General features: G+C 37.3%; 2 protein-coding genes and 1 pseudogene across 6 annotated transcripts in view; 1 reads left to right on the top strand and 2 right to left on the bottom strand.

Moving 5' to 3' along the window:
* The window catches only part of CLIC2 (chloride intracellular channel 2), a 20,919-nt gene extending 5,881 nt beyond the window's left edge, over positions 1-15,038 (top strand). For both annotated transcript variants that reach the window (XM_060086629.1, XM_060086628.1), the window contains 5 exons: positions 768-877; positions 1,003-1,128; positions 12,587-12,693; positions 13,348-13,529; positions 14,494-15,038. In XM_060086629.1, coding sequence (XP_059942612.1) covers positions 768-877; positions 1,003-1,128; positions 12,587-12,693; positions 13,348-13,529; positions 14,494-14,655 — 687 coding nt within the window. In that variant the 3' untranslated portion in view covers positions 14,656-15,038. The remainder of the gene's footprint in view (positions 1-767; positions 878-1,002; positions 1,129-12,586; positions 12,694-13,347; positions 13,530-14,493) is intronic.
* A 14,474-nt stretch (positions 15,039-29,512) lies between these two features.
* Positions 29,513-32,552, bottom strand: LOC132482605 (uncharacterized; annotated as a pseudogene).
* A 34,535-nt stretch (positions 32,553-67,087) lies between these two features.
* On the bottom strand, positions 67,088-128,497 carry TMLHE (trimethyllysine hydroxylase, epsilon). Of its 4 annotated transcripts, XM_060086852.1 has the most exons (10): positions 128,372-128,497; positions 126,414-126,483; positions 109,816-109,997; positions 96,741-96,770; positions 95,063-95,239; positions 94,516-94,795; positions 92,801-92,920; positions 89,416-89,652; positions 70,381-70,519; positions 67,088-69,696 (listed from the first exon to the last, which is right to left on the bottom strand). In XM_060086852.1, exons 2-10 carry the CDS (start codon positions 126,470-126,472, stop codon positions 69,565-69,567), a joined length of 1,356 nt encoding a protein of 451 aa, XP_059942835.1. In that variant the 5' UTR covers positions 126,473-126,483; positions 128,372-128,497; the 3' UTR covers positions 67,088-69,564. The 4 variants fall into 4 exon arrangements, with proteins under 4 accessions (XP_059942835.1, XP_059942836.1, XP_059942837.1 ...); XM_060086853.1 differs by lacking the exon at positions 96,741-96,770; XM_060086854.1 differs by lacking the exon at positions 126,414-126,483.
* Between the last annotated feature and the right edge of the window lie 15,682 nt (positions 128,498-144,179).

The raw sequence follows: 144,179 nt of genomic DNA, 5'->3' as shown, positions 1-144,179 counted from the left end.
GAGCAAAAGATGAATTTTTAAATGAGTGGTGTTAAGACAACTATTAACTATTTGTAAAATAAAAATAATAAAGCTGGAGCCCCAATACATTCCTTATGCCAAAATAAATTCTAAATAGATGAAACAAATGCAAAAATGAAACCATAAAGTTACCAGAAGAAAACATGAGAGAACATCTTTATGGTAAAGCAAAATAAGAAAGTAATTTTTTTCTTTGCAACCTTGATGTACATAACAGCTGTGTAAGCAGATCAGAAAAACCAGATTTCATAAAAGAAAACAATATAAGATTTTATGTAAAATTAAAATTTTACATAGGACATTGTTTAAAAATTACATGTAACATTATCAAAAAGAGTTAGTGTCTTTAGTATACAAGTAATTTTTCCAAAGTAATAAGGAAAAGGGCATCACCTTAATAGAAAAATATAAAATTGTCATGAACAAACAAGTCACAGAATAAGGAAATCAAAGGTCCAATGAAAATACTGAATATACCTTTCAAGAAGGAAATTTGGCAGGATCTATGAAAATGGAAAATGAACATAGTCTTTAGTCAGCATTCTGTTGTTATGTACTCATCACTCTGGTAATTTTACATACAATGAAAGTATTTGCTTCATTATCTCTCTCTGCCCACAGATGGTAGAATTCAAGAGATTAAGGACTACCAACTTTGTCTCTAACAACTAGCTTATTTCCCAGCAGGCACTCAATACATATTTATTGAGCAAATGAATGAATGAAGACTTTCTTTATCTTAATAGGCTGGAAGTGATGGGGAGAGTATTGGAAACTGTCCCTTTTGCCAACGCCTTTTTATGATCCTCTGGCTTAAAGGAGTTAAATTCAATGTGACTACTGTTGACATGACCAGGTAAGACAAATCAGGACATGTTTCATTCTGGGGATTAAAATCAGTAGACACCAATACAATGTTGGTGTTTGCATAATGTGTACTTTATCTAGAGGCCTAACTCTGCTTATTTTCAATAATCATAGAAAGCCTGAAGAGCTGAAGGACTTAGCCCCAGGCACCAATCCTCCCTTCCTGATATATAACAAGGAGTTGAAAACAGACTTCATTAAAATTGAGGAGTTCCTAGAGCACACACTGGCTCCTCCAAGGTACAACATTTTTACAGGATATTATTGTTCTTGAGATAATCTATTTTATTGGCTTATTTATTGCAGATTGAGGATTCTTCTAAACATCTAACTCTTTTTCAATTTCAGACCTCTCTTTTGCTATCTTTCTAGAAAAGTTTGCAAAGATCCCCCGATCACTCCATGTATGATTAGAAAACTTTACTACATAATTATTTATTTAACATATGTAAAGCTATTAAAACTTTATGTGATGCAAGTAGTATATTAGGAATGGTCAAAGGATACACTTGGAAATTTAGGAAAGACAAGAAATTTAGGCCACATTTAATTTTATCCATGTTATCTGATCCATAATGAGGTTTGGGGACATTTATACTGACAGAAATCAGACTTATTTTATTGTAGAACCCTCAGAAGATCTACAATTTTGAAATAGCCTTTAATTCAGTCTGATCTCTTAGCTCTACAGGTTGAGAAATATTATGTCTATCACACATAAACTCCCCCCCTTCAACTTCAAATACACAAAGACAGTCAATATAATATTTCAAATTATTTTTAAAATGCATAGCTTGCTTAAAATAAGAAAGTAAATTCTCTGTAGTCTAGAAATAGAGAAGAAGCCTATGGTGAGTTAGGAGCGAGGGCATGGGGTAATAGCGCTGAATAGTCCATGAGGACTGGTCAGGAGTAGTCCGTTATACCACTGATGGCATGAAGATAGAACATACCCAACACAAGAAAACCAGGAAACAGGTCTCTCACAGTTAGCCAGAGGCCATAACTGCACTGTCTACACTTGAATGACAGCTGTATGTCTCTGCCCACCCAGGATAGTATCTGGAAACAATAAGCCTACTGTATTCATTTTTTTATTTCTGTGCAACAAACTCAGTGTCTTAAAATGTCACTCATTTATTATCCCACAGTTTTCACTGGTCAGAAGTCTGGCTGTAAACTTAAAACTGCTCTAAAAAATAACGTCTTAGTCATTACACATACATATGATAAATAAAAGGTTCTATCGGTCCAAAATTCTTCCTACCTAAGAAATTAGGGATACTATTTTAGATTCTTTTCTGTGTGCCTATACTATATCTCTTTCATCCATTATTGGTGGCTTCTTATATTTTAAGCACCAGCTCCAAGTATTGAGTCTTATTTTGTTCTTTTCTCCTCATCCATCCTCCTCTACTACTGCCTCTCCTCAAACCATCTCTCCAACCTTTTCTTGTTCCCAAAGAATAACTAATGAAAAAATCTATTGTGTTATCTTTTCATACCCTTTTTTTGCTCATATAAGCACAATAACAAATTCCCTTTCCTTCCAGTTTTTTACCACTACAAACAGTGTTATAAATAACATGCTTGTTCATATGTCCTTATGTACTGGTGTTTTTATTCCAGTGGAATAGATTTCCAGGAGTAAAATTCAGATGGTATATATCTTTTAAAATTTTTACTGCTTTATCCATCAGTGTATAAATATACACTTTTCCCACATATCTGTAGTACTATGCATTATCACTCTTTTAAAATTCATGGCAACCTGATGGGTGTAGTGATATCTCATTGATACTTTAGTTGCATTTCCCTGAATAATAGGTGAATTAGAACATCTTTACACATGTTGGTTGAGCATTTGGTTTTGTTCTGTGAATTACCTTGTCAAATTCTTCTGATTTTCTATTAGCTTATGTATCATTTAGGGATTGCATTCAACTCTGATAACTAGAGACCCAAAAAGTAGTGGCTTAGATAAATATGGGTTTTATTTTCCTTACATAATAAGACACCAAGAATTAGGCATTGTAGGGGTAGAATGACAGCTCTATAATTTCACTGGGGACCCAGGCTCTATCTAATATTTTTTCTCTGCCATTCTTCAGGTGAGTTTTCCAGTCTTGAGTTTAATTCACGGTGACAATATGTTTGCTGGAATTCCAGGCAACAGATCTAACTCCCACACAGGAAGAAGGAGAAGGGCAAAGGGCAAAAGATGCAAGTCAGCTTTAAGGAGCTTTCACAGAAGCCACATTCAACAATTTCCATTAACATCTCATTATTCAGAAGTAATTCACATAGTCATACCTAAGTACAAAGGGAAGCTAGGAAACATAGATTTCATCCAGGTGTATTGCCATCCCTAAAAAAATAAGATTCAGTTAATGAGAGACAGAGAGAGAGGGAGAGAGAGAGAGGGAGAAAGTGGTACATAACTGTGTTATCTTCCATATTCTGCCCCTCTGACCATCCAAATATATGTGTGTATCCTTATTCCCATACATGGAACACACTTACTCCCAAGAGAGATAACTCCCAAGTCCCCTACAGTTACTGCATCCAGTTCAAAGTCCAGGATCTTTGAGTGATGCGCAACATCTCTCTTAGATATTAATGGTCGAACAGTCAAATAAATTAAAAGACAAGTTCTTTCCACCTTCTTCTTGACACACGCAATAGTCAGTGGTGGAGCAGGAATTGGATAACTGGAATAAAATCTTCCATTTTTAAAAGGAAATATAGGATAACACATAAAAATCCCTGGTTCATAATAGTTACCATTGTCGGAGAAACAGCTGGAAGATTTTTTCCAAGTTTTGGTGTTACAAACAATGCTAAAATGAACTTGCTTTTGACAAGGTCCCCTAGAGTGGTTATTTAGTCTGCCACATTGCTAAATACAAGAGCTCTTCCATATAATCTTTGTTTCATCTAAAATTTTAAAACCTGTTAGATGCCCACATCAATGAAAATGGTGGAGTAGGGAACTCCAAAATGTTATCCCTCCATAATAGCAATTAATAGCCCAGCAAAAGCTGTCAGAATCAACTTTGCCAGAACTCTGGAATCTAACCAAAAATGTACAAGCAGGCTGGGGTTTCTTAATGAAGAATAAAGAAGCAAAATTTCAGTAAGAGAGCCCTGTGACATTTTAGGTTACCCTGTTACCATCCTCAACTACTCAGCTCTTTAGAAGCCTTAAAGAGAGCAGTCCACATTGCAGAAACAGGTTGCTCGTACCAGAGGACAGGATATGGACCTTATTCTCAAATAACTGTGGTTGTGTGATTTGACCTGGTGGCACCTTGAGGGATTGGCTCAAGGGTTTGCCTTTTTTTTCACCTTCTTTGGAACTTCCTTAGGGCTGAGGAAGCTTCCCTGTTGGCACTCATGGAAGGCGTTTAGAAGCAAATGTATTAGCCACTGCCACATGGGGCAAGGAATAAAACTTGGAGAAAGCAATAGACAAACTGAAAAGTCTGCAAAGAAAGAGGCTGAGATGGGACGTCCCTGGTGGTGCAGTGGTTAAGAATCTGCCTGCCAATTCAGGGGCCACAGGTTCGAGCTCTCATCCAGGAAGATCCCACATGCCACGGAGCAACTAAGCCCATGCGCCACAACTACTGAGCCCACATGCCAAAACTACTGAGCCTGCGAGCCACAACTACTGAAGTCCATGCACCTAGAGCCCATGCTCCACAACAAGAGAAGCCACTGCAATGAGAAGCCCACGCACCGCAATTAAGAGTAGCCCCCTCTCGCTGCAACTAGAGAAAGCCTGCATGCAGAAATGAAGACTCAACACAGCCAAAAATAAATAAATAAACTTATTTAAAGAAAAAAAGAAAGAGGCTGAGACACTTGGGAGATAGTGGAATAAGGGCTTTAAATTAATGTATTCTAGGGAATCTAGAAGTCCAAGCACATGCCCAAGTCTCGACCTATGCTCAGAAAAAATAACCTGAGAAGACTTTAAGCTTTCACTTCTGGCTAAACTTCAGGCACCACACAAGTAGAAAGTGAAGGCTAAGGCAGAATTATAAACTGCATACCTAAGCATTGAAGGAGTACCCAAACACAGAGCCAGCTTACAAACACCGGGAGAGCTTTTAATCCCTTGGTTTGTTGTTTGTTTGTCTCTTTGTTTGTTTTGCTTCCAGGAATTTACAGAAATCTCTGTCAAATCATAAACTGACCAAAGATAATGAGACAAAGATTTCAGTGGCCACACACAAGAAAGAACAGACTTTACAAAAATACTTCAGAAAATTCACTAAACAAATAAACAACACCCAAAAAAGCAACAACAAACCCTATTTGTTGGAAGGGAAGGGAAGAATCTGTTTTCCAGAGTTTCCACATTATAATATTAAAGTGTCCTGTTTTCAAAATATATATATAAGGCATGTCAAAAAAACAAGGGGCTTCCCTGGGGGCGCAGTGGTTGAGAATCTGCCTGCTAATGGAGAGGACACGGGTTCAAGCCCTGGTCTGGGAGGATCCCACATGCCACGGAGCAACTAGGCCCGTGAGCCACAACTACTGAGCCTGCGTGTCTGGAGCCTGTGCTCCGCAACAAGAGAGGCCGTGATAGTGAGAGGCCTGTGCACTGTGATGAAGAGTGTCCCCCACTTGCCACAACTAGGGAAAGCCCTTGCACAGAAACAAAGACCCAACACAGCAAAAATAAATAAATAAATAAATCAGTAAACTCCTACCCCCAACATCTTCTTAAAAAAAAAAACCAAAAAAACAAGAATGTATGGCCCATTCACAGAAAAAAAGAAATTAATAGAAATTGTCTCTGAGGAAACCCAGACCCTGAGTTAATAGACAAAGACTTTAAATCAACTGTCTTAAATAGGTTTAGATAGCTAAAGAAAACCATGGGCAAAGAATTAAAGGAAACCAAGAAAACAATGTCTCAATAAAGAGAGAATATCAATAAAAAATATACATAATAAAAAGGAATCAAATAGACATTCTGGAGTTGAAAAGTACAATAACTAAAATGAACAATTCACTAGAGGGTTCAACAGCAGACTGAACAGACAGAAGAAAGAATCAGCAAAACTGAACATAAGTTAATTGAGAGTACCCAGTGTAAGGAAAAGGAAGAAAATTAACAGAGCCTAACATACCTGTTGGATGCCATAAAATGTACAAAGATACACATGATAAGGGAAGAGATGGCAGAGAGAAAGAGGCAGAAAGAATATTTGAGAAAACAATGGCTGAAAACTTCCCAAGTTTAATGAAAGACATAAACCTATACATCCAAGAAGGTCAACAAACTCCAAGTGGAATAAACTCAAAGAGATCAACACCAAGATACATTATTTTAAAATTATCTAAAGCCAAAGCCAAAGATATAATCTTGAAAGCATCAAGAAATAAATGACTCATCATGTAGAGGGGATTCTCAATAAGATTAACAGATAAGTTTCATCAGAAATCATGGAGGCCAGAAGACAGAGAGATGATATATTTAAAGTGCTGAGAGAAAAAATAATCAACCAAGAATTCAGTATCTGGCAAAAATATCCTTCAAAAATGAAAGAGAACTTAAGACATTCCACATGAAGGAAAACTGAGGGATTTTGTTGCTAGTAGGCCTGCTCTGCAAGAAATGCTATCAGAAGACCTTCAGGCAGAAATGAGAGGCCATTAGAAAGTAATTCAAAGTCACATAAGAAATAAAAGAGCACCAGTAAAGGAAAAATAACACACATGATCATCTCAGTTGATGCAGAAAAAGCATGTGACAAAATCCAACACCATGTTATGATAATACTCAACAAACTAGGAATAAAAGGGAGCTTCCTTAACCTGATAAAGGGAATCTGTGAAAAACCCATGGATAACATCATACTTAAAAGTGAAGGATTGAGGGCTTCCCTGGTGGCACAGTGGTTGAGAGTCTGCCTGCCGATGCAGCGGATACGGGTTCTTGCCCCAGTCTGGGAAGATCCCACATGCCGCGGAGCTGCTGGGCCCGTGAGCCATGGCCGCTGAGCTTGCACGTCTGGAACCTGTGCTCCACAACGGGAGAGGCCACAACAGTGAGAGGCCTGTGTACCACAAAAAAAAAAAAAAAAGAAAGAAAAAAAAAGTGAAGGATTGAAAACTTTCTCCCAAAGATCAGAAACAAGACAAATATGCCATTTTTGCCACTTCTATTCAACATTGTACTGAAAGTTCTAGCCAGAGCAATTATGCAGGAAAAAGAAAGAAAAAGCATCCAAATTGGAAAGGAAAAAGTAAAATGATACTGGCAGATATGATCTTTTATGTAGAAAATCCTTTAAAGTCCACTAAAATACTATTAGAACTAATAAAAATTCAGCACAGTTGCAAGATACAGATCAAAATAAAAAAAATTTTATTTCTATATACTGTCAGTGAATCATCCAAAAAGTAAATTAGGAAAACAATTCCATTTTCAGTAGCATCAAAAATAATAAACTACTTAGAAATAAATTTAACCAAGGAAGAGAAAGACTTGTACGTGAAGACTACAAACAATTGCTAAAATAACTTCCTAGCTTCTCATGGTTTTTCAGCAATCATTACCTTATAGATACATAACTCCAACCCTCCATCTTCACATAGCATTCTCCCTGTGCCTCTGCCTCTTCACACAGTGTTCTTTTTTAAGGACACCAGTCATACTGGATTAATGGGCCCACCTTACTCCATATGGTCTCATCTTAACTATCACAGCTGTAACAATCTTATTTCAAAATAAGGTTACATTATGAAGTATTGGAGTTTATGACTTCAACATACCTTTTTGGGGGGACAGAATTCAACCCATACAAATATCCCATGTTCATGGATTAGAAGACCTAATATATTAATGTAGAAATATTCCCCAAAGTGATCTATTAATTCAATGCAATACCAACCAAAATTCCAATGGTGTTTTTACAGAAATGAAAAAGCCAATCCTCAAATTCATATGGAATTGAAAGAGATCACAAATAGCTAAAATAGTCTTTGATAAAGACAAAAAAATTGGAAGACTCATGCTTCCTGATTTCAAAACTTACTACACAACTACAGTAATCAAAACAATCAGTACTTGCATAATAATATACCATTGGAATAGAATTGAAAGTCCAAAAATAAACCCATACATCTGTGGTCAACTGATTTTCAAGAATGCCAAAACCATTCAATGGTGAAAGAATAGTCTCTCCAACAAGTGGTGCTGGGACAACTAGATATTCACATTGGCATGCCAAAAAAATAAAGTTATACCCTTACCTCACATCATATACTAAAATCAACTTAAAATATATCAGACCTAATGTGTGGATTAAAACTATAAAACTTTTAGAAGAAAATATAGAGGTAAATCTTCAAGACCTTGTATTCGGCAATGGATTCTTAGATATAACACCAAAAGCACATACAGCAAAAGAAGAAAATAGAAAATAGAAAAATTAGATGATCTGGAAGATAGAATAATGGAAATAACCCAATCAGAACAGTAGAAAGAAAATTTTTTAAAAATGAGGAACGTTTAAAGGACCTCTGAGACAACATCAAATGTACTAATATTCACATTATGGGGATCCCCAAAGGAGAAAAGAGAGAAAGGGATAGAAAGGTATTTGATGAAATCATGGCTGAAAATTTCCTGAAGCTGATGAAGGAAAAAGATTTCCAGGTACAGGAAGCACAGAGACTCCCAAACAAGATAAACCCAAAGAGACCCACACCAACACATATCATAGTTAAAATGGCAAAATTTAAAGATAAAGAGAGAATTCTAAAGGCAGCAAGAGAAAAATAATATTTTTTTTCCACTTAGAGAAGACGCTTTAACACTTCTTTTAGGGTTGGTTTAGTATTGATGAGCTTCTTTAGTTTTTTCTTGTCTGAGAAGTTCTTTACCTCTCCTTCAATACTGAATGATAACTTTGCTGGGTAGAGTATCCCAGGTTGTAGGTTTTCCCTTTCAGAACGTTAAATATATCATGTCACTCCTTTCTGGCCTGCAAAGTTTCTGCAGAAAAATAAGCTGATAGCCTTATGGTGGTTTCCTTGTATGTGACTAGTATCCAAAATATATGAAAGAACTCTTACAATTCAATAACAGAAAGCAAACAACCTAATTTTAAAATGGAAAGAGGATTTGAGTAAACAATTCTCCAGAGAATATATACAAGTGGCGAACAAATACTTGCAAAGGTACTTAATGTCATTAGTCATTAGATAAATGCAAATCAAAACCACAATGCCCATTTTTTTCACACACACACACTGTATTTTATTTTTACAAGAGATAAATAAACTGACACCAAGCATTGTAAATGGATGACCACAACAAAAGCAACAATGATTGCAATTACCAAACATGAAACACAATCATACTATGTCATAATATTGACATTCAGTCCAGTAATCCTCCACTGTAACAGTTCCTTTACTTTGCAGTGAAAATTGATTTGTATATTTTTTGCCTCTGAGTCCTTGTGGGATTTTTTAAAAATTCAAACAGAAAGTCACAAAAATTATAATCATCCTCATCAGTTCACTCAGTCCCATGTAATTAATTTTTTTCATCTTGATCTTTTGTTAGCACTTTTATGAATTCATCAGTTTTCCATTAGAGTTCTGAAAATGCTTATTCATTCAGTTCAGCAGTATAGTCAGTTACCAGAAATCTGTACTTGTAAGAGTCTTTTCCATGAATGCCTTGAAGATGAAACCCTTTTATAGGAACATTTTTGCAAAAGCATCAGAGTACACCCAGAACTGTCTGTAAATGACCAAAGACTTAAAAATGACCACAGTTAAATATTTGATGAAAGTTCATAATAATTCAATTGACAAGGAAATTTAGTTATTTCTGAGATATACATTTTAAAGTCATAACTAGAATTATGACTTATAACATTATACCAGAACATATAAGATTTTTAGAAATTTCATGAAATGTCTAAAACATTTATATTAACATATTTACATACAAATAACCAAAAGGAAGTTTAGTATTAGTTGTTTTTTGTTTGTTTGTTTGTTTTTTGTACTGCAGATTCTTATCAGCCATCAATTTTATACACATCAGTGTATACATGTCAATCCCAATCGCCCAATTCAGCACACCATCATCCCCACCCCACTGAGGTTTTCCCCCCTTGGTGTCCATACGTTTGTTCTCTACATCTGTGTCTCAACTTCTGCCCTGCAAACTGGTTCATCTGTACCATTTTTCTAGGTTCCACATACATGCATTAATATACGATATTTCTTTTTCTCTTTCTGACTTACTTCACCCTGTATGACAGTCTCTAGATCCATCCACGTCTGAACAAATGACTCAATTTTGTTCTTTTTTATGGCTGAGTAATATTCCATTGTATATATGTACCAATCTTCTTTATCCATTTGTCTGTTGATGGGCATTTAGGTTACTTCCATGATCTGGCTATTGTAAGTAGTGCTGCAATGAACATTGTGGTGAATGTGTCTTTTTGAATTATGGTTTTCTCTGGGTATATGCCCAGTATTGGGATTGCTGGATCATATGGTAATTCTAGTTTTAGTTTTTTAAAGGAACCTCCATACTGTTCTCCATAGTGGCTGTATCAATTTACATTCCCACCAACAGTGCAAGAGGGTTCCCTTTTATCCACACCCTCTCCAGCATTTGTTGTTTGTACATTTTCTGATGATGCCCATTCTAACTGGTGTGAGGCGATACCTCATTGTAGTTTTGATTTGCATTTCTCTAATAATTAGTGATGTTGAGCAGCTTTTCATGTGCTTCTTGGCCATCTGTATGTCTTCTTAGGAGAAATGTCTATTTAGGTCTTCTGCCCATTTTTGGATTGGGTTGTTTGTTTCTTTAATATTAAGCTGCATGAGCTGCTTATATATTTTGGAGATTAATCCTTTGTCCATTGATTCGCTTGCAAATATTTTCTCCCATTCCGAGGGTTGTATTTTCATCTTGTTTATGGTTTCCTTTGCTGTCCAAAAGCTTTGAAGTTTCCTTAGGTCCCATTTGTTTATTTTTGTTTTTATTTCCATTACTCTAGGAGGTGGATAAAAAAAAGATCTTGCTGTGATTTATGTCAAAGAGTGTTCTTCCTATGTTTTCCTCTAAGAGTTTTATAATGTCTGGCCTTCATGATTATCTTCATCCTTTACTGATTTTAAAGGAAATAGTGCTAACATTTCACCATTAAAAATGATGCTTGCTGAAAATTTTTGATGGATACTTTTGACCAAGTTAAAGAAATTAATAAATTCATTTAATCATTTAACAAATATTTACTGAATACTTACTAAGTGTCAGGTACTCTTCTAGGCATTTGGGACACATCAGTGAATAAAATGGGCAAAAGCTCTCTGCCCTAGCCGAGCTTACATTTTAGTTAAGGAAGAGAGAAAATAAGCAAGATAAAAAGCAAAATATAAACTATTTTAGATGATGATAAACACTAAGAAAAAGTAAAGCAAGGGAGGGAAGTAGTGAGTGTTAGGGCCAGGGGAGAGGTTGCAATGTCCGATAAGGTGGCCAGAGAAAGGCCTCACTTAGGAGGATATATCAGATTAAAATACCTGAAAGAAGAGGGAGAGAGGGCCATGTGCATAAATGAGGGAAAGCACTTTATTTAGGGGCAGACCAAGTGAAAAGGACCTGGGGTTGGAGCTTGTCAGGCCTCTTTGAAGAAGAGCAAGGAGGTCAGTGTGAAGTGAAGTAAGGAAGAGAGTAGGAAGTGATGAGAGCAGAAGGTAAGCTTGGGTCAGATCACACTGGCCCTTGTAGACCACTGTGAAGACTTGGGCTCTGAGTCTGAATGAGATGGAGACATTGCAAGGTAATGAGTGGGAAAGAGACATGATATGACAAGTTTTAACATGACTGCTCTGGCAGCAAGTGGAGAATGTCCTGGGAGTGTGAGGGATAAGCATGGGAGAGGGGGGATAATCAAAGTGTTGCAGTAATATAGGCTTTGGACCAGGTAGGGAGCAGTGGAGGTGGTGAGTAGTGGACAAATTCTGGATACATTTTGAAAGGTAGTCTGGCTGGAGTTGCTAATGGATCAAATGTGGGCATGGAGAGAAAGAGGGATCAAAGAAGATGGCTAAGTGTTTGGCTCAACCATTTCTAGTTGCTAGTGTGGGCTTTTATGAATAGGAATTGATTTTCACTGAACCCTTTTTGGGCATCTATTCATGATCATATGGTTTTCCTTAATTTGTTAATGTGGTAAATTACATTACTTTAATTTATTATGCTAAATTAACTTTGTATTACTAAGAGGAGGACATCTTGGCTACTTTCCCCCATCCTCTCCATCCTCTTTATTCTTTTATGTATTTTGTTATTTGAAGCCATGTTTTTTCCTACTACTTATCTTTGAAAATGTATTACCACCATATCTTCTGCCAAACAGGCTTTTAGGAGCAAGTATGGGGACCCAACAGCCATTTGAAACACTGTTTCTGTAGATAAATGAGCCTTGAATTCCAAACAGCTGGTTTCCCTGTGAACTTTAGAAGCTAAAGAATTCTCAGAGTGGAAAAAAAACATATTTCCAATGAAAGGTTTCTCAGCACCTTCAGTTTCCAGCACAATTTTCCAAAACTTCTCTCAGTAGAGTGCAACAAAGACACCAGGTCTATGTCTTGTTATAGGTGAATGTTATGTGCAGTGATGTTTCTTTTTAAGGTATCCTCACCTGAGTCCCAAGAACAAGGAGTCTTTTGACGTGGGCTGTAACCTCTTTGCCAAGTTTTCTGCATACATTAAGAATGCACAAAAGGAGGCAAATAAGAGTAAGATACCTTTCTTTAAGTCTTTTCATTTTGCTCACTCACATGCTCACTCTCATATTCTGACTCAACTAAAATAGGACTTTCCTGAATATATAGTATATATTGGGGAATACTCTTCATCTCACTCTCTGTTCTCTCTTCTGAAATTCCTTGCATGAAGTTTTATTGGATTTAGAATCTAATATTCAATATAGGAATCACCAACTTAGCTCTATTAGAACATTGACATGCCAGGGGTGAACTAACTGCTGGACTGTATTTCTTAACCCCCCCAACTTTCCCAGTCTTGTGTACCTTTAAGGTTTCTTAAACCATAGCACCTACCATTTCTCACAAACACTCTCGAATAGGTTTACTATTCTCTGAATCATGAGAGCTATTAGTCTCTGATTCCACTTTCTGACTCTTCTTGAGTGATAATATATATTACCTTTCTTTTTCTTTGACTCTCCTCCCAATTTACCTCCTCAAGAAGAGTCCAAAAATATGTCTACTCACCATTTGATTAAACATTTGATTCTGTCTTATCAGTGGGTAGTTGAGCATTCTAGTTAAGTATATAGAGATGTCTAAATGTGTGAAAAGCATATTGGGAATGTATTTAGTCATGAAGACCGCACATTTATAAGTAACCCATTGACTTCATTGCCTCAGATTTTGAAAAATCTCTGCTCAAAGAATTTAAGCGTCTGGATGACTACTTGAACACCCCACTTCTAGATGAAATTGATCCAGACAGTGCTGAGGAACTCACAGTTTCCAGAAGATTGTTCTTGGATGGGGATCAGCTGACACTGGCTGACTGCAGTTTGTTACCCAAACTGAACATTATTAAAGTAAGTCTTCATAGGGCAGGCTGAATGATTGAGAGGAGTTTGGGAGTTGCCAACAGGAAACACAGTGACCATTCAGTGTGTGTTTTTATATGAGGGCTTTGTCATCATCACTATGCATAAGGTATGTCTCCTTTTTCTCCTCAGAGGAAAAATCCATAATGATCTTCTCTAGGAAGCATAAAAACTTCTTGTTTCTTTCTTCCTAAATCAGAAGGTGTTTTCCACTGTCTTGTCTACAAAACAAGGGTAATAGTACCCATTTCACAGAACTGTTGAGAAAATTAAGACATATGAAATATTAGAAAAGTGTCTGGATCATAACAAGTGATAATAAAGTGAGCTATTAATATTATTATTATCTAATCGAATTTAACAAATTTTTATTGAACAGACCTTATTCTATCTCAGGTCCTATGCCAGACACAAAGAACACATAAAGAAGTAAGACACTGTCAGACCCTAAACAGTGAAAAGATCTGTGCTCTTTTTCTGTGCTTCCTTCTTCTAAACATTCATAATTAAATACACCATAAATATAAAAATGATTACAAGCATGGAGTTTTGTCTACATTTGTAGACAAAACATTAAAGTAGTAAATCCGAGATTCTTTAAGTTTATTTTGTAGTACTTTTTGTGTAGGTAACGTCCTCAATGATCCTGATTTTTTTGTGTGTGTGTGATACGCGGGCCTCTCACTGCTGTGGCCTCTCCCGCTGCAGAGCACAGGCTCCGGATGCACAGGCTCAGTGGTCATGGTTCACGGGCCTAGCCACTCCGTGGCATGTGGGATCTTCCCGGACTGGGGCACGAACCCGCGTCCCCTGCATCGGCAGGCGGACTCTCAACCACTGTGCCACCAGGGAAGCCCGATCCTGAATTTTGACATATGTTTTTACACACTAGGCATTTTACTGATGCCCCTCACTACCAATTGCTTTTTCCTCTTTTTTTCCAAAACCCTAGGTTGCTGCAAAGAAATACCGTGATTTCGACATTCCAGGAGAATTCTCAGGAGTCTGGCGCTATCTCCACAATGCCTATGCCCGTGAAGAATTTACCCACACGTGTCCTGAAGACAAAGAAATTGAAAATACCTATGCAAGTGTGGCTAAACAAAAGAGTTAGGACAGCTCTTTCAGTAGAAAACCCTCTTTTTTCACTTGTTATCATACTAGAAAATCTTTTGGAAATAAGAATATGGAAAATATGGTTTCCTTTATCCAACTTTCTTATGAAAAAGAATGCTATATTTTCTGTATCTAGTTAATCCAAACTATCTGCTCACTGTGTATTTTAAAGGTCTTCATATTTTCATTTCACCTTTTAATTCCCATGGCACAACAACTGCAATCTTAAATGATATAGAAAGTATCAATATTTTTTGCTAGAATACATCATGTGTGCAAGCTCAACAGATGGCTGAAGTTACAAATGACATACAGTCACAGTCTCAAACTGTTCCTTAGAAATATTTACATCTAAATCATTAAAACAATTTTACTAAGAAATTTGACTGACCAAAAGGTCTTGTTGCTGTCCATTAAAGGGTAAAGTAAACTGTTCTTAAAGGATAATCACAAATCTTTCTACAGAATTTAAAATGTTCCATTACTACATGTACTCAAATATACATGTTAAAATACAATCAAATCACTCAAATCTGAAAACAAAAACTGAAGTTTACTTTTGCTCCTTCAAAAGAGAAACAAAGTTCAGCCTCAAAAAAGAGAGATAGGTGTTATTAGAAGTCTTAGTGGGATTTACATAAAATTTATTTATTTATATTTTGGCCATGCTGCAGGGCATGTGGGTCTTAGTTCCCCAACCAGGGATGGAACCCATGCCCCCTGCAGTGGAAGCTCAGAGCCTTAACCACTGGACCACCAGGGAAGTCCCTAGATAAAATTTAAATAAAGGAGTGTCTTCATAGGTTCAAAGAAAAGTAAGGCAATGAGTAAAGAGTTAACAGGCCTGGAACAGGCACATGAAAAAATGCGCATCATCGCTAATTATTAGAGAAATGCAAATCAAAACTACAATGAGGTACCAGCTCACACTGGTCAGAATGGCCATCATTAAAAAGTCTACAAATAATAAATGCTGGAGACAGTGTGGAGGAAAGGGAACTCTCCTACATTGTTGGTGGGAATATAAGTTGGTACAACTACTATGGAAAACAGTATGGAGGTTCCTCAAAAAAACTAAAAACAGAGTTGCCATATGATTCAGCAATCCCACTCCTGGGCATATACCCAGAGAGGACTTTAATTTGAAAAGATACATGCATCCCTGTTTTCACAGCAACACTATTCACAATAGCCAAGACTTGGAAACAACCTAAATGCCCATCAACAGATGAATGGATAAAGAAGATGTGGTGTGTGTGTGTATATAGACATAGATATAGATAGATAGATATAGTGGAATATTACTCAGCCATAAAAAAGAATGAACTAATGTCACTTGCAGCAATGTGGATGGACCTAGAGATTGTCATACTAAGTGAAGTAAGTCAGAAAGAGAAAGACAAATATCATATGATATCACTTATATGTGGAATCTAAAATATGACATAAATCAACATATCTACGAAACAGACTCACAGACATAGACAACAGACTTGTGGTTGCCAAAGGGGGGGTTGGGAGGGAATGATTGGGAGTGTGAGATTAGCAGAGGCAAACTATTATATATTGGATGGATAGATAAACAACAAGGTCCTACTGTATATAGCTCAGGGAAGTATATTCAATATCCTTTGATAAACCATAATGGAAAAGAATATGTATATACATGTATGTATAACTGAGTCACTATGCTGTACAGCAGAAATTAACACAGCATTGTAAATCAACTATACTTCAATAAAATTAAAAAACAAAAAGAGTTAACAGGCCTGGGTATAGAAATGGCTCAATGCACTGTCCTTGGAGCCAGAGTTAAGATAAATACATAATGTTGTGTCCCCTCTTTGATGGAAGACCCTGATCTGAGACAATTGTACCTGGACTAGATGGCAAAGTTGTGACTTCTCTGAACATCTCAGATCCTTTTATTCTCACTGATAGGATTTCAAAGAGTCAAGTTTTTTAAGATCTATGATTTTAAAGAACAAAGTTGCTTGGGACTTCCCTGGTGGTCCAGTGGTTAAAACTCCCTGCTTCCACTGCAGGGGGCACAGGTTCACCCCTGCTTAGGGAACTAAGATCCCACATGCCCCCCAGTGTGGCAAAAGAAAGAAACAAAGAAACAAAGAAAGAAACAAAGAAAGAACAAAGTTTCTCAGTACCATGGCCTTAAACTCATTAATAGAAGCAGTCTTTTACAGATTACACCATACTTAAAAGTGTATTCATGTCATTGCAAAGCTGCAAGTAAGTCTTATCCAACTTCATAGGTACTGATACAGCTCAGAATTACCCTCCTAGATGAAAGGATTATTATCTTCTTAGATGACATTAATACAATTCAGTTCAGTAACTACTTATTGAGTACTTACTATGTTATTATTATTTAGTTATTTAATCTTCACAACAACCTCATGCCAAAGGAACAGTCCCTATTCTCATGAAACACGCACTTCAATAATGGAGACAGGCAATTAAACGTGCAATTACAATACGTATGTGTTATGAAAAGAGTAAGCACAAGGCTACATAACAGAAGTACATCCTTATATGTTCCCCCAGCCTGACCTCAAACAAGTTCCACTTGGTCATGTAGCCTTTGCATAGCACAACCTCTATGAAAATTCTTAGAGATGTGTTTTTATGAGAAGTTAAATTTTTTTCCCACTTGGGCAGACACATGACTCCAAAGCAGGGTCCTGGATGAACCTAACATCAGCAACCTGTTCCCCTACTGATGTAAATTACCCAATATGAGAAAGGGAATTTTTACTCATTAGTGTCAAATTTTAAAAAATAAAAAGGAAATTTTTTCTAATTGTGAAAGCATTACATGTTGGTGCAAACACAGATAGTAGTGGAATAGAGATTCTAAACGTAGAGAGATGTATGAAAACTTACTATCTGATAAGGTGGCATTTCTGATCAGTGGTGGAACACTAGAACACAATTCAGCTGTGTTTTTTGCCACTTTATGACAAGGATGGACTTTCCTCCAGTGTCCCATAACATGTTTCTCATTTCTGTGTGAGAGCTCACCAGAAGCACATTTAGCACTCACATTTCTAGTGACATTCTGGTCACGATGATATGTGTGTTCTCCAAGATGACAGACTCTTCCTCTACTGCTCTTCTCTCTTCTTTCTGAGCCCTCACCAGAATCAGCTATAATGTCCATATTTCTGGAATGCACCTCAAAACTCTTCCAGCCTCTATACATTGCCCACTTACAAAGTTGCTTCCACATGCTTAGCTATTTGTTAGGACAGCACCCCACTTCTCAGTACCAAAATTTGTCTTAGTCTGCTCAGGCTGCCATAACAAAATACCATAAACTGGTTGGATTAAATAACAGACATTTATTTTTCATAATTCTGGAGGCAGAAGTCTGAGATCAGAGTGCCAACATGGTCAGGTTCTGGCAAGAACTCTCACCCTGGTTTGCAGACAGCTGCCTTCTCACTGTATCCTCACATGGTGGAGAGAGAGAGGAAGCAAGCTCTCTGTTGTCTCCACCTTCATGACTTCATCTAACCCTAATTATCTCCCAAAGGCCCCATCTACAGATACAGTCACATTGTGGGGTTAGTGTTTCAACATATGAGTTCTGGTGGAGGGGGAGGGGGCACAATTTTAAAACAAGGCTGCCATTTATAATAAAGAAGTAGGTAAGTGTATAGCAGCCAAGTGTCTGGGGATAGGCTTTCTTTTATACAAGTTACAAACCTAAGATCACCTCCAAGATCTGCTTTGTGATCAACACAGCTGGAAGGGCCTTGAGGTAAGGAACAAAATACCTTGTGAATTCATCAGAGTAGGGGATGGTAGATTTGGTTTTCATAAGTTAGGAAACTTCAAAAAGGCTATTCAATAAGACTTCCAGTTGCTGAAGACAATGGTGGCTGCCTTGGTCTGTGTCTCCCAATATTTCCTCCAAAAACAATACAGAATAACAAGAACACATTTTAAAAGGCACTAAAACCACATGGTAAACATAACTTGAAGACAGAAAAATACCCAAACCTCAATATAACTCAAAGTTAAAAAAAAAAAGAAAAAAATACCAAATCCCAGCAAGGACTTGATTCAGACTTTCAAAAAATTGATAAAACAGTGGAGAAAATTACTCAAAATATGAAAATAAATGGAAGAAAAAGATAAAATTATCTCAGAACTGAGGATAAATTAAAAGGTTCTCAAGCAAAAATGGACTCAAGAAAATTTAATAACATGCATGGAAAAAGGCAGAAAAATAATTGAGAGAATGAAAATGACATTTAGAACGAAGTAAAAAGGATCAGAAAGACAAGCAAAAAAGGAATAGCAGTTGTAAAATTGGAATCACTGGGAAAGAAAAACAAAACAATGGGACAGAACTAATATTTAAAAGATTTAAACCTATAATCCAAGAAAAATTTCCAAAATTAAAGACCTCAGTCCACACATTGAAAGGTCTCACTGGGTTCCTAGGAAAATTAACCAAACTGATCAATCCAAGGCATATCCTAGTAAAACTATTAGAAATGAAAGATAAAGAAAATATATCCTCAAGACCTCTAAGCAAAAAGATCAAATAACCTGTGAAGGTAAATTAATTAACCTGGTGCCAGGCTTCCCAAAAGAACATACAAAGTAAGGAAGGCAACAATGAAGTAGCATTTTCAAGAAACTTAGGAAAGAGAGTGTGAGCCAAGAATTTTATATCCAGTGAAACTAGTCTTTAAATATTAAGGTTATGGAAAAAGAAAAAGTTTTAAACAAACCAGGACTTAGATAATTCTGTGTCAATGTGCCCATAAACAATTTTTAAAAGGTATAGGTAATAACATTATGCAAACATTACTGTTTGGGGAAGTTACGTGATGGGTAAAATACTGTACTGTTTTTGAAGCTTCTTTTGATTCTGTAATTACTTCAAAATAAAAAGTTTCAAAAAGGTATAAGTACAAAGGTACTTGTAAAAAATACAAACCTCTTTGAATGCTAAAATAAATAAGTAAATTAAAAAATAAGCATAGAAAGCACATCTTGTAGAGAAGGAAACATAAAATATAACATCGCATACATAATTGTAAGATATGACTAAATTGAGGCAAGCATGTCAGTTAGATCAATAAATGTGAATGGGCTTAATTTATCCATTAAAAGAAGAAACTTTTCAATTTGACTCACAAAGCAAGAACCAATCATATGCTGCAGGCAACAGACCACAGAGAGCAAAAGGACTGAGAAAAGCCAAAAATAAAAGAAGGGGTAAAGACGTACAAGGCAAATGGAAACAACAAGAAATCAGGGGTAGTGTTTCTTATATCAGACAAAGCAGAATTCAAGCCAGAAACATTGAATGTGACAAAGAAGAGTGCTTTTTTTTTTTTTTTTTTTTTTTTTTTTTTGCATCACGTGGGCTTCTCACTGCTGTGGCCTCTCCTGTTGCGGAGCACAGGCTCCGGACACGCAGGCCCAGCAGCCATGGCTCACGGGCCCAGCCGCTCCGCGGCATGTGGGATCCTTCCGGACCGGGGCACGAACCCGCGTCCCCTGCATCGGCAGGCGGACTCCCAACCACTGCGCCACCAGGGAAGCCCGAAGAGTGCTTTTTGACACTAAAATCTGCAATTCAATATGAATCATATAACACAGTAACTAGTTTTATGAAGTAAAAATATATAAGATGTACAGAATCAGAGATAAAAACACACTAAAGATAGGAGACTTGAATATGCCACTCTAAGACAGCTCAAGTAGGCAAAAATTAAGTAATAACGTAGAGGACCTAGACAACATAGAAATGTTGATCTTATGCATTAAACACTAGTATTAAAGACTATATATTCTCAGGTGTCCACATCACAGAAATTGATTATATGTTAGGTCACAAAGAAAAGATCAATAATTTCATAAAGTACAAATATTGCAAACAACACTGTCTGATTGATCACAATAAAATAAAACTAGAAAGTGTTAAAACATTTTTAAGAGGGCCTTCTGCCTGGGAATTTTATTTATTTATTTATTTTGATGTGGACCATTTTTATATTTATTTATTTATTTATTTATTTTGGGTTGCGTTGGGCCTTCGTTGCTGTGCGCAGAGTTTCTCTAGTTGCGGTGTGCATGCTTCTCATTTCGGTGGCTTCTCTTGTTGCAGAGCATGGGCTCTAGGCATGCGGGCTTCAGTAGGTGTGGCACACGGGCTCAGTAGTTGTGGCTCACAGGCTCTAGAGTGCAGGTTCAGTAGTTGTGGTGCACAGGCTTAGTTGCTCCATGGCATGTGGGATCTTCCCAGACCAGGGCTCGAACCTGTGTCCCCTGCATTGGCAGGCGGATTCTTAACCACTGCACCACCAGGGAAGCCCCTGGGAATTATTTTTAAGACCTTTAGTTAAACAACTCTTGGTTGAAAGAAAATATACAAACTAAAATTACAGCATTTCTAAAACAAATGATGATATAAACATATCAGAATCTATGGGATGCATTTAAAGCACTGATCAGAGGAAATGTTATAGCACTAATCACTGTTATCAGTAAAAATGAAAGACTGAAAATAAATTAATTAAATACCAGTTCAACCCCCCCAAAATTTGCACATCAATGAGAGTATACTTAATAGCCCTGAACTGTACATTTAAAGATAGTCAAAATGGTGCGTTTTGGGCTTCCCTGGTGGCGCAGTGGTTGAGAGTCCGCCTGCTGATGCAGGGGACACGGGTTCGTGCCCCGGTCCGGGAAGATCCCACATGCCGTGGAGCGGCTAGGCCCGTGAGCCATGGCCGCTGAGCCTGCGCGTCTGGAGCCTGTGCTCTGCAACGGGAGAGGCCACAACAGTGAGAGGCCCACGTACTGCAAAGAAAAAAAAATGGTGCATTTTGTATTGTTTTTTATTACAATTAAAAAAAAATGTCTCCAAAGTGATCTGAGTGACGCCTCCTCAAAAAACACTAGAAAATGTACAACAAAGTAAATAAAAGAGAAATGAAATAATGAAGATAAAAGTAGACATTAATAACATAGAGAATAGAAAAATAATAGATGTAATTAATGAATCGAAATCCTATTTTTAAAGATGAACAACATAAACAACTGGCTGAATTGATCAAAATAAAATAGAGAAAGCAAAAATATACAAAATAAATAATGGGGAAATAACAGTTAAACAGAAGAAATTTAAGGCATAATAAGAGATTACTGACATTTCTCCAAAGAAGACATACAGATGACCAAGAGGCACGTGAAAAGACTCAGCATCACTAATTATCAGAGAAATGCAAATCAAAACTGCAATGAGGTATCACCTCACACCAGTCAGGATGGCCATCATCAAAAGATCTACAAACAATAAGTGCTGGAGAGGGTGTGGGGAAAAGGGAACCCTCCTGCACTCTTGGTGGGAATGTAAATTGGTGCAGCCGCTATGGAGAACAGTACGGAAGTTCCTTAGAAAACTAAAAATAGGACTACCATATGATCCAGCAATCCCATTCCTGGGAATATACCTGGACAAAACTATAATTCAAAAAGATATGCTATGTTCATAGCAGCACTGCTTACAATAGCCAAAACCTGGAAACTACTTAAATGTCCATCGACAGGTGAATGGATAAAGAAGATGTACATATACACAATGGAATATTACTCAGCCATTAAAAAAATGAAATGATGCCATTTGCAGCAACATGGATGGACCTAGAGATTATCATACTCAGTGAAGTAAGTCAGACAAATATCATATGATATCACTTATATGTGGAAGCTTAAAAAACGGTGCAAATGAATGTATTTACAGAAGAGAAATAGAGTCACAGATGTAGAAAATAAACTTATGGTTTCCAGGGAGTAACAGCAGGGGAGGGATAAATTGGGAGATTGGGATTGACATATATGCACTACTATATATAAAGTAGATAACTAATAAGGACCTACTGTATAGCACAGGGAACTCTACTCAATACTCTGTAATGGCCTATACAGGAAAAGAATCTGAATAGGCATGGATATATGTATATGTATAACTGAATCACTTTGCTGTACACCTGAAACTAATACAACATTGTAAATCAACTATGCTCCAATAAAAATTAATTATAAAAAAGAGACTACTTTGCAGACCTCTATGAAAATAAATTTCAAAATCTAGGTGATAGGGATAATTTCCTAGGAAAGCAAAGATTTTGAAAAACAACTCCATTAGAGATGAAAAGAATTTTAAAGACCAATTTCATAGAAGAAATAGAGATAATTATTAAGGGACTACCCAGAGAAAGTACCAATCCCAGGTGGTTTTACAGGGGAATTCCACCACACTTTCAAAGACCACATAGTCCTAATGTTTCATAAATTGTTCCAGTACATTGAAAATGGAGGAAAATGTCCAAATTCTTTTTATTAAGTATATCATTGATAACTGAACCTGATAAAGATAGTACAAAAATTAAAACTACAGACCAATATTACCTTTGAATGTTGATATAAAAGTACTAAATAGAACAATAGCAGCATCCAATCACATTAAGAAAATAATACAACATAACTAAGTAGAATTTATTCCAAGCATAAAAGGCTGTTTTAATATTAGTAATAATAATACATAACAGATAATTATAGTAAACATATATATACATATATTACTTAGATCATTAATATGGTATGTAATATTAAAACATATATGATTATCACCACAAATCCTGAAAAAGCCTTAGACAAATACAATACCTGATAAAAACAGTTAAGAAAGAAGAAATCAATGGCTATATTCTTACCATAATAAATTATACATACAGTTGACCCTTGAACATTGTGGGGGTTAGGGCAGCCAACCCCCATGCACTCAATAAACCATGTATAACTTTTGACTCCCCCAAAACTTAACTACTAATAGCTTACTTTTGCCTGGAATCCTTACCAATAACATAAACAGTCAATCAATGCATATTTTGTATGTTATAGGTATTACATATTCTTATAATAAAGTATTCTTACAATAAAGTAAGCTAGAGAAAAGAAAATGTTATTAAGAAAATCATAATGAAGGGGAAATACATTTACAGTGCTGTGCTGTATTTATCAACACCATAGGCTTACGTCATCTGTTTATGAGGTGAATCGTCTCTATGTCAGTACCTACATCAATATTGTCTTATCTGATAAAAAAAACACTGTAGATGTTATTTGTATTACTAACACTAGACATCAAAAATGAAAGCTCATGTGAAAAAGAAATACACATTTATTTACAAGTATAACAATTCATGCATTGATAACGAAGAAGCAGCAATATGATTGCTTTATGGTAACCTACCCTATCTATACACTAATGAATGAATCGTTATAAAATTTTTATGTCATACAGTGTTAGTCATATTCATAGCACAGTATTAGAAACACTATTACATTTTTAAAAAACCACTTCCCTGTGATGATAGACTGATATGCAGTTTCTCCAATTATGAGAAAGGCATACTGTACAGTAGTGCAATTCTTTGAAAGCGAAGTTATAAAAAGGTAAGAAAACTAACCGATTAATTTCATATTAAATATCACTCACCTTATGCCTATGTTGGGATAGGCTATCCACTTCAATACAAGTCTTGCACACGCTGTTCTACAGGATGAACCCTTAGGTGATGATAACGATGATGATGACAGAAAAACGTCGACACAGTTCTTGCCATACAGTTATTAGATTTTCACACGAAGACACATACTCCCAGGAGATAAGTTTTTAACTGTGTGGCATGATGCTTATTTACTAGTGGAAGTGGATCTACATCCTCATGTCTGCACTCTGAGTGAGCTGAGGAGGAGGAGGCGGCATTGGTAAATTTATGGAACTACGTATTTTTTCCTTTTCATTTCTCTAATAATGTTTGTATGCTGTAATCCTTCCACTGATTGCTTTAGTTTCAGTGCCCATATCATAGAAGGATCCATGTTGTAAAAATAGTCAAAAGCAATCTTGAAAAATCGGAAACCTTCTGTGGGATTGTCTGATGCCAATTTGTTTTCTGGCAGTGTTTTTTCTTCATTTTCTTCCTCATTGTCTGGCACTGGTTCAGAAGCACTCATCTATATCAATTCCTCTGGTGTGGTGTCAACTAGCTTTTGAATCTCTCTAAGATCCATATCTTGAAACCCTTCACTTCCAAGGGATTTTTTTGTTTTGTTTTGTTTTTTGTTTGCTGTTGTTGTTGTTGCCACATCCACAATCTCTTTCATGACTTCCTTGGTTGCCTTTGTCATAAATCCTGTGATGTCATGCACATCTGGTCACAGTTTTCTCCAGCAGGAATTTGCTGCTTCAGGCTTGATGGCTTTCACAGCTTTTTCTATAGCAACAATCACATCTTCAATCGTGTAATCCTTCCAGACATTGATGATGTTCTCTCTGTAAGGATTCTCCTCCATAGCGTTGACAATCCTTTCCATAGAGTGTCATGTGTAATGAGCCTCAAAGGTCCTTATGACTCCTTCATCTAAAGGCTGAATTAGAGACATTGTGTCTGGGGCGAAGTAGACCACTATGAAACCTTCAGTACTGAACTCATGGGGTTCTGGGTGGCCAGGGACATTGTCCAATATGAAAAGAAATTTAAAAGGCAGTCCTTTACTGGCAAGGTACTTCCTGACTTCAGGGACAAAGCATCAATGGAATTAATCCAGAAAAGGTCTTATTGTCCAGGCCTCCTTGCTATACCAACCCAAAGACTAGCAGCTGGAGTTTATTTTTTCCTTTTAGGCTCAGCAGTTAGCAGCTTTATGTATAAGAGCAGTCCTGATCATAAACCCGACTGCACTTGCACAAAAAAAGTAGAGTTAGCCCATCCCTTCCTGCCTTAAAACCTGGTGCTTACTTCTCTTCCTTACTAACAAATGTCCCTTATGGCATTGTTTTTCCAGAATAGGGCATTTTTGTGTGCATTAAGAACCTGTTCAGGGTTCTCCTCAATGATTTTTTAAGTGGCATTTGGGAGCTCGTCTGTTGCCTCTTGTGCAGCAGAAGCTGCTTCTCCTCTTCTCTTGACATTTTTAAGTCTTTCTAAATTATCAAACCATCCTTTGCTGGCATTAAATGTGCCAGCTTTAGATCCTTCACCTTCCTTTTGCTTTAAGTTGTCATGTAATCAGTTTGCTTTTTCTTAAATCATATTAGAGTCCATAGGTATGCTTTTCTTATTGCAATCCTGCACCCACTTAAAAGCTGCATTTTCAATACAAGAGAAAAGGGTATTTTGCAAAAAGTGCAAGGTTATTGTGCCAGATGACATAGCTGCAGTGACAGCTTCACGAATTTCCATTTCTTTTTTTACAGTGGTCCTTAACGCTGGATTCATTTACCTTGAAATGGCGGCAACTGCAGCTGCAGACGTCAATCTACGGTACATATCAAGCAATTCAACTTTTTCTTGTAATGTCACGACTTATCTCTGCTTCTAGGGAGCATTTCCAGCATCACCAGTGGTGCTTCGTGTGGGTCCCATGGTGCTATTCAAGGTTTATGGTGTTGCACTAAACATGATGAAAAATACCTGAGAACCAGAGTGATCACTTTTTACGGTGATATGCAATTTACTGGAAAGATGAACTGTTCACATGGAGATGATTAGTGTCACACGGCATTTGAAGTGGATACTCACAACAGCAACAGGAGGTGGCTATGAAATTATTAGAGCGGCACAGTATGTGCTACAGTTAATTTATGCACTTATGACTTAATACTACATCTCTACTTTTGTTTATGCTTCTCTGGTCTGTGAGTGGTGCCGCATATGTTCTGTTAGTGTTTCTGTGTGTAAGTTTTGATAAATTTTAACATTTTGTAATAGATTCGTGTATGTTATATGGTGGTAAATGACAAAATAGACTAGTATCTACATATATTCTATGAATTCAGGACATACCTAACTTTTTCTTAATTTTCCCGATATTTCTAGGCTACATCGTTTGGCTGCAAGTTTTTACAAGTTGTTGCAAATCTCCAAAAAAATTTTCCAATAAATTTATTGAAAAAAATCCACTTATAAGTGGACCCATGCAGTGCAAACCTGTGTTGTTCAAGGATCAACTGTACTTCAGTCCTAAAACCAGCATCTTACTTAATGGGGAAAAGCTATAAATGTTTTCACTAAGATGAGCAACAAGGCGTCAATGTTCTCTATCCACTTCCACTACCATTAAACTTTGTACTAGAAGGGTTAGTCAATGAAATTATACAAGAGAAACAAATTAGAGGCACGAGAACTGGAAAAAAAGCAAAATGACCTCTATTTACACGTGATATGATAGTATACCTTTAAAATCTTAGAGTAGGGGTCAGCAAACTGTGGCCCACAAGCCAAATTCAGCCACTGCCAATTTTTGCATTTTTTTAATAGTTGGAAAAAATAAAAATAAAAGAATATTTTGTGAAATTTGAAAATTTTACAAAATTAAAATTTAAGTACACATAAATGAAGTTTTATTGGAACACAGTGACACTGATATGTTTACATTTTGCTTATAGCTGCTTTCCTGCTACAATAGCAGAGTTAAGTAGCTGTAACAGAGACCACATTTGATGCTCTCATTACTTTGCACTGCAGCAGAGCACACTACAAACCACAGTGATACAGTTATAACTCTACAGCATTTCAAGCGCCACACATATTGCTATGTTACACCATTTTATTTTATTTTTTTAACACTAGTGCATACCCATCATGTCAAACTCAAAACAAAATGAAAAAAGAAAAGTGGATTTCAAATGTTGCATTCTTAAGGCACAGTGGAGTGTGGGTTACTTTGTTATCAAAATAGATGGCAAAGTAGTATGTTTATTATGTAATGAGACTATGGCTGTGTTAAAAGAACCTAACATACATTGACATCACCAGACTAAGCACTCATCACAATATTCCTAACTCATGGGAAAGCAACAGTCAGAAAACTTAGAAGATTTAAATAGAAATATCACAACATAATTTCTTCACAAAAATAAAAAATGAAAAGAGGCTGCAATCAAAATAAACTATTGAGTGGCTCATTTATTAGCCAACAAAGGTGGAGGAAAAAAGGAATTGGCAAAAGTAACTCTGGAAAATCGTGTTTTCACTGGAAAATATAAAACTATAGACAAAAGAAACTGTACATAAACAGTGTATCTAAATGGCAAAGTTGTTTCTCAAGGGGATATGGGTAAATAATTTTGAAACAACTGTATATGAATACTAGAATTGAAAAATAAGTAAATGGATGGTGGATGGAAGAAACCAGGGTTTCTCATTGTCTGAAAGAAGTTACAAATAAGGAAGGGGAAAGGGAAGGCTACAGTGAACCATGTGGTACTGGATTAGATTCAGAGACATCAGTATGTACTTATATTTAACTTTATATATATATATATATATATATATATATATATATATAGAGAGAGAGAGAGAGAGAGAGAGAGAGAGAGAGACGAATAAATACAAAAATTAGATATGTGTATATACATGAGTCAATATACACAAGTAAATTTCCTAGCTCTGACAGCTGAGAGGGTCCAGAAGCAATGGTACTCTACTAACAACAAACACACCCAATACCAAGATACTGGTTTCACACCATTCTCCAAAGAAAAGAACAAGGGTTCATTGGAGAAGTAGCTTATTTTAGTGTTGGGGCAGGGACAAATACAAAATGAGCCTGGAGCATTTTGAAGCATCAGAAAGTGAAGAACTGCTCAAAAAACAAAAGTATGGGTGCATGGCAAACGGACAGAGGAGCCAACCTGAAAGAACTCCCAAAGTTGGAACAATTTGAGCAACAAAAACAAATACTGTTGTATTGGATTATAACCCAAAGTATAAAATAAATACACGAGTCTATATGGATATAAATAAATAAAAAGTAGAGAAGAGGCAAATCTCCCATAGAGAAGAATTCCAAATAATTTAGGAGGTACTCCCTTAACTCTAGGGCTTAACTCCTAAAGTGTGGGCTGCACTTAGTGACTTGCTTCCAAAGAGTATGAAAGTGGGGATGGGGTGGGAGTATTTGTCAGGGTTCTCCAGAAAAACACAACCAATTAGATAACTATAGATATATATGAGAGGAGATTTATTATTGGAATTGGCTCACACAGTTTATGGAGGCTGAGAAATTCTACAACCTGCCCTCTGCAATCTGGAGAACCAGGAAAGCTGGTGGTACAATTCAGTCTGAGTCCGAAGTAGGAGGCACTCACTGGTGTAACAGAGTCTGAAGGTCCTAGAACTATGAGCTCCAATGTCCAAAGGCAGAAAAAAATAGATGTCCCAGCTCAAGAAGAGAGGAAATTGGCCCTTCTTTTGCCTTTTTATTCTATTTGGGCCCTCAAAGTATTGAATGATGCCATCCACATCGCTGAAGGCGAATCTTCTTTATTCAGTTTGCCACTCAAATGCGAGCGAAACATCTTCACAGACACACCCAGAAATAATGTTTTACCACCTATTTTGGCATCCCTTAGCCCAGTCAACTTGACACATAAAATTAACCATCACAATTCCACCCCTTTTCTACTTGGCACCTATATACATCTCCTTACATCACACTTACTCTCCAAGTAAAGACAATAATAGATCATAATTCCATCTCATATGATATAACTTTTCTGCAGTACAAACTAAAACACACTAACGCCTTCCCCAGAAGAGGAGGTTAAGTCCTTGAGTGATGTTTCCAACTCTTCCCCGGTATCCTTAACTTGAATAATATCATGGAAAGTTAACAATACTTAAATACTATGATATAAAGTCAATAACCTCTATATGATATAGGTTACATAGTAAAGCAATAGAAGAATAATAAAAACAAAGATATATGCTTAATATATATTTACATACACACAAACATATTCATAACAAAATAAGGAGGAAATACTCATGACAATTATAGCTCTTGTTTCTGTAAGTGGTCACATGTTCATCACTGCTTTCATAATTACCTTCTTCCACTATCTGTTCCATATTCCATTTGTCCTCAGCAAACACCTCAACTGGTTGTAGCTCTTTAGCTGGTAGGATGACCCAAACTTCATTCCTCTAGGATATGGGCCATTAGTACTCCTGCCTGAATCGGGTTATTGTAGTTTTCCACTGGCTTTAATCATAGGGCATGGTAAGTAATACTAAGAGACACCCTAAAAGATGTCCCATATTCCAGACATAGTCTTCCTTACCTCCAGTGTGGACCAGCAGTCCAACTTCCCCTTGGTAGTCAGGATCAATAACCCCAGCCAGCACAGGAAGTCCATTCCTTGCCTGTTGATTCAGATGCATGAGGAGCCCAAGGTGGCTGAGTGACAGTTTTAACTTCCAGTTCAATGGAATCATTGTTGTGTTTCCTTGTGGAAGCCTCCGCCCTCTGGAGCTGAGACCTTTAGGCCAGCAGAGCATAATGCTGCAGAAACAGGAAGCAAAGCTTTTGCCCGTGGGTCACTGGAGGTAATAGAGAGTGGTGCCACCCCCATTTCCAGCCCCTGATGCTTGCACCGTGAATCCTGGCTGTGGGAAAAACAGCATCGTACGCTGAACGCGGACTCTGAGTGTATACAGCCTTCTGGAGAACCTTGCCCCTGCCCCAGAGGGTATCTCCACCTAGCTGTCACTGTAAGTGAGTCTGCAAGGAGCCCTTCCACCCATCTACCAAGCCAGCTGCCCTTTCCACAGTGGAAGTGGTCAAATGTAATCAACCTGTCACCAGGGAGCTGGCTGATCAGTCTGGGGATTGGTACCATATTGGGACTCAGTACTAGTCTCTGTTGCTGGCAGATTGGGCACTCAACAGTGGCCATAGCTGGGCTGGACTTGGTGAGTGGAAGTCCATGTTGCTGAGCCCACATATCACCTCCATCCCTGGCATCACAGACACTTTGCTGTAGGAAAGAGGACACTTTGTGTCTGGGGAAAGAGGCCAATTGGAATCCACAGAACGGGTCACCCTATCTACTTGATTATTAACGTCCTCCTCTGCCGAGGTGACCCTTTGATGAGCATTCACGTGGGACACAAATATTGTCACATTTTTTGCCCATCTAGAGAGGTCTATCCACATACCTCTTCCCCAAATTCCTTTGTTGACAATTTTCCAATCATATTCTTCCCAAGTCCCTGACCATCCACCTAAACCATTGGCCAGGGCCCATGGACTGGTATATAACCACACATCTGGCCATTTCTCCTTCCAAGCAAACAGTCAGGTGCATTGCTCGAAGTTCTGCCCACTGGGAGCATTTCCTTTCACCATGTCCTTCAGGGATGTCCCAGAGAGAGGCTGTCGTGTTGCAGCTGTCCACCTGTGGGTGCTGCCTGCATATCGGGCAGAACCATCTCTAAACCAGGCCCATGTCTTTTCTCCCCCTGGAAACTGATCATAGAGAATGCCCCACGAGGCCACAGGTGCAGGCTGGGGTAGAGAAGGCAGTGTAGCAAAGGTAGGGACCATGGGAATTTGGGCCACTTCTTCATATAACTTATTGTGCCTTCAGGGCCTGCTTGGGCCTGGTTATGTATATACCACTTCCTTTGGATGATGGAGTGCTGCTGTGCACCCCAAACTTTATGGCTTGGTGGGTCAGATACCATCCAGTTTATGATGGGCAGCTCAAGTCGCATGGTAACCTCGTGGCCCACGGTTAAGCATTCAGCTTCTACTAAGACCTGGTAGCCGACAAAAAGCTGTTTCTCAAAAGGAGAGTAGTCATCTGCAAAGATGGCAGAGCCTTGCTCTAAAATACTGTAGGGGCCTACCAAAGTCTCCAAACAGCATCCCTATCTGCCGCTGACACTTTGAAGCACTATTGGGTCTGCTGGATCATATGGCGCAAGTGGCAAAGCAGCTTGCATGACACCCTGGACCTGATGCAGAGCCTTCTATGGTTCTGGGCCCTATTCAAATTAATAGCTTTCTGAGTCACTTAGAATGGGCCAGAATAACCAACACTGGACCCCTAGATATTTCACTGAGATAGAAGACCCCTGAATTGTAGTTGGATTTATTCCCACCTCATATAAGTAGACACCTTATCAGTAAGTCTAGGGAAGTTGCTACTTCTTGCTCACTAGGTCCAATCAGCATAATGTCATCAGTGTAATGGACTAGTGTGATAGCTTGTGGAAGCAAAAGGTGATCAAGATCCCTGCTAAATAAATGATGACATAGAGATGGAGAGTTAATAGATACCTAAAGTAGGCTGGCAAAGGTGTACTGCAGCCCTCACAAGCTGAAAAAAAACTGCATCTGGTGGGTCTTAGGGACAGGGATAGATAAAAACGCATTTGCCATCTAAGTAGCTCCATACCAGGTAGCAGTGGAGATCTCAATTTGCTCAAGCAATGAACCCACATTGGTACAGCACCTGAAATTAAAATCACCACCTAGTCAAGCTTATGAAAATCCATTGTCATTCTCCAAGATCCATCTGTCTTCTGCACAGGCCAAATAGGCTAGTTTAATGGGGATATGCAGGAAATCACCACTCCTGCATGTTTCTAGTCCTTGATGGTGCCACTAATCTCTGAAGTCCACTCAGGTATATGCAATGCTTTTGGTTTACTATTTTTCTAGATAGAGGCAGTTCTAGTGGTTTCCATTTGGCCTTTCCTACCAAAATAACCCTCACTCTGCAGGTCAGGAAACTGATATGTCATGGGGTCTGCCAGTTGCTGAAAATGTCTCTCCTAATTTTGCCTTCCAGAACTGTGGACATAACCACAGGATGGGTCTGGGTACCCACTGGACCCAATGGAGATGGGCCTAAGCTAAAATCTCATTGATCACCAGACCTCCATAATCTCCTACTATAACTGATGGACCATAGTGACACTTTGGGTCTCTTGGAATCAGTGTGAGTTCATGGCCAGTGTCCAATAGTCCCCAAAAGGTTTTACCCCCAATTCAAAATCACACTGATTAAAAAGGTGTAGGTCCCTTTTGAGAAGACCAGGAAAAAGATTAACAGTATACATTTTGGGGAGTGTACCAAGGCATGGAGGACTCACACTTCCCTATTCCAAAACTTAGTCCAAAGCTACAGTTATCAAAACTATGTGGTACTAGCATAAGGATAGACACATAGATCAGTGGAGTAGAACTACGAGTCCAGAAATAAACCCATAGATCTATCCCATGGGTTGTAAACCCAAATGAGTTGAAAACAGGTGTTCAAACAGAATCCTGCACAGGAATGTTCAACAGAGCACTATGACCAACAGGCACACGGTGGAAGTCACCCAAATGTACATCAGCTGCTGAGCGGATACACAACATGTGTGGTCTAGCCACGTATTGGAATATTATTCAGCCTGCTGAATATTATTCAGCCAGGAATTTTATTCATTTGGAAGTAGATATATAGTCGTGATGGTGGCCCAGCACCGCCAGTGTATACTTGGTGTCCCTGGATGTTCTGCCATTAGCTGCCTTCTCTGTACAAAGTTCCCGTCAGGTGGACAGTGAGAGTTCCACCAAAGAGAGAGTCCAGCGAGCACAGCGAGCAGGATCCTGCCAGCGCCATTTCTTTGCAGGCCCAGGACCCCGGCAGTGCGGGTGGGGGCGGACTGGGGCCTGGGGTGAGGCGGGACAACGGAAGGCTCCCCTGCTGGCTCTGAGCAAGTCGGAGCCAGGCCAAAGTCCCCAGAAGGACGGGGTTCCTTGCGGCGGCAGTCAACACTGTGAGGGCGGCGTCGTGATAGGATGAAGGTGCCAAGGCGACCGACCGCCCTGGGTGCGGGAGGCAGGGGTGGGTGGACAGAGCGCTTGGCATGGACTCCCATGGGGCAGGGGCTTTGACGGGAAGATTGAGGCGTGATCGGGATTGGGGTGGGCGGGACACAATCAACACATAGGCAAAGTCGGAAGTAGGGTCATGCGGGGTCAAGAGTTTTTGGTTGTGTTCCCCTAGAGATGCCAAGAGATGCCCTGCTTGGCAACCTGCGTAACAAGCTGTCACCTAGCAACAGCGGGCGGGCGCCCGGCCAGGCCCCACCCCAGCACCTCTGGTTTGCATACGAAGCTTGCACCAGGCACGGCCCCTCCCCTCAAGATTCCTGCATATGAATCTTGCCACTGGAAAGTATTTTCTTCCAAACCCTCAATTTGCATATGTGACTTTCGGTGGACCAGGCTCCGCCTCCGATCATTGAATTTGCATGTCACCATGGAAATGGCGGTTTAGCATAGAAAGCTAGAGTAGTAACCACGTGTGAGACCCACGTTTTAAAATTAATTCTATTTCTTTATGCTTTACGTAGTTTTGATTAGTAAGAAACTTTATGCCTACTGCTTCCCTGATAGGGTTTTTAATGAAAAACCTAGCCTTTTAATGAAATTTAATTTCTTCATTTTTAATAATGAGAGTGCAATACCTGCCCACAATTTCAGAATAATGATTAGAAGAGTTAGAGAGAAATTACATATATTTGATATATATACATGATATATAATATATAACATAAAATATATTTTTAAAATATATAAAAATATAGTTGCGCTAAAATAAGAATTTCCCAAGTAGTGGGGATAGTACTGCATGCAGTCCATGGCACTCTGTTATTTCTTTTTTTTATATTATGCAATAAAATCACCCTCTTTTGGAGCCCAGTTCTATGAATTTAGCACATGTATATATGTGTATATCCACCACCACATTCAGGATATGGAACAGCTCCAGCAACCCAGGAAAGTCCTTGGTCTGGTACTGCTGGCCCTGTTTAAGTGCTTGATTTTTGCTACAATAACGTTTGTTAAGTAGAGTCCTGGGTGGGGAGTTGGATGGTGAGCCAAGCCTCAACAAAGACCGCAAGGGAAAGTGAAAGAGAGAAGTTTATTACTGTACTCACAGGTCCTGGATGAGGTACACAGCACGCCTGGAAGGCCACACAGGAGGTCAAGGCAGGGTACAGGGCAGAGGGCAAGCAGCAGGACCTGCAGCTTATGCCTTTATTAGGGTCCATAGGTGATGTGTTTCTGAGGTTCCCTGGATAAGGCCAGATTGGCAATTCAAAACCATAAAAAGAACAGGGTTTTCGTAAGCTCTGTGGGAGTCCTATCTAAGGGATCCACAAGGGGAAGGAGCTGGGAGGCGGAAGAGACTGTTTTATCACCAGGGGCTTTGGGGAACTCATATCAGTTACACTTTCTTGTGACTTTGCTGGCTGTCATCCAGGGCATGCCCTTGAGGTTAGGTTTCTGCCCACCCAAGGCCCCTTCAGGCCCCTTAGCCACACAAAAAGAATGCAGAGGCTGCAATATTATGGAGTAGTTTAACTAAACTCTCAACAGTTGTCAAACTCTTTCTTCAGACCTAACCCTTGACAACCACTGCTCTGTTCTCCATCTCTAAAAAACTGCCTTTCCCATATGTCTTGCAAGTGGATTCATAAAGTGTGTCAGCTTTTGATGTTGGCTCCTATCACTAAACATACTGCTTTCGAGGTTCATCTGGATTGTTATGTGTATTAATAGTTATGTTCTATTGTTGAGTAGTATTCCATTGTGTGCATGTACCACAGTTTGTTTACCCGTTGGCCTATTGTAGGACATTTTAGTTGTTTCCAGGTTTTGCAAATTTTTAATAAAGCTGATATGAACATTCATGGATAAGTTTTTGTATGAACTTAAACTTTCATTTCTCTCGGGTAAATACCCAGGAGCTGAACTGCTGGGTCATATGAAAAGGCTCCTCAGGTCTCTTTCCAATTAGCCTCATCTTCATCCCCAATGGGCAACCGCTGTTCTTATTTTTTTCACCACATATTGCTTTTGTCTGTTTTAGAACTTCAAATAATGGAATCATACATGTAAATACTTTCAATGAAGCCTCTTTTGAGATCCACTTATGTTGGATGTGTGCATCAATGATTCATTCCTTTTTATCACCTAGTGTTATTTAGCTATATTGGTAAACTACACTTGATTTATACGTTCAACAATTGATGGACATCTGGCCTGTTTTCAGTTCTTTATTATTATGAAAAAAGCTGCTATAAACACTTGTGTTCAAGTAATTGTGTACACTTATCTTTTCATTTTCCTTGGGTAATTCCTAAAAGTGAAAGTGTTTGGGTAATAGGTTAGGTGTATATCTAGCTTTATGAAAAACTGATAAACTATTTTCCAAAGTGTTTGTACCATTTTACACTCTCACTATGTATGAGGGTTCTGGTCATTCATTTATCCTTGCCAAAATTTGATGTTGTCAGCTGGTTAGTTTCAGCCATTCTGGTGGATGTATAGTGATATCTCATGGTGGCTTTAATTTGCAATTACCTAACGACTAAAGATGTTGAGCATATTTTCAATTTGCCAATAGAGAGATATTAAAATCTCCAAAATAATTGTAATTTTTCTAATATCTAAATAACCATCCCAGTTTTCTTAGGCCTTCTGTTTGTATGGTACATATTTATACTTTTACTTTCAGTCTTTCTTTGTCCTCATATTTAGAAAGCGTCTCTTTTTAAATTTTTATTTTATTGTGATAACCCTTAAAATGAGATCTATCCTCAATACATTTTTACTGTACAATATATTATCATCGACTATAGATACAATGTTATACAGCAGATTTTGAACTAATTCATCTTGCTTATCTGAAACAGTGCCCATTGATTAGTAACTCTCCATATCCCCTTCCCCTTAGTACTTGGCAACTACCATTGCAGTCTTTGATTCTACAAATTTGACTACTTTAGATACCTTGTATAAGTGTAATCGTGCCATATTTGTCTTTCTGTCTTATTTCACTTAGCATAATGTCCTCAAGCTTCATCTGTATTGTTAAGAGCATTTCTTATAGCCAGAATATAGTCAAGTGTTGCTTTTATACACAGTATGATCATCATATTAGTCTGCTATGTTGCCAGAGCTGAAAGTAAGTCCTATCAATATTTTAAAGATGTTGGAACCATGTTTTAGTTGGAATTCAGTTTCAAAATACTCTTTGCTCCTCTTTCCTTGGTGGCCTTTGCATAATAGGTTTCCACATACTCATGTATTGGGAATGAGAACTCAGCATCTAATTCCCCATTCCACTTCTTGCTCCAGATATATTTCTTTTATATGTACAATGATTTATGGAATTTAAAAATCGTAATTAAACTCTTTAATGTTTAAAAAAATTAACAGTGTTTCTCCAGGCCTACCTAGGATTCCAGAGCCAAAGATAGAGTTGAGGGTTCTTTGTAAAAGGCCAAGAATTTGCTTCCTTTTTTAGCAACTTTCTCAAGGTTTTCAGACCATCAGATTGGTGCTGTCATATGTAGAGGCTTGGACTATCAGTCTTTCTGCTGAATACTCACTGAGTAGGGTAGATGGTCACATCTTATATTTTCCCATCTCTATCTTCTCTGGTCATGTTTACTTAATGTTACAGACTATTTTTACTCAGGGATTTTCCTCAGCCCCTAATTTATACTTAACATTTTTAGTTAATACTTTTCTTTATCATCATTTTAGACATTTTATAATGAGGAACTAATAATCTATACATATACAAACAACTTCCTAGTTTCTATTTTATAAAAAAGATTTTCACACACAGCAATACAAACTCAAGTAATATTTGTATGGGACCCTTGAACTGGAGGTGAGTTCTTGGATATTCTTTGTGTATATGTTCCCTCTACAGGTAATGGTTTGACTTCATCAGCTGCAGTACTACAACATTAGGCTATAGACAAGAATTTTGCATTACATATCAAATTTACCTTATAGTACATTAAGTGGATGGGGTTAAGGCAGGTAGAGAAGTACATTATTTCCCTTTCTTTGTCACTAAAATATTAATTCATTTTTAATATACATTTGTTTATTTATTTATTTTTGGCTGCATTGGGTCTTCGTTGCTGTGTACGGGCTTTCTCTAGTTTCTGCGAGCGGGGGCTACTCTTCGTTGTGGTGGCCTCTCATTGCGGAGCACAGGCTTTAGGCACATAGGCTTCAGTAGTTGTGGTGTGCGGGCTCAGTAGTTGTGGCTCATGGGCTCTAGAGCCCAGGCTCAGTAGTTGTAGTGCACAGGCTTAGTTGTTCTGTGGCATGTGGGATCTTCCCAGACCAGGGCTCGAACCCGTGGCCCCTGCATTGGCAGGTGGATTCTTAACCAGTGTGCCACCAGGGAAGTCACTACAATATTCTTAACTGACATCATTTTTCTAGTGAAAGCCAAATCCATAAACTAGTTCAATGCATAATACCTACTTAGGCTCTGTTGGCCCTTCAGATGATCAGTTAAAATGATGCATTTTGCATAACTGTGAGAAATAGTCTTTTTTTTTGCTTTTTCTTCTTATCTTTCCTTTTTTCTCTCTGGGTACAGATCTCTCTCTCTCTCTCTTTCTCTCTCTCTCTCTCACACACACACACACACACACACACACACACACCCCCAAGAGACAAAGAATGGACTCTGTTTATAGACAATGAGGGTCTTTTAGAAGCTTGAGGCTAGTGATTCTGAATCCCAGTGCCATCGTGAGCTAGATGCGGGCAAGTGAGGAAACACGGCACCAAATGGCTATTCTAGGACAATTTCTGAGATGCACAGGCTTGCATTTTCGATCAGTGCTGAGTTGTCTCTATTTGGCAGTTGTGCTGGAAGCAGTCCCAGAATTTTCAGGTGAGTTGATAATTTCTGATGCTGTCTTTTCTTTTGATACTAGGACAGTCTCCATCCCTACCCACTACACGCTTAGTTATTACTGTTACTAGTTATTACATTTAGTTATTTTGGTATTACTCGTTACTGTTGTGGAATGAGTATAGAAAACATCTGTGAGTTGATACATCCTAATATCATCTGATCAGCACCAGTGAAGAGGAAGGGAGCTGCACTGAGCCAAAGTATTCTTAGAGCACAGAGAATGAAGTTGATTTTGGAGTGAAATGTAAGGGAGAATAAGAAAATTGAAGTGAGAAGATAGAAGATGAGATTTTCCTCATTATAAACCCAAGAGGCGCACTTGAAAAAAAACACACTTTCCCAAGCATTTCTTGCTGTTCTGCGGACATAAGAGTCTTGTGTTTATATGCAGAAGGAAATTGTATGCTGTCAGGGAACTTCTAAAGCAAGAAAAGGAAGTCAAGAATAAATGGCCTATGAAGTCTTCTGAGAGAGATACCAAATACCTCTTTTCTGCAGAGGTCTGAATATTGTTTGGCTTTTGTGAATGTTTCAGAGTTAGGCTTCTTCCTGTTGATACTGAAACTATCCCCAGAGCCCAGGTTACAGAAAAATTATTTCAGAGAAAGAAACGGGTTCAAGATTAAATACTTTCCTGGAGAACAGAAAAATGGAGTCTTCACCAGCAGAGCAAAGTAGATCCTCAACACAATTACCCTAATTATTTAGGCCAGATGTCTTGTCAGCGGGGGACAGACTGTATCAGATTTGGAGGATTTTATGCCTATATTAACAAAATTCACTACAAATATATCTTTCCATTTGGTTTATATAGCCACAGCTCTTGACAGTCCTTCCCTCTGCTTCCCTCCAGAGGACTCTTGGGGACATTACATAAAGTGACACTGGTGAACATCAGCCCTGGCCTAAGTGTCAGGAAAATGTATTCTTTCCTTGCTATATAGATAGGGAAACTGTGATTGACTCTGGGAACAAGTAAGTGGAAAAGCCAAATCCACTCTTTTAAACAATATGATGATTTGTACTATTCACAGCATCACTAGAGCTTGTGAGATAACTAAATTTTTAACTGTTCTTCAGTTTATTCTGAAGCAAGTTGGTGGCTCATGATTTAATGTTGGAAACTTATTGTTACTGTTATTTAGTTGAGTCAATAGTTTAAATGCCACATTTGATGCTACTATCCTTTTTAATTTGTTTCATTTTTGAGGGTTGTATTTTTGTTGTTGTTGAAAGTATAATAAGGTTCTTGTTCCAATTCTAGAAAATACGATCATAACTCAAAGCCACTAGGATCCAGAGCCAAACTCATACTCTTATTATTACCTTTTCATAGAAGAGTAACTTCAGACACAGAGAGATTAAGTAATTGAGGGAGAAAGGAAAGAGGAGGTCAGTGCTCAAGGTCTAGTACCAAGTAGCAGATGTGAAGAGGGGGCATCAGGGTATAGATAAGAGATGAGTTGAGGGTTCTGCACCTGAGAAGTTCAGAAATTGGTCAAGAGGTAGAGAGCACAAAGGATGGAGGGTACCAGTTCAGCAAAGAGGATGTGAGGAATTGAAAGCTTCTGTCTCTTCTGACTAGGGAGTTGTTTACATTTTACAAGGGTAGGATTGTTAGATTCCATGCCTGTGTGGGATTCCACCTTCTCCCCTCAGGCCTTCCCTGTTGGGTAGGTCATAGATGAACTATTTTCCATATTTTCTCAGTAAAAGGCTACATTGTACTCTGGAACAGATTTTAGGTAGGGTATGAGATTCTGTGAACTTGTATACCTTTCGCATTAAGTCATAGGCTGATACCTTTCCTGTTAGATCATATATCAGAATTGGCTTTAATGACAAGTGATTCTAAGATCCCTACATTATATGATCTGATCCTCATCAGAGTATATATGTTCTGGTCATTTGAATGGGTATAGGTGTGTAGAGTATAACAGGAAATTAAAATAAGCTAAATGTACCAATAAAAGTTGAAGATGAGTGGTTGTGCATGAATCCAAGAGCAGAAGGCAACAGTGTAAAGTCAAAAGCCTAGATTTGAGTTCTAGCTCCATAAAATATTTGTTTATTTCTTATCAATTTCACCTGTTGATTCTCTCTGTATTCTGAAAATATTTCTCATACTAGTCCTTCTTATAATATATGTGATTTTCTGTAATGATGACTTATCTTTGCTGCTTATGTTGGTTTAATCTGTAATCATCTTCTTTCCTTACCTTCTCTCCCTAATCCATTTACTTCTTAGTTTCTTAACTTTCTTATTTGCTCCATTTTTAATTTGTGCATTCTCATGTGCATGTCTTTCATCAGCTCAGGAACATTTTTCTTCCAGCTTTAAATTTGATTATTTCTTCTGCTTGTTCAATAGTAGGCTATTCCTCAAAAAACATCAAATATCAACATATTAGCTTGCCATTGTCTGAAAAAGATTATCTAGTTCATCTTTATCAACAATTTGATTTTATACACCAATGCATTGTTCTTGAATTATTTAAGACTCATTTTTTTCATCCACAAAGTAGATATTATACCAACCTTATTTTATGAATCTCCTTTCCACCCAACTTTGTTCTCTCCTTGTGATGTCCTACTACTATTGTAAACAGGACTCATTTTTGGAAAAAAAATCAGAAAGTTTATTCTGTATTTTGTAGATTATTTTGAAAGATAGGCTCTTTTTCTGAGTTAACTAGCTGCTCTTCCTTTCTCTTGTTCTTCATTAATTTTTAACTTAAACTTCGCATTAGTTGCTTTTTTCTTTGTTCAGTTTCAGGAAATATTGAGATTTGTCCTGATTAATTGTCTTTAGCTAGAGTGAGTTAACTACCTTTAGTTCTTCTCTCTGTCTGCTTGCATCTTACTCTGCTTTACTTTTGATACCTACAGTGATATTTTAGCTTGACTAGAATTCTAAGTTTTCTGTTCACATTACTCTACAATACTGATATGACTGCTTTTTCCTGGACAAAAGTCCAGGACCGAATGTCTTCACTGAAGAATTCTACCAAACATACAAAGAACTTACACCCATCCTTCTCAAACTATTCCAAAAAATGGAAGAGTAGGGCACACTCCCAAATTCATTCTATGAAGCCACCATCATCCTGATACCAAAATCAGACAAAGACATTACCAAATAAGAAAATTACAGACAAATATCTTTGATGAATATAGATGCAAAAATCCTCAACAAAGTATTAGCAAACTGAATCCAAGAAGATATATAAGGATCATGCAACATGATCAAGTTGGATTCATTCCATGGTCACAAGGATGGTTCAACATATAGAAATCAAGTAGTGTGATACACCACATTAACAAAAGGGAAGACAAAAGCCACACGATCAACTCAATAGACCCAGAAAAAGCATTTGACAAAATTCAACATCCATTCATGATAAAAAAAAAACTCTCACCAAAGTGGGTATAGAGGGAACATATCTCAACATAACAAAAGGCATTTATGACAATCCCACATAATACTCCATGGGGAAAAGCTGAAAGCCTTCCCGCTAAATTCAGGAATAAGACAAGGATGCCCACTCTCACCACTTCTATTCAACATAGCATTTGAAGACTTAGACAAGTAATCAGACAAGAAAAAGAAATTAAAGTTATCCAAATTGGAAGGGAAGAAGTAAAAATGTCATTATTTGTAAATGACATGATACTGCATATAGAGAACCCTAAAGTATCTGCACAAAAACTGTTAGAACTAATAAATGAATTCAACAAGGTAGCAGGATACAAGATTAATGTACAAAAATCTCTTGCATTTCTTTAATAATGAAATATCAGAAATAAAAAGTAAAAAAACAATTTCGTTTAAAAACACGTACAGGGCTTCCCTGGTGGCGCAGTGGTTGAGAGCCCGCCTGCCGATGCAGTGGACAAGGGCTCGTGCCCCGGTCCTGGAAGATCCCACATGCCGCGGAGCGGCTAGGCCCGTGAGCCATGGCTGCTGAGCCTGCGCGTCTGAAGCCTGTGCTCCACAACGGGAGAGGCTGCAAGAGTGAGAGGCCTGTGTACTGCAAAAAAACAAAACAAAACAAAAAAAAAACAAACAAAAAAACCCCCAAAAAACACGTACAAGAAAATAAAATACTTAAGAATAAACCTAACCAAGGTGGTGAAAGACCTTTACACTGAGAAGTATAAAACATTGATAAAGGAAATTGAAGATGATTCAAAGAAATGGAAATATCTCACTTAGGGTTGGGAAAACTGCTGCCACTCACACACAAAAAATGGGGCTTCTGTTAGTAAATAAAGGGAGAAATAAATACTGTGTATTTCATTAAAATTGTCTGATGCAGGCTGATAAGACTTGAGACAGTGGAATAGTATCCTGAGTTTCAAAATAGAAGAAAACAGTAGCTGCCAGAAGCTACATTGTACTCTATTTTGTTCAGACTCATCTGATATTGTTTCCAGCACCTTAAGAAGTTTATTGTCAAACGAGACAGGATTCATAAGAGATTTCCACGTATGGTGAGGAGTTTGAAAACCATTTAGAAAGAAGAAAAGTTGAGAAAATTTGGTTTGTGATCCAAGAAAGTCCAAGAAAGTCATTGTGCTTAAACATCTAAGGAGGCCTCACGGGAAAGCGGGCTCAGTCCTGTTCTATGTAACTCCACGTAATAGAAGTAGGATCATTAAATAGAAGCTGCAGCAGGGAGGCCAGGGTTTCAGTCAACATGAGAAAACACTTTAACAGAACTATCCAACGACCATGTTTCAAATCCCCTGTTACTAAAAGGTGTTTAAGCAGATGCCAGAGGACCAATTGCTGGGATTCTGTAAAAGATATTCAGGGACTGTGTGGCAGGCTAGCCAAGATGAAATTGGAGGTCCTTCACCCTACACAAAATCCTTTGGGAGTTATACAGTATTTTGCTCCATTGTCTATCTCTAAAGTTCCCTCAGGTTACCTAAAGAAAGTCCTGAAGAACCATACAGCTCATGCCTGTGAAGGAGAGAAACTGGGAATCACTTGCCCACAAAAGACATCTATCAGCATCCTTTCTGCTTTTTATGGTCGTAAAGTCCCTGATGAAAACTTTTGTCCAAATCTATCTGGTGAGACCAGTGAAAATGCCACCTGTGTGTCAGTCACAGCTAGACAGGTAAGATCCAACTTCTCAGAAAGCAAGGGCCCAGGTAACTTTGCATTCAAAAGGAAACCTATCTAATTTTATTTGAGAAAATAGTAGATTAGATATGTAATTACCAGGGAAATGTGAGTAAAATGGAAAAGAAAGAAATTAATCATAGATGGCTTGACTACACCGTTTAGATTAGAAGAGTTTTGATTTTACTTACATAATCTTAATTTGACCATTTTCCTTTCTCTCTCATATAATAATAGCTAACATTTTTTGAGTACTAACTATGTGCTAGGCATGTTGTTTGGCACAGTACATGAATTCTCTCCTTTAATACACATAACCACGTGAAGTAGATACTATCTTTAAATATCATTTTATAGATGAGGAAACTGATGATCAGATAGGTGAACTGATTCTCCCAAGGTTACACAGCTATTCAGTGATAGAGGTTATTGGTGACCTAGATGGAGCTGGATTAAGGTATCTATCATTTGGGAAGCTTCCTAGGAGTGCAGTATCTAATAGAAGCTAAAATATACCTGGAATCAATTGAGAACATTATAGTTCTCCCTAGAGACTAATGTATAAGCAGCTTCCTGACTGACATCATTTAATCCTTATCTGCTTGAGAGAATACACTCTCCATCTTTACTTTCTTGGTAGCAATTCACTTAATCTTATTCCTGCCACCACTAACTCCACTGAAGTCACTATTGATCCTCATGAAGTTACCTTTGATGGATACTTTTATGTTTTAATCTAATGTGACTTCTTGGTGTCATTTGACATAGTCTACCATTCCACCTTTCTTTAAACACTCAGTTCCTTTGGTTCTCATGATACCATGCTCTCTTGGTTTTTTTTTTCTCACCTTTAAGTGTTGCCTCTCTCATTCCTATTTTAACTAACCACAATAATTGTTAGGCCACCTGGTGTTTTTAACCATTTCCAGAACCAGAGAGTATTCAACTTGGCCATATATTAAAAGCTTTCATTTCTGTATAAATTAGATCTGAAAATAGTCTTTTGCTTAACTTGTGCCAGGAATTCGTATCTCTATTTAACATACAAAGAAATACAATTTCACAGAGGCAATTTGTTGATAATCACATAGCAAGTAAGTAACAGAGCTGTAATTCAAGGCCTTAGTGTTTATGTCTAATCCATCACTATACATACATTCTCTTCTCAGAGTTCAGGAAATAGAATGTCTAGATGTCAGGGGAAAAAGAAACATTTTATTGGAAAGTTAAAGAATTTAACTTTTTTCAATTTTGTAAAATTCATTAGTGGAAATAACACGTTGATGTGAACTTTTATTCAGTAATTTCTCTCTCTTTTCCTTCTTCACAAGAAACTCCTGGATGAGTGCAAAGACCAACGCTGGTGTCAGATATCTGTGAATAGTCAAATGTTTGGACAAGATCCATGTCCTGGCACATACAAGTATCTTGTAGTATCTTATAAATGTAGACCAGGCAAGTTTCACAGTGGCATTTAAAATCAAGAGGGAATTTACCAAAAAGGATGGGACCTACATAGTTTGTGGGTTCATTTATAAGTGCAATTTCTGTTTTCATGCTTAGCAATTTAAAAAGCACTGCATAATACCTTAAGCTGTATAACCCAGAAACACAAAATACTTCTTGGTGACAGAGGCTTACTTCTATTCTATAATTAAAGAAATATTTGAAATTTACCTAAAAGTAAGAGTTTTAGCCCTCCTCTTATTTAAAAATTTTTCATGGAATCCCAAATTTGGGTTGTAATCCTTCTGATAGCTGATTTCTACAAGTTCAGATGACTCTATTATATATTTCTCCTCATTTTAAGGAGGCTTAAACTATCAGTGCTTCAAAACAGTTTAAAAATATAAATGTTGGAATGTAATACTGAATTTGAAAGGGAATCTAAAGTATCAACCTTGTTTCCTAGTGAACTACCGAATAAAGACAGTATGTGAGAATGGTACGCTGAGGCTTCGGTGCAGAAATAAATCTGTCTTGACAATTTTCTCTGCAAATTATGGCAAATTCAAGGAAGGAAAACAAGAATGTGATGTAATGAATAAAAATGGACCTGTCATAGGTATGTTGGAAATAGAAGACACACAAATCTACAAAAGACTTTTCCAAATTCTCTGTTCAACATTAGTGATTTATTGAACTTTAAATAATGGACAAATATATTCCAGATCACTATGATATCCAACATATAAGCAATGTTATGAGACTAGCATTGAATACATAATATGTACATTCTCAGCTGGTTCAAAACTATATTATGAGCAAGAGCATAATCTTGATCAGCTAGTTCAGGGCCACAGAAATGTTGGTTTTGAAAGCTACGCCTTATATGTTTTGCAGAGACAGTGTGGGTGTAAGACAATGCTTAGTTTTAAAATGTGCAAACTCAGTAGCCTCTGCCTACTCCAATTTATCCTGAAGTGTATGCCACAGAAAAAATTAACATTCTTAAGAATTTAATTGGAAAACCCAGTTACACTGACATTCTCAGTTAATAATGCAACATTGTATCACATTATTGCTGAAGTGTGCTGAAACTTTAGTATCAATAAATAGAGTCTGTGTGCAATTTCCAGTGCTATAATTTCTGTCTTTGGCCTATACTGTTCTCATTTTCAGTGATGCTGCTCTGTGATTATTGTTGCATTGTGTTGCTTCCTGGTATATTCATGGTTCTGTAGAAGGCATGTTTCTTGAATGATTCAGGTCAAAAAGCTTTGAATAACCTTTGTTGATTTGCATAAACCTTGGCATAGTTCAGGGCAAAATCTTCATAAATCTTTTTCCTATTACACAGGATTATGCACAGGATTATGTAGTTTACCTCTGGTCCAGCGATTCTCAATCAGAGGTGATTTTAACCTCTTTCCCAAAGACACTGTGTCTGGAAACATGTTTGGTTCTCACAACCGGGGGCAGTTGTTACTGACATCTAGTGGGTAGAGGTCAAGGATGCTGTTAAACATTGTACAATGCACAAGACAGCCCCCTACAACTAAGAATAATCCAGCTCTAAAAGTCAATAGTCCCAAGGTTGAGAAACTCTGCTCTAGTGATAGAGCATAAGATACCTCTGACCTGGCTCCCTCATCTACACTTCAATTCCTTCTTCTGTAAGAGACAGAAGAAAATTAATGTTTAAAAATTTTAGCCATAAACATTTTCCAAGTCACTAGTCAGTACTAATATCTTTAATTGCTAAATACATATAGTTGCTGAAATTCTAAAATAATACACTGCAAACTCTATATTCAGAGCAGTAAAAAGAATTTGAGCTGGTAGGAGCTTGGAGAAAATTAGAATCTTTAAAACCCTTGGCAAACAAAAATTATATTGCACGTTTTCAAGTACAAAAATCACAAGAGTTTCTTTCATGCATTTCAGAGGAGAAAAAGCCTAAGACTAGGCATTATTTGGTATTTGCCAAGAACCTGGGAGGTCCTATGGTTTTGCTTCCTAGGGAAGATAAGCCAAGATGCTGGCTTCTCTCTAAGCCAAAAGACAATTCTGGACCTGGTGTTGTGTTAAAGCCTGGCAGTATGATGTGACAGAGAAAAAAAAATCAAGATTATCCTTTCCATCCAAGAATAATGTGCATTTGTTGCTGTTGCCCAGCATCTATTTTCCCGTCCTACCAACATCCTGAATTTCCTATTAGGAAATTATTAACATCGACTATAGTCTAATGGGACAATACTATTCACTAGCCAAAGAGTGGGCATGCTAGCCAAGTCAGGCCAATCCAGTACGTATTCTTTCCATGATCATTTGTATCTCAAGTAAAGTGATAAAGAGGATAACAGTATCCAGATTCATTTACCCCAGTGGTGGTATCCTGAATAGACTGTTTTGACTGCAAGACCATCCTTTTAGTTCTGTTTCCTTGAGACCTCAAAATATTTTGCATGTTTTTTAAAAAAAACACTCTCAAGGCTGCATTGCAGAAGTACCTATTCTTGTTCTCCTATGCGTTCTACCCCTTTTTTTCTTCCCAACTCTCAAATTATTTGTTTGTTTGAATCATAACCAACAGAGTGCTTAGCTCCTGATGCTCTACAAAGAGTCTTGAGACAGTGTCAAAAGAGAGAAAACTGTACGTTGTTTGCAGATACAGCTACTTTTGGTGAACCTTGTTTCCCAGGAGTGAAGAAACAGCTGCAAGTATCTTACATATGTGGTAAGAAAAACAGGTTATCTCTATCACTTAATAAATTACTGTGAGAAAGCTACAATATTATAAATTATATTTTACAATTACAATAATAGCTAAAATCTGTATAGCACTTTTCAGTTTTAAATTTTTTGACATCCATGTTTCTCACTTGATCATTACAATAATCCTGTGAGGTAGGTATGCATTATTCCCATTCTATAGAAAAGCAAACAGAGGTTCAGAAAGAAGAAGTAACATGTTCGAGGTTATACAGTTATTAAATGACTTTGATTCCATTCCTGTGAGATATTCAGGAGAAAATTATAAGTAAGCAGGTATATATATATGTGTATGGATCTGAGGGTGAGGCCAGTACTGAGGGTATTAGGAGCTGTATCTTTTGGGGATGCTTAGGTACAAGCAGTAGAGGTCAACGTAAGCTGATTGAGCAGAAAAAGAGTTTATTAAAGGGCAGTGGATGTCTCAAAGCAGTTATTGAGAAGGATGTATAACCTGGCTCAGCTATACACCAAAGAAAAATGCCCCAAACTGTACTTTGGAACTTTCTGGTAAGAAAAATGCTTATTCCACTAAACAGCTGCTGCCACTAAAGAGAGAAAACTTATGTCTCTAGCTTCCAAGTCAATCTGGCATAGACACATCTGATTGGGGGAGCCTAGGTCATGTTACAAATCCCTAGTTGTAAGGGAGATTGGGAAAGTCAGTATCTAGAGTTTTCATCTCCTGTGATAGGAGGTAGATTTTTCTCTGCACAAAACCCCATAATGTGAGTTAATATTGCAGTCATAGAAAGGGGTTAAGGCTTTGAGTAGCCAAAACGGTTAACATAGCTATCACTCATATATCTTAAAATATGCCTACATTCTCCTTAAAAGGTTAATGATGTTTATCCTACTAATATTTATAGAACGGGGAAATCTCCAAACAGTAAGGTGACCTAGCATGATAACTGTTGTGTATAGTTTGAAGAGAAGAGGGGCTAGAACAAAGTCTAAAGGAATATTAGCCTTAAGATACTTGCAGAGAAAAAGAGATTTCAAAGGGGACTAAGAAGAGATAAGTAAAGTATGAAGAAGATGAGAAGAATGTGATGTGAAAGCATAAAGGGAGAAGACTGATGGAAAGGAAGAAGTGATCAACTGTGCCTATAATGTTAAGAGGGACAGTGAGATGAAAACTTAGAGATAGCTCTAAGGGGATGTGAGATCACAGAGAAATTTTTATTTTTGATTTAAAATATGTCAACTTTTTTCTAAACTGAGAGGAAGGAGCCATTCCATACATCAAAACAATGGCCTCATCTTCTTTGGTTTTTGGCAAATCCTTATTTTGAAATTGCTTCAGTCCAAACTCTTCACTACTTTCCAGTTCAAGAGTCCTTAGTACTTAGTGTACACTCCTTACTTCTGTGCTTTGAAATTTCATTAGTTTATTTATTTCTTCCTCTGTTCTGTGACAATGCTTAGACCATTACCTGATTCAATGCTTAGAATTTATTCCATGGAATAAATAGGTATGATAATGCTGTCATTTAAAACTCAGGTTTAACACTAATTTAGTCTCTCACAATATATTATTTTTTTAATGAATGTCTGCCAAATATCAACTTTCTATCCATCCCCCCTATATGAACAGTAACTGCAATTTCCATGCCAAATTTTCTGCTCCTTGATGTTTTGCATTTCAGTGCCTATAAAGCTGCTGCAACAAATGGACCATAGCTCACTGGACCCATTTACACTGTCTGATTATATATATGGTAAGTATCAGAAGACAATCTGCATAGTAGGACTGCCTACAAGTGAATGATTAGAAATGGAATAGCTAAATAGTTTTATTTAACACTAACTTTTCTTTTCTTTATCCTTACCCCCCTTAAAAAACTTGGATCCAAACTGATCTCTTTCAGAATGCCTTCCTATAAAATATCTCTTCCATTCTGACACAGTCATGGGAATTTAATCTAATCTAGAGAGTCTTAAGTACAAAAATAAAGCCTCATAAAAATAGAATTTAATATTTGAAATGGTACTTTATTGTCTAACTATTGGAAATCTTGCCTAGAATGTCTGACAGTGGAGAGCTTCTTCCATATAGTAGATCCCTTCCATACAAACAATCTCTGGGACTCAGATGTTATATCATAATTAGATATCTAAATTATAGAGTTAAAATATAGAGTTAATATATAATAGCAGAGTCTAAGGTGATTAGTCCAAACTTCATTAATATTTGACTCATTCTCAAATGGCAAACTTCCTCCAAAAAGTTTTCTTTTATTTCATTTTTTTGCAGATTTTTGGAGGTATAATTTACATACCATAAAATTCACCCATATTAAGCATACAATTAGTGATTTTTAGTATATGCACAGAGTTGTGTAACCATTACCACGGTCACATTTTAGAACATTTTATTACCCCTAAAAGAAATCCTGTACCCAGTAGCAGCTTATATTGGATTCCCAAGAGACCTATTGACTCAAAAATAGTTAAGAATACTGATATATTATCAGTCCAATGCAGTTTTCAAGTGATGTCAAACGCCATAGACCTTTTTGGTGAAAGTATATGTAGAAGGGTGAATTTTTGAGCAGGTCCTTTATAGATGCTCCTAGATGACTCTGCCACTCCAACATACCCAAAGCTGGCCAACAAATTGGGGAGACAGAATAGGTTACCACTCCCTTGAGACACATTTCCCATAGGGTTGACTCACTTCCTATATGGTCGTCAGGAAAAGAAGTATCCCTGCTTCATCTTATACAAATTACTCTCAGAAACATGCATGCATCTTCATTCCTTGAAATCCCTGGCACATGGATGACAATTTTCTTTTCTGTAGTAATGAGTGAAGTGTTCTGTTTGTGACTATTAGATCAATAAATTGTGTTGAGTTTTCACATCCCTCCTTTACTCCTGTAAGTTTTTGATTATGGATGTTGAGGCTATGTTATCACTTGCCTAAGATATTACATCATCCTGGTGTATTGACCTTTTATTTGTATGTAGTGACCTTTTAAGTCTTCAGTAAGTTTTATTACCCTAACGTCTATTGTGTTTGATGTTAATATAGTTGCACCAACATTTTGTGGTTTGCCTTTTCCTGTTATAGCTTTAAAGTTCCTATTGCTTTCTACACTTCAGGATTGGCGTATTTTCATTTTATCCTGATTTTCAAATTTATTTGCATAGAGTTGAGCAAAGTAGACTCACATAGAACTTTTAAACTTTTAAGTTTGAAATAACTTCAAACATATAGAAAACTTTTAAGAATAGTACAAAGAACTCACCTAGGTTCTCCATTTAAAAATATTTTTTGTACATCATGCAGGGACTTCCCTGACAGTCCAGTGGTTAAGACTCTGGGCTTCCACTGCAGGGGGCATGAGTTCAATCCCTGGCCAGGGGACTAAGATCCTACATACTGTGTGGCAAAAAAAAATATATCACATTTGCTTTGTTATTATATCACCTAACCATCTATCTCTGGGTATATATCCATAATATTATTTTTCTGAACACACTGAGGATATGTTGTAGATTTGATGTCCCAGTATTCTAAAGTAGTTCAGTGTATATCTTTAAAACTACAAGCATCTCTCATTCATAAGCATGGAACAAAAACCATAACCATTGTATATCCATACAATCCATACAAAGACATACATACAAACAATTGTATATCCATAAAACCCTTGAAATCTGGGAATTAACACTGACAAAAACCACCATTTAATCCAGATACCCTTTTCAAAAATTTCCAATTGTTTCAATAATGCTCTTTATAACTATATTTTTTTCTGATCTAGGATTCAATACATGATCATATGTTGCATTTACGTTTCATGTTTTTAGTTTCAATGTGGTCTCTTACAATCTGTAACAGTTCCTTTGTCTTTTCTCTCATGATCTTGACATTTTTGAAGAGGCATGGACCCACAGTTTTGTAGAATGCTCATAAGTTCAGTTTTGTCTAGTGTTTCCTAATGATTAGATTCATGTTATGCACTTTTGGCAGAAATACCATAGAAGTGATGTATTTGTCCCATTACTGATCATGTTATCTTTGAAAACTTGGTTAAGGTCATGGGTTCCAGTTTTCTTTACTGTAAATAAATTTTCCCTTTGTAAGTAATACGTATCTTGTAGGGAGATGCTTTATATGAATGTCTTGTTCCTCAACAAACTTTCACTCACTATCAGTGATTTTTGCCTGAAAGAATTAATATTTTGGTTGCAAAATAGTGATTTTCCAATTCTCATTTCTTCTACATTTATTAGTTGTAATTCTTTTTTTTTTTTTTTTTTTTTTTTTGCGGTACGTGGGCCTCTCACTGTTGTGGCCTCTCCCATTGTGGAGCACAGGCTCCAGACGCACAGGATCAGTGGCCATGGCTCACGGGCCCAGCTGCTCCGCGGCATGTGGGATCTTCCCGGACTGGGGCACGAACCCGTGTTCCCTTCATTGGCAGGCGGACTCTCAACCACTGCGCCACCAGGGAAGCCTAGTTGCAATTCATTTTTAAAAAGAGGTTTCCTTTCCCCTCATTTATTAAGATACTTCCATTGTTTTTTTTTTCTTTCATTGGTTTTTAAATGCAGTGTCTAGATGTGGATTTCTTTTTATTCACCACGATTGGCATTCATTGGAATTACTGAATCTGTGGACTTCATCAGCTCTAGAAAATGTAAGCCTTTATAACTTCATATATTACCTCTGCTCAGTTTTCCTCTCCTCTCCTTCTAAGCCTCTGATTAATCATATAGTAAAGTTTCATACTCTATCCTTCATGTTTTTTATCTCTTGTATTTATTTTTTATCTCTATGCTGCATTCCAAATAATTTCTTCTGGTCTATCTTCCAGTGCTCTAAATTCAGCTGTATCTGATCTGCCGTTAAACCTATCAGATTAATTTTAATTAAAATTATTATATTTTTATTTACAGAATTCCTTTCAGTTCTTCTTCAAATCTACTGGGTCATTTTTATGTTTTTGCTCTATATGCATATTTTCAATCTCTTATTTACATAAAATATATTAAACAATGTTATTTTATATAGTGTTCCTGATAATTCTTTATGCTCCAAATCACTATACTGCTTCTGGATCCTTCAGGAATTAGGAGTAGGTTGGAGTACGAGAGAGAAGTAAGGAGACAAAATGGTTTTAACTGAATAGTGCTGTTGTAATATGGTATTAGTGTCCTGTAGGTGGCAGGTGCGCTAATGTTGGTTGTTTCCCTTTGGGGATCCTTTTGGGACGTTCAATACTGCACTTTTTCTGGACATAATGATGCACTCTTTGTCTTAACTCTCATGAACCTACACAGCTTTTAAGTTTCATTAGGTCCCATTTGTTTATTTTTCTTTTTATTCTCATTACTGTAGGAGGTGGGTCAAAAAAGATCTTGCTGTGATTTCTGTCAAAGAGTGTTCTGCCTATGTTTTCCTCTAAGAGTTTTATAGTTTCTGGCCTTATATTTAGGTCTTTAATCCATTCTGAGTTTATTTTTGTGTATGGTGTTAGGTAGTGTTCTAATTTCATTCTTTTACATGTAGCTGTCCAGTTTTCCCAGCACCACTTATGGAAGAGCCTGTCTTTTCTCCATTGTATATCCTTGCCTCCTTTGTCATAGATTAGGTGATCATATGTGCGTGGGTTTATCTCTGGGCTTTCTATCTTGTTCCATTGATCTATATTTCTGTTTTTGTGCCAGTACCATACTGTCTTGATTACTGTAGCTTTGTAGTATAGTCTGAAGTCAGGGAGCCTGATTTCTCCAGCTCTGTTTTTCTTTCTCAATATTGCTTTGGTTATTTGGGGTCTTCTGTGTTTCCACACAACTTGTAAATTTTTTTTGTTCTAGTTCTGTGAAAAATGCCATTGGTAATTTGATAAGGATTGCATTGAATCTGTAGATTGCCTTGGGTAGTATAGTCATTTTCACAATATTGATTCTTCCAATCCAAGAACATGGTATACATCTCCATCTGTTTATGTCCTAGTCACATTCTCTGATGTCCACTCTGGCCCAAGGGAAGCAATACACTTTATCTTTCAACCAAAACTTGGGCAGTGAAGGCTGCTCCTCACCAACTGTATCTCTGCTTTGTTATTTCAAACAACTCCAGCTAGCCTCTTGTTCCCGGACTTTTTAAAAAAGATCCCGTTACCAAGTTCTGTGTGCTTCAAACTCCAGGGGATACAGATAAAGCTTGCTCCAAAATTATCTTACATGTTTTACTTCAGTAGTAGTACAAGGTAGGCCTGTAAACTTTTTTATCTCAGTACATCCAGCAGAGATGATGTGGGGTTGGAGGTGACACATCCATACTTTATGAGGGTAAAAATTTCCTCATGTGAAAAAGGATAGTGTATGAAAAGCACTTAACCAGAGAGGGGGAACAGCACTCCACACACTATCACCTGATGGAAGATGCTTCAAAGAAATTTGTGCTACCAGCCTCTTTCCACAAGCACTCTCTCATTCTTTTATATAGCCTGGAGATGGATGATTACGAGCTAGAAGTCACAAAACTGTTTCGGAGTCAGCCCTTTATAAGTCTTGCTCAGATGAATGGTCAACTACCTCTCTTTAATGTGGAGGTACTTGGACCTATTGTTCTCAACAGCAGTTCTGTAGCAGGAAAATTCCTATTCTAGTATCCGTTTTTATAGTGTATTCTAACTTTTTGTGCTCAGTGGCAAAAATTTAAGGTAAAGTTTTCATCACAATCACCTTCTAAGATAAGGCATAAGGCTACTTGAGGGAGCAGCTGTTGAAATGATTAGAGCTTTAGACTGAGAGATACATAAGTGGGTTTAAAACAAATTTTGTTCTGTGTGGTGTGTAGCACATAAAGCTGATGTGCTTTAGTCTGTGAACAGTGTCATGTCTAAGAAGCACAGTTCAATAGCTGAATATATTTTTAAAAGAGCTAAAGTTCTTTACTTTCATTTCTTAAAATCTTGAAAGGGTATATGTAGACCATAGCAACGTTTCTTTAAAACTCCTTTTCAAGCTTCTGTAGGACTTTGTTAAAGATTAACTTTTCAGAGCTTTTTTTGGGAAACATTTGTGTTTCTTTTACACATCTTACTGAGAATCTTCAGGGATGGGGTGGCAAGAAGGCTGAGTGTCATATGTCCATCTATTGAGGAGACTGTATGCTTTCTGAGGGCAAAGACTTCATTCATCTTTATTGTGTCACCAGCAGTATAGTACCTAGAAATCAGAGGTGGGTAATAAATATTTGTTGAACATTTCATTGATCAAAGCAAGTCACATGGCCATGCTGGGTTCAATAGGAAAGGGATGTATAATGCTTCTATGGGAAGCAGCACTTCATGGTAAAAAACTGGAATATCTGGTGATGTTTTGTGCTGGTCTCGGACTATTGATAGTGATGTCATCAGCTAGAAATGTCTAGAGGCACTCACTTGGACCCATAATACACATAGTGAGCTCCTAAAGACATTTCCCTTTTCAGAGCCAATGTTGTGGCTGGACCAGCCCTTGTGGTTATTATGATTGCAAGACACACCTCAACAACAAACATCAGGGAACGCTGAAAAAAATCAAAGCAAGTTTTATTATTTATAGATCCTGGATGCTACACAGCATACCTGGGGCCACACAGTGAGGTCCCAGGTAGAGAGAGGATGTGGGGTTCTGCCTTTATTGGGATTGAAGGTAGGGTGCCTAGAGTTTCACAGGTTCACTCTTTATTGGTGAATTTAAAACATAAGAATAGGAATTAAAGTGCAGGAAAGGAAAAGCCAGAGCTTTGTAAACAAAAGGAAACTTGGGGTTGGGGGTGCCCTGACTCTTTATCTAGTAGCTGGCAATGTATTTGTTTGTGATGGATGTCTTTGAACATCAGAAATCAAAAGCTAATAGGCACTTACACCACGGGTGAACAATAAAACCATATAGCATGAGTTATCCTTCAGGTCACCAAATATTCAGTATGGACAATACAATTACCTATTATCTATCAAACAATAAATCACTCATAAGTCCTAATCACTGACTGTATTGAGCTCAAAGTTTGGGATCTCTAGGTGGTATGTGGTAGTCTCTACATTAAGTCCAGATATGACTCCTCTTTTTTTTTTTTTTTGCCGTACACGGGCCTCTCACTGTTGTGGCCTCTCCTGTTGCAGAGCACAGGCTCCGGACGCACAGGCTTAGCGGCCATGGCTCACGGGCCCAGCCACTCTGCGGCATGTGGGATCTTCCCGGACTGGGGCATGACCCTGTATACCCTGCATCGGCAGGCGGACTCTCAACCACTGCACCACCAGGGAAGCCCAATATGACTCCTCTTGATCCAGAAACACCTGAACTAAAAGTGACCGGAGGTGGAAAGTATTGTTTGATGAGGCCTTTGTTCTGTTCCCTGGGAGTAATTATCCCACTGTGTCCTTAGCTATGAATCTTAGCATTTTCCTTTAGAAAAATCTTTTTTTTTTCTTTTATTCTTTTTGGTAATATTTGAAGGTAGTATTGAAATATGAGGCTGTAGTTAGGGGCTGAGAAGCTCTCTGGGAATACTTCTTATCCATGAAAGGGTTATTTTAAAATCCACAACCATCATATTTTCCATTAGTTCAGACTTATTTTTATTTTAGCAGTACATTTTCTAAAATTTATTCAACTTTTTAGCTATTTTGTTTCAGTCAGATCCATGTACCAATAGCTGTACCCATAATATTTTTTAAATGTTAATTTTATTGGAATATAGTTGATTTACAATCTTGTGTTAGTTTCAGGTATACAGCAAAGTGATTCAGTTATACATATACATATATTCATTCTTTTTTAGATTTTTTTCTCATATAGGTTATCCCAGAATATTGAGTAGAGTTCCATGTGCTATACAGTAGGTCCTTGTTGATTATCTATCTTATATATAGTAGTGTGTGTATGTTTACCCCAAACTCCTAATTTATCCCTCCTCCACCCACATTTCCCCTTTGATAACCATAGTTTGTTTTCCATATCTGTAAGTCTATTTCCATTTTGTAAATAAGTTCATTTGTTTCATTTTTTAAAAAATTAGATTCCACATGTGATATCATATGATATTTGTCTTTGTCTGACATTTCACTTAGTACGATAATTTCTAGGTCCATCCATGTTGCTGCAAATGGCATTATTTCATTCTTTTATATGACTGAGTAATACTCCATTGTATATATGTACCACATCATCTTTATCCATTCCTCTGGCATTGGACATTTAGGTTGCTTCCAGGTCTTGGCTATTGTAAATAGTGCTGCAATGAACATTGGGGTGCCTGTATCCTTTCAGATTATGGTTTTCTACAGATTATGTGCCCAGGAGTGGGATTGCTAGATCATATGGTAGTTCTATTTTGAGTTTTTTAAGGAACCTCCATACTATTCTCCATAGTGGCTGTACCAATTTACATTCCCACCAATAGTGTAGGAGGGTTCCCTTTTCTCCACACCCTCTCCAGCATTTGTTGTTTGTAAACTTTGATGATGGTCATTCTGACCGCTGTGAGGTGATACTTCATTGCAGTTTTAATTTGCATTTCTCTCATAGTTAGTGGTGTTGAGCATCTTTTCATGTGCTTTTTGGCCATCTGTATGTCTTCTTTGGAGAAATGTCTATGTAGATCTTCTGCCCATTTTTTCATTGGGTTGTTTGTTTTTTGATACTGAGCTGCATGAGCTGTTTGTGTATTTTGGATATTAATCCCTTGTCGGTCACTTCATTTGCAAATATTTTCTCCCATTCTGTGTACCCAGAATATTTTTAAAACATGTTCTCTCTCTACACTTAATTAAATCTTACAGATTTCTGTAGGAGAACTACAACCTTAATTTCTTTTCCCTGCATCATTTTTTATTTTATACACCATGAAAGGATTTAATAGGTACCAAATTATTTGATTCAGAGTTTAAAATTTCTCCATCTTTGAAAGACATTTTTTTCTGGACATAGAACCCATTGTTAAAAGTCTTTTTCTTCTATCACTTTAAATATGTCATCCCACTGCCTTCTAGCCTCAATGGTTTATGATGGGAAATCAGCTGTTAAAATTATTGAGGATCCTATGTACATTATGCATCACTTCTCATTTGCAGGTTTCAAAATTCTTTTCATCTTAAACTTTCAACAGTTTTGTTATGATATGTCTAGGTATGAATATCTGAGTTTTCTAACTTAGAGTTTGGTGAGTTTCTTGGATGTGTAGTGTTATGTTATTCACCAAATTTGGGGAGTTTTCCATCATTATTTCTTCAACTACTCTTTCTGCCTATTCAACTCTCTCCTCTCTTTCTGGGACTCCTATTGTGCATATGTTGGTATGTCTAGTGGTGTCCCACACGTCTCTGAGGCTATGTTAATTTATCTTCATTACTTTTTCTTTCTGTTTCTCAGACTGCATAATTTCAAAGAACTAAAGGAGAGTATGAAAATGATGTCTCACCACATAGAGAATTTCAATAAAGAGAAATTATAAAAATTAAACTTAATATAAATTCTGGAGCTGAAAAGTATAACTAAAATGAAAAGTGCACTAGAGAGCTCACAGCATATTTGAGATGGCAGAAGAAAGAATCAGTGAAATTAAAAATAGGCCAATTGAAATAGGAGGGACAGATTCTCTAAAGAAAGCAAGTTGAAATAGGAATGATAAAATAGGTATAGGTATGGATAATTCAGATTAAGGAAGATGAGGGAGTTTGTTTTTGAGAGTGGAGATAGGAACGAATAGGTGGGGCACTGTAATGGTAGACACATAACATTATGCATTTATCAAAATCCATAGAACTGTACAACATAAAGAGTGAATCCTAACATAAACTATAGACTTTAGTTAATAATAATATATCACTATTGATTCATCAATTGTAACAAATGTATTACACAAATGAAAAATGTTACTGAGTTGGCCAAGAAGTTCATTTGGGTTTTTCCATAACACGGTTAGATCCTATAGAATATAAAGTCATTAAAACAAATTTAGAAAAATACCTGAAAGATCTACATCAAAATGTTAACAGTTAGCATTCCTAAGTGATGATATTGTTGGTGGTTTTTTCCATTTTCTGAGTTTTATCATAATATATTTCATGTTTATAATTTAAAAAGACAAAGATAAAAAGTTAATCCATCTTTCAGTGGGAAAGAAAGGCTATCTGGTCATTTCATGAAAAGATCATAATATTGTGAACATAGAACTGCTATAAAAAATAAAGTCCTTTTAAAAAAAACAAAAGAAAAAAGATAATACTGTATATATAATGTTATCTGCTTTTTTCCAAGTAAACTCTCAGTAGCAGTTTCCCCTGTCATAATAAATAATTTTTAGATATCCAAAAAGACAGCTAATTATAGGTAAAGGTAATAAAAAGATAAATTCTTCTTTCTGAATTGATAGCAAGGGGAGAAATATGTGTCTCTCTGGTGCACTGTGTTGCATTTAATATGGAACTGGTGTGAAATAAGCACCTTCTTTGAAGGTAGGAATAGGAAGTGTACCATTTTATTCTCTGTACTTTGAACTTTGACAAATGAAAAATGCATATCCAACTACTATCTTTTGTTTGAGACATTAGGAAAAGACCCCACTGAACCATGCTTGGGCTCCACATTTATAAAGATTAAATAAACATGAAGTCCCAGTCCAATTCTTATTCAATGTCTTAGTGTGCTCAGGCTTCCATAAGAAAATACCATAGACTAGTTGGTTTAAACAACAGAAATTAATTTTCTCACAGATCTGGAGACTAGAAGTTTCAGATCAAGGTGCCAGCATGGTCGGTTTCTGGTGGGAACTCTCTTCCTATACTGTAGACATCTGCCTTCTCACTAGATGTCTTTAAATGGGAAAGAGAGAGAGAGACAGAGAGGGAGGGACACAGAGAGACAGAGAGACAGAGAGAGACAGAGAGAGAGAGATCCTTATGTTGTCTCTTGTTATAAGGGCACTAATCCCATCATGAGGCCCCTACTATCATGACCTTATCTAAACTTATTTTCCAAAGGTTTCATCTCCAAATACCATCACATTGAGGTTAGGGCTTCAAAACATGAATTTGGGGGTAGCTACACAATTTAATCTCTAGCATTCAGGAATACAAAGCCATCAAGAGACTAAAGAACTGGTTTGTCATTTATCCTTTGTTAGTTTTAGTATTTCTCATATCTGCCCCATTACAGAGTATTCTCAGAAGGATCTACCTTCACTGAGCGATGAGATCAATAAATACTTGTCTCCTTGAACAATGCCCATGATCCTTATGGGTGACTGGTTTATTGTTTTCCTCACAGGCATCCCTGAGAAAATGGGCCTGTATTTCCTGTGCGGTGTCTCCGGAGGTCTTATCTTTCTATTATGCATCTTTACTCCCAAAGTGACCTTTATCCAGGACTTGAAAGAAGTTTTCTGGTGTATAAATTCCAAGTTGGGCAAGAGAAAGCTACAGGACCAAGAGGAAGAAGAAGAAGATAACCACAACGATGACAATTCTTCTGGCTCCTCTTTCCATCATTTTACTCACACCTATCCAGCCTCAAATAGCGTGTTTTGCCCTGAACTGACTGCAGTTTTAGAGCGTGCAGCTAAGGAAAGAAACCAAGAAAGAGATGAAATATGGATAGCCAAAGAACCTAGTCCTTATGCCATTTACAAAGTCAAATCTGCCACAAAATAAAATGACCCAGAATATGCTATTTACCTGAGTACCAAGTGTAAAGACAGATGATCGTATGTTTTAAATACAGAAATGCCACAAAATACTGGGTAATAAGGATGGAAAAGTATTATTGTTAATATATCAGTTTTCAAAGGTCTGATTGAGACCATGAGCTTTCAGGTTACAGTAAGGCCCCATAAGCTATATGACCATACTAAATTTTTTAGAAAGGTCTACAGAAAGGAAAATAGAAATGAGGTCATTAGTGTGAAAGTTTATTAATAAGCAGGGGAGTAAGCCCTGGAATTTTTGGTAGATAGGGAAAGAAATTACAACATATAAGCCTAGGATACTACCTATATCAATGAGTTCACCTGATGAAAAGATACTTTTAAGCATATATTTAGGATTTTATAAAGGCTCAGAGATGAGGTGGAACAAACACTTGACAAGGAGTAGTTACAGGACACATGAACTTCAAGAGGTCACTCAAGTTCTCCATTTTATAATCTATAAAATATACTTAAAGTTGTGATTGTCTAGAAAATCAAATGGATTATTGTATGTAAAGGTGTTATATAAAATGTAATTTAGGGTGGCAGGAGTTACTATGTTCCAATTTTTGGCACTTTAGAATCTATCTATATTCAAAGGCAAACCAGCAAAAATACTAACCTTATGTGGTACAGTGGATTATTCATTTGTGGATTGTCAGGTGTTAAATACTGCCTATTAAATGTCCTTTTAAAATAATTCATTCATTTAACATCTCCAAATGCTGGTTATTGGGGATATAGAAATGAATAAGACAGCCCCTGCTCCCAAGGAGTTCACAAATTAGTCAGGGGAAACTGGCTCTTAAACAGAATACGGGGGAAGCATAAGGTGCTAATGTGCAAAGGACTGAGGTCAGGGAGAAGGCAAAATAATAAAGAACATTAATAACTAAAACGTACAGGGTAAAAAGAGGTGAGGCTACGATTGAACTTTGTAGGATGACTAAAAGTTTGCTAGGCACACTGGATGGTGGGAACATGGCATTCAAGGAAAAGGAAAAAGCATGTGAAAAGGCACAGAGGCAGGGGCAGGCATGGCACGTTGGGGGAACTGCAAATAATTATATATAAGATAATGTGTACAATAGTGTGCAGTTTTTTTGTTTTTTTTTTTCGGTACGCGGGCCTCTCACTGTTGTGGCCTCTCCCGTTGCGGAGCACAGGCTCCGGACGCACAGGCTCAGCGGCCATGGCTCACGGGCCCAGCCGCTCCGCGGCATGTGGGATCTTCCCGGACTGGGGCACGAACCCGTGTCCCCTGCATCGGCAGGCGGACTCTCAACCACTGCGCCACCAGGGAAGCTCATAGTGTGCAGTTTTTAAGGGCCACTCTGGGTTCAGTATGGAGATTCAATTAGGAACAAGGACAAGAGTGAAGGCAGAAACATGTTAGAAAGAATATTTTTAAACCTTTTAGAAATGTTTAGCTAAAATATATATAAATACATTTTAATCTGTAAACTTGTATTGATATTGACAAATTGCCCACAAAATTTACTCCCATAAGATAGACATACACCAAAGAGTGTATGAATTCCCACTTCTCCACATCTTAACAATGCATACTAAAAAAAATACTAAGGGAATCTACCCCAAATATGCTTCTCACCTTCCCTCCTATAAGTCTGAATTCTTTCTATATCTTGAAAGTGTGAAGCACAATTTCTTTTTAAGTCCAGCTCACAATAATTGCAAGAAGTGTGTGTTTATTTCTGCATGTTTTCTTTTTAAAAAATATTTCAGACATACAAGAGTGTAGATGATAATATAACAAGTAACAATCTACTTACCACCAAGTTTTAGCTCTAAAGCATCACAATGATAGTTGAAGCCCTTGTGCATTCTTCCTTGATCTCATGGCCCTTTATTCCTCCAGTCCTTATTCCCCAGAGGTCATCATCACCTGAATTTGTAATTTATCATCCACACAAAGATTTTTATTCTTTTGTTACATATTCATGGATTGCATAAAAATATCAGAGTGCTGTTCTGCCTTTTAAAAAACTTCATATAATTGGTAATATATTGTACATATCTTTGTGCAGGTTGCAGTGTTCACTTAATCTTATGTTTGGGGAACATGTCCACTTGGGTAATCATGATGATGCAAATTGTTATCACTTGTGGCAGGATGATGTTCATTAGGAAGTCAAGACATTGGGATGTCAAGTAGCATTTACTACCTGTGCAGTGATTAGAAAGATGGTGAAGTCACTAGGCTTCTTATGTATCTAGAGATGTGCTGTCAAATAGGGTAGCTATTTGGCCACATGTGGCTTTTTATATTTAAATGCAAATTGAATGAATTTGAAAAATCAGTTTCTCAGTTCCACTAGCCATATTTCAAGTGCTCAAAAGCCACATGTGACTAAGGGCTACCATATAGGACAGCACAAATAAGAAAACTCTCCATCATCACATAAAGTTTCTATTATATACCAAATGGTGGGATTTCTATTATATCCCAACTTAACTCATTTGTTTCACTCCTACAAAAGACGGATGGGTCCTGGAAAATGACAGCAGATCATCACAGATTTAATTCAGTGGCAATATCAATTGCAGCTGAGATTTCAGATGCGTTGTGAGTTCTGGAGCAAATCGACAACCCACAAAGTTTCTTTTCTCCAGTTCCCCACGATAAGTAAAATCAGAATAAGTTTGCATTTACAAGGAGTATTAATTTTACTGTCCATCCCTCAGGGCAATGTCAGATCCCTTGTTCTTTGTTGTGAGTTGTGATATATATATATATATATATATATATATATATATATATATATATATATATATATAAAATGTCTGCCATAAGGAGGGAGACTAAACTCTGTGGAAATTCTATGGAAAGTCAGGATATTACTTCTTAAGTGAGAGCAAGTTGTTGCACTTCACACTACTTATGATTAAGAAAGAGGCACAATAATTGGTGTGTCTCTTTGGATTTTGAAGACTGTGTACATTGATTTTGTATCCTGCTACTTTACCAAATTCATTGATTAGCTCTAGTAGCTTTCTGGTGGCACCTTTAGGATTCTCTATGTATAGTATTATGTCATCTGCCAACAGTGACACTTTTACTTCTTCTTTTGCGATTTGGATTCATTTCTTTTTCCAGAATCCTCTAATCTCTCCCTCTTCTCTGACTAGCTCCTTTCCCTTCAGTAAGAAACATACTCAGGTCCACTCTCCCTTTCTGAAAATAAATATCCTCAACTGGATGGGTCTCCTCCTTCTCATCTTCCTCACAATGTCAAACTATGTGCTTCACTGTACAGTAATCCAGCTGGGCCCTTTTTGGGGACACTTCAGTATCAATATCCTTAGATATTTTTCTCTTTCGTTGGTCAGATGGCCCACAGAATATTCCTTCAGCTGCCAGAATTTTAGGGTCAGAGTGGGAGAAGACTGGGGGTTTATAGCTTTCAGGGTGCATACCTCCACTTGAGCCCTCTGTTTTCAATATGAGACTCCAACTGTTGGCTATGTTTGGGAACTCCCAGTCCAGATTGTCTCTGCTTTACCCTCTCCAGAGAATAACACTTCAGACTTCTGTCAGGGCAGGGAAGGGCTGGACACTCAGTGCAGGCAGGCATCGACTACAGAAAGGGATTTTGAAAAGAATCTACTTCTTACTTTTCAAAAACCCTCATTAGTTTGGTACCCACTCCCCCTTCACCTCCCCTTCCAGAGTTACCTGTTTCAACCTTTGAAGATTCTGGTGAGGAGCGAAGGGGGGTTAGTAAATCAGGTTGTTTTCTGGCTTTTCCCACTAAGGGCTTAGAATTCCTAGTTTGTGGACTTCTTAGTTGTCTCTTTTCCTGCTCTCCTAATCTTTTCAAATATCGTTTTATCGTAGTTTCAGTGGGATTTTGGAAGGTGGTGAAGTTAGATGTGGAAGTATCATTGTAGGCATGGATGTCTCCCTGCCTGCCTCATTCACCCTACACATCTTTGTTATCAAGCCACACTCCCTAAAACACTCCAGACTCAGCTTTTCTCATCAGGCTCTCTGATCTCTTCTATGACCTTTCTGCTCTTTCAGCTCTCAGCCCTTGGACAACCTACCCCAAACCAACTTCCTATCCATAAAGGCCATGCTTGATGTTCAGATGTCTTGCCAGTAGTTCTGCAATTCACGACCTGTCTACTCTCTCTGACCCTTAGCATTCCACATACTTTTCTAGCTCTGACTCCCATAACTTTGCTCTTTCTAAGTAGAATGATGATTTCTATCAAACTCACAGGCTAACCCTGGTCTCTGCTATTTGTTCAAATAATGATATTGGTGACAATGATAAACTACTAAGTACTGAGTGTTTATTATGCGCTGCTCACTATGGTAGACACTTTACACATGTGACCTCATTTCATTCTTTACCACACGTTTATCAGATAGATGTCATTCTTTACCCCACTTTGCAGGTTAAGAAACAGAGGCTCAAGGAGAGAAAGTGGCTTCCTAAAATTCGCCAGGCTAGTAAGAGACAGAGATGGAATTCAAGCCAAGGTTTGTTCAAGTCCATGCTCTTCCTACAACAATATGCTGCCTCAGTCAAGGTATCAGAGAGGGAGTTAGAAAGCAGAAGGTGAGAGGACACTGAGTACCTGAATTGGAGGGAGTTAACCACCATCAGTGGGGCAAAGGGTAGACCATAGATAATGATGGGGCTAATAGAGAAAAGCCTTCACTGACTTCAAAGGTTTGCATAGCATTGACCCTTGTGATCTTCACTTGTGCACACGATAAATTACCATGCTTATCCACCCACATAGAAAGTAAGTTAGAACACCACTATTAATCAATATAATACACACATACATGGCTTAAGACAATGTATCACAATTGTAAGAGATGTTTGATTAGTTTTTTCGAGAAAGGAAGCTTGGATTCCGTTAATCAAGCTAAGACTTTATACTGTTTAATAGTCTGGCACAAAACCAGACATGATAGCGATAAGCCTGATCCATCAAGAAAGTGTGCAGTCATATTTTGCAAACTCAATTTAGGGAATCAGGGAAGAATAATATCAATATGGAAAAGATTTCCATTCAAGATGTTACAGTAAGTTCATGCTGTGGCTAGCCTTGTGCTCCAAACACACAGCAATGATGGCAAAATATAAAAAGGTAAAATAAAAAAGGAATGGTCAACATACACACAAAAAGGATAATTGTCTCTGTGCTGAAGCAGCAGGCTTTTGCTGCACTGGAAGCAAACAATGGTGTCTAAAAGTTAAGCTCCTGCAGTATATAATGGTCCAAAAGGACTATGAGCAAGATGGAAGCTCACTGCTTAAAGTCAAGAACCAGGATGGAATTATCCACAAACCCACCAACCCCTGAATGTAAATCAGGAAAAAAAAGAGCTACTACCAAGTCTCCCAGCATCTTTGGTTCTGGTGAGCTGCAATCTTGAAGAGGTGAGGACACAGACACAGGGCTGACCTCACAACTAGGAGCTGAGCCAAGCCATCAGCTGGCTCTGTGAGTGGATCTCCAATATGCCCAAGAGCTGGGGCAGTGATGTGAATAGGTCCTGTAAGGTGCTTTTTTTTTTTTGTTGTTGTTGCTGTACGCGGGACTCTCACTGTTGCGGCCTCTCCTGTTGCGGAGCACAGGCTCCGGATGCGCAGGCTCAGCGGCCATGGCTCACAGGCCCAGCTGCTCCGTGGCAGGTGGGATCTTCCCAGACCGGGGCACGAACCCGTGTCCCCTGCATCGGCAGGGGGACTCTCAACCACTGAGCCACCAGGGAAGCCCTATAAGGTGCTTTTGATCTTAACAACTGACTGGTATTTTGCAAGATTGTGGTAAGAAGGAAATATGCTGAATAGGTTGATTGATTTCCTTCTATCATCAAGGTTCCACCTTTGAAAGAGGCAAAATTAGAGAAAGTGAAGAACAGTTTTTAGAAAGTTGAGGGGGGGGGGTGTTTGTGGATGTTTGCAGAGTATTTGAAAAACAAATGTAGATATTCTTATGGTTCTTTTAAGATTTTTTGGGAAAGACTGTGAAAGTGGAGATGATTATCCATGATTGGTCAGCTAGACTGTGTAAGTATGGGAAAGGGGGGTAGGAATTAACATTTATTGAGCAATATGGCAAATTACTTTAAAGCACTGTCTCTGTGGCCAGACTGTGAAGGTTCTAATCCAAACTCTGACACTTATTTAGCTATGTGATCTTGGGTAAGCCACTTAATCTCTCATTGTCTGTATTTGTTTATTTCTAAAATGGGGATAGGGTTGCTGTGGGGATTAAAAGAACTTAGAACTGTGTCTGGCACAGTTATAGAAAGCACTATATAAGAGTTAGCTATTATTATTGGTCATTATTATGTGCCGCAAACATCTTAGTTAATAATCAGAAATTTGTCACAAAACCCTGTAAGGTAAGTATTTTCCTTACTGTACCCATATAAGAAAACTGAAGTGATGAGAGGCCAAACAAAATTACAGAATGGCACAGCCTTTAGATGCTACTTAATCCAAGGCCTTCATTTTAAACTGAAGAAGAGAAAACTGAAGAGCAAAATGCAGCTAGCTGCAAGAAGGTAGGACCAACAGTCATGATTTGCGTGGAACTTTCCCGGTTTTAAAACTGTAAGTTCCGCAGCCCAGGAAACCCCTCTCAGTTTGTGCACACTTGAATGCTTTGTCTCTCTAGATGAAGGTGAACAAAATTCAGCGCCAGTTAACTGCCAAACACAAAAAGACATACAGAGAATGTGATATTTTCTGGTGAGTTTGTTTGAAAAGAATTCATTAATTTATTCTCATTACAACAAATCCGTATTATGATATGATTATGTTAGGTGCCATAACACCATATTAGGTGCTGTGCTCTTGACTCTCTACTGATCCCATCCCACTATAGCAAAAGGTAAAAGTGACTCTACAGTGAGATTGGTTGACACACACCCATGCTTACATTTTCAGGGACACCAGAAAGAGATGTGAAAAAGAAATCTCTCACATAGAAAGTTGTCAGTGGCCATGATCAACACTCAAATAATTCCTTTTCCTCTTTCTTCCTCCGAGGAGAGTACACTGTAGAAAAGTATTGATTGAAAATTTAGGAACATGAGGATGAAATAATTAATGAATCAAGGTCCCAGGGAAGAGAGAAGGTAAAGGGAGTCCTTCAGTAAGGGAGAAGATTGATCTGTGTCCTTATCTCTCCAGGGCCATGAATATGTTCTTTCCTTGTCATAAAGCAAGGCTGACCTCAGTTATAGTGGAATTTTCAAGGCTAATTTAGGCAAAACTTCAAAAAAGGTAAATATCCTGATGAAGACTAAGGAATGGTAACATATTTTAAGCGTACATAATAGTACAGAGGAAAGGCAGTATGTTAAAATGTTGTTACTTTTCTATTCTAATTGCTAAAGGGTATACTCTTTAAGACGTGAACTTAATTATCAATCCTTTGACCTAAGAGGAAAACACATTTCATGGAAGACTCCGAAAGATTCCTATATAGTACAATTAAAATGCGGAAATATTTGAGAACATATTTTGGAGCACTGGATGGGTCAATAAAATAATGTATAAAGTATTAAATGTGAACTAGGAACTTCCTGAAAACATCAGATTACGCTCTATTCTCTGTCAGAATACTGACTTTTCTTTGATTTGTGACTCCTAGCCTCACTAATAATGCTTTTTTCCTCTTGTGCACATCCTAGCCTGGACTGTCTTTCATCATTTTATAGCAGTCAATGTGGTTATTGTACAGCTTCGCTTTCAATGAAAGCCAAGGGAAAATAAACCTCACACCTATCTCTCTGTCTTTATCTCTGTCTCTCTTTCCCTCTCTCTCTCTCCACATATAAAGGAAAGCCATTAAAAAAATAAAAGAAACAAGGTATTATACTTAACCCAGTCAAATCTTGGCAATTAACATGTATAATATTTTAAGATAGGGGAAAAAAAAAGAAAAAAATAGATTAGCAGAAATGGAGGAAAACAGATTGTATCCTAAATTCCATCAAAAGCCAAAATGCAAGTTTGGATAGTAATCTCCAGTTCTTTGGAGGCACATTATCGATTGTGATGAATTCCCTGAACAATCTTAGAGACTAACCCTCTGTACCCTCTGTTGTGTTTTGTGTGTATGCACACACGCACGTGCATGTGTGTGTGAATTACTATATGGAACCTCAGAAACGTCTAAAAACTTTCTGCAATTATCTCTCACAGAATTACCAAACTGATGGGTTTGTTTCACAGGAGCTATTGTGACTTCTTAGTTTTATTCCTCAAGAGATGACTTAGATAGAGATAACTCTTCTCACAAGATAAAACACTCTGTATTCAGTTCCCACCTTATCACTGAGCTTGTAATATGAAGCAATTCCTACAATATCTATAGCTCTAGGAGACCACAGAGAAAAATTTAGGGTTCCAGTTAAACTCTTTAATCCATAGGCCTATGTAAAGGACTGTCCCAAGGTATCCTGTAGCACACTGGTTCTCAAAGTGTGGTCTAAAGACACCTTTAGAGCAGTCCATGAGATCCATTTAGTGGGTTTGTGTACTAAAAACAATTTTTAATAACATTAAGATGATATTGCCTTTTTCACTCGAATTATCCGATGAATGTACAGAAGACTTTTCCAGAAGCTACATGACATGTGGTGATGTCATCTCTCTGATAGCTGATGGATGTGTGCTTTTTTGTCCTTAAATTTTAAACATTTCTAAGTTTTAATATCTAATACAATTAGTAGCAATAGATACGACCCATATCCAAGCACTCTTTGGGGTCCTCAATAACTTTTAAGAGTGATTAGGTGTCTTAAGACCAAAAATGTTGCAAATCTCTGCCCTATTAAGACTTTGTTATTCCTAGAATGCATTTCTTTTTAACAGATCCTGTTGAAACAAATTTTTACCTAGTGACTATTATTGTTTCTCTATCAATCAATGTGGTGATTATATTTCTGAAGCAGATTGACCACAATTACATCAAAAGGTCCAAAAACCAAATGAGTCCATGTTATAACTTGGGGAAGAAAGCTACCATACTAGATGGCTGACACTGGCTATCTCAGAAGCCTCTCTCCAAGGTTTTCCCTATTAGAGAAAGGGGAGGTTTTTGTTTTGTGTGATGAGGTAAGGAGACAATTTGAAGTCAGTATTGACACAATAGTATTCTGCTGATATGAATTCTGGTAGCCAGGTTGTCAGGTGTGTTCATAATACCAATGCTGCCCATTTTAAGCCTGAAGACCCAAGAGACGAGCAGTGTTTAATACATCATCCCTTGTTAAATAGCAGCCACAGAGTTGTCGGTAGCCAGTGAAGGATTCCCTGCCATGTAGGACACGCCAGTTGTCTATAAATAGGACCTGTGAATGGGAAAAAAAGAGAGAAAAAAACACTCAGAACAAGGGCAGACCAAAGGAACCCTAAATCAGAAGAGATCATTTAAAATAAAAGCTTCAGGTTGTTCTCTGGTTACATTCAATGAGGTGTTTTTCTCTTGAGATTAAACAAACATTTGGAAACTAGGATGTACATAGCTCTGTAGTAGGCTAAATGGAAGTAACAAAGGTAACAGCAGGTTACAGGCCCTGAACTTTGAGGAGCTTTTATTCCTTGATTAATTATTCTCTTATCAAAGCAAACCAGATCATTGGTTTCATTTTTTTCCTTCTCTTTAATTGTTATTATATGTGTTATCAAAGAGTTAAGCTATTTCATTATGTCTTATGCTAAGCTAGAGATATTCTTTATCCAGAGTAAATATCAAGAGCAAAAAAAAAAAAAAAGGAATCATAAAGCCAGAAGGACCCTTAGCCCATAGGGACTATCTAGTTCAACCCCCTCATCATACAAATAGAGTCACTGAGTCAGTGGGGAGAGCCTGCTTCTAGGTCATTTAGTGAGTGAGTGGTAGGACCAGGGCCAACACCCAGGACTCTTTTCTCTTTTTCCTTTGCAAGATTTTGACTCACATATTCAATAAGTACTCATTCTTCACTGCTTCAGTATAACAAGCTTACTTGACATCTTTCGAGTTTGGCACTCACCCTGCCAGGCTTTAATTTGACCCAAAACTCATTCTCAGGTTTCCTCAACTCTATTGTTAGAGTCCGGTGTGCTGTATACCAATGATGGACAACATCATAAGGTACGGTATTGATGACAGCCCGGTCATAGTTGTTGTACCTAAGGTGAAATTGTGAGAAAGAAAGATCTCCTCAAACACATGTTAAAGACATCTGTTGCTTATTTAGCAATTTTATATAAGCTTTCCCTATACTTATTACTTGTCCCATGATGAGGTAACAATAATAATGTTCTCTCATGACTATAGGATTTTAGAGAAGAGCTCCACAGCCTGTTGACCATATTTTGTTTTCTTTCGGAAAATCTGAGGATGGGGGATAGAAGAAAGTTTCAGCTGGTTTCTACCATCTTAGAATATTATGTTTTATCTAAAGAACATTCCCTTGGCCAAATTTCATAGAAACATTGGGGAAAGATCTGAGCTTTCTCCTCACCAAGCTGAGGTTGGCAAGAGTTTGTACTAACAAATCTTTCTTTTTAATAGGATGACTTACAACTTTTCAGGTGTTTTCCTTCATGGGAGAAATCCTAGCTACAGCCTAGTAGAGAGTTTACCCAGGAATCTTCATTGATTCATTCATTCAACCCTAACATTTACATGAGCACTTGCTATGTGCTAGGTGGTGTGTCAGGCATTAAAGATATAATGGTGAACACAGCAGACATGATCCCAGCCTTTGGGGATTTTACATTCTATTGAGAAAGATAGATGATGAACAAGTAACAAATACATAACTAGTTACAGATGTTATGTAGAAAAAAATAGTGTTAAATGATAAAAAAATATTGGGAAGTCTATTTCAGAAGGATTGTTGAGAGAAGGACTTTTTGTTTTTTTTTAAAGAAGTCACATTTGAGCTGGTACTTGTATGATAAGAAACCAGCAATGTGACAAGCTGAGAGAAGCGTGTTCCAGGCAGAGAACAGCAAGTACAAAGTCTTAGGGTGGAAAGTAGTTTTATGTTTGCAGACAAGTGAGAAGGCCATGTGGCTGGAGCTGAGTAACCACGGGGAATAATGGTAAGAAAGGGAAGTGGAGGAGGGTAGCCATGGGCCAGATCATGTATAGCTCTGTAGGCTATGGTAAGGACTTTGGATTTTATTCTAAGTACTGTGGGAAGCCACTGAAAAAGCTTTGCTAAGGTATTGGATTTCTTTTTTACCTAAGGCAAATTAATTATTTTACTGAAGTACACTATATATACAGAAAAGTACACAAATCATAAGCTTGATGAATTTTCATGATGTGAACACATCCATTTCACTAGCACCCAGGTCAATACATAGATAATTACCTGAACCCCAGAACATTCCCTGTCCCCCTTTCCCATATTGTCTCTCCCCTCACCCAAGGATAACTACCATCATGACTTCTGTCAGCAAAGATTAGTTTTGCTTATTTATAAAACTTTACATAAATGGAATACTACAGTATGTACTCTTTTGTGCCTGGCTTCTTTCATTTAACCTTATATTTAGGAGATTTATCATCATTGTGCTATATGGCAATAGTTCATTCATCCTTCATGTTGAATAGAATTTTATTGTGGGACTATACCACCACAATTTATTCATCCATTCTGTTGATGGACATTTGAGTCATTTCTGGTTTGTAACTATTACAAATAGTGCTGGAGGTTCTGGTCCATGATGGAAATATAGGAGGCTCCTGAACTCACCTCCTCCCATGGACACAGCAAATCTACAGGTACACAGGGAACAATTCTCTATGAAGAAATCTAGAAACTAACTGAGCAACTCCTACACATTGGGTGAATGAGAATGTATAAGAAGGGATGAGAAAATCTTGTCATGGCCCTACCCCTGATTCAGTGACATATAAACATATAATCATGTAGAAACTCACAACTCCCAGCTTCTCCCTGAGGATTGAAGGGTTTGAACCCAACATCTAGTGTCCCAACTTTTAAGACTTCCACCTGAGGGATGGGTCCCCAAAACACATAGCTTTGAAAGACAATGGGGCTTGCAATCATGAGACCAAACAGACTATACCAAACAAAGAAACACTTCGTAATAGGTTTGTGAGGACTTATTGTGGCTATCCCCCCCCCCCCAGGCCTACCACAGAGACAGCAGACATAAACACTCATATCCCAAACTTTCCCTAAAAGAGGTCTATTTGAATACCTTAAAAGCTGCTGCCTGAGGGTCAGGCTTCTAATTTAGCACACATCTATGGACAGACTGTGATCCTCCCTGGAGATGGGAAAGGCCAGTGGGCACCATCTTCACATTCTTCCTCTGGCCCACTCCAGGTCACCAGTGTCTCCCTGGAATGAGCTTGTATACATGTTTGGTAACCTGGTTTTTGTGACTGCTGCACAGGGGACACCCCCTTTGATCACATGGCTCTGGTAGCCAGTGGGGTTTGAGTTACAGAATCCACAGGACTGTAGCAAACAAAGAAACACTTCTTAACTGGCTATCTCTTCATGGCTTAGTGCAAAGAGCCCAAGCAGAAGCCCTCAGCTCCCAGTCTTTCCCTGAAAGAGGTCTACTTGTATACTTTAAAAACTGCTGTCTGAGGCTTCCAATCAGCCTGCATCTGGGCTGACTGAGATCCTTCCCTTTGGGACACTGACAGGTCTTGACATACCCTCGACTACTGCGAGCCACTGAGAACAAAGAAGTCACCTTAGACGATCACAAAGGTTTGAGAGACAATCAAGAGGTAGAGCTGGGCTGAACAATAAGGTTCATCTCCTACATGAGACCACTCTGTCAAAACTGAGAGAAGTGTGAAAAACCACAGAGAATCAAAGAAAATGAAGAAACAGAGGAATATGTTATAAACAAAAGAACAGATAAAATTCCAGAAACAGACCTTAATGAAACTGAGATTAAATGATTTATCTGATAAAGAGTTCAAAATAATGGTCAAAAGATTCACACCAGGTTAAGAGAACAATGCATGACAAAGTGAGAATTTAAACAAAAAGACAGAAAATATTTTTAAAAAATGTACCAAACAGAAAGCACAGAGTTGAACTCTGGGCCATTTGGGTTCACAGTTAATAGCTGGGTGTTAAGTGACCTTTAACAGATTCTGATTTTAATAACAAAATTTGATATACTTACATATTTCATTTAGTGTAGGATGTCAATGTTTACAAAACAGACATATTGTATGTAGTATTACAAATATGCTGCCTATTAAACTGTTACTTTCTCAACAACAAAAAGAAAGCGCAGAGTTGAAAAATATAGTAACTGAACTGAAAAGGTCAATAGATGGATTAAATAGCAGAATAGATAAAGTGGAAGAAAGGTACAGTGAACTCCAAGACAGGAAATTGGAATTATCCAATCAGAGGAGAAAAAAAAAAGAATGAAAAAAAGTGAAGATAGCTTTAGGGAATTATGGGACTCAATCAAGCAGACCAATATTTGCATTATAGGGGTCCCAGAATGAGAAGAGAGAAAGGGTCAGAAAGCTTATTAAAAAAATAATAATAATGGCTGAAATCTTCCCTAATCTAGAGAAAGAAACAGACATCCAAATCTAGGAATCCCAGGGATTACCAAGAAGATAAATCCAGAGACCTGCACTGAGACACAATATAATTAAAATGCCAAAAGTTAAAGACAAAGAGAGAATCTTAAAAGAAGTAAGAGAAAAACAACTTGTTACATACAAGGGAACCCTCATAAAACTATCAGCAGATTTTTCATCAGAAACTTTTCAGGCCAGAAGGGAGTGACATGACATACTCAAAGTGCTGAAAAAAAAAATCCTCCAATCAAGAATACTCTACCCAGCAAAACTGTCAGCTAGAATTGAAGGAGAGATAAAGAGTTTTCCAGACATGCAAAAGTTAAAGGAGTTCATCACTACTAGACTGGTCTTACAAAAAATGTTAAAGGGACTTCTACAATCTAAGCTGAAAAGAAAAGGTGCTAATTAGGAACAACAAAACATATGAAAGTATAAATCTCACTGGTAAAGGTAAATACATAATTAAATTCAGAATACTCTAATGTTGTAATGGTGGTGGGTAATCACTTATAAATTCAGTATGAAGGTTAAAAGACAAAAGTAGTAAAAAGGACTATAACTACAATAATTTGTTAATGGTTACACAAGGTAAAAAGATGTAAACTGTGATGTCAAAAACATAAGACACAGGGGAGAAAGTAAAAATACAGAGCTTTAGTATGTGTTTGAACTTAAGTGTTAGCTTAAAATAGACTGTTATAAATATAAGATGTTTTAGATAAACCTCATGGTAACCACAAAGGAAAACCTATAATAGATACATGAGACAAGGGAAAATAAATCTAAGCATAACACCTACAGAAAATCATCAAACCACAAAGGAAGAGACAAAGAGAAGAAGAAAGGAACAAAGGATTACAAAATAGCCAGAAAACACATAACAAAATGGCAATAATAAGACCGTATCTATGACTAATTATTTTATATATATATATATATATTTATTTATTTATTTATTTATTTAATTTTTGGCTGTGTTGGATCTTAGTTGCGGCATGTGGGATCTTTGTTGTGGCAGACGGGATCTTTTGCTGCAGTGTGCGGGCTTCTCTCTAGTTGTGGTGTGCGGGTTTTCTCTCTTTAGTTGTGGTGCATAGGCTCCAGAGAGCGTGGACTCTGTAGTTGTGGCATGTGGGCATTTACTTGCCCCGTGGCATGTGGAATCTTAGTTCCCTGACCAGGGATTGAACCGGTGTCCCCTGCATTGGAAGGTGGATTTTTTACCAGTGGACCACCAGGGAAGTCCCTATCACTAATTACTTTAAATGAAATGGACTAAATTTTCCAATCAAAAGACATAGAGTGGCTGGAATGGATTGAAAAATAAGACCCATCTATATTGCTGCCTATAAGATACTCATTTCAGCTTCAAGGACACACACAGACTGAAAGTAAAGGGATGAAAAAAGATGTTCCATGCAAATGGAAACCAAAAGAAAACAAAGGTAGATAAACTTATATCAGACAAAATAGACTTTAAGCCAAAGACTAATTAGAGACAAAGAAGAGTATAATTTAATGATAATGAGGTCAATCCAAAAAGAGGATATAAGATTTGTAAATATTTATGCACTGAATTTAATAGCACCTAAATACATAAAGCAAACATTAACAGACATAAAATGAGAAATTGACAATAACATAATAACAGTAGGGAAGTTTATCATCACCATACTTACTTCAATGGACAGATCATCCAGACAGAAAAGCAATAAGGAAACAGTGGCCTTAAATGATACATTAGACCAAATGGACTTTATATATATATATATATATAAAACATTCCATCCAAAAGCAGCATAATACACATTTTTTCCAAGTGCATATGGAACATTTTCCAAGACAGATCACATGCTAGGCCACAAAACAGGTCTCAACAAATTTAAGAGGATAGAAATTATATCAAACTACTTTTCCCAATTACAATGGTATGAATCTAGAAATCAATTACAAGGAGAAAACTAGAAAGTTCACAAATATGTGAAGATTAAACAACATGTTACTGAACAACAAATGGGTCAAAGAAGAAATCAAAAGAGAAATAAAAAATATCTTAAGACAAATGAAAATGGAAATATAACACACCAAAACTTATGGGATGCAGCAAAAGCAGCTCTAAGAGGGAAGTTCATGGCAATAAACACCTACAGTAAGAAATAAGAAAGATCTCAAATAAACAATGTAACATTACATCTCATGGAATAAAGCCCAAAGTTAGTAGAAGGAAGAAAATAACAAAGATCAGAGCAGAAATAAATGAAATAGAGATGAATAAGACAACAGAAAAGATTAATGAAACTAAAAGCTGTTTTTTTAAAGCAGATACACAAAATAGACAAGACCTATAACTAGATTTACCAAGAAAAAAGAGGACTCAAATAAAATTATAAATGAAAGGGGAGATATTACAACTGATAGCACAGAAATACAAATGACAATAAGAGACTACGATGAATAATTATACATCAACAACTTGGGCAACCTAGAAGAAATGGATACAAATTCCTAGAAACATACAACCAACCAAGACTGAATCATGAAGAAATAGAAAATCTGAACACACCAATTACTAGTAAGGAGATTAAATCAGTAATAAAAAACCTCCCAACAAAGAAAAGTCTATGACCTGATGGCTTCACTGGTGAATTCCACCAAATATTTAAAGACAAATTAATACCAGTCCTCAAAATCTTCCAAAAATTTGAAGAGGAGGAACACTTCCAAACTCATTTAATGAGGCCATCATTACCCTGATACCAAAACCAATAAGGACACTACAAGAAAATAAAACTATAGGCCAATATAATGGATGAATATAGAAGCAAATATCTACAAAATATATTAGCAAAGCAAATTCAACAGTCCATTAAAAAGATCATATACCATGATCAAATGGGATTCATTCCAGGGATGCAAGAATGGTTCAACATCTATAAATTAATATGATATACCATATTAACAAAATGAAGGCTAAAAATCATGATCATCTTGATAAATGCAGAAAAAGCATTTGACAAAATCCAACATCCATTCATGATAATAACTCTTAACAAAGTGAGTATAGAGGGAATATACCTAGACATAATAAAGGCCAGATATGACAAACCTACAACCAACATCATACTCAACTCTGGAAAGCTGAAAACATTTCCTCTAAGATCAGGAACAAGACAAGGATGCCCACTCTCACCACTTTCATTTAACATAGTACTAGAAGTCCTAGGCACAGAAATCAGACAAGAAAAAGAAATAAAAGAATGCAAATTGAAAAGGAAGAAGTAAAGCTGTCTATATTTCCAGACTATGTGATATTATATATAGAAACTCTAAAGACTACACCAAAAAACTGTTAGAATTAATAAACAAATTAAACTGCAAAATATAAAATCAACATGCAGAAATCAGTTTCATTTCTATGCCCTAACAACAAACTATCAGAAAGGGAAATTAAGATAACAATCCCATTTACAATTGTATCAGAAAGAATAAAATATCTAGGAATAAATCTAACCAAGGAGGTGAAAGATCTGTATACTGAAACCTATAAGACATTGATGAAAGAAATTGAAGATGACACAAATAAATGGAAAGATATTCCATGCTTATGGAATAAGTGGTTAACATGTTCATAATACCCAAAGCAATCTACAGATCCAATGTAATCCCTATCAGGATTCCAATGGCATTTTCCAGAAAAATAGAAAAAGCAATTTTAAAATTTGTGTGGAACTACAAAAGACCCAGAATAGCGAAAACATCTTGAGAAAGAGGAACAAAGCTGGAGGCATCAAACTTTCTGATTTCAAACTATATTACAAAGCAATCATATCAAAACAGTATGGTACTCACATAAAACCACACACATAGACCCATGGAACAGAATTGAGAGTCCAGAAATAAGCCCATGCATATAATAGTCAACTAATATTTGACAAGGGAAGCAAGAATCCTCAATGCGGAAAGAAGTTTCTTCAATAAATGGTGTTGGGAAAACTGGACAGCCACATGCAAAACAACTGAACTGGTCTCCTATCTTACACCATACATAAATATCAATTCCGAATGGATTAAAGACTTGAATGTAAGACCTGACACCATAAAACTCCTATAAGAAAATATAGGGTGTATGCTCCTTCACATTGCTTTTGGTGATGATTTTTTGTTTTGACAAATAAAGCAAAGGTGACAAAATAAAAAATAAAGAAATGAGACTACCTCAAACTAAAAAACTTCCCCACAGCACAGGAAATCATCAACAAAATGAAAATGCCACTTACAGAATAGGAGAAAATATTTGCAAATCATATATCTGATAAGGGGTTAATATGCAAAATATATATAGAACTCATACAACTCGATGGCAAAAAAACACCAAAAAACAAACCCTTAAAAAGTGGGAAGAGGACTTGAATAGACATTTTTTCCAAAGACATATAAATGGACAACAGGTACATGAAAATGTGCTCAACATCAGTAATCATCAGAGAAATGCAAATCATAACCACAATGAGATATATCCTCACACCTATCAGAATGGCTATTATCAAAAAGACAAGAGATAACAGTTGTTGGTGAGGATGTGGAAAAAAGGAAACCCTTGTACACTGTTGGTGGGAATGCAAATTGGTGTAGCTACTATCGAAAACAGTATGGAGGTCCCTCAAAAACTGAAGAATAGAACTACCATGTGATCCAGAAATTCCACTTTTGGTCATATATCTGAAGGAAGTGAAATCACTATCTCAAAGAGATATCTGCACCCCCATGTTAAATGTAGCATTATTTCTGATAGCCAAGACATGGAAATAAAATATGTAACCATGACAGATGAATGGATAAAGAAGATGTGGTAATGCACACAGACACACAGACACACAGACACACACACACACACACTGGAATATTACTCAGCCATAAAAAGAATGAAATATTGCCATCTGTGACAACATGGATGGACCTTGAGGGTATTACGCTAAGTGAAATAAGTCAGACAGAGAAAGACAAATACTGTATGATTCCACTTATATGTGGAATAAAAAAACTGAACTCATAGAAACTGAGAACAGATTGGTGGTTGCCAGAGATGGGGTTGTGGGGTGGGTGAAATGGGTGAAGATGCTCAAAAGGTACAAACTCCCAGTTAAAAGATAAGGCCTAATGTACACTATGGTGACTAATTAGTTAATAATATTGCATTGTATATTTGAAAGTTGCTAATAGAGTAGATCTTAAAAGTTCTCATCACAAGAAATAAAAAAAAACTGTAACTAAGTGGTAATAGACGTTAACTATTGTGGTAATCATTTCACAACATGTACATATATCAATCAACACATTATGCTATATACCTTAATCTAATACCAATGCTTTATGTCAATTATAGTTCAATAAAACTGGAAAAAGAAAACAAATAGTGCTGATATGAACATTCTATTACTTGTCTTTTGGTGAATATATATATATATCTTCATCTATGTTTGATATAATTTTAAGAATGGAATTGCTGGGTTATAGGGTATGTATATGCTCAGCTTTAATAGATACTGCCACAGCTATTCTTTTTTTTTTTTTTTTTGCGCTACGCGGGCCTCTCACTGTTGTGGCCTCTCCCATTGTGGAGCACAGGCTCCGGACGCGCAGGCTCAGCGGCCATGGCTCACGGGCCCAGCTGCTCCACGGCATGTGGGATCTTCCCGGACCGGGGCATGAACCCGTGTCCCCCACATCGGCAGGCGGACTCTCAGCTACTGCGCCACCAGGAAAGCCCCAAAGCTATTCTTTCAAAAGAGAAAAAAAACATTTAATGGTACCTTTTTTGGACATCATACAGTATTCATTAGTGTTAGATAGTACATGGCACAATCTGAGCCAATACCCTTAGTTTTCTCACATACAAAAATGAGCATAACAACATCTGCTTAGCTGACCTCATAGAGCTATTGTGAAAATCAAATGAAAGAATGCATATAATAGTCCTTCATCCCAGGCTTCAAGGAGCCATGTGCACAGGGAAAAATGGGTGAGGAAGCATAGTTTTCACCAGGGTCTTGACACTCACTGTCACTTCCAGAAGCCCTCAGTGCTGTTTTAGGCACTTGATCAAATATTATTTCATTTAATCCTTTCATCACCCCAGAAGGGAAGGTGGTATTAGCCTCCTTTCACATGTGCAGCAACTGAAACTCAGGTTAAACCTGCCACAGAGTTTATAAATAGCAGAGTGGTTTTGAAATCAGGTCTCCATAATACTTTAACTCATTGTTTGTACCAGAGAGCAGAACAGTGATCTAATTCCTGTGTATGCTGGTTCATAAGGTCAACTTTTACACATCATAATTGTGATCTCTTGACTTCAAATAGAGATTTGAAGTTTATAAGTGTTTTCATATACACAATCTCATTGACCCTCTATCTGATAACCCTGTGAGGTAAGTAGCACAGCTATTAATTATTATCTTACTTTATAGATAAGGAACATAAAGATAAGATTTGTCCAAGGTCACATGAGATCTAGTATTCACTATTTATATTATATTAGATGATGTTGTTTTCTAAGGCTGATAGCAAGAAGCAGCAGGAAAAGTTTATTACAGATTAGTAAAATGGATTTGCAATTTTTTATATTTAGAATAAGATGACTTCTGGACTTTTGCACAAAGTGATGTCATTATATTATTGTATAATTTGTCTGTTTGTTTTTTTTTCCTGCTTTGATATGATGCAAGAAAGCCCTGGAAGTAGAGGAAAGAAAATAAAGCAGATACCTATCTGACAAGAATATCTAGGGAGTCCTAATGAAACTATTCCTCTTATTAGCGGACAGAAAATTAAAGATTTTCCAAGTACAGAGAGCTCAGTGATTGAATGGAAGATGCATTTGATGGGCACTGTACTTTGACAGATCACTGTTACAATCCCAGTTCAGATGTGTGACCTTAGAGAAACTATTTGATCACTTTGAGCCTCAATTTCCCCATCAGAAAACTGAGAATAATAATAACTTCCTTATATGCTTATCAGGATTATATGAAGTATTATATATTATGAACTAACACCGTGCTTGACACATAGGTGGTCAATAATGTTAGCTAAAATAAACACTAGTTAACTATCTCAAGCCACAAAAATGAGCCCTAGAAACCATGAAAGTCTTCACAGTAAGTTATACTCAGACTTGGAGGACAGGGTTAGACTAAGCTTTGAATAAGAACAGCTGAAGGATAGATAAGTAGTTGTACCAAAATATTTGCATTTTAATACCTCTTGCTCTAAAATGTTTTAATAAGGTTTAAAATGTGAATAGGTATTGCACCTATTATAATGTCTCATTTATAGAAAAAGCTTACTTATATACAGAGCATGCCATATATATATAGCCATGCCATGCAGCTTGCAGGATCTTACTTCCCCAACAAGGGACTGAACCCAGGCTGTGGCAGTGAAAGCATGGAGTTCTAACCACTGAACTGCCAGGGAATGCCTAAGCATGCTATATTTTTATTTTATTAAAAAATATTGAGCACTGTGTTCTGCTTCTGATAATGGCTAAGTAAACTCCTATTACATCAACCTGTTCCTCTCATAGGTGGCAATTTAAAACTCTGGACAAAATACAAAAACCAACTATCCAAAGGTACTGTACAGGCAGATATTGGAGGGGAGGAAAGAAAGAAACTGTACTGGGTGAGTTTCCCATTTTCATGGCATCTAGCCTGAGGGTATGCTACAGCCTTTACCATACAGGGCAGTTAAAACCCCAAAAGAAATTTCTCAGTCTTTCTGTCCTGAAGAACCAAACAACAGAGTTTGGGGGAATCCACTGCCACTAGAAGGTGAAGAGGAAATCCTGGAAAGGAGAGAATCAGCGAAGAGGAGCACAAAGCTTTATAAGCTCTACCCAAATATGTGGATTACCCCTAAATTTCACATGTGCAAGAGAAACCCCCAGCATTACATCCAAAGCTAAAATAACTGAAGTTTGAACTATCAAAGAACGAAGTTTGAAATCTGAGCACAATTAAATTGATTGCCTACTAAAAAAAAACCCAAATCAACATTCTTTAGAGAAATATAATCTAGAGTCCTAATAACATAATATTCACATTCTTCAGAATTCAATTCAATATTATTCAATGTAACAAGGACCAGGAATGCAACCTATTATCAAAGGAAAAAGACAATCAAATAAGATCAGCCATTATATATCTCAGATGTTGGAATTATCAGACATTTTTTTTTTTTTGCGGTACATGGGCCTCTCACTGTTGTGGCCTCTCCCGTTGTGGAGCACAGGCTCCGGACGCGCAGGATCAGAGGTCATGGCTCACGGGCCCAGCCGCTCCATGGCATGCGGGACCTTCCCGGACCGGGGCACGAACCCGTGTCCCCTGCATTGGCAGGCAGACTCCCAACCAATGTGCCACCAGGGAGGCCCCAGACAACATTTTTAAAGCAGCTATTATCACTACATGCAATGAAGTAAAGAAAAATATGCTTGTAATGAAGGGATAGAAACTCTCAGCCAAAAAAAAAAAAAAAGAAACTATAAAAAAGAACCACATGTAAATTTTAGAACTGAATAATACAACATCTGAATTAAAACATTTACTACATGGACTTAACAACAGAATGATGCTGACAGATAAGAGTCTGTGAATTTGAAAACTGGCTAATTTCATTTGATCTATCTGAAGAAAAGATTTTAAAAATTTTTGAAAAGAAAATGAACAAAACATCAGGGACCGGTGGGGCAATATCAAAAGGTTTGACATGTGTGTAACTGGAGTTCCAGAAAAGAAGAGAGAAAAGGGGGCAGAAAAAAATTTTGAAGAAATAATGACCAAAATTTGGTGAAAGACATAAATTTACAGATTCAAGATGCTCAGAGAATTCCCATTTGGAAGAAAATAAAGAGAACCACACCTAGGAATATCACAGACAAATTGCTGCAAACCAAACATAAAATCTTGAAAGCTCCCAGAAAAAATGTTTACATGGTGCATAAATTAAAGTATAATTCAAAACATGTATTAAAATAATCCGTAAGAAGGTAGGTAAGGAGGAACAGAAAAAAAAAACGATCAGGCAAAAAGAAAACAAAAGATTAAAAATAATATATATTTGGTTGATTATCAATAAGGGTGCAAAGACCATTTAATAGGGGAAAGGATATAATCTCTTCAACAACAGTGTTGGGACAACTGAACACCCACAAGGTAAAGAACAACATTGGACCCTTAATTCACACCATAAACAAAAATTAACTAAAAAATGGGTCAGAGAGCTAAATGTAAGAGCTAAAACTATAAAACTCTTTGAATAGGTCACAGGAGTAAATCTTCATGACGTTAGTTTAGACAAAGCCTTCTTAGATACAAGACAGAAAAACACAAGCAATGAAAAAATAGATAATTTGGATATCATCAAAATTTAAAACTCTAGCACAACCAAAGAACACAGGGGAGTAAAAAGACAAGCCACATGCTGGGAGAAAAATAATTGTAAATGACATATCCAATAAGGAACTTGTATCCAGAATATTTAAAGAACTCATAAAACTTACCAACAAGAATTCAAATGATTTGCATTTTCCTGATGATTAGTAATGTTGAACAGCATTTCCTGTGCCTACTGGCCATCTGTATGTCTTCTTTGGAAAAATGTCTACTCAGGTACTCTGATCATTTTTAAATTGAGTTGTTTTTTGATGTTAAGTCGTATGAGCTATTTATATATTTTGGATATTAACTCTTAACAGATGTATCATTTGCAAATACCTTCTCCCATTCAGTAGGCTGCCTTTTCATTTTATCGACAGCTTCCTTTGCTATGCAAAAGCTTTTTAGTTTAATGTAGTCCAATTTGTTTATTTTTGCTTTTGTTTCCCATCCCTGAGGAGATATATCCAAAAAAATTGCTAAGACCAATGTCAAAGAGCATATTCCCTATGTTTTCTCCTAGAAGTTTTGTGGTTTCAGGTCATATATTTAAGTCTTTACTCCATTTTGAATTCATTTTTATATATGGTGTGAAAGAGTAGTCCAGTTTGATTCTTTTGCATGTAGCTGTCCAGTTTTCCCAACACCATTTATTGAAAAGGCTGTCTTTCCCTATTGTATATTCTGCATCCTTTGTCACAGATTAATTGACCATAAGTGCATGGGTTTATTTCTGGGCTCTCTATTATGTTCCATGGGTCTATTTGTGTGTTTTCATGACAGTACCATACTGTTTTGATTATTGTAGCTTTGTAGTACAGTTTGAAATCAAGGAGTGTGACACCTCCAGCTTTGTTGTTCTTTCTCAAAATTGTTTTGGCTGTTCAGGGTCTTTTGTGTTTCCATACAAATTGTATAATTATAGTTCTAGTTCTGTGAAAAATGTCATTGGTATTTTGATAGGGATTGCATTGAATCTTTAGATTGCCTTGGGTAGTATGGACATTTTAACAATATTAATTCTTCTAAGCCATGAGCATGGTATATCTTTCTATCAATTTGTATTATCTTCAGTTTCTTTCATCAGTGTCTTGTAGTTTTCTGGGTACATGTCTTTTACCTCCTTGGTTAGATTTATTGTTAGGTATTTTATTCTTTTTGATGCAATTATAAATGGGATTGCTTTCTTAATTTCTCTTTTTGATTGTTCATTGTTAGTGTATAGAAACATAGAGATCACTTCACACTTATCAGAATGGCTATTTTCAAAAAGATAACAAAAACAAGTGTTGGAGAGAATGTGGAAAAAAGGCAACCCTCGTGCACTGTTGGTGGCAATGTAAATTGGTGCAGTCACTATGGAAGACAGTAGAAAATTTCCTCAAAAAATTAAAAATAGAACTACCATATGATCCAGCAATTCTACTCCTGGGTATGTATATGAAGAAAACAAAAACACTAAATTGAAAAGATATGTGCACCCCTATGTTCACTGCAGCATTGTTTACAGTAGCCATGATATGAAAGCAACTTAGGCTCCATCAATAGGTGAGTGGATAAAGAAGATGTCACACACACACACACACACACACACACACACACACACACACTGGAATATTCCTCAGCCATAAAAAAGAATGAAGATCTTGCCATTTGTGACAACATGGATGGACCTAGAGGGCATTGTCCCAAGTGAAATAAATCAGACAGAGAAAGACAAATACCATATGATAGCACTTATATGTGGAATTTTAAAATAAAACAAATGAACAAGCAAAACAAAAGAGAAAAAGAGTCAAAGATACAGAGAACAAACAGGTGGTTGCCAGATGGGAGAGGGGAAGGGGGATGAGAGAAATAGCTGAGGGGCATTAAGAAGTACAAACTTCCAGTTACAAAACAAATGAGTCATGGGTACGAAATGTACAGTGTGGGGAGTATACTGAATAATTATGTAATAACTTTGTATGGTGACAGATGGTAAGTAGACTTATCATGGTGACCGGTATGAAATGTATAGAAATATCGAATCACTGTGTTGTGCACCAGGAACTAACATAGTGTTGTAGGTCAATTATACTTCAAAAACAAACAAACAAACTCTCAGAAAAAAAGGTCAGATTTGTGGTTACCAGAGGCAGAGGGTAGAGGGGGGAGCGGGAATTGGATGAAGATGATCAAAAGGTACAAACTTCCAACTGTAAGATAAAAAATTACTAGGGATGTAATGTACAACATGATAAATATAATTAACACTGTTGTATGTTATATATTAAAGTTGTTAACAGAGTAAATCCTGAGTTCTTATCACAAGGAAAAAATATTTTTATATTTCTTTAATGTATCTATATGAGGTGATGGATGTTCACTAAACTTATTGTGATAATCATTTCATGATGTATGTAAGTCAAATCATTATGCTGTACACCTTAAACTTATACAGCACTGTATGTCAATTACATTTCAATGAAACTGGAAGAAAAAAAGACAAATGATACAATTTAAAAATCGACAGAAGATTTGACTAAAGAAGATGTACAAATGGCCAAGAAGCAAAATGAAAGAACAAATGAAAAGATGTTCAACATCGTTAATCATCAGGGAAATGCAAATCAAAACCACAGTGAGATACTACTTCACACCCACTAGGATGGTTATAATCAAAGACAGATAACAACAAATGCTGGTGAGGATGTAGAGAAACTGAAGGCCTCATACATTACTGGCAGGGATGTTAACTGGTGCATCCAGTGTGGAAAACAGTTTAGCAGTTCCTCAAAGGGATAAATGCAGAGTTACCATATGAACCAGCAATTACATTCTTAGAAATCTACCCAAGAGAAATGAAAAAAACATGTCTACATAAAGACTTGTATGCAAATGTTCATAGCAACATTATCTGGAATAGCCTCAAACTAGAAATAATCCAAATGTTCATTACTGTTGAATGTATAAACAAAATGTGATATATATAAAGGAATACTATTCAGCAATTAAACAGATACATATTACAGCATGGATGAACTTTGAAATCATTATGCTAAGTGAGTGAAAGAGAGCTGACACAAAAGACTCTGTATTGTATGATTCCATTTACAGAAAATGTCCAGAATAGGCAAATCCATACAGACAGAAAGTTGATAAGTGATTGCCAGGGGCTGTGATGGGATGGGGCTGGGGTGAGGGAATGGGGGAGTCACTGCTTAATGGGCAGGAGGGAACTTTTTGGGTTGACAGAAATGTCAAAAACTGGATTGTGATGATGGTTACATGACTTTGTAAATACAATAACAATCACTGAATTATATACTTAAAACATATTAATTTTATGGTATACAAATAACTTTTAAAATGTTTTAAAGGTTTAAGAAATGTTAATGCACTTAATATCCCAATTAAAAGAAATTGTCAGACTGGATAAAAAAGCAAGACTGAAGTACGTATATGCCATTTATTTAAATACAAAAACACAGATAAGTTAGAAAAAGAAGATAGAAAATTAAATAGCATGCAAAGTGTAAGTATAAGAAGATTGGAGTGGCTATATGAATTTCAGATAAAATAGACTTCAAAACAAAGTTAAAGAGGGACATTTTATGACAAAAGGTTGTTTCATCAGAAAGACATAAAAATCATAAATGAGTATGTGCTTAATAACAGATACTCAAAAAACATGAAGCAAGAACTGATGGAATTAAAGGGAGAAATAGACAAAATCACCATATTATTTGGATACTTTAATGTTGTTTTCTCAGTGGCTGATGGAATAATTAGTCAAAAAAATCAGAGAGGACACAGAATACAAAATAACATGGTTAAAGAAAGAACACATAAGTGAAATCAGAAAATATTTCGTACTTAATTATCATGAAAATAAACATCAATATTTGTAGGATGCAGGTAAAAAGGCTTAGAGGTACAAATATAGTTTTTAATGATTATATTAAAAAAGACTAAATGTATAATATCAATGATCTAAGGTTCTACCTTGGAGGACTAGAAAAATGAGAATAAATTAAACCAAAAGTATGTAAAAATAAAGGAATAATGAAGATAACAGAAATCAATAAAATAGAAACAAACGATAGGGAGAATTAACAAAGCAATACAGTGGCTTTTGGAAAGGATGAACAAAATTGGTAAACGTTTAGCTAGACTAAACAAGAAAAAAGAGAGCTAAAATTACTAATACCAAGAGTCATCATTACAGAGACGATAGACATTATATGAAAAGAATAAGAGAATATTATGAATGACTTTATGACTGAAAAATTGACAACTTAGATAAAATGTACAGATTTCTTGAAAGAACCAGTAGAGAAAACAAAAATCTTACTAGCTCTATATATACATAAAAAATTGAATTTAATATCCAAAACTTTCTCATAAAATAAACTCCATTCCCAGTTTCCCTAGTAAATTCTAGCAAACATTTAAGGTGGAAATAGCACTAATATCACACAAACTCTTTGGTTAACCAGAGTTTTACAAAGTCATTACAAAACAAGAAAACTGTCGACCAATATCCCTCTTGAACCTAGATGCAAAACTTCTCAACATGATATTATTAAGCTGAAACCAGCTATGTATATGTATCAGTTACCATTTTATTGCTTCTCAGTTCTGAATGCATCCTTACATACAATACATGTTCTTGATTTAAGAATTCCTTTTAGCATTTTTCCTTTATAGCGAGTACAACATTAAACTTTCTCAGTAGCTGGCGTTGGAGGGACACTGCAGCAGAAAGAGGTTCTCTTGCTATTTCTGGCCCTAGCCAGGTCTCTGCTGTGTGGGTGTGAGGGCATCAGGTGGCACCAAACCTCAGGGCCCAGGACACGGTCCCTATGCCACCTTGCAGCCTCATCCTGGTGACAACCTTTCCATAGCCCTCTCAGCATAGTAAACCAGAGCCCCTGAATGACCTGCAGGAGTCCTCCTGTGTTCTGTGGGATCACACACTGAAAGTAAGTCTGAGTGCCAGTGAAAGCAGGAAGACTTAAGAGCACCTAGATTGCATGCTTTCACTGGCACCTAGGCTTCCGTTGCACACTCACACCACCAGTTGCTGATTGCCTGCTTCCCTGCCTGCCTGTACTCTGGAAGGGTGGCCAATTGTTTGCTCAGCAACTCTAGACCAGCTCCTGCCTGGCTAAATCAGCAAACTTCACTGATAGCAGGTGGCTGAACCACTCTTTCTTACAGATCTGAACCTCTTCCATGTTTATTCTTCCTTGGATACTCTGCCCCAGCCCTAGGGTACTATAATGAATTTCCTCATATCTTTTTTAAAATTTTGTGATGCATGAAAATTATATGAATTTCAACTCTCAGTGTCCAGAAACAGTCTTATTGGAACATGGCCACATATATTCACTTATATGTCTATGGTGGCTTCCATACTACAATGGCAGAGTTGAGTAGTAGCAACAGAGACGTATGTGGTGCTCTCATCATTTTGCACCACTGCTCAGCACATTACAAATTGTGGTGATACAGTTATTACTACCAGCATTTTGAATGTTACATACTGTCATTCCATAATATTAAATTTTTTTTATTACCAGTGCATACCCATAATGTTGGAACAACAAAAGAGGAAAGTGGACTTAATTGTCATGTGTTTAAGGCACAGAGGAGTATGGATTATTTTGTTATCAAATTAGATGGCAAAGCATTGTGTTTAAAATGCAATGACACTGTAGCTGCTCTGAAAGAATATTATATACATTAATTTCCTCATATCTCATAGTCACTCTTCTATCCTAGTTCCTAATTCTTTATGCTAAACTTTCCCTGTTTAACCTACCATGTAGTATCTATCTATGTATCTGTCCCCTCCAATCTAGCATTCCCTGTCTGTTGGCCTATTTATTATTCCGTGGGAATTATAATAAGAATGGAAATTGTACTAATAGAAAGCTATACAATAGCAATATTAAAATGTGATAGACATAGGATATTAGGAATTTTCATTACATTAGAAGACTAATATCTGACAAATACATTACACTGAGAGATAGTTCTTTGGTACTCACCTGATCATATAGAGCTCTTTATTCCATGGGTAGATATTTAAGACTGGCCCTACCCCAATCATGTGGTTGTGACATTCTCCAACATTTTCAATATATTCATGCTTCAATGGCACTTTGCTGAGGAGTTCAAATTCCTCAGGTGCCTTCTGAAGTACCTGTTCTGCTGCATAGAATCCATCTACTAGCAGTGTCCTGCCACCTGTTCCTTCATGCTTAAGACAGTGAAACACTTGAATGCTAAAGGGGGAAAAATTAAATTATTCTGTTCAGTGGAGAAAAGAGAATATATCAACATTTTAGAAAAAATATATATGAAATGATTATTGACACCACTGTGTCATTTTCTTTTCACTAAGAAATAAATCTCATTTCCCAATTGTCTTCCCTTCATAGCCAGCTGTACTTTTTTGTGCTTTGAAATATTAATGCCACTACAGGTTCCTCCTAAGCATATTTAACATGTATTGATGGCTATATGTGACAGACCCGGGGAATACCGTCATGAATAAGGTATAGTCTCTGTTTTAAAGAAGGCCAGTCTACTAAGAAGAGATGAAGCAAGTAAGTACCAACAGGCACTATAATAAAGTTGTATACAAGATACAGTGGGGCCATAAACACAGGAAATTATTGTAGTGGTGTGTTGTATAGAGAAATGTTTCTGGAGGTGGATGAGAATGGTTTTGCTTAGTCTTAAAGAATGAGCAAGAGTTGGGCTGAAATGAGATTGAGGTGAGGAGAAGGCATTCCAGGCAAAAAAAAAAAAAAAAAAAAAAAGTATGACCAAAGATATCAACGTAAAACAACAAGGAGTTTAAACTGAGACGGGTGATGAACTGGTGGGAAGCAAGATGACAAAAAGCATGGAAAACAACTTGGATAACTGAAATAGCAGAGAAAAATACTGAGGGGTTGAGCTTAGAGAAGGGTTTTATAGAAAAGAGGACACACCTAAGCAACACGACAGAGGACGAAGAACAGGCAAATATCTAGAATGACTGCAGGTTTTTCACCTGGACAACCTGACAAATAATAATGCCATCTGCCAAGAGAATGCAGGCAGATGCATAATTGGATGATAATAAGGGGGTGAGAGGGGTTGAGGAAGAGGTTCAGTTTAAGGACATGTTGAAATAGTTGAGTTATATATGGCTGAAAACTTAACAGGAAAAGGAAATGCAACTATTAATGGACTGGAAAACTAAAGTAAAAATTTCAAATTAGCAAGAGGAAAATAAAATTAATAGTAATTTAGGAAAAAAGCAAAAATAAGGAAAAGTAAACAACAAAGTAAAATAAGTAATAAACATAAATAAAGATAGAAGGAATAAAATCAAGGAGAACCTAGGGTAAATACAATTAAAATGAGAAAGGTCAGTTCTGGCTATGTTGACCTTTCTGTGAAATTTCTAGGTTATGGATTACTTAGTAGCCAGTTGAAGATGTATACCTTAGAAGAGAGGTAGATTTTGTAGTTGTCTGTAGGTGATAGTTAAAGCCAAGAGCATGGAAGAAGTCATTTGAAGAGATCATTTCAAGTAAGAAAAGAGGGAGAAGGAGAAAACCTTGAGACAACAATATTTACGACAAAGGACAAAGGAAAATAAGCTGGCACAGGAGACTGAGGGAAAATGGCTATAGATATAGAAGGAAAACTAGAAAAGAAAGGATATTTAAGAAGAGGTAGTGGTTAATGGCCCCAGGGGTCAAATAAGATGAAGACTGAAAGGTACACACTGGGTATGGCAATAAGTTAGTTGCTGGTGACTTTGGAGGGATTAATTTTAATTGGGAAAGGGGTGGATAAACTAGCTGACTACAGGTTTGAAGAGTGAATGAGAAGTGAGAATGAAAAGATACTGAATGTAGACAATTATTTCAATAAGTTTAGCTGTGAAGGTGAGGAGTAAGGTGGGGCTGTAACTAGAAGGAGATAGAGTCAAAGGAAGTGTACAAAAGTAGAGATTTAAGAAATGAGAAGCTGATAGGAAGGAGTCAATATGTATGGAAGGCTGAAGATACAGGAGAGAGAAATCCCCAAGGAGGTTGGAAAGGATGAGATCCTGAGCAAAGGTAGCTTTAGAAAGCATAAGGCATATAATGATGATGATGATGATGACAATGGCTAAAATGATAATAATAATAGCTAGTATTTATTGAACATTTATTATGTTCTAGGAAGTATGCCAAGTGCTTTAAATACATCATGTAACTTAATCCCTAAGCAATACAAATGGACAGGTTTTATTACTAGTCCCATTCTACAGATGAAGAAACTGAGGCACAGAGAGGTTAAGTTATTTTCCAAGATTGCAAGGCTAACCTATGTTCCAGTTGGGATACAAATCCAGGTCTGGTTGATACCATAGCCTGAACTCTTAACCACTCTCATTATACTGCTCATGTACTTGGTCCTTGCCATTGATTAGAAAGGGTTAAATTAAAGGCACAGACAACTGTGTATCTCTGGTAGTAGTCAGAGAGAAAAGAGCTAGTCAATATTTGAACGTCAACCCCTGTCCAACTGTTTCTCATCCCATTTCCTCATATTCTTCCTTCTGCATCCTGTAGAATGAGGATGCAGGGCTTTTTGTATATCGATAACATTGAGCAGGATGTAAAAAAGATGCTTTATTCTTCCTCCTCTGAACCAAATATTCTTAGGTTCCAAACCCTTAAAGGAAATCAATGTATCATGTCAAATAATTACTATTTCTTTTCTGTGGTGATAAGATTTAAGATCTACTCTCTGTTAGCTACTGGTGGTAATAGTATTACAGTATATGACCATATCAAATCAACACACTGTACACCTTGTATTTACACAATGTCATATGTCAATTATATCTCAATAAAGCTGCAAAAAAGTATGGTATACGTTATCTTTGACTCAATAGCTTCGGAGTCCATGTAAGAAGGTTATTTTTCATTCATTCCTCCTCCCTAACTTCTTGTAAATTGGATTTAAATTCCTCTTACTACCATACCCAAAGTAGCTGTGTTTAGAAGATTGACCCCTTTGCAATATAATAACTAAATATGAAAAACTGTACAAATTCCCAAACTAATGGTTAATCAATACATTTTTGGTAAGTTATTTGTAATTACTTTCAGAAAAAATGTAAATTAAACAAAATTTACATCCATTTATGTAGTAAGGTAGATTTTCAATCATTTCAAAAATTTTATTCCTATAAGTCTAAAGAAGACTGAGCTAGGGTGTTTAAAAATGATCATGTTTCTAAGGAGAAAAGAAAGGGTCACACAAATCAGCAGCAGCAGCAGCAGATATGATCTTGGTTCAAATAAAACAGAGAATGATTAAGAAACTATTCAAGACCATCACACGTAATGATCTCACTTTGGAAAATTCTAATCCACCTACCCACAGGGCTCTTGAAAATAGGTAGTGTCAGTGTGCCGATCCAGAGCTAGCTTGGTGTATGCAGTGTCACCCCTGGAGAAGTCTGAAGTGAAATACCACATCCTCCCATAGATGGTTTCTCTGTTAAATGAAGTATAGGAAACCTTTCATTCTTATCATTCAAAACTCTTTCCAATACTTTCTTTAATTATTCACAAATAACAATAGATTGTTTGGCTCCAGATTTCCATCTATAAGGTAAATATGACAGTTGAACACATCACCAGTCTAAACAATTCCTCCACTGAGTAATATTCTAGGAAGCTGGGGGGAAAAGGGTGAAAGGATAATATAGTTTGAAAGCTTAGGGAACCATCCCACTCTGTTTATGTTTCTACTTTTAATAGCTTTCACACCCAAACTTCTGTCCTGCACTCACCTTCCTCACATAGAAAAAGATGTTTTTGGGTAGCTGCTTTTAGAAGTGATTAATGTAGATCTTCACCCATCTTTTAGACATGGAGGAATAAGAAAAAGAGAAAGGATAGTTTATATTAGCAAGTATTTAGTGAGAGTTGCTGTATCACTGTTATTGTATCTCTCCTTGAGGAGAGATACAATAACGTCATGGGTTTTGACTTCATAGTTATTTTCCTAGTAGGCTCAGATCTGACTAAAGGTCACTTTAATTCTTTAGCTTTCAGAGTTCATCTTATTCTCTGAACCCTCAAAATACAAACAGGAAATGGTCTTCCTTTTGAACTATAACCTCTAAAGCCTTGTCAATTTATTGCTTACTAGCACAGCTTTTTTACTTGAAAGTTCTCAAACTGTGTTTGAAACTGAATGGTTCACAAATGTTAACTATGCTCTACTAGGATAGGGCAAATGACCCAGCATACTGTCTGCTACACAATGAGCTATATCTGGCTCTTATGAAATAAAAGGAAAGTACTAATTATAACAAAGTTGGTTTACATCACTACAGAAGATAAATCTATATACTACCTAGAAATGCAATGGAAAGAACATTGTATTTAGGATCAGGAAACCTGAGCTATCTGAATCCCAGTTCTACTGCTGACTAGCAGAGCAGTCCTGGGCAAGCCACTTAATACATTTGAGCCTCAAGAGCCTCATCAGTAGAACAGGAGATAAAATACACACTTATCAGGATTACTATAATGACCAATGAAAATAATGGATTTGAATATGCTGGTTAAATGCTATACAGTATAAGGCAGTAGTATTAACAACCAGGCTCTGAATTAAGCCTTAGGAATAATAGAAGATCAAAAGTAGATGATCTTTAGACACTATCTTATTCAATCCTGTTACTGATCAGATAGGAAAATAGAGGCTACTGTGGCGGCGGGAGTGGGGATTGAGGGTAGGGGTGTGTGTGTTATGCAGTTGTCTATGTTTACCCAACTGCTTGATGGTAGAACTCAGGCTACTATCTGGTTCTCTTTACTCACAGTTAGTGCCCTTTCTCGTGTACAATGACTAACTCCTACTTTGAGCATCACTGGGCTGGAAAAAAATACCAATGACTTTAAAGTCTTCACCATATTTAACATGTAAGTGTCTTTAGAGATTAGAAATCTGGGCTTCAAATAAAGCACTATAAATGGGAATCCCGTTATTCAGGCCACAAAATATTCTGGAAAAACGAAGGTGACCATACCTGTCACTGGAAATTAATTTCTGCAGATATCAGGAAACTAATGACTTACCTGATCAAGCTGATCCTTTCTGCCAACTTCTCTGTGTGTTCCTGAGTAGGAGGGACATTTTCTACAAAAGCAATTCCATAGAGCAGAAAGTTTTGTAGAAAGTTCTTCAGTCCCTCCTTGGTTTCTAAGAAGCTCTGGAAATCTACAGATGGAACTTGGGCTTGCTGGTAGATTTCTGCATTCCATAAGATTCTAGGCTGGATGACCTTTTGTTTCTGCCCTTCATAGCTGTTTTTCACCAGCCAATCCAAATCATATCTAGTCACATGACCATCTGGCCCTTTTAAGGGAAAAATCAAAGGCATTAAAAATAATAATTATAAATACTGCCAATAATTTACTGGTTAAGAATGATGTCAGCTGTAGATTAGAGCAATTTTATTTAAGAAGAAAAATAAAAGGTTCAAAAATAAATGCTTCCAAAGAAAGGAAAAACAAAGAGTAACTAAAAGAATACCCTGTTTTGGAAAGGGGCAAATCATTTTTTGTAAAACAATTGTTCTTTAAAAGAGTACCCCAAAGAAGACCAAGTCTCCTGTCCACTCACAAGTGAAAAAGAGTGTGGTCTCATCCAGACGAATGGTCTTTGGCTGGATACATAAATCCACACTGGCAGTGTCTAGGCTGCGCTGGTGAGTCTTAGAGTTGTAGCAAGATGCTGAGAGGCAGTGGTCTCGAAGCCAGACATAATCAAAGCGCATCACGGTGTTAGCATATTGCAGTTCTAAGGAAAAGATCACACTCTTTTATATTATCATATTATTTTACATTTTTATTTTATAAAAATAAATAAATACTTATTTAGGAAAACTAAAAAATCAGGACCCAGAAAACTTCCTTCAAAAAGTCTTCTACCAAGAAATACGCAAGAGCAATGAGGGGGACACTAGCCCCCTACTAGATATTAAAACATAGTATAGAACTTCTATGATTAAAACAGTGTGATGTTGGTATAGGAAAAGGCAGTTAAAACAACAGAAGAGTATAAAGAGTCCAAAAATATACATGAATGCATATAGAAATTTGGTATGTAAAAACTGGCAGGTGTAATCACTGTGGAAAATATGAATTTTTAAATAAATGGTGTTGGGACAACTGATAATCATTTGCAAAGAGATAAAATTGAGTCCATATCTCATATTGTCACTGGGTGTCCATGATAAATTCAAAACAGATCAGAGTTCTAAATTTGGAAAATGAAGCCATTCAAGTATATAAAAAGAAGACATGGATAGAGGATATAAAGGAGGTCCTTGTACCATTCTTGCAACTTTTCTGTTAGTTTGAAGATGTATCAAAATAAAAAGTTAGCAAAAAATCAAACTTTCTTATACATCAGGTTATTCATTTAGACAAGGTAAATAAAAAGGAGTTCAAATTTATAAGAGGAACAAAAACTATAAAGTGTCTGGGAAAAAATGAAAATGTGGAAGACTACTATGGAGAAATCTATAAAACTATCCTGAAAGACTTGAAGGAAACTTGAATGGAGAAATATGCTCACAGATGGGCAGATTCAATAATGAAAAGATAGGAATTCTCCCACAAATTAATATGCAAAACTCCATGTACTTCCAATCCAAATCCCAGTGAAAATTTCCATGTACTGGACAGGCTAATTCCAAGAATCATACTCAGAATTAATAAAGTAACAATTTTGAGAAAGAAAAAGAAAGGCATGGAGGGGAAGTCTTACTATATATAAAAATGTATTATAAAGCTATAGTCATTTAAAAAGTATGATATTCATGTAGAATGGACTAAGAGATCAAGGGGACAGAATAGAGTCTCAAAACAGACTCAACTGTACATGAAAATATGGTATATGTTAAAGGTGGCATTTTGTAACAGTGGTGAAAAGACAGATTACTCAATAACTAGTTTCGGAAAAATGAATTTTGAAAAATTGATTCTAGAGTCACGTCAGCCTCAACAGTAAATTACTGATCGAGTAAAATATAAAAAATAAAACGATTAGATGTTGACAACTTTGAGGTAGGAAAAGCCTTTCTAATATGACACAAAAAGCATAAAAGATAATTTGTGTGTATGAAAATAAAAACCTTCTGTTTTGCAAACAATGCAAAAAACAAAGTTAAAAGACAAGTAACAGGAAAAATATTTTTAACATACAAGGGTTAATACCCAGGATATAGAATAAATCCTTGTGATCATTAAGATAACTCAATAGAAAAATGACCAAAGGATATCAATAGGAAACTCACCAGAATTGACCAGTAAACACACGAACTCTTCTAACCTTAGTAGTAATCAGAGAAATGGGTATTAAGATATCAGTTTTTATCCATCCGAGTGACAAAAATTTTAAAGTTTGATTAAAACATGTGTTTTCAAAAGATGTGGAGAAATGCATACTCTCAAACATTGGTAAAGTGAGTATAAATTGGTGAAGACACACTGAATAGCAATCTGGAAGTTTCTATGAAAATAATAAAAAATATGTATATTTATTGCTTGACCCAGAAATTCACCTCTCAGTACTTACCTTATAGAAACCGTCACATATGAAGAGGTATGCACAAGGATATTCACAATAGTTTTGTTTATAATAGCAAAATAATTAGAAAATAAGACTAAATGTCCATCAGTGGGGGCAGTTGAGGAATAGCTGAATAAACTATGGTGTATCTACAATGAGATCCTAATAAACAGTTAAAAAATGCAGTATATCTGTACTCCTCAAATTGACTTTGTACAATGTTATCATTCTCACTTTAAGGACAGGAAACTAAAGGTCAGAGATGTTAAATAACTTTGTAAGATCATATAATCATTAGGTGGGGAACCTAGGACGTGAACTCAAGTTGTCCAACCCCAAAGTCCTATGCTAGTGTTTCTCAAAGTGTAGTCTTGGGAATCTCTGAAGGTGAGACTTCAGGAAAGGCAGAGTAAGGAGCTTGGAAAATCCCCTCCCCCAATAACAATGATAAAACTGGACAAAATTACCAATAACAACCATTTTAGGACCTGGAAATTGACCAAAGGCTTACAACAAATTAAGAAGCCTTTAGTCAAGAAAAACTATTGAACCTTGGGTAAGAACAGTGGGAATCTGTATGTTTTAGCTTGGAGTACTTCCACTCCCTACCCCACCCCTACCAGCTCCATCAGCAATAGTTCTACCAGGGCAGGCAAACCAAGAAAGCCAGCAGCTTTGCTGCTGAAGGGGACTAAATTTATTGGGAGCAGAGCACATAAAAACTCCATGCCCATGGGTGTTGAATACAATCAAGGAAGGCACACTGGTTGGGACAAGCAATAGATCTGCAGAACAGCCAGAAATCTATCAAGGGGATCAAGGGAATGAGACAGCTATAGTGGGCCTTGGAAAGCCCCCTCGCATCCCTGGTGTTTGGTAAGGCTGTGCACACAATAAGGAGAGATTGGAAAGGGCCCTAGTTATCTACATGTCCCTGGAAGAATGTGAGGCACAGTGGAGACATGTGAAGAATGGCAGAAACTGAAAGCCTGGGCAGACTAATAAACAGCCTAAACTTTGTGTGCCCCAATCCACACACACATCCATTGGCAAAAGGTGGAAGCCTTACTGGCTTAAGGTTTTTAGCTTAACCACTGACCAATTGTTAGCTGGCCACTAAACTATACCAGGGTTTCTCAAACCTTGGTACTATGGACATCTAGGGCTAGATAATTTTTTGTTGCAGGGCACTGTCTTGTGCATTGTAGGATGCTTAACAGCATCCCTAGTCTCCACCCACTAGATGTTAGAAGCATCCTCCTCGCCAGTTGTGACAACTAAAAATGTTCTCAGACATTGCCAAGTGCCTCCTGTGGTGGCAAAATCCCCCCAGTTGAAGACCACTGAGTTATGCTGACCCCACTGTGATACACAGAAGCCACAGTTAAAAACGAATTACTCCAGAGAAGTCAATAAACAAATAAACAAAACACACATACAGCAACAATCCCCCTGCGAGGTCAGAAATCAGTTTCTATAAGATAAAACCTAAAATGTCCAGATTTTCAACAAAAAACCCTGAGATACATATAGAAACAGAAAAGAGTGGCCCATGCAGTCCATACAAACTATCTGAGAAGAGTATTACAAGAAATCCTATTGTCTAAGTCAGGCATGCTGCTAGTAGGTAGCTTATCACCTGGGAGGAAATGCCTTTCCCTTCTAACAGCCTTGGAAGAGAAGCAGAGTGGACCACTGGGGCATCACCTCCATGTACCTATAACATCTTCTAGTTATGAGTCAAAAGTTGGTGTTGAATGCTTGAAAATCCAGACACTAAAGTTAATTGAAAGAGTGTCTGATATAGCAACTGCTGATACTGTGGAATGGGGCTATTATTTGGTGGTGCTCTGGAGTTGGAGTTCTTGACCTAGGATCCATGGAATGATATGTAAAACTGTGTGTGTGTCTGTGTGTGTCTCTGTGTGTGTATGTGTGTGTGTAGTTCGGTATTTTTCTATAGAGAGGATCCATAGCTTGCAACAGAATTTCTAAGAGATTCATAAACTAAAAATATTGAGAACCACTCCCTTAGACTGATAAAAGTGATTAAGTACCACCAACCCTCATTCAGATTGGTCATTACACTGAGGTAATCCAGGGTTTTGACAAACTATAACCTTCAAGCTCTTGCACATGCAGTTCCCTCTGACCAGAACATTCATCCTTACCTTCTCACCCTTTTTCCCTTGCCTAATTCATATTAAAATATTCATGACTCTGCTCAAATCCTGTAGGCAGTCATTTATAACTCTTTAGTTTGGGTTAGGTAACCCTCCTCTTTGTTCTTATAGCACTCCACATGCTGTCTAAAAGCATTTATCACACTGTCTTATAACTGTCCGTGTGTTTGTTTTTGCCATAAGACGGTACCTTGAGGATAGGGAATGTGTCTTCTCCATCACTGCATGCTTCGCATTTATCACAATGCCTGGCTCCTGGTACTTGCTCATTCAGGAATGAGAATGATCCTGTCATCAAAACTATGAATGATCTTCTCCTGCCCTATTAGATGGGTGAGAAGTTGCCAGGAACATACTGTACAGTAGTGGAATAATTTGTACTATGGGGATGGACTCATATCTTAAAAAGCTCCAAAAAATCCCCTTTATTTTAGTCAAGTTGGTATGCTTACTGTCCTTTCCATGGCTGGAATTCATTATTACCTCTGCTTTTGCCATTTTTCTCCTTAAAATTACAGGCTCCTCTAATTAAATGACCATCTTTTCTTTCAAAATCTAGCTAAAAATTAATTTAATTCAAGGAAGCTTCCTTGACTAACCCTACATTTTCTTTGAAATTAAGTAGTTGGTATGTAACAATTTAATTTGCATTTGCATATGGCATAAGCTATTTATGCTTTTTATATTTATTTACTCATTTTATATTTTATGTTTACATTAAGGTAGGGAATATGTCTTCCATTTTTGGTTCTGTATAAAGTTGACACTGAACAAATGTTTATTAATTAGGTCTTGCCAAAATGTCAATATAGAAGAGAAACTTAGGACTCAACTCATTTCTCTTGTAACCTACATTTAATCAATCACCAAGGTTTGTTACTTCCGCCTCCTATATCACTCTGAAATCCACCTGACCTCTCCATTTCCACTTTTTTCTCCTGCCACCTTCAGCCAATCATCATCTCTAACAGTGGGCCTCTATAAAGCAATTTTTAAAATCAGAGTACTAAAACCTGATTGAGGGCTTCCCTGGTGGCGCAGTGGTTGAGCGTCTGCCTGCCGATGCAGGGGACACGGGTTCGTGCCCCGGTCCGAGAAGATCCCACATGCCGTGGAGCGGCTGGGCCCGTGAGCCATGCCCGTGAGCCATGGCTGTTGAGCCTGTGCATCTGGAGCCTGTGCTCCGCAACGAGAGAGGCCACAACAGTGAGAGGCCCACATACCGCAAAAAAAAAAAAAAAAAAAAAAAAACCTGATTGAACTTTGGAAAAACTGCTCTAGTTTCTAGATCACCAAGGGAGCAAGGCAAGGCTGTAGTAATCCTGGTAGGATAGTTGCCTCATTGCTGCTTTGAAGCTCATGCTATCTATATAACTCTAAACTTCTTCATTACTCTAATCATGTATCTCCTGAGTCACTTTATTTTTAAATAAATGAAGATCAGTTTACTGTCTTTTACTGTCACCCCATCAGCCCTTCCCCTGTCATCATTCTTGGCAGCTTCATCATTATTAATTGTAATACCTTCATCATTTTCATTTCAAACACCCTATACTCTGACTACCTGTTGTTCCTTTTCCAGCTCAATTATTCAGGCACTCTTCACTGTAATAATCCTTCAGCTACACAAAGAGCTCCAATCCATTGACCATAAGCTCCTTTTTGTTATCCATCATCTTGCCTCCTTTAATGTCTTCGATTCCCTCCTTACAGGGCCCACCTTCCATGATCGTCATTTAAATTAATTCCTTGCAAACACCCTTAACTCCCTTGCCCCACCCCCCCATATCTCCCTCTGCCATGCTTCCCTGACAAATCTCTGACCCGGATACGCTCAGGTCCACACCTCCTCTGTGCCTGCAGCCAAGCAGCTAAACATTGTTAGAGAAAAAAAAATTTAAACTGTATTGGTTACTTTCATTTTAAAATCATCACCAAAAATATCAAATGAGTACTCAACGCTGCCAAAAAGTCCTTGCATAATTTCTTAGTAAAATCACTTACTCACTCTCCAAGAACACTATTATACATAGTCCCTTCTCTCCTCAAACTGCCAACACCACCTCTCCCTTCCCACTTTCAACTGATTACCTTGCTTACTCCTTCAAAGAGAATATGGAAGCAATTAGAAGACAATCTCCACAAACCCATGCTCCACATCCACCCACTTACATGCATCTGTGCCCATATATTCTGCCTTCCTTCTTGTTACTATGGTTGAAATATCTGTGCACTTAATCAAGGCCAACACTCTCATTTATGAATCAGATCCTATCTCTTTCCTACTCAGGTACTACACTTCTGAAATTTTTCTATCCCCCTCTTTTGCATCATCAAAATTTCCCCTCCTACTGGATCATTCTCATCGGCAAACATGTTTCAATGTCTTCCATCTTAAAACAGTATTCCCCCTCCACTACCACTCCACCTCATATTCCCTTTCATACTGAAACTTATGGCTTGAGGTTTCCACTACCTCTCTGTTAATAAATTTGTTTTAAATTTTAGAATGATTTTAAGTTTACAGAAAAGTTGCAAATACAAAGAGTTCCTATATAGCCCTTGCCCAGTTTCCCTTATTACTAATATCATATATTAGTATGGTAAATTTGTCACAACTGATACATTATTTATTAATTAAATCCCATAATTTATTTGAATCTTATTAGTTTTCCCCTAATGTCTTTTTTCTGTCCCAGGATACCATCCAAGACCCACATTACATTTAGTCATCATGTCTCCTTAGGCTCCTCTGGGCTGTGACTTCCCTTGTTTTTGATGACCTTGACAGTTTTGAGAGGTACTGGTCAGGCATTTTGTTAGAATGTCCCACAATTTGGGTTTATCTGATGCTTTTATCATGGTTAAAGTGGGGTTATAAGTTTTGGGGAAGATAGCCACAGGAGTGAGGTGCCCTTCTCACCATATCATATCACTGGTACATGCTATCAAAGGTAGTGTTTGCTACATTTCTCTACTTAAGTTACCCCACCCTCCTTCCATATTCTATTCTTTGGCAGCAAATCACCAAGTGCAGCCTGCATTCTAGGACTGGGGACTTAAGATCCACCTCCATAGTTGGGGGAGGAGGAATATCTACATAAATTATTTGGAATTCTTTTGTATGAAACATTTATATGTACTCTCCCCATTTATTCATTTATTTATATCAGCATGTATTCATGGATATTTATTTTATACTTTTGGTTATAATCCAATATTACATTATTTATTTTGTTGCTCAAATTGTCTCAGCTTTGGCCATTAGAAGCTCTTTTAGTTAGCTCCTGTGTCCCTTTAACATTGCCTCATCATGTTTTTGAGCACTTCCTTACTTTCTGGGACTTCAAGATTCTCCAGGCTCATCTTGTATTTTCTCTGACCCAGCTCTGGAATAGTCCATTTTTCTAAGGAGCCCTTGGTTCCTTTTCTTGGAGCATGGTATTAGAAACCAAGATCTGGTTGTGTTCATTGCCACTGTGGCGTCATTGTTTCCAGGACCTCTCAGTGGCTAGAGCTAGGAGATATATTAATCTACGTGTAAAAACATATCTATACAGTCGACCCTTTAACAACATGGGTCCACTGCACAGGTCCACTTATACACAGAATTTTTTTTCAATAGTACATACCATGGTACTACACAGTCTGTGGTTGGTTGAATCCGAGAATGCGGAAATGTGGATACAGAGCAACTGTAGCAGGGAAGAGCAAAATCAGACTCCATGGTGGATCTGTTTCTTTTATTTTAACCTTTGCTCTCCGTTGTTTTTTGTTACTATAATCACTAAAAGGATGTTGTCTATAGCTATTGGCATACATAATGGCCTACCTCGGGGAACCCTGCCCCTCTGCCTGAATGTTAAACTAAAGTGCTTTTGTTCAGCTCACAGGGCAACATCCTGACCCTGCCCACCAGTGAATGGCTGCAAGAAAGAAGAAATTAACACATCCCCTCCCCGAGGCTGGCCAAACCAGGAGATGTTTTGCAAGACTTGTGGCCTTTTTAGTTTACTTCCTCATCTCCTCCCCCTCTCTGTTCTATAAAATAAACTGGCATCCAGACCCCGATAAGATGGTACTCTAGGACGTTAATCCACCATCTTCTCGGAGGCCCGGGTTTCCAAATAAGGTCACTATTCCTTGCCTCAACACTTCATCTCCTGATTTATTGGCCTGTTGTGCAGCGAGCAGAGCGAACTTGGACTCAGAACTGTGTATACAGAGGGCAATCTACAAGTTATATGTGGATTTTTGACTGCACAGAGGGTTGGCACCCATAACTCCTGCATTGTTCAAGGGTCAACTGTAATTATTTCTGCATCTATCCATCTGTATCTATATTAGGCTAAACATGAGTTTATACTGATGTGTTCAACTATAATCCAGTACCACATGATTCATTCTAGCATTTCCCCTATACTTATGGGTAACCACACTCTCTAGACCCCTAGCAACCACTGATTTGTTTTCTGTCCCTATAGTTTTGCCTTTAACAGAATGTCATGTCATACCTTTTGACTGCTGAATAGTATTCCATTGTATGGATGTACTATAGTTTATTAATTAACCTATTGAAGGATATTTTGATAGCTTCCTACTTTTGACAATTATGAATAAAGTGGTTTTTCATGTGTGGGTTTTTGCTGTGGACATAAGTTTACAAATCAGTTGGGTAAATACCTAGGAGTGCAACTGTTGACAAGTCCATGTTTAACTTTATAAGAAACTACCAAATTTTCTTCCATAGTGGCTATACTATTTTTGTATTATTACCAGCAATGAATACAAGTTCCTATGGCTCTGCATTCTTGTCAGCATTAAGTACTGCCAGGATTTTTTTTGGATTTTAGTCATTCTAATAGGTGTATAGTGGCATCTCATTGTGGCTTTAATTTGCATTTACCTAATGAAATCATGTTGAGCATGTTTTCATATGCTTATTTGCCATACTTGTCCTCTGGTGAAGTGTCTGTTCAGATCTTTCTACCCTTTTAAAAATTGGGTTATTTGTTCTCTTACTGTTAAGTTTTAAGAGGTTTTTCTAAAATCTGCATACAAATCTTTTCTCAAGCATGTGGTTTGTAAATATTTTCTCCACGTCTGTGTGGCTTTTCTTTTCATTCTTTTAACAGTGTCTTTCACAGGGAAAATCTTTTGAATTTTGATAGAGTCCAATTTACCATTTTTTTCCCTTTATGGATTAAGCTTTTGAAGTTGCATCTAAGAACTTTTTGCTTAATCCAAGGTAACAAACATTTTCTCATACAAGTTTTATAGTTTTGCATTTTACATTTAGGCTTATGATCAACTTTGAGCTATTTTTTACACAAAGTATGAGGCAGGTGTGAACGTTTTGTTTTGTTTTGCTCTTTTGCATAGGGATATCCAACTGTTCTAATACCACCTGTTGAAAAAAACAGTCCTTTCTCCATTGAATTGACTTTGCACTTTTGTCAAAAATCAGTTTACCGTATCTGTGTGGGTCTATTTCTGGGCTCTCAATTTTGTTCCATTGTTCTATGTATCTATCCTTTTGACAACACCACACTGCCTTGATTGTAGTTGATCCTTGAATAACACGGGTTTGAACTGTTTGGGTCCACTTATAAGCAGATTTTTTTCAATAGTAAATACTATAGTACTACCTGATTTGCAGTTAAATTGATCCGTGGATGTAAAACCACATATATGAAGGAACTGTGTATATACAGAGGGCTGACTGTAAGTTACACTCAGATTTTTGACTGCTCAAAAAGTTGGCACCCTAACCCCTGTGTTGTTTGTGTCAACTGTACTAAGGTTAACTTAAGCCCTTTGACTTAATTTTTTTTCCAGAAGTGTATTGGCTATTCTGATACCTTTGTCTTTCCACATACACTATTTATTTATTTATTTATTTATTTATTTATTTATTTATTTATTTATTTAAAAATTTTTATTTATTTTTGGCTGCGTTGGGTCTTTGTTACTGCGTGCGGGCTTTCTCTAGTTGCGGCAAGGGGGGTTACTCTTCGTTGCAGTGCATGGGCTTCTCATTGTGGTGGCTTCTTTTGTTGTGGAGCACAGGCTCTAGGTGCATGGGCTCAGTAGTTGTGAGCACGGGCTTAGTTGCTCCGCAGCGTGTGGGATCTTCCCGGACAAGGGCTCGAACCTGTGTCCCCTGCATTGGCAGGCAGATTCTTAACCACTGCGCTACCAGGGAAGCCCCCTCCACATACATTTTAGAATCAGTTTGTCAATATCTATAAAAAAGTCTGCTGGGATTTTTTGAGTGGGATTGCACTGAATCTATAGATCATACTGAGAATTCACATCTTAAAAATATTGGGTCTTCTAATCTATGAGCATGGAACGTCTTTCCAATTATTTATGTTCTTTCATTTTTTAATCAGTGTTTTGTAGTTGTCTGCACACAGATTGTGTGTGTGTGTGTGTGTGTATTTATTGCCATACCTCCCCCTCCAACCACTGCTTTCGTTGTTTACCACAAATTTTGATAAGTTCTATATTCATTTTCATTTAGTTCAAAATATTTTTAACTTTCCTTGAGACTTATTTTACTTAGACGTTTTTTTGGTAGTGTATAGCTTAATTTCCAAGTATTTGGGACTTTTCTGGTATAGACTTCTAGTTTTTTCTGTTATGGTCAATGTACATACTCTATATGTTTTTAGAGTCTTTAAAATTTTTGAGCTTTGTTTTATGGCCCAGAATGTGGTCCACCTTGATGAATGTTTCATTTAAACTTCAGAACAATGTGTACCTTACTGTTGTTGGATGGATTGTTCTGCAAATATCAATTGGGTCAAGCTGGTTGATGGTGCCTGCTTAATCTATCGATTACTGAGAGAGGTATTAAAACCAACTGAAATCGTGGATTTGTTTATTTCTACTTTTATCTCTGTCAGTTTTTGCTTCATGCGTTTTGATGGTTTATTGTTAGGTGCTACATATTTAGGATTGTTACATGTTCTCTTGGAGAACTGACCCCTTTATCACTATGTTATGTGCCTCTTTATCCATGATAATCTTCCATGTTCTGAAGACTGTTTTGCCTGAAATTAACATAGTTACTGTTGTTTTGATTAGCATTGCATGGTGTTTCTATTTCCATCCCTTCACTTTGAATTAAAAAAATTTAAGTAGACTATTTTTTAGAGCAGTTTTAGGTTCACAGCAAAACTGAGACAAAGGTACAGACAGCTCCATATATCCCTTGTCCCCACATCATCCCTTAACTTTTATCCTGAGTCTTTATATTTAAAGTGCGTTTCTTTTTTTTTTAAAATTGTCTCTGCTTTACAACAAAGTGAATCAGTCATACATATACATCTGTTTCCACATCCCCTCCCTCCTGCGTCTCCCTCCCTCCCACCCTCCCCATCCCACCCCTCCAGGCGGCCACAAAGCACCGAGCCGATTCCCCCGCGCCACGCGGCCACCCCCCACCATCCGTCCACCCCAAGCCTGGCAGTGTATACACGTCCATGACTCTCCCCTGCCCTGTCACAGCCCACCCCCCTCCCCATATCCCCAAGCCCACCCCCAGTAGGTCTGTGTCTTAAAGTGCGTTTCTTGTAGACAATATATAGTAGAATATTTTTTTGATCCATTTTGACAATCTTTGTATTTTGACTGGTGTGGTTAGGCAATTTATATTTGAAGAGATTATTGATGTAGTTGACGCTAAATCTACCTTCTTGCTGTTTTCCATTTGTTGTATTTACTCCTTGTTTCCTTTCTTTTTTCCTCTTTTTCTGCCTTCTCTGATTTTCCTTGGGTATTTTTTATGATTCCATTTTATCTCATTTCTTGACTTATTATTCATACTATTTTTAAAAAACTTTTTTAGTTTTCCTAATGTTTACAATGTACATTTTAAATAATCTAAGTCCACCTTTAGATAACTCTAAAAGTGTCATCCAAAGTGGCTGTACTATTTTGCATGCCAATAGCAATGAAAAAGAGCTCTGATTCCTATTCATCCTTGGTAGAACTTGGTATTGTCAGTTCTTTTGCTTTACCTTATAATAGAATATTTCTAATTTCTCCCTCCTATCCTCTGTTACATTCTTGTCATTTGTTTCACTTTTATATGTGCTAGGAACACCAAATACACTGCCATTACTATTTAAATAATTAAAATTTAGTGCAATTAAGGAGAAAAGTTTATATTTTATCTTCATTCATTTCTAACACTCTTCATTGTTTTATGTAGATCCAAGTTTGTGACTTATATCATTTTTCTTCTGCCAGAAGAAATTCCTTTACAATATTTTGAGAAGTTATATAAGAAAGTCTATTTCTCTCTCACTTTTGAAGGATTGCTGGATATAGAATCCCAGGTTGGCAGTTTTTTCTCCTTTTAATACTTTAAAATTGTCATGCCATTGTGTTCTTGCTTGTATAGTTTCTCATGAGAACTCTGCTATAATTCTTCTGTTTCTGTGTAAGTGAAGTGTTTTCTCCCCTCTGACTGCCTTCAAGATTTGCTCTTTTTTTGTTTGTTTGTTTTTTTGCGGTACGCAGGCCTCTCACTGTTGTGGCCTCTCCCGTTGCGGAGCACAGGCTCCAGACGCATAGACTCAGCGGCCATGGCTCACAGGCCCAGCCGCTCCGTGGCATGTGGGATCATCCCAGACCGGGGCACGAACCCGTATCCCCTGCATCGGCAGGTGGACTCTCAACCACTGCGCCACCAGGGAAGCCCCTGCTCTTTGTTTTTGCTCTTTTGCCTAAGTGTGGGGTTTTGTGTGTGTGTGTGTGGGGGGGGGTTAAAAATGTATGCTAAGCTTCTCTAAGCTTCTTGGATATGTGGTTTGGTGTCCGTCACTTATTTTGGAAAGCTTTCAAAAATTATTTCTTCAAATATGTCTTCTGCTTAGTTCTTTCTTTCTTTTCTTTCTGGTATTCCATTCTAGTATATGTTACAACTTTTGATATCGTTCCACACTTCCTGAATACTCTTTTTTGTTTGTTTGTTTCCACTCTCATTTTCTCTGTGCATTTCAGTCTGGGTAATTTCTATTGACCTATCTTTATATTCACTGATTCTATTCCTTGTTGTATCTTATGAGTCCATCAAAGTCATTCCTCATTTCTGTTACTGTGCTTTTGATTTCCGTTTGATTCTTTCTTATATTTTCCAACAACCTGCTGACATTATCTTTCTGGTCTTTCATTTTGTCTACCTTTTCCATTAGAATCCTTAAGATATTAACCATAGTTATTTTAAATTTCCTGACTGAAAATTTCAACACCTGTGTCATATGTGAGTCTAGTTTTGATGGTGTTTTGTCTCTTCAACTTGTGTTATTTCTTGCCTTTTAGCATGTTTTGTAATTTTGTTCTTGTAGTTGACAGCCAGACATGTATAGAGCAGTAGATACTGAGGTAAATAGGAATTTATGGGTGACTATATCAATCTGGCCAAGAGTTGGGCTATGTTTGACATTTATTGTCTCTATGGGTACCAGAGGCTTTAAATTTCTCTAGTGATCTTGTTTGTATCCCCCCTCTTGGCCTTGGCCCTTCTCTTTGTGCTTCACCTCAGAGACAGTCTGTCTTTTGCAGCTGTAATCCACTGCTATTTTAACTGGAGGCTTATTAGTTGGTTGTAGTGGGGGGGAGGGGAATTCTCTAATCTTTGCATTAAGTCTAAGTCTTTGGAGTGCATAGTGGGTCTATGTTTTGGGAGTGTGGCCTTCACGGTTGTTTTTGTCCCTTTCCAGGGTGCTGTGAGTTGAACTGCATTCCACAAAACGATATGTTGAAGTCTTAACTTCTAGTACATGTGAATGAGACGTTATTTGGAAATAGGGTCTTGGAAGATAATCAAGATAAGATGAGGTCACACTGGATTAGCGTGGGCCCTAAATCCAACAAATGGTCCCCTTATAAGGAGAGAGAAATTTGAAGATACAGAAGAGACACAGGGAAGATGATGGAGGCAGAGAGTGTAGTGATGTTGCCAAAGAACACCAAGGATTGTTGGCAACAACCAGAACCCAGAAGAGGGAAGGAAGAGTTCTCTCCTAGAGTCTTCAGAGAGGACATGGCCCTGCCAACATCTTGATTTCAGACTTCCTGCTTCTAGAACTGTGAGAAAATAAATTTCTGTTGTTTACGCCAATTAGTTTATGGTAATTTGTCACAGCAGTGCTAGGAAACTAATACACAGGGGTAAAGCTTTTTTCCCCTGTGCCACCCAATACTTTCCCTGGCTATAGAATTTCCAGTCTATGTCTTTGAAACTCTCTCCCCTTTATATTGAGGCTTTTCTTCTTTATTTATTTTTTCTTAGATGAGACAGGGAGATAGAGTGTGGCTGGGGCATAGCAGACCTCCCTTTCCCTAGCTGGGATGAGATTTTCCTATTACCCTACATTAGTTTTGTCTTTCTTGCAACCTGTAAAATAATCCTGGAAATAAATGGTTAGAAGCCTTCACAACTCCACAGAAAGTACTTTCAGTCCACATGAAAAGTATCTGTCATTGCACAACAATGTAAATATACTTTGCACTACTGAAGTGTACACTTAAAATGGTTACGATATTAAATTTTGGTTTTTCTGTCACAATTAAAAATAAAGTATCTGCCTCTACACATCTTACCAAAATGATCTTCATGTTGCTGCCAAACACAATTCAGAGACTTGGAGGCTGTATGGTGCCAATGGATGGCTAATGGAAATAAGCTTTTGAAGTTGGGCTGTTGAAGGGCCCAACATGTGACTCGTCCCCTCAGCAGGTCCTGGAGCCTGCTTTGTAGATGGGACAACCTGCGGCACCACATCCTAGAAAATTTGACAATGAGAGTGTTAGTAACAATATAAAACAATGTTTATAAGGCTATAGGAATGACACTACATATCTAACTATGTAAAAGAACAGATTTTATTATCTCAACCACAGCATTAAAGGAGAAATTCTGAACAGCTAAGCATAAGTGGTTGATAACCATTACTTCTATCTTCTCACCAGCCACTCATATTATGCATTGCAATCTTGCTTCCACCCCACTATCTAACTGAAGTGGTTCTTTAGAAAATCACTAATTTTAACCTTCCAACCACATATGGAAGGACTGCTTTTTAGGGCTTATCATTCTGGGACTCTCCACTGTGACACTATTGATCATCCTCATCCTGACTCCTTGAAACTTTCTTTTCCACTGATTACATGTGATTGTGGGCAAGTTTCTTAAACTCTCAGTGTCTCTGTTTCCTGTTTTGTAAAACGAGGATGACAATAATACTTATCCCATGGGTTTAGTGTGAGGACTAAAGTACTTAGAACTTTGTTGTCACACAGTAAGTCCTATATATGTCCTATATATGATATACTATCATTCTAATCATCATTATTATTGTGGTTATTATTAGGGATAAACTATATCTATTGGCAAAAGTACCTTGATAAACTTGCTTGGAGTTGGCGACACACTAAGTGTCATGGTTTCAGAAATATTAATAAAATAACTTCATTTGCATAAGATCTTAAAAGGAATTAATTCATCCTGTGGGAAAAGATGGAGAAACCCATGCCACTGCAGAGAAGCTGTATGGTGCTTGACATGAACCTTCTCAATAACCCCTTAAGGTCACTAAACCCGCTAAAAATGCTTATTTTGAGTGGATGTATACATGTTAAGTGTGTGGTGTAAGCTAATAAAGGGACTGATTGGTTTCATACACAAAGGCCATAGCTAGAGACATAATAGAATTTGCTGATGAATTAGGGAGGGTTCTGAAATAGGTTAGGAAATTGAGAGTTAAAGTCTAAGACAGAGGCTGGCAAACTATGGCCCATGCCTATTTTCATATGGCCACATACAGGTTTTACATTTTAAAGGACTGTAAATAAAAACAATAACATTGGACCAAGACCATATGTGGCCTGCAAAGTCTACAATATTTGCTATCTGGCTCTTCAGAGAAAAAAATTTCTAACCCTTAGTCTAATGCTTAGTTCTTAATCAAATACTCTTCTCTATTTACAATGGCTTACTCCCCACAAAAAAAAAAAAACACTCTTAAGCAAGTGTATTCATTCATTTCTTCATTATTTCACTTGACAAATATTACTAAGCATGTGTAAATAGGGTACTTTCTTAAGTACTAGGAATACAAATATAAATAATCAATCCCAGCCACCATTCAAGCATCTCATAATCATCTAGTATGGAAGAAAGACAACTACTACTATCTATAGTAGTTTTAAACACAGAGTACAGTGAAAAAGTGCAAAGGAGCAAGTGGTTAACTATGCCTAGGAAAACTGGGAGGACTCCATATGATCAGTGTTCTTTGTAGAAGTGCTTCATTGTTTTCTATTTACTTACAAAATAAAATTTGCTCATTGTAGAAGATGCTGGAGTAGAAGGACCCTGAGCTCATCTCCTCCCAGGGGCACACCAAAATTATGACTATTTACAGAGCAGTTATCTATGAGAATGACCTAAACACTAGCAGAAAAGACATTCTGCAACTAAAGATATAAAGGAGAAACCACAATGAGATGGGTAGGAAAAGTTGAGATGCAGTATAGTCAAGACCCATACCCCTGGGTGGGTGACCCACAAGTGGGAGGATAATTACAATTGCACAGGTTCTACCCAAGGAGTGAGGGGTCTGAGCCCCCACATCAGGCTCCCTATCCTGGTGGTCCTGCACCAGGAAGACAAGTCCCCAGAACGCTTGGCTTTGAAGGCAAGTGGGGCTTACTTTTGGGAGAGTCAGAGGGCTGTAGGAAATAGAGACTGCACCATTAAAGGGCACACACAAAATCTCACACACTCCAGGACCCAGGGCAGAGGCAGTAATTTGAAAGGAGCCTGGGTCAGACCCACCTGCTGATCTTGGAGAGAGCTTCCTGGAGAGGCAGAAGGCCACTGCAGCTCACCCTGGGGACACAGACACTGGTGGCAGCCATTTGGGGAGCTCATTCTACCATGAGGACACTGGTGCTGGCAAGGAACATTGTGGAATCCTCCCTCTAGATTATTAGCACCAGGACCTGGACCCACTCCCAGCCTGTTAGCACTAGTACTAGACTCCAGGTCCTGACTCAGCCCACCAGTGTGGCACCACTAAGTCCAAGATCACCAGGGCCACAACCCCACTAACCAACAGGCTAACGCCAGCTCCAGGACCTACCTGGGCCACAATCCTGCCTATCAGGAGGCTGACACCAGCTTTAAGACACCACGGGCTCCTCAGCTAGCTGCCCCAGGATCCAGACCCACTCAACAGTGGGCTGACACTAGCTTTGTAATATCAGATGCCACAGTCAGACATGTCAGGAACTGGCCCCATGCACTGACAGGCTGATGCTTGATCTGGGACAACTGGCCTTGCAACAAGCCACACTCACTGGGCTCTGCCCACCCGTGGGCCAGCACTAGCCCTGGGATTTCCTGGGGCTCTGCAGCCAGCCCTCTTGAGACCCAGTCCCAACCTCCAGTGGCCAGCAGCCTCTGTACAAGGCAGAGCCTGATAATCAGCCAGATAGGGCCTGCCATACCTACCAGACCACTCACAGTAGTCAGCCCCCCACAACAGAAGGGCCCACACAGCCCACACAGGGGGCACCCCCAGGGCATATAACTCTGGTGACCAGAGGGGAGTGCACAGCTCAGACACATAGGATGCCTCATAAAAAAAGCCACTTCTCCAAAGTTGGGAAATGTAACAACCTACCAGATACATAGAAATAAAAATAGCAAATTAGGCAAAATGAGGCAATAGAGGAATATGTTCCAAATGAAGGAACAAGATAAAATCCCAGAAGAAGAACTAAGTGGAAATAAGCAATCTACCCAATAAAGTGTTCAGGTCATGATCATAAAGATGCTCAAATAACTTGGGAGAAGACTGGACAAACACAGTGAGAACTTTAACAAAGAGTTAGACAATATAAAGAGGAACCAAGCAAAGGTGAAGAATGCAATAACTGATATTAAAAAGCATACTAGAAGGAATCAACAATAGATTACATGATACAGAGGAACAGATCAGCTAACTGGAAAACAGAGTAGTGGAAATTACTTAAGCTGAAAAAAGAAAAAAGAATTTTAAAAAATGAAGACAGTTTAAGAGACCTCTGGAACAACATCAAGTGTACTAACATTTGCATTACAGGGGTCCCAAAAGGAGAAGAGAGAAAGGGGCAGAAAACATCCTGGAAGACATAATAGCTTAAAACTTCCCTAACCTGGGAAAGGAAACAGACATCCATTTCCAGGAAGCACAGAGAGTCACAAACAGGATCAACCCAAAGAGGAACGCAACAAGACACACTGTAATTAAAATGGCAAAAATTAAAGATAAAGTGGGAATATTAAAAGCAGCAAGGGTAAAGCAACAAGTTACATACAAGGGAATTCCCATAAAGTTATCAACTGACTTTTCAGCAGAAACTCTGCAGGCTAGAAGGAAGTGGCACAATATATTTAAAGTGCTGAGAGTGAAAAATCTTCAACCAAGAATACTCCACGCAGCAAGGCTCTCATTCAGTTTTGATGGAGAGATCAAGTTTTACAGACAAGCAAAAGCTAAGAGGGTTCAGCACCATCAAAACAGCTTTACAAGGAATGTTAAAGGTACTTCTCTAAGTGGACTTTAGAGTTAACACCTATCCTTCTCGAATTATTCCCCAAAACTGCAGAGGAAGGAATAGCTTCCAAACTCATTCTACCAGGCCAGCATCACCCTGATACCAAACCAAAGGTATCAAAAAAAAGAGAAAATTACAGGCCAATATCACTGATGAACATATATGCAAATTCCTCAATAAAATATTAGCAAACCAAATTCAAAAATACATTAAAAGGATCATACACCATGACCAAATGGGATTCATTCCAGGGATACAAAGATGGTTCAATATCCACAAATTAATCAGTGTGATACACCACATTAACAATTGAAGAGAAAAAAAATCACATGATCATTTCAGTAGATGAAGAAAAAGCTTTTGACAAAATTCAACATCCATTTATGATAAAAACTCTCAACAAAGTAGGTATAGAGGGAACATACCTCAACATAATAAAGGCCATATATGACAAGCCCACAGCTAACATCATATTCAATGGTGAAAAGATGAAACCATTTCCTCTAAAATCAGGAATAAGACAAGGATGCCCACTTTCATCACTTCTACTCAATATAGTATTGGAAGTTCTAGCCAGACCAATCAGACAAGAAAATAAAATAATGGAATCCAAATTGGAACGAATGAAGTAAAACTGTCACTGTTTGCAGATGTCGTGATATTATATGTGAAGATCCTAAAGATGTCACCAAACAACTACTAGAACTCATCAATTAATTTGGTAAAGTTGCAGGATATGAAATTAATATAGAGAAATCTGTTGCATTTCTATACACTAACAATGAACTATCAGAAAGAGAAATTAAGAAAGCAATCCCATTCACAATCACATCAAGAGGAATAAGATACCTAGGAATAAATGTAACCAAAAAGTAAAAGACATGTACTCAGAAAACTGAGAAACCAATGAAAGAAATTGAAGACGACACAAATAGATGGAAAGATATACTGTGTTCTTGGATTGGAAGCATTAATATTGTTTAAATGACCATACTATCTAAGACAATCTAGTGACTCAATGCAATCCCTATCAAAACATCAGTGGTATTTTTCACAGAACTAGAATAAGTAATTATAAAATTTTATGGAAACACACAAAAACCCAAATAGCCAAAACAATCTTGAGAAATAAGAATAAAGCTGGAGGTATCATGCCCCTGATTTCAAACTATACTATAATACTATGGTAATCAAAACAGTATGGTACTGACACAAAAACAGACACATAGATCAATGTAACAGAATAGAGAACTCAGAAATAAACCCACACTATATGGGCAAGTAATCTACAACAAAGTAGGCAAGAATATACAATGGGTAAAAGACAGCCTCTTCAATAAATGATGTTGGAAAACCTGGATAGCTACATGCAAAAGAATCAAAAGTAGACTACTTTCTCACACCATTCACAAAAATAAACTCAAAATGGATTAAAGACTTAAATGTAAGACCTGAAACCAGAAAACTTCTAGAAGAAAACATAGGCAGTATGCGCTTTTACATTTGTCTTAGTAATTGTTTTTTGGATATGTCTCCCTAGGCAAGGGAAACAAAAGCAAAAATAAACAAATGGGATTACATCAAACTAAAAAGCTTTTGTACAGCAAAGAAAGCTATCAGCAAAATGAAAAATTTGCCTTTTGAATGAGAGAAGATCTTTGTAAATGATATATCTGATTGGTTAATATCCAAAATATACAAATAGTTCATACAATTCAACATTTAAAAAAGGAAATAACCCAATTAAAAATGGGCAGAGGACCTGAATAGACATTTTCCCAAAGAAGACATACAGATGACCAACAGGCACGTGAAAAGATGCTCAATATCATTAATCATCAAGTAAATGCAAATCAAAACCACAATGAAATACTACTTCACACCTGTCAGTATGGCTATTATCAAAAAGCTAACAAATAACAAGTGTTGGTGAGGATGTGGAGAAAAAGGAACCCTCGTGAACTGTTGGTGGGAATGTAAATTGGTGCAGCCACTATGGAGAACAGTATAAAGTTTCCTCAAAAAACAAAAAACTGAACTACCATATGATCCATCAGTTCCACTCCTGGGTATTTATATGAAGAAAATGAAAACACTAAACTGAAAAGATATATGCACCCCTATGTTCATTGCAGCATTATTTACAGTAGCCATGATATGGAAGCAACCTAGATCCCATCAATATATGAGTGGAAAAAGAAGATGTTACACCCCCCCCCCCACACACAGACTGGAATATTAATCAGCCATAAAAAAGAATGAAATCTTGCCATTTGTGAAAACATGGATAGACCTAGAGGGTATTATGCTAAGTAAAATACATAAGACAGAGAAAGACAAATTCTATATGATCTCACTTATATGGGGAATCTAAAAACCAAAACAAATTAACAAACATAATAAAACAGAAACAGAGTCATAGATACAGAAAACAAACAGGTGTTTGCCAGAAGGGAGAGCAGTGGGGGGAGGAAAGAAATAGATTAGGGAGATTAAGAGGTGCAAATACCCAGTTGCAAAATAAATGAGTCACCGGTATGAAATGTGCAGTGTGGGGAATATAGTTATAGCTATGTAATATCTTTGTATGGTGACAGATGGTAAGTAGAGTTATCTGGGTGATCATTTGAAAATGTATAGAAATATCAAATCACTATGCTGTGTAACAAGAACTAACATAGTGTTGTAGGTCAATTATACTTCAAAAGCAAACAAACAAACAAATAAATTCATAGAAAAGAGATCAGACCAGAGGCGGGGAGTGGAGGGAGAGGGAATTGGATGAACATGATCAAAAGGTACAAACTTCCAGTTATAAGATAAATAAATACTAGGGATGTAATGTACAACATGATAAATATAATTAACACCATTGAATGTTATACACTAAAGGTGTTAAGAGAGTAAATCCTAAGAGTTCTCATCACAAGGAAAAAGTTTTTTTCCTTTTCTTTAATTTTGTATCTGTTGAGATGGTGGATGTTCACTAAACTTATTGTGGTAATCATTTCATGATGTAAGTCAAATCATCATGTTGTACACCTTAAACTTATATAGTGCTGTATGTCAATTATATCTCAATAAAACTAGAAGAAAAAACCACTTCCTCACTGTAAAAAGAAAAAAAAATAAAAAAGTAATCTAAACAACTGAGAAATATATAAAATAAAAAGTCAAAGCCTCCTTCCCTCATTATTTGCCATTCCCATTCCTTCAAGGAAACTCATCAACAATCAACAGTTTGGAGAACCAACCTCAAGATCACATACAGCTGAAATCTCCACAACTGCCACACATACATACAGAAATACATTTTTTTTTGTTTTGGTGAACATAGTTTTTGGATCACTTGGGTAAATGCCAGAGTGCTACTGATGTTTTACTTAACATTACTAGAATTTCTGAAACTGTCATCCAAAGTAGCTGTACTATTTTGCATTCCACCAGCAATGAATGAGAGCTCCCATTCTTCTGCATCCTTGCTAGAACTTGGTATTGTCAGTTTTTTGGATTTAGCCATTAATAGGTTTAGCAACTAATAGGTGTGCAGTAATATCTCATTGTTGTTTTAATTTGCATCTCACTAATTATGAATGATGTGCATATTTTCATATTCTTAATTGCCACCTATATATCTTCCTTGGCCAAGTGTCTGTTCAAAGATCTTTTGCCCACTGTACATTTTTTTAAGCAAGATTTTTTTTAGAGCAGGTTTAGATTCACAGCAAAATTGAGGGAAAGATATAGAGATTTCTCATACACCTCCTGCCCCTACGCATGCATAATCCCCACCATTATCAATATCCTCCACCACAGAGTGATACATCTGTTACAAGTGATGAACCTACATCAACACATCATTATCACCCAAAGTCCATAATTTATATTAGGGTTCACGCTGGGTGTTCTACATTCTATGGGTTTGGGTAAATGTATAATGACATATATCCTTTATAATAACACACAGAGTATCTTCATTGTCTTAAAAATCCTCTGTGCTCTGACTATTCACCCCTCCCCCACCATGAGTTTTGATATGCAATATTTTCATTTTTCAGCCAATTAACATATTTTCTAATTTCCATTGTGATTTTTAAGACTTGACCTACAGGTTATTTAAAAGTAAACATATTTTAGAGGGATTTTCTATTTATATTTTTATTATTGTTTTCTAACTTTAGTTCATTGTGGCAAAAAAAACCCTCAGTGCAACTGTAATTTGTTGCTGTATGGCCTAGCATATCATCTATTTTTCTGTGTGCAGAAAATATATATGCTGTAGTTGTTGCATAAGGTCATCTGTATATGTCTGTCAATTAGGTTGTTTGTTAATATTATTGTTCAACTGTTCTATATACTTATTGGTTTTATTTGTCTTATGATCTGTTAGTGATTGAGGGATATGTATTAAGATCTCTGATTATGACTGAATTTATTTACTGGACATCTGTCAATTTTTGCTTTGTATATTTGGGCTGCATACAAATTAGAACAATAATTTTATCGTCTTGGTGGATGGCCTCTCTTATCATCACAAAATATCCCTTATGTCTAGTAAAGAAACCTGCCATAAAGTCTTGTTTTATATTATTATATCTAAATCGGTCTTTTTTGGGGGGGTAGTGTTTGTGGTGTATATTTATTCCACCCTTTTGTCTCTTTTTTTTTTTTTTTTTTTTTTGCGGTACGCGGGCCTCTCACTGTTGTGGCCTCCCCTGTTGCGGAGCACAGGCTCCGGATGCGCAGGCCCAGCGGCCATGGCTCACGGGCCCAGCCGCTCTGCGGCATATGGGATCCTCCCAGACCGGGGCACGAACCCGTATCCCCTGCATCGGCAGGCGGACTCTTAACCACTGCGCCACCAGGGAGGCCCCCTTTTGTCTCTTATAAACTGCATATATGTAGTTAGATTTTGCTTTATAACCTCATGATTTGTCATTTAATTAATGTGTGAAGCCAAATATTTGCTTTCTATTCGTCTTGCCTGTTTTGTTACCTTTCTCTCTTGCTTTGTTTTGCACTGATTAGGTAATTTGTATCATTCCATTTCCTCCTTTGTTTACTTGTTAGTTATACATTCTTTTACTGTTTTTTTAAAAGCAGTTATTCTAGGGATTATAACACGTATCTTTGATTTTTTTAAATTATAATGTAAATTAAATAATTTATATTAACTCTATCTTCCTTCTTCAACTGCTGTTGTGTATTTTAATTATACACACACGCAAACACACACACATACATCCCACAGGGACATTCAGATCTACCCACATATTTAACCTCTCCATTGCATCCATTTTATATCTCCAAGCTTTCATTTGGGATCATTTTACTTTGTATCTCCAAGCTTTCATTTGGGATCATTTTACTTCAGCCTAAAGATCCTAAATATTTCCTTTGGTGTTTGGCGGAAGGTTCTGTAAGTTGGGACCATCTAAAAACATCTGTCTTACTATCATTTCGAAGGCTATTTTCATTGGATATAGAATTTTTGATTGGCAGTTAGTTTCTCCAGCATTTTGAAGATATTGTTCCATTATGTTCACATTGTTTGTGTTGAGAAGTTAAAGCCAATCTGATTGCTACTCCTTGTAAGGTAATACATCTTATTTCTCTAATTGCTTTTAAGATTGTTTCTTTTTCTTTATTTTTTATCAGTCTTTATTAAAATACATCTAGATGAGGTTTTCTTTATTTATTCTGCTCTGAGTTATGGCACTTTTTAAATCTGTGACTTCATGCATGATTAGATTATGTATATGGCACAACTGACATTAAGAAAGGGAGATGATCTTTGGTTGGTCTGACCTAATCCAGCAATCCCTTAAAAGGGACAGGGATCTTTCTGGTGAAAGAGACTTGAAGCAGCAGAGGAATCTGCTGTCAAAGAGATTCTCTATTGGCTTTGAAGATGGAGAGGACTATGTGGCTGATATGCAGCAAGGAAACAGCAACCTCAGTCCTACAGCCACATGGAACTGAATGCAGCCAACAATTTGAATGAGGGTGGATGTGGATTCTTAGCCAAAGCCTCCAGAAAAGAATACAGCCTACCCAACACTCCAATTTCAGCTTTAATACACTGACCAGAGAACCCAGTAATGCCATGCCTGGTCTTCTGACATACAGAACTATGAGATAATAAATGGATGTTTGTTTAAGTACTAAGTTTGTGGTAACTTGGTATGCAGCAATAGCAAAATAAAACAATACTTTGTTACTTTTGGAAAACTCTTAGTTATCATCTCTTCAAATGTTGTTTCTGTACCATTCTCTCTCTCCTCTCCTAGGACTCCTATTACAAATATATCAGATATTTACATGTACTAGATGCCAGGCATTGCTATAAGTGCTGACCCACTGCATTATATCTCTATTTGCTACCATCCCAGTCCAGACCCACCATTATTTCTCACTCAAAGACTGCAAAAGCCTCCCAACTGATCTATCCATACACACATTTGCCCTCCCTTCAAATCATTTTGCACACTGTAGGAATAGTGAATTAAAAAATATATATTAGGGTTTCCCTGGTGGCGCAGTGGTTGAGAGTCTGCCTGCCGATGCAGGGGACACGGGTTCGTGCCCCGGTCTGGGAGGATCCCGCATGCCACGGAGTGGCTGGGCCCGTGAGCCATGGCCGCTGAGCCTGCACGTTCGGAGCCTGTGCTCCGCAACGGGAGAGACCACAGCAGTGAGAGGCCCGCGTACCGCAAAAAAAAAAAAAAAAAAAAAAAAAAAAAAAAAATATATATATATATATATATATATATATATATATATATATATATATATATATATATATTAGTATGTCATTCCTTTTGAATGGATCCCTAGGGCCTTCAGGGTAAAGTCCAATTTACTTAACATGTTATGTAATGCCTCCCATTACCTGATCCTGAGCTACCTCTCAGCCTCACTTCCTATTATTTACCTTCTTGTATTTCATTGTTTATAGTTTCCCAGACCCACTATACTTTCCTAATTCTGAGACACCCATGTTCATGCTTTTTGTTCCCTCAAACTGGAAGCCGTTCCTACTCTGTCTTTTATACGTCTTTCAAGAATCAGTGGAGATATCATCTCATCTAAGAATTCTTCCTTAAAGTCATAGAATGAACTAGTAGCTTTCTTTTGTTCTCTCATTATAGTCTGTTTATGCCTCTGTTTTCCTTCTCAATATATTTTGTTGAAATTATATGTTTTTATGTCTTTCCCACCAGTAATACTTGGACACATCTCAATGTGAAGACCTCTGGGTCATTCATGTTTGTACCCTAACAGTGTGCATGGTTTCTAGTACTTAGGAGAATTTCATAAATGTTTGTGGACATTGGATTGAATTACTTTTCTTCCAGCTTCATAGCCTCTTTAAATCTGGTAAGATGTCCGCTCTAAATCTTCAGTTAAGTAAGTAATAAAAATATTGATGATGTCAAGCCAAAGGTAGGGTTTGCAACAGGCCATCTAAAACTCTTCCTTTGCTTATGGTCTGCTATCAGCACTCTTTTAGTATGGTAATTTAATTAATTAATACATAATTGTATTAATTATATAACCCATCAACATGGATTCATAATTCTTGTTCACAAGGGTGTCATAAAAGACTTGTTAAAATCTTACTGGAAAAATACTTGAACATTGAATGTTTATATTCTGGTTAGTGGCTGATTAATAGTTGCTTAAAACTTTCCTAAAAATATCAGCAAATTGAATAGTAGCCAGGAAAAAAAAGAAAAGAAAGCAAGTTTGATATTCAAACTTTTGAACTGATTCTTAAGTTATTGTCCTTAATGCAAGCCCAGAGAGTTCAGTGGGATCTATTTGTGGGCAATGCCATCTAGCCATTCAGGGGAACCCACTTAAAACCTGGGCTTTGGCAAGCCCTTCCACAACCGAGGTCGCCTCCACTAGAATAAAAACTGCTAATCCCCCCCAAAAAAAATCTTGCTGAAGTTTCATTCATTCATTCATTCATTCATTCAATGTATATGTTATATCTGTCTTATTTCCATAAACACCTCTAATAATCAGAAATAAAAACTAGATTTGTGTGGTACGTCTTTGTTTGTTGATAACACTGTGTAATTTTCTAAGTACTCACTTACTTGAAAATCTGTTTTAGAAGCTAACCCAGGACATATTTAGCTTATTGATTAGTAGATTGAAAACTCTTCCTCCTTTTCCTTTGGTTAGAAGTGGTAATATACTTATATAAATCCAGTGTTAAAGCACCTGTCCTTATTCTCCTTAATTCTTTTGATCATTGAGAATAGTTTAACAATATCAAGTTATAACTTATCCATCCCAGGACACATGTACTTTTTCTTTCTGAGAACGTAGTTAAAATTGTTCTTCTTGTCTTTGCAAATATGTATTTATACAAGCCTGAGGTAATTTGGGGGCTTATCCTTCCAAATACTAATCCTTTAGGCAAGTGCCACCTGTTATATTCATCCTTCTTTTCCATCTTTTATATATTATTCTTAAAAAAATAGCAACTATTAGGTCATTGTAAAACTTCCCTTGGAACCCCATAGCTTCCCTCATTTCTGCTTTAATAGAATAATTTGCTGTTTCATAGTCAAAATGATGTTTTTGAGAGCTTCCCAACCTTTAGAGTCTAAAGCCATCTTAATGTAAATTAAAGTCCAACAAGTATCAATCATAATAACAGAAACTTTTGGAGAACAGCCATAGCTAGAAATTCTAGTCAGAATAAGCAATTACATAATAGGTCAATCTGAATCTTTTCATGGTTATTACTAAGGAAGAAGCATTACCCCCTAAAAGGCTTAAAGCCAAGAGTCCATTTAGCTCCTGTCAATTTTTCCTTCCAAATGTCTCTCAGATTTGTCCTTCTCTTTCCATTCCTATAGGTGCCTTCATCACCTCATACCTGGACTACTGCCATAGACTAGATGGTTTCCTTGCCTCCATTCTATCCATATTCCAATCCACTTTCCATACTATTGCCAGATTAATCTTCTTAAAACACTTTCATCATGTCACTCTCCTGCCTGAGACCTAGCTCAAATGTCACCTTTGTAAAATCTTCCTAACTCCCCTAGGAAGAGTTAGTAGCTGCCTACCCAGTGTTTTCACAGCTCTTTGTGCATACCCTTATTAGTGCACTTACAACACATATAATAATTGCCTGTTTATTTTTCTCTTCCCATTTGCTGAAAGCTCCTTGAGGGCAGACAGAAGGATTGAGTCATCTCTTTACAATGGCTTCACATAATTGGCCCCATCTATCTTGCACACTGCCTCAGGGCCTTCACATATGTTGTTCCCTTTGCCTACCATATTCTTCCTCTCATTTTTCCTGCACAATTCATTTAACAAATATTTATTGGGTGTCAACTATGTGCCAGGAACTATTTTAGGCACTTGGAATTTATCAGTGAACAAAACAGACAAAAATGCCTGCTTTCATGGAGCTTATCCTCTAGCAGAAGGTGGTAGACAAAGATAAACATAATAAATGAGTAAATTATAAAGTATATTAGAAGGCAATAAAAGCTATATGGCAGGATAAAGGGATGTGCTGGAGGTAGTCGGACATTTAAACAGGTGATCAGGGTAGACTTTAATGAGCAAAATGACATTTGAACAAAAAGGGAATTATTCATGAAGATATCTGATGTAAAGTAGGCCAATACGAAAGCTCTAAGCTGAGATTATCTGTCATATCTGTGTCTGTGTTTAACTAGTGCAATAATATACTGCATTACATGAGTTAAAAGAATGCTGCTTTACATCAGGGCCTCAAAATTAAATGTCCACAGGGGCTAGGCAAGTAACATAAATAGGTAAAGTATAAGAGACAATAGGGGATTGTGGTAAGAGTGGTGAACTGAAGAATGCCTGATCTATCCAAAAATCCTAGCCACTACTCAGCTCTAGCTAATTATTGCCAGACAGTCCGAATGTTGCCAGATTTGAGAGGAGCCAGAAATGCATATTATATAAGAAATCTCCCAATTTGTAATGTTGATAACTGAATTAGTTCAGGTCCTCTGAGAAGGAGATGCCATGACAGGAAGAGATGTACAAGTGGTTTATCAGGGGAAACATATGTGAGAGAAAATGGAGACAGAGTCTGAAAAGACTGGGACAGCTGTTGGGCCATGATGTAGGTCTAATCCCTGTGGAGGCGGGTAAATGCAAATCAAAACCACAAAGAGATACCACCTCACATCTGTCAGAATGGCTATTATTAAAAACATAACAAATAACAAGTGTTGGTTAGGATGTGGAGAAAAGGGAACACTTGTGCACTGTTGGTGGGAATGTAAATTGGTACAGTCACTCTGGAAAACAGTATGGAGGTTCCTTTTAAAATTAAAAATAGAACTACCATATGATCTAGCAGTTTCACTTCTGGGTATATACCCTAAAAAGTGAAAGTACTAATTTGAAAAGATATGTGCACCCCTGTGTTCAATGCAGCATTGCTTACAATAGCCAAGATATGGAAGCAACCTATGTGTTCACTGATAGATGAATGCATAAAGAGATGTGGTATACACTCACACACACACGCACACACACACACACACAGGAATAATGTTCAGGCATAAAAAAAGAATGAAATCTTGCCTTTTTCAACAACATGGATGGACCTAGAGGTTATAATGCTGAGTGAAATAAGTTAAACAGAAAGAGAAATACCATGTGGTTTCAGTTCTATGTGGAATCTAAAAAACAAAACAAATGAATAAACCTAACAAAACAGAAACAGGCTCATAGACACAGAGAACAAACTGGTGGTTGCCAGAGGGGAGAGAGGTAAGGGCGGATGAGAGAAACAGGTAAGAGAGATTAAGAGGTACAAACTTCTAGTTACAAAATAAATAAATTTTGTGGATTTAATGTACACATAGGGAATATAGTAAATAACATTATAATATCTTTGTATGGTGATAGGTGGTAACTAGATTTATCATGGTGATCGGTTTGTAATGTATAGAAATATCAAATCACCACACTGTACACCTGGAAGTAACATAGTGTTGTAGGTCAATTATACTTCAATTAAAAAAACGAAGTCAAAATGGATTAGACATAAATGTAAGATAAAACTATAAAACTTGCAGAAGAAAATATAGGAGAAAATCTTCATGACCTTGAATTAAGCAAAGTGTTCTTAACCAAAAAGTAGAATTTACAAAACAAAAATGATAAATTGAACTTAAAAAAATTCAAAACCTTTGTCTTTCAAAAGACACAATTAAAAAATGAAAAGATAAGTCACAGACTGAAAAAAATATTTTCAAATCATATACCTGATAAAGGATTTGTATCTTAAATATATAAAGAATTCTTACATCTCAATAATAGGAAGGGAAAAAACCTTATTGAAAAATGGGCAAAATATTTAATAGACTTTTCTCCAAAGAACATATACAAATGGACAAGAAACAGATGAAAAGATGTTCAATATCATTATGATTAGGGAAATGCAAATCAAATTCCAAATGAGATATTACTTCACACCCACAAGGGCAGCTATAAATTTTTTAAAAGGAAAAATAACAAACATTGGTGAGGATGTGGAGAAATTCAACTTTTATACACTGCTGGTGGTGCATGTAAATGTAATCAATATAAAATGGTGCAGCCCCTTTGGAAAATACTTTGGCAAAAGACTAGACATACAGTTACTATATGAGCCAGCACTTCCACTCCTAGGTACCTACCCAAGAGAATCGAAAACATATGTGCAACCAAAATCTTGTGCGTAAATGTCCATACCAGCCCTATTCACAATAGCCAAAAGGTGGAAATAACCCAAATGTCCATAAACAAAAGGTGGTATATACATATATTATATACCATTATTCGGCCATCAAAAGTAACGAAGTACTGATTCACACTACAACATGGATGAAACTTGAAAACGTCACACTAAGTAAAAGAAGCAAGTCACAAAAGACTGCATACTATGTGATTCCATTTATGTGAAATGTCCAGAATAGGCAAATCCATAGAGACAAGAAGATTAGTGGTTCCCAGGGGCTAGGGTGGTAATGGGGACTAAGTGCACATGGGCAAGAGAGAGATGCCTTTGAGGTGATGGAAATATCTAATATTGGATTGTAGGGATGGTTGCACCACTCGATAAATTTACTAAAAATCCTTGAATGTACACATAAAGTGAGTCAAATTTATGGTGTGTAAATTATATCTCGATACAAAATTTTAAAAACACTTTGGGAAGTAGAGAAAATAAAGTCTGTGTCAATTGACACAATTTATTATGGGTCCTACAGAGCTCATTGGGCTGTTGTATGTTGTTGATGTTGTCATTGTTGCCATGGTTATGGTGGTTTTCCCATGAGGGCTGAGGGTCAAGCAGGGATTTGGGTCTTTTACAATAAAAATTTTAAAAATTAACAGAAAAAGAATGTTGCTGGGTTGAAATTCTGAGTAGTAGTGGGGGCAAAGAGAAGTGGATGGGTTTAAAAAAATATTCAGGATGCAGAAGTGACAAGATTTTGTACTGATTAGATATCGGGAATGGGGAAGAGTGAGGATGCCTCAGACTTAACATGCTTCAAGTTGAATTCCTGTTGTCCTCTCAAACTTACTGTCCTCCTGTGCGGCTAATCTCAGTGAGTGGATCAGCATCCTGGCACAGAGTAAGCATTCATTGATTGCCTTTGGAGTGAAAGAATGAATGAACAGAGTAAAAATATGGCCAATGCATCCACCAGGTCCTGCCAAACAGCCAGTCCTATACTCACCCACAAGGTCAGCTCAGCAGATGTCTATTGGAATTTCCCTCTCACTCTATTGAACATTTGGGAAATCAACAGGTCCCACACCTTGAAGAACACTCACATTCATACCGGTGGCCACTCCTTGCCTAAACCCTGCAGCTGTGGCAGAGATCAGGTTTTGCCCAAAGCCTCTCACCCTGTAAATTCTTTACACGTGGGCAATGGCAGGTACATGTACAGCCCATATAAGCATGGGGGACGTTTGGCGTTGTAGAAAGAGGGTCACAATGGTGCCCAACTGGTGGGTCTATGTTCACTTTGGCTCCAAGCAGAAAGAGACGTTTCCCATCCGAGGGGGTTTATTAATCCAGGGCCCACCGCTCCACCCACCCCCCATCCTGGCAGGCAGAAAACACAGCTGCCAGAAACACTGCAGACAGTGAGTGATCAATTTGGATATTTTACTGCTGTTCCCAGGGTTGACAAGCAGAGATACAGAACCGCTTACGATTCCTGATATAGATACCAAAACCAGGAAGTGATGCCTCCCAGTCCACCCTTCCCAGAAATAGAGGATGAGGTGTGACACGCAAAAGACGCCCCCAGACTCAACTGACAAATTGAAAATTCCCTTCATCATACTGGTTATGGGATAAAGTATAACCTCTTTAAGTATCATGATACATAAGCACATTTACCTCTCATGGTTGTGAATATTACAGTGTTTTGCATAATATATGGTTGCCGTTATCATTACCACCAGTTCCTTAATGAGGAAGAATCAGAATGACAGCACAATGTCCTTCCATAGTGTTTCTAATTCTTTGCCTTTATAGTTAAGTTAATGTAAAATAAAGTGTAATTTTTACTACGGTGTTTCCTGAAAGTGCAATACCAAGCTAAGAGGCAACCCTAAAGACTGCTGTATGGGAAGGGAATATGGAAGTATTCCCACACATGGGAGCTCAAGTTTGTCTTTCAGTGCTTGAGTATATAGTTAAGTCACCAAGTCTTTTATGATTAGACTTTCATCAGGCAGTGTACTATGCTCATTCAACCCATAAGGTTTTGGTCAATCATCTGTCCTCTGGTTAAAATCTTTAACGGTAAGGCATTCAGAAGCGCATTCTTGAGTTAACATTCAACCAAGGCATTGAATGAATGTTGTTTCCAGTTTTCAGGGCAGTCAGTAAAGTAAGTAAGCCTAAATAGGCTTTTCAGAGTTGTTTTCAGAACAGAGAAAGAGCTGCCTTGCCTAGCTTCCCCAATGCCCTGCCCTGCTACTCCTGACTCTTGCTAGGTTTCCTGCTCAGGAGGGGCAGAGAAAGGGTAAAATCTGGGCAGAAAACATTACCAAGAAAGAAAGTCAGTGCTGCAAGCTCTTGCAGACAGCCGAGTTCCACCTTCCACTGCACTGCCCAGCAAAGTGAAGCAGGGAGAGGGTAGAGACTCGCCGAAAGCCAGACACAGTCAATGACAGACCCAGGACAGGGAAGTCGGATCGAGTTTGAGACAATGTACTCTGGGCGTCAGTCCCAGCGCAAGGTTGCTCCAGCTCTTCCAGCTCTTCCCAAGCACTAGGCCCATCTGACCCCGCGCTGATCTCCGGGCAGGCTGTGTTTCGCGCAGCTGGCACAAACCGTGACGAGAGCCCTGCGGCAAGGCACAAGTGGCCTTCTCCTCTGCCAGGGTAAAGGTGAGTACCAACACCCCGAGGCCGAGCAGCCGCCTCTCACTGCGCCAGGCCTGAAAGCCAGCGGCTGGGCAAATCCACTCATCGCACCCACCCAGAACACCCCTTCGCCGATCCACAGGGCGTCACCCACCTGTGCCGGAGGTCGCGACTCCCAATTCAGCAAAGCGGGAGGAGCTGCAAGCAAAGAGAACCTCGGAAGGCAGCCCTGCGCCCGCCTTTTGCTTTTTGCCCTGAAACTGTCGGCTCCGCGCTCCCCTCCCCCAGCGCGCTCGGACCCAGCGCCTAGCCTGGAGGCCCCGCCCCGCTCCTTCCGGCCATGCAGGGTGGGGGCCTCGCGCGTCTGGGACCAAGCGGGCTGCGGAGGGTGCTAGAGCCTCTGATGCAACAGGGCTGAGCTGAGCCGCTCTGGTTGATTGCCTTCACTTAGCAGATTTGGAACCACAGGCGCAGACGGGAGGATAGATAGACCTATAAAAGTATGCGTGTAAAACCTAGGTCGCCTTGCTTGCCGTTTCAGGACTCCTCCCAGTACGCTCCTATTTATGGTGGTTTATCGAGGGTCGCTGGAACTTAAATTCTTCCAATATCCCTCCACCACTTTCTTGAACTTATATCGCATATCACTCCACTGCTGGACTCCCACCAATTTACTTGAGCACCTTGAATCCAAGGTCCAGGTACCGTGTTAAGTACATTGAGCACTAGAATGGAACGAGCCGTTAAGAGTTCATATCTTGTGCATGTAAAAATTGAAGAACAGTACATATTACAAAGAAGGACAAAAAAATTCACTGAAATAGTATGTGCAATGGAAATTCAGGGCAAAGGGAAAAAATTGAGAGCAACAACTCATAAGAAATGTAATGTATAGACATTGAAAATGGGAAAGTGAGCAGTATTGTAGTTATTGGAGATTAAAATTGTTACTCAAAAGGGTAATAATAAAGGAAAAGATTTGTAGAGTCAGAATCAACAAAAGAAAAAAAAACCTTCATACTTTTACCCTGGAATTCTTGCTGCCAGAGGCTTTACCCCTATTTGTCTATTTGGAAAATTGATCCTTTTTCGTGGGTCCAATATGACAAATGTATCCAGCACAGGCCTCAATTATACCACTTATCATTTTGGATTATCATTTCTCTCTTTGCATGCCTGTGTCCCCCAATGAGCACGTACCTTCTTGAGAGCAGAAAATTCATGTTTTTCAAATTTATATTCCAAGTCCCTAGCCCAGACCTAACAAATATTGTGTTTAGTGAATATTTGTTTAGAATTGTGTAAACCAGTGAGTAGAAAGAAAAAAGGCTATAGCTAGGATGTGAATTAATATACAGAGGAATAACTGAATAAAGTAAGATGATAGACTGGTACTCATTCAGGCAGCAAACATTAAGGAGTGTCTACCGAACCCCAGGTGCAGTATTAAGCACTGGGTGTAAAATGGTAAAAAAAAAACAGAGCCAAACAAAACAAAACAGATAGAGTTCATGCCCTTATAGAGTTTAAGAACAAATAGGAATTGGCCAAGCAGCAAGAAAAGGAACATCCCAGATGGAGGGAACGGTATGACCAAAGGTCCTGTAGTAGGAAAGAACATGACAGTAGCAATTAGAGTGATAAGATCAATAAAGGTGAACTCAACAGATAGAAAGTACTCAGAAAGAGGCAAGAGGTTGATAGGTAAAGCCTGTTTAAGAGTCGGAAAAAGAAGCCAGTTGCCTTAATAATAGTAACCAACATTTATTAAATTTGTGCTATATGCCAAATGCTGAGCTAAGTGTTTATAACAAACACTTAAGATAAATATTACTGTTATTCCTGATTTAAGGATAAGGAAACTGGGGCACAGAGAAGTTAAGCAATTTCAGCAGGATCACACAGTAGTTAAGTGTCAGGGCTGAGATTCAAACCTAGGTAATCTGGCTCCAGATTGGAGGGTAAGAACTGTAATAAAAGCACAAGTAAAAACTACAAAGAACTCTTTCACAAAATATGTTCATTGTTCTCAGATATTTGGCATCTATCAGAAACAATACTAAGAGCTTCAAGAAACAATATCCTGGACCCAAATATTAATGCTCTAGACTTAAGACTTTGGCACAGACATTGGTTGGTATTGGCAGTGGTGGTGGTGCCTTTGGTAGGTGATACCATTAAGCAGCAATGATCTTAACATTAGGCATCAGCAGCAAGCCAGAGCACAGGAAGTAGAAAATAGCTGACATGAGTGCTCTTTTCTGGAGCACATATGAGATCTTGGGCAAAGGATTTCAATTCTTTAACCCTCAATTTCCTACCACAAATGAGCATAATAATAGTATCTATATTACAGGTTTGTGGTGATGAAATGAGACAATATGTGTAAAGTACCTGGCCGTATCTGACACACAGTAAATGCTCCATGAGTATTAGCTGCTATGATGGTGATGCATTTTAGTGACTGGAGGGGAGGCATGACCAACCAGGGAAGGTGTGGTTCAGGTACAATTTGGGGAAGGTGATATGGCATATCAGATAAATATTGAATAGGTAGTGAAACAAAAGTTTATTTCCTCCTCTTTGCATCACTTAAATCATTCCCCCTCTGTTATAATTGCTTACTTGTTGGTTTCCCTTATTATGATTTGTGTGTGTTTGTGTGAAGAAGCTAACATAGTGTCTAGGACAGAGTGGGAACTTAAAGAACATTTGTTGAATAAATGAGTTAATGTCTGAGTAAAAAGCAATAGGTATAAATGTGCTACAAAATAAGAAAAGAAAAAAACCAATGATAGTGTCTGCGTCCTTCTATGTTTTAGCCACTCTGGCCTTCCTTCCTTTATGTTACTAGAACTCACCAGGCTTGTTCCTGCTCTGATTCCAAAAATATAATCTGCTCATTTATTTGTCTCCACTTGTACTGCTAATACTTAAGGCCAAGTGTTGGCAATTTTTTTTTTTTTAGGAAAAGGTCAGGCAGTAAATATTTTAGGCTTTGTGGGGCACATGCAGTCTGTCTGCCACTATTCAAATCCATGTTCATTGAGCAAAAGTAGTCACAGACAATATTTAGATGATGAGTGTGGATATGTTCTAATTAAACTTTATTTACAAAGATAGACAGGAGGCAGAATTAGGCCTGTGGGCTCTAATTTGACAATCCCTGCTCTAGACTAAATTACCACCATCTGTTGCATGGGCTATTGTATAAGAAAGGTATGTGGGAGCCACCAACTCTGGCCAACATCTACATCTTGGTTTTATCAGCATCTTAGTGAAACTTTCATGCTTTCTAATCCTGTTCATAACCTTAAGAGTTGTTGAAAAGTGATTCAAAGTGTGTACTGTAATTTTGAATTTTTATTCGTCAAAATGGTCTTTAAAAGAACCAACTACTAGTGATCTTTGAAAGGTTAAAAAATAAAGAAAAGAAAGAAAGAAAATGAACATTCATAATAAAAGTAACTTTTATTATGTAACTAAAAGTGACTTTAGCCAGAAAATAAATATTCTGTACACAGTGCAATGTTGAATTTGGCTGAGGCTTTGGTCTATGACAACAATTCTACTATACACTCTATACAGAAACAAATGAGTGCTAAAACTTTTCAGAAGAAATCGTCTAGGCCATGCAAAATTTCCTTCATCTACTGATGGATAAAAATTTGGTAAAACCTGAAAAGTGTGTTAATTTTGTATATGAAGATATGAACAGGATATGGACATTTCTGACTCTCAACAGAAATATGATTCAGCACAAATTTAGTAGCCTGTACAATAAGTTTACACTGAAGAGGCATTTCATTAGTTTAAATTGACAAAAACCTACCTGAAACTAACTTAAGTGAAAGAGAAATTTATGGAAAGGTAATGGGGTGTCTCACAAAATTCTAGGAGTGGAGCAATTAGAACTTGGAAAGAACAAGGTACAGTTAGGCCTCAAGAATGGCCAAAACCAAGGATTCAAATGCCATCAAGACTCTATCATTCTTTAATCTCTATTCTTCCTCATACATTTATTTGTGAGCTCTCTCCCTTTCTCTTCCTCTCTCTTTCTCTCCCTTTCTCTCCCTCTCTCCCCATCCCTCCAGAGCTCCTTTTGTTTCTTAGGTCCATGCAACAGGAAATATGGTTACTGACACCTTCCTAAATTTTCATCTTACAGCTTCAACCACTGGAGAACACTATGCCAGGTTGGATCATCTGAAAAGCAGATGCCAAGTTGGCATCTAAAGATTTATTGGGGGTAATGATTAGGAATATAAAGAGGAGGAGCAGGGGTGGGCAGGGAGAGACTTCAGACCACAACACAGGTCTGATGCTTGTTAAAGGATAGGAAATGAAGGAGGAATGGGTAGGAAGTGCCTGAGATTGCAGTGCAACTCTATGGAAGTAACAGCCAGTCCAACCGGGGAATCCAGAGCAAAGGTTGCTGATTAGATGAATCCAGCATTGGACAGAAATGGCCCTAGTATCACTCCTGTGCTCAGAAAATGGCTGGAGATGCTGGGATGGGAATGGTCTTGGATCAAATGATGCAAAAATATCCTAATAGTGTTACAGTTGGAGGCTGTTGGGTGACTACATTCCTCACAGTAGGTTTCTTCTTGAAAGAAAATCTGCAAGGCACCTCCAGGGTTGCCACAGACACTGTGGTCCCATATCCATAAATCTGAGGGAGGGATTCATCAGCCAAGTTTAAGTCTGGTGCCTATGCAGAACCAATCAACTGTAGCTAAGTGAGTGATGTCACATTATATTAAAGGACAGTTTTCAAGAGTGAGCAATCATCCTAGTTTGGCTAGGACTGAGAGATTCCCTGGGATGTGAGACTTTGCTAAAACGAGGATGGCTGGTTATCCCAGAGGTACCCATCTTAATAGGGATGGGAGGGGCACTTAAGACCATCCTATAGGTTGTATACTATATAAACCATTGCATTTTACTGCATTTTATGGAGGAAATTCTACATTATAATGCTTTTATTGGATTAGGAGAATTTATGAAAGTCTAAGAATTAATCCTTTGAAAATGCCAAAGGTGTCATACTTTATTTCATATCATGCTCAGTCTCCTGTGCATTTATACATGCTTCCTCCATTTAGAAAGCTTCTCTCACTGAAACCTCTCTCCCTTTACCCCTCATACCACCGTGAGAAATGCCTCTTGCCCACTGCTTTTCTTTCTATAAGGAAAGATTCCTCTAAATGAAGATTAAATCACGTAATGAATGCTAAGAACCTATTTAGAGTGTAGCATAAATTGGTGACTTGCATCAGTCACAGCTCTTAGTTGCCTGCAAAGAAAAAGCTGAGTCTGGATGATTTAAGCAGGAAAAACGTTTAATAAACCCATACTGTGAATGGCACTAGACTAGCACTCCTGCTGTTACAAAAAATTGTCAAACTGCATAAGATATGTAAGGAAGCTGTTTACAGTTATTGAACAATACTCAGCACAGTGACTGTGATCCACAGAAAAGAAACTCACAATGTAAGCCCTCAGAATCACGTGAGCTCTTTGCCTGTTGACAATTTCCTGACCCCAACACGGAGAGCTGGGATTCCCACCTGAGTTTGGCAGTCTCACTGAGCTCAGGAGGCAAAGCTGTGTAGATGTTGGAATGAGCAAACATATATCTTGGGGCTCTCAGCAAATCTTTAAAAAGAGTGAAAAGGTCATAGAACTTATTGCTCTTGGTTCCAAGACTTACTGTAAAGCTACACTTATCAAAACAGTGTGATACTGGAGTAAGAAATGACAAATAAATCAGTGGAAAAAAATAGAATCCAGTAATAGACCTACACATATATCGTTATTTATTTATTTTATTTTTGGTTTGTTCAATCATTCACCCATCAAAGATCATTTGGGCTGTTTTCAGTATTTTTGTATTGTGAATAAAGCTTCTATGAACATTCATGTACAGGTGTCTGTGTGCACACAAGTTTTAACTTTTCTGGACTAAATGCCTATGAATACAATTACTGGGTTATATACTAGTTACATGTTTAATATTTTAAGAAACTACCAAACAGTTTTCCAGAGTGGCTATGCCATTTTACATCCCCACCAGCAATGTATGAGAGATCCAGCTTCTATGCAACCTTTCCAACATTTTGTTTTGTCAATATTTTTTATTTCAGCTGTTCTGATAGGTCTATAGTAATATTTCATTGTGGTTTTAATTTGCATTTCCCTGCTGATTAATGATGGTGAAAAAATTTTCATATGCTTATCAGCTACCTGTATATCATCTTCAGTGAAATGTGTCTTCATGTATTTTGCCCAGCTTTTGCTTGAATTATTTCTTATGGTTGAGTTTTGAGAGCTCTTTAAGTATTTAAGATACTAATCCTTTGCTGGATATGTGGTTTTTTTTCTTTCTCTGTTGCTTCTCTTTTTTTTCATCCTCCTAAGTATTCCATACAGTAAAAGTTCTGAATTTTGATCAGGTCCAATTTATCAATGTTTCTTTTATTGCCTATGCTTTAGGTGTTGAGTCTAAGGACTCTTTGCCCAAACCTATATCCCAAATAACTTTCTCAGTTTTTTCTAAAAGTTTTATAGTTTTGTATCCTGTATTTAAGTCCACAATCCATTTTGAGTGATCTTTTGTAAAATGTGAGACTTAGGTTGAGATTTATATTTTTGCCTCTGGATGTCCAGTTGCTCCAGGACAATTGCTTGAAAGGTTATCCTTACTCCATTGAATTGATTTTGCACCTTTGTAAAAAATTATTTGGATATATTTATTTGCGTGGGTCTATTTTTGACTTTTTAAAAAATAAATGTATTTATTTATTTTTGGCTGCGTTTGGTCTTTGTTGCTGTGCACAGGTTTTGTCTAGTTGCGGCGAGCCGGAGCTACTCTTTGTTGTGGTACTTGGGCTTCTCATTGCAGTGGCTTCTCTTGTTGTGGTACGTGGGCTCTAGGCATGTGGGTTCAGTAGTTGTGGCTTGCGGGCTCTAGAGTGCAGGCTTAGTAGTTGTGGTGCACGGGCTTAGTTGCTCCGTGGCATATGGGATCTTCCCAGACCAGGGCTTGAACCCATGTCCCCTGCATTGGCAGGCAGATTCTCAACCATTGCACCACCAGGGAAGCCCTATTTCTGACTTTTTAATTCAGTTCCAATTATCTAGGTATCTGTCCTTCTGCCAATACCACACTGCCTTGATTACTTCAGTTACTTTTATCTAAGGTCACCAATGCCATTAAATAGGAAAGGAAGTCTCGTAAACCATTGAATATTGAAGAAAATGAAGCTCAAACTTTACCTCATACCACACACAAAATTTAATTTAGAATGAATCATAGACATAAACATAAATGCTAAAACTATGAAGCTGAAAGAAGAAAACATGGGACAATATCTTCATGATCTTGGGTTAGGATGATAGAAAACAGGAAAAATCATTAACTATAAAAGAAAATTGATAAATTGAACCTCATCAGCATTAAAAACTTCTACAATCAAAGACATTGTTATAAAAATGAAAATGTAAACCATGGACTGGAAGAGAAAATAGTCACAATACATATACCTTACAAAGGTTAGGTATCTAGAATACATAAAGAACTCTTTGAAAGATAAAGCACAAACAAGCCCAATTAGAAATAGACAAAAGACTTCAATGCATACTTAACAAAAGAAGATACATGAATGACCAATAAACACATGAAAATATGCTCAATATCATTTACTCTTTAGATGAAGAGGAAAAATCACAAAGACAAAACACTTCACACCAATACAAATATATAAAATTTAAAAGAATGATACCATCAAATGATGGTGAGAATGTGGAGAAATTTGAACTCTCATACCTTGTTGATGGCAAAATAAAATGGCACAGTTGCTTTAGAAAATTATTTAGTAGATTCTTCTAAAGTTAAAAATACACTTTCCCTATGACTCAGTAATCCCACTTCTAGTTATTTACCTGAGAGAAATGAGAATACAAATTCATACAGCATTTTGTACACAAATGTTTATAGCAGCTTTATTTGTAATGACTCCAAATTGTAAACAATCCAAACGTCCATCAATAGGCAAATGTATAAACAAACTGTACATCCATAAAATGGAATACTACTCACCATAAAAAAGAAATGAATTACAAGTGACAAACATGGATCAATCTCCAAGACATTACGCCTTGCTTCTATTTTTAAATAAACTACATATTTTGGAACAATTTTACATTTATAGAAAAATTGCAGAGTGCAGAAATTTCCCATATAACCACCACCCAACTTCCCCTCATGTTAACATCTTACAAAGCCATGGTACATTTGTCAAAACTGAGAAAAAACTATCAATTAAATGCCAACTATTTGTATTTTAAAAAGAAACATTATGCTGAGCTAATGAAGCTAGACACAAAAGAATACATACTATGACTCAATTTATAGGAAATTCTAGAAAATACAGAATGAAGGTATGGTGATTGAAAGCAGAATAATGATTGCCTGGGGCAGAGAGAATGTGGGTTTACTGAAAAGAGGAATGAGGGAATCCTTTGGAGTGATGGTAATGTTCTGTTTCTTGATTGGGATGTTGGTTAACACAGTGTATACATTTGTCAAAACTCACTGACCTGTACAGTTAGGATTTGTATATTTAACTGTGTATAAGTTATAATTGATAAAAAACTAAGTTGGAAGAAAGAATATTTAGTAGCTGACAGAATCGCTGTGAGGCATGGAGAATCAGGTATAGAGCTACGTTTCCAAGTTCAACAACCAAAAATTCACTGCACAACTGGTGTGGTGAGGAAACCACTATTCATACCACTGCTACTTCTGCATTACTGTAGTCACTTCTATGCTGGAAACTCAATCTGGCAACTGTTATGGCTGCTCACAGAGAGAGCATGAAAGAACAACTAAATTTTCTGATCAAACTCTGTCACAATCATTATGGTCAGTTTACTTATTCTCTTTACGTGATTCTAAATAGTTTTAAACCATTGTTTTAGAAGACGTATTCCATGCATGTCCTGTATTATAAATGGCTTTAAATCCATTTTGGATTTACACCAAGAAATGCATAAAACAATGAAAAAGTATATTTTAGTCACCTCATCATATTAATTTTTCTCTTATTACCTATTTCTTTCTAGTCTTACTGCTGGTGAGGCAAATCCTCTGGGCTCTAGAGTCTGACAAATCTAAGTTTTTATCCAGGTCCCCTTGCATTGTCCACCGTAACCCTTATTTGCACCCACTCTACCACTCCCCCACTTCCATGAGTCTCCTTTTCCTTAAATTAAACATTCCCTGTGGTTCAACTATTTCTCATAAATTGTGTCTTTGGGAGTCTGGAGGCCGAGTTCCCAAATGATGTCCTCTCCACTCAGGGAGTCAGGATGATATCAGCCAACGTCTCTTCCTTCCAGTATGGTCAAAGATTTATTTGGGCTTCACAGGGTACTACCAGTAGTGCTGGGCCTAAATTCTTCAGTATGACTGACCTCCTGGGCAAGAGACTCAAGGTCTCTGGGACTCCAGAGCCTCCCAAGGCATTCAGGGTGCTCCTCATCTATACCCCATTGTACCCCACAACAGCTATACATGTAATAGAGGGACCTCTCCAGCAGAGCTGTACAAGAGACCCCCTGCACTGCCCCTACTCTGCCCATACTTTTACTACAAACTCAGCAGCCAAAGGCCACCCCCAAAGTACAGGCTGGGTGATAGTTAGCCTCTTCAGAGTATAGGGGCACCCCCTCCAGCTTTGAGGCATTTTTTATTTTTAAAAAATTTTATTAATGGAAAACTTCAAATCTATACCAAAGTAGAGAGAATGGTATAATGATCCCCATATATATATCACCCAGCCTCAACTATTCAGTTCATGGCAAGTTGTGTTTCATCTAGATTATTTTGAAGTAAGTCCCTTATATTTTATCATTTCATTGGTAAATCTTTCACTTTGCAGTTATAAAATAAAAGGACTTTTTAAAATTTGACAGAACCATAATACCTTTATCACACCAAAGAGTATTTCCTTAATATCATCAAATATTCAGTTGGTATCCTAATTTCCAGCTGTCTCATACATGTGGTAAATGTTTTCTCTTTTTCAGTTTGTTTGACTCAGATCCCAGTAAGGTCCAGAAATTGAAACTGCTAAGTTTATTTTTTAAATCTCTTTGAATATAGATTTCTACTTTATCTCTCTGTTTTACTTTTTCTTGCCATTTGTTTGTTGAAGGAGTGTTTATCTGTAGTTTCCCAGAGTCTTAATTTTGTGGATTATTTATGGGCATGTTTTTAAATAGATTTATTGAGATATAATTCACATACCATACAATTCACACATTTAAAGTGTACAATTCAGTCACTTTTACTATATTCACAGAATTTTGTATTTGTCATCACAATCAAGTTTAGAACATTTTCATCACGTTCCAAAGAAACCCTGCACCCCTTAGCCATGATCTTCCACCGCCCCTGCCACTGGCAACCACTAATTTACTTTCTATCTGTATAGATTTGCCTGTTCTGAACATTTCATGTAAATTGAATCATACAAAGTGTGTTCCTTTGTGACTGGATTCTTTCACTCAGCCTAATATTTTCAAGTTCAATTCATGTTGTAGCATGTGTCAACACTTCATTTCTTTATATGACCGAATAATAGTCTATTGCATGAATACATTACATTTTGTTTATCCATTTATCAGTTGATGGACATTTTTATTGTGTCTGCTTTTTGGCTTTTGTGAATAATGCTGCTATGGACATGTGTGTACAAGTTTTTGTGTGGAGTTATGTTCTCATTTATCTAATAGTGGAGTGGCTGGGTCATATGGTAACACTGTTTAACCATTTGAGTAACTGCCAGACTGTTTTCCACAACAGCTGCAACATTTTATATTCTCACTAGCAGTGTATGAGGGTTCCAATTTTTCTGCATCTGTGCCAATGCTTGGGTTTTTTTTTTAAGTGTTGTTTGTTTGTTTGTCTTTAATTATAACCATCCTAGTGTTAAGTGGTATCATATTGTGGTTTAGGTTTACAGGTCCCTACGGACTAATGATTTTGAGATATTTTATGTGCTTATTGGCCATTTGTATATCTTCTTTTGAGAAATTTCTATTCACATCCTTTGTCCATTTTGAAATTGGGTTATTTGTCATTTTATTATTGAATTGTAAGAATACTTTACACATTCTGGATACAAGACCTTAGAAGGTATATGATTTGCAAAAATATTCTCCCATTCTGTGAGTAGTCTTTTCACTGTCTTTTTTTTAATTTAATTTTTCTTTTATATTGGAATATAGTTGATTTACAATGTTGTATTAGTTTTAGGTATACAGAAAAGTGATTCAGTTATATATATATCCATTCTTTTTCAGATTATTTTCCCATATAGGCATTACAGAATACTGAGTAGAGTTCCCTGTGCTATACAGTAGGCCCTTGTTTATTATCTATTTTATATATAGAAGTGTGTACATGTCAATCCCAAGCTCCTAATTTATCCCTCCCTGCCACGTTTCTCCTTTGGTAACCATAAGTTTGTTTTCTATGTCTGTGAGTCTGTTTCTGTTTTGTAAATAAGTTCATTTGTATCATGTTTTTTTAAGATTCCACATATAAGTGATATCATATGATATTTCTCTTTCTCTGTCAGACTTCACTTAGTATGATAATTTCTAAGTCCATCCATGTTGCTGCAAATGGCATTATTTCATTCTTTTTTAATGGCTGAGTAATATTCCATTGTATATATGTACCACATCTTCTTTATCCATTCCTCTGGCATTGGACATTTAGGTTGCTTCCAAGTCTTGGCTATTGTAAATAGTGCTGCAATGAACATTGGGGTGCATGTATCTTTTTGAATTATGGTTTTCTCTGGGTATATGCCCAGGAGTAAGATTTCTGGATTGTATGGTAGTTCTATTTTTAGTTTTTTAAGGAACCTCCAAACTGTTATCCATAGTGGTTGTACCAATTTACACTCCCACCAATAGTGTAGGAGGGTTCTCTTTTCTCCACACCCTCTCTGGCATTTATTGTTTGTAGACTTTTTGATGATGGCCATTCTGACCTGTGTGAGGTGATATCTCACTGTAGTTTTGATTTGCATTTCTCTAATAGTTAGCAATGTTGAGCATCTTTTCATGTGCTTTTTGGCCACCCGTATGTCTTTGGAGAAACGTCTATTTAGATCTTCTGCCCATTTTTTGATTGAGTGGTTTTTTTTTGATATAGAGCAGCATGAGTTGCTTGTATATTTTGGAGATTAATCCCTTGTCAGTCACTTCATTTGCAAATATTTTCTCCCATTCTGTGGGTTGTCTTTTCATTTTGTCTATGGTTTCCTTTGCTGTGCAAAATCTTTTAAGTGTAATTAGGTCCCATTTGTTTATTTTTGTTTTTATTTTCATTACTCTAGGAGGTGGATCCAAAAAGATATTGTTGCAATTTATGTCAGAGAGTGTTCTGCCTAAGTTTGCTTCTAAGAGTTTTATAGTATCAGGTTTTACATTTAGGTGTTTAATCCATTTTGAGTTTATTTTTGTGTATGGTGTTAGAGAATGTTCTAATTTCATTCTTTTAAATGTAGCTGTCCAGGTTTCCCAGCACCACTTATTGAAGAGACTGTCTTTTCTCCATTGTATATTCTTGCCTCTTTTGTCATACATTAATTGCCCATAGGTGCGTGGGTTTGTTTCTGGGCTTTCTATCCTGTTCCATTGATCTATATTTCTGTTTTTGTGCCAGTACCATACTGCTTTGATGTCTGCAGCTTTGTAGTATAGTCTGAAGTCAGGGAGCCTGATTCCTCCAGCTCCATTTTTCTTTCTCAGGATTGCTTTTGCTCTTCAGGGTCTTTTGTGTTTCCATACAACTTGTAAAATTTTTTGTTCTAGTTCTGTGAAAAATGCCATTAGTAATTTGATAGGGATTGAATTGAATCTGTAGATTCCCTTGGGTAGTATAGTCATTTTGACAATGTTGATTCTTCCAATCCAAGAACATGGTATATCTTTCCATCTGTTTGGGCCATCTTCAATTTATTTCATTGGCATCTTATTGTTATCAGAGTAAAGATCTTTTGCCTCCTTAGGTAGGTTTATTCCTAGGTATTTTATTCTTTTTGATGTGATGGTAAATGGGATTGTTACTTTAATTTCTCTTTATGATCTTTCATTATTAGTGTATAGAAATGCAACAGATTTCTGTGCATTAATTTTGTAACCTGCAACTTTACCAGATTCACTGGTGAGCTCTAGTAGTTTTCTGGTAACATCTTTAGGATTTTCTATGTATAGTATCATGTCATCTGAAAACAGTGACAGTTTAACTTCTTTTCCAATTTGGATTCCTTTTATTTCTTTTTCTTCTCTGATTGCCATAGCTAAGACTTCCAAAACTATGTTGAATAAAAGTGGTGAGAGTGGACATACTAGTCTTGTTCCTGATCTTGGAGGAGATTCTTTCAGCTTTTCACCAATGAGTACGAATTTAGCTGTAGGTTTGTCATATATGGTCTTTATTATGTTGAGGTAGGTTCCCACTATGCCCACTTCCTGGAGAGTTTTTAATCATAAATTGGTGTTGAACTTTTTCAAAAGCTTTTTCTGCATCTATTGAACTGATCATATGGTTTTTATTCTTCAGTTTGTTCATGTGGTATATCACACTGTTTGATTTGCAGATATTGAAGAATGCTTGCATCCATGGGATAAATCCCACTTGATCATGGTGTATGCTCCTTTTAATGTATTGTTGGATTCAGTTTCCTAGTATTTTTTGAGGATTTTTGCATCTATGTTCATCAGTGTTGTTAGCCTGTAATTTTCTTTTTTTGTGGTATCTTTATCTGGTTTTGGTATCAAGGTGATGGCAGCCTCATAGAATGAGTTTGAGAGTGTTCCTTACTTTGCAATTTTTTGGAAGATTTTCAGAAGGATAAGTTTTCACTCTTCTCTAAACATTTCATGGAATTCACCTGCGAAGCTATCTGGTCCTGGACTTTTGTTTCTTGGAAGTTTTAAAATCACAGTTTCAATTTCAGTGCTTGTGATTTGTCTGTTCATATTCCCTATTTCTTCCTGGTTCAATCTTGGAAGATTGTACCTTTCTAAGAATTTGTCCAGTTCTTCCAGGTTGCCCATTTTATTACCATATAGTTGCTTGTAGTAGTCTCTTATGATCCTTTGTATTTCTGTGGTGTCAGTTGTAACTTCTCCTTTTTCATTTCTAATTTTATTGATTTGAACCCTCTGCTTTTTTTTGTTGTTGTTGATGAGTCTGGCTAGAGGTTTACCAATTTTGTTTATCTTTTCAAAGAACTAGCTTTAATTTCATTGATCTTTTTCTTCAACTCTACTTCTTTTTGTTTTGATCTTTATGATTTCTTTCCTTCTACTAACTTTGGATTTTGTTTGTTTCTCTCTCTGTAGTTGCTTTAGGTGTAAGGTTAGGTTGTTTATTTGAGATTTTTCTTGTTTCCTGAGGTAAGATTGTATTTCTATAAACTTCCCTCTTAGAACTGTTTTTGCTGCATCCCATAGGTTTTGGATTGTCATGTTTTTGTTGTCATTTGTCTCTAGGTAATTTTGGATTTTCTCTTTGAGTTCTTCAGTGATCCATTTGTTGTTTGGTAACATATTATTTAGCCTCCACGTGTTTGTGTTTTTTACAGTTTTGTTTTCTGGTAATTGAGTTCTAATCTCATGGTGTTGTGATTGGAAAAGATGCTTAGTATGATTTCAATTTTCTTAAATTTACTGAGGCTTGCTTTGTGGCCCAGCATGTGATCTGTCCTGGAGAATGTTCCATGTGCACTTGAGAAGAATGTGTATTCTGCTGCTTTCAGATGGAATGTTCTATAAACATCAGTTAAGTCAATCTGCTTTAATGTGTCATTTAAGGCCTGTGTTTCCTTATTTATCTTCTGTCTGAATGATCTGTCCATTGATGTAAGTGGGATGTTAAAGTTTCCCACTATTATTGTGTTACTGTCGATTTCTCTTTATATGGCTGTTAGCATTTGCCTTATATTTTGAGGTGCTCCTATGTTAGGTGCATATATTTTTACAATTGTTATATCATCTTCTTGGATTGATCCTTTGATCATTATGTAATGTCCTTCTTTGTCTCTTGTAACAGTCTTTATTTTAATGTCTATTTTGTCTGATATGAGTATTGCTATTCCTGCTTTCTTTTGATTTCCATTTGCATGGAATACCTTTTTCCATCTCCTAACTTTCAGTCTGTACGTTTCCCTAGATCTGAAGTGGATCTCTTGTAGACAACATATATACAGGTCTTATTTTGTATCCATTCAGCCCTTCTATGTCATTTGGTTGGAGCATTTAATCCGTTTACATTTAAGGTAATTATCGATATGTACGTTCTTACTGTCATTTTGTTAATTGCTTTGGATTTGTTTTTGTAGGTCTTTTTTCTTCCCATCCTCTTTTATTTTCTTCACTGGTGTTTTGATCTATATTTAGTGTTGTGTTTGGATTACTTTTCTTTTTTGTGTGTATCTATTGTAGACTTTGGTTTGTGCTTCCCCTGAGGTTTTGATATAGCCGTCTGTTTATATGCAAGATTGTTTTCAGTTGCTGGTCTCTTAATTTCTAATGCATTTCCAATATCCTGCATTTGTACTCTCCTCTTCTCATGATTGCTGCTTTTGATATCATATTTGTGTGTGGATGATTTCCTACCTTTACTGTATGTTTGCCTTTACTGGTGAGCTTTCCCACTGGTAATTTTCTTGTTTCTAGTTCTATCCTTTTCTTTTCCCCCTAGAGAAGTTTCTTTACCATTTGTTGTAAAGCTGATTTGATAGTGTTGTATTCTCTTAGCTTTTGCTTGTCTGTAAAGCTTTTGCTTTCTCCATCAAATCTCAATGAGAGCCTTGCTGGGTAGAGTATTCTTGTTTGTAGGTGTTTCCCTTTCATCACTTGAAATATATCAT

Source organism: Mesoplodon densirostris, chromosome X (assembly GCF_025265405.1).
Source record: "Mesoplodon densirostris isolate mMesDen1 chromosome X, mMesDen1 primary haplotype, whole genome shotgun sequence".
Lineage (NCBI taxonomy): Eukaryota > Metazoa > Chordata > Mammalia > Artiodactyla > Ziphiidae > Mesoplodon > Mesoplodon densirostris.
Note: the sequence above shows the minus strand (reverse complement) of the source record. Positions and strands in the feature narration are given on the sequence as shown.

What these genes read in the sequence shown, in the direction of transcription:
- TMLHE (XM_060086852.1), bottom strand. Translation starts at nt 126,472, where the DNA reads ATGCTTACTCTGTGCCAGGATGCTGATCCACTCACTGAGATTAGCCGC. An exon ending in ATTAGCCGCACAGGAGGACA is followed by an intron (nt 109,998 to 126,413) that starts GTAAGTTTGAGA and finishes CAAATTTTCTAG; the next exon opens with GATGTGGTGCCGCAGGTTGT. An exon ending in GAAAGGATCAGCTTGATCAG is followed by an intron (nt 92,921 to 94,515) that starts GTAAGTCATTAG and finishes TTCATTTAACAG; the next exon opens with AGAAACCATCTATGGGAGGA.